Source organism: Periophthalmus magnuspinnatus, chromosome 14 (assembly GCF_009829125.3).
Source record: "Periophthalmus magnuspinnatus isolate fPerMag1 chromosome 14, fPerMag1.2.pri, whole genome shotgun sequence".
Taxonomy (NCBI): domain Eukaryota; kingdom Metazoa; phylum Chordata; class Actinopteri; order Gobiiformes; family Gobiidae; genus Periophthalmus; species Periophthalmus magnuspinnatus.
In genome coordinates this window covers 10,762,291-10,906,469 of record NC_047139.1, presented here as the reverse complement: position 1 = coordinate 10,906,469, position 144,179 = coordinate 10,762,291, and the positions used below count along the sequence as shown (strand labels likewise).

At 38.3% G+C, this 144,179-nt stretch overlaps 7 protein-coding genes across 8 annotated transcripts in view; 2 read left to right on the top strand and 5 right to left on the bottom strand.

Moving 5' to 3' along the window:
• LOC117381675 (mitochondrial fission factor) overlaps positions 1-809 on the bottom strand; it is a 6,205-nt gene extending 5,396 nt beyond the window's left edge. For both annotated transcript variants that reach the window (XM_033978669.2, XM_055226585.1), the window contains exon 1: positions 733-809. In XM_033978669.2, the coding sequence (XP_033834560.2) occupies positions 733-802 (70 nt within the window). In that variant the 5' untranslated portion in view covers positions 803-809. The remainder of the gene's footprint in view (positions 1-732) is intronic.
• Positions 810-5,098: 4,289 nt separating this feature from the next.
• On the bottom strand, positions 5,099-11,391 carry LOC117381617 (transmembrane gamma-carboxyglutamic acid protein 3). The gene is made up of 4 exons (XM_033978610.2): positions 11,306-11,391; positions 7,294-7,339; positions 6,676-6,836; positions 5,099-6,366 (listed from the first exon to the last, which is right to left on the bottom strand). Exons 2-4 carry the CDS (start codon positions 7,301-7,303, stop codon positions 5,836-5,838), a joined length of 702 nt encoding a protein of 233 aa, XP_033834501.1. The 5' UTR covers positions 7,304-7,339; positions 11,306-11,391; the 3' UTR covers positions 5,099-5,835.
• A 3,554-nt stretch (positions 11,392-14,945) lies between these two features.
• ripply1 (ripply transcriptional repressor 1) lies at positions 14,946-17,746 on the bottom strand. The gene is made up of 4 exons (XM_033978887.2): positions 17,556-17,746; positions 16,952-17,027; positions 16,021-16,094; positions 14,946-15,247 (listed from the first exon to the last, which is right to left on the bottom strand). Exons 1-4 carry the CDS (start codon positions 17,651-17,653, stop codon positions 15,055-15,057), a joined length of 441 nt encoding a protein of 146 aa, XP_033834778.1. The 5' UTR covers positions 17,654-17,746; the 3' UTR covers positions 14,946-15,054.
• An 18,214-nt stretch (positions 17,747-35,960) lies between these two features.
• cldn2 (claudin 2) lies at positions 35,961-38,465 on the top strand. Its single transcript, XM_033978670.2, has 2 exons — positions 35,961-36,241; positions 37,560-38,465. Exon 2 carries the CDS (start codon positions 37,568-37,570, stop codon positions 38,384-38,386), a length of 819 nt encoding a protein of 272 aa, XP_033834561.1. The 5' UTR covers positions 35,961-36,241; positions 37,560-37,567; the 3' UTR covers positions 38,387-38,465.
• A 1,306-nt stretch (positions 38,466-39,771) lies between these two features.
• rbm41 (RNA binding motif protein 41) lies at positions 39,772-51,382 on the bottom strand. Its single transcript, XM_033978470.2, has 7 exons — positions 51,336-51,382; positions 50,211-50,327; positions 47,695-47,893; positions 46,618-46,822; positions 42,093-42,502; positions 41,003-41,147; positions 39,772-40,476 (listed from the first exon to the last, which is right to left on the bottom strand). Exons 1-7 carry the CDS (start codon positions 51,341-51,343, stop codon positions 40,349-40,351), a joined length of 1,212 nt encoding a protein of 403 aa, XP_033834361.1. The 5' UTR covers positions 51,344-51,382; the 3' UTR covers positions 39,772-40,348.
• A 2,361-nt stretch (positions 51,383-53,743) lies between these two features.
• klf8 (Kruppel-like factor 8) lies at positions 53,744-92,157 on the top strand. The gene is made up of 7 exons (XM_033978394.2): positions 53,744-54,108; positions 68,037-68,378; positions 78,841-79,095; positions 79,744-79,978; positions 80,854-80,950; positions 84,289-84,428; positions 85,527-92,157. The coding sequence occupies exons 1-7, from the start codon at positions 54,082-54,084 to the stop codon at positions 85,706-85,708; spliced, it is 1,278 nt and encodes a 425-aa protein (XP_033834285.2). The 5' UTR covers positions 53,744-54,081; the 3' UTR covers positions 85,709-92,157.
• Positions 92,158-98,401: 6,244 nt separating this feature from the next.
• On the bottom strand, positions 98,402-127,096 carry klf5l (Kruppel-like factor 5 like). Its single transcript, XM_033978925.2, has 5 exons — positions 126,820-127,096; positions 114,122-114,544; positions 112,905-113,403; positions 111,738-111,797; positions 98,402-101,095 (listed from the first exon to the last, which is right to left on the bottom strand). The coding sequence occupies exons 1-5, from the start codon at positions 126,964-126,966 to the stop codon at positions 100,917-100,919; spliced, it is 1,308 nt and encodes a 435-aa protein (XP_033834816.1). The 5' UTR covers positions 126,967-127,096; the 3' UTR covers positions 98,402-100,916.
• Between the last annotated feature and the right edge of the window lie 17,083 nt (positions 127,097-144,179).

Genomic DNA, 144,179 nt, shown 5'->3' with positions numbered 1-144,179 from the left:
ACTGATTTATTGATTACATTAACCTTACTCACAAATATATAAACTTTTGTTTTAAGTCTCATTTGTAGTCCATTAAGACCAACTGAAGACGGTAAAGCAACACAGACGTAACACATTTGAATTTATTGAAATGTGAATGCACTTTTTTCTGTCCATCTTGCATTAGCTCAGTTACATGTGCTGTTGCATTCCTTGAAAAACATGCATTGTTACTGTGAGCAGGGTCACCTCTCCACAGACCTGTAACCACGCTTGTCTCCATGTAGATAGACAAGTTTACATTGGAACATTCCAAGCAAAACAATAACCCCAAGTTGCATCCTTTAATGTACTGCACTATTTGTACAGTGATGCATAACTTAACTAGAGTTAATTTCTATAGAATTTAGAATGGGAATGTATAACATATGCATGAAATCAGGTCATTTCTAATCCAAAATTATAACATCCACTTTAAGTCCTACAGTCACAAAGTCAAGTTTATAATCAGACAAAGTGTAACGGCGTTTAAGATTATATTATAACTCATCGGTCACGACTGCTGTCAGTTAAGTTTCTATGGAAATGTAGCTCGGAGGCTAACTCTTAGCAACAGGTGGCTAAACTCAGGTCAAACTTCACATTTGACCCACGGATTGAGCACTAATGTAAAAAAAAACTATTCTAAATCATGGATTATTTAAAGGTTTGGTGAGTAAAAGTAATGACACAGTAATAAACTCGCAAACTGACCTGATTTTGAGAAAACAATGTTAAAAGTTAGCACCGGAAATAAAATGACTCGGGCTTCCGGTAGAGTCATGTCAAAGTAAAAGCCGAAGACAAAAGCAGTTCAGTCATCTTTTAACAGAAATGTTTGAAATTAAACAAGTCATGAGCCTAACACATTTAATTAGGCTGCCCTCACATTTGTACAAAAAAACAACAACAAAAAAACAAACTGGGACCAAACTGGAATCAAACGGAGTTTAACCTGGACTAGGACTAAATCAGGACTGGAACTGGGCCAAGTCAAGTCCATCAGGTCTGAACTATCATAAAGTTAATCTCCAGTGTGTTTATTGCTGTTCACAAGCCCTGCTGTTTCAGATGCCTAACATGAAACATAGACTGGACCTTACATGCCCCCTACTATGCCCTGATCTTGTTCTGTGGACCTGGATCCCAATACCTGGCGGGATGAGCCCTGGTTCTTGAACTCTTTTGCTAATGGATGTGCATAAGCTCTGGACACATCTACAGCCTGTCTGTGCATTGGAGTGGATCCCTTCTTCACTGTGTTTCTCTTTTAGGTGCCACTTTTTCCCAGGGTTTTGGTATTTTTCTTTACAGAGAAGAAGGGTCAGTTATCTATTTGCTTGTTTCCTGATGTTGGTTAATCTGCTTGTCTTTTATTGATCAATGACTGTTGGTTAAATCAACAATTTTATGAAGGCCAGTGAGGCAACTGCTGTTGTGATTCTGCACTTTACAAAAAAAAAAAAAAAATATATATATATATATATATATATATATATATATATATATATATATATATATATATATATATATATATATATATATATATATATATATATATATATATATATATATATATATATATATATATATATATATATATAAATTGATTTGAGCTCAAACTAAAGCCAAACAAGGACAAATGTAAATGTAGCTTTAGTTGAAGTGGCTAGAGGAATCAAAATAATAGCTTTATACTCAACTATTCAACTTATATAATCTACCTCATTACAACCTAATATCCGTAACATTCTACCAGAAATAAATCACAAAGAGGCATTTCTGATATCAAACATCAACTGTATAGTGCCCTTTATTGATATTTACTGATAGTACTTAATACATTTTGGACTTTAAGAAAAGCAGAATTGCTCAGAGGAAAAAAACAGGAAGACATTATAAAGCCAAGTCTCACACATTTAAATAAAAAATTTACAAAACACACTCACACTTATGTAGTTACACCTGTATTAACATATGAACAAAAATGAATACAGCTTCTCAATATCACGTGTACAGTGCTACCTTCGTGAGTAAAAAGAGCTGAATAGTTCTTTATTTGGGTATAGTGTTGATGGATTTAAATGTGTTTACTCATCAGAACTAAATTATTTATCTTGTTGTCTTTGTGATGGTATTATAAAATTATCTGCAGCTGGGATAATGAAAATAAACTGTATCTAAAGTCAGAAAGACAGTAAATCTGCAACTGACAAAAACACTAGAGCACTATTCTGAATTCACATTATTTAAAGGTACAGTATGTAAATTTCTGAAAGCAGGAAATGTAACCATAACTTGGAACATTCCCATGGAGATAAGTTTTATGTCATACTGTGGAAAATCATAGCCTAAGGAACAGCATTTCCATGGAAACAGGCAGGAAGAGGCCTCCTGTAGGTCAAACAGAGGTAAGAACACACATTTTCCTAAGTTTTGCAGTGCAATAAACAGTGAAAATGAAAACACAGACTTTTATTTTAGTCCATTATTTGGGAAAAAGTTACATACTGTGGCTTTAAACAAAGTAGATACATATATAGTGTTCAGTTCTATATATGCATCTGTCAAATATGTGATTGCATTATATTGAAAGTTATGTTATGTATCTTTACCTCAATTTGTAATATTTCAAGACTAAAAACTTGAGATTAAGATAACAAAACCAGGACTAAGAACTCAGGATCTGAGTTAGGTGTATCCAGGATTTAACCCAAACGAAATTAAAACTAGTTTGCATCACATCACCAATACCAAAATACAAACCTACAAAGCCATCAACAGGATTTTTGGCAAATAATTGAAAAAGTGCATAAAAAAGACAATGCAAACTTTGTTGCAATACATGATTACAGTAAACATTGTGGAAGTTGGTGGTCACTTTCTTTTGCTGTAAAGTTAAACATAAAATATATGAATATGTAAATAATATAAAAAGAATATTAACACTAGATATAGGCCACTAATGGAAAGCTGACTGAAGTGCACTGTAGTTCAATGTAAACTTTGAAAATGTAAAACAAAAATGAATAAGTGGCTTGGTTGAACATTTGGCAGTGACTGAGCTAATTTTGTAGTCTTATTTTTTGTCAGTTGGAATGTTTAGTAGATATTATGTTAACTTATAAAGTCACCCTTGAGGGTAATTAACTTATGTTTTGATAAAGCCTGAACTAAACTATAAACAAGCAATAAAACTAGAACTAAACCTGGACTAAACTGACCCAGGATTAATGCAGGACTAAGCCAGGATTTAAACTGTACAAACTAAAACTGGTCTAATTTAAGAATGAACCAGGAATAGAAACCAGCGCTGGTTTGGTTTTCTCATTATTTTGATGAAGGCCAATTGAGGTAACTCATGACTAGAAAAATTACTTTATTTAAAATGCATATGACACTTTATAAACCACAAAGTTATAAATTATTTTTGCAGTACTTTCAATTAATCAAATATAATAGCCATCATTGTGCCTTTACATTTTTAGTATTCAAAATCTACTATTGGGATCATAATTTTATAACTGTAACCAGAAGTGGGTGAGCACTGCTGAGCTCCATAAAGGTTTAAAAATCTGAACTGAACAAGGACTAACCAAAGACGAAATAAAACAATCTTAACCAAAATGTGAAATAAGCACAAACAGAAATTAATAATAAAAGATCATGCTGTAGTTGGAAGTAAACGCATTAGTTGAAAAAGGCAAAAGATTAAAAGAAAACACGCTCAAGTGAAATGCAGCTGGTGGTGATTAGTTCCAACATTTTAAATTTAGCAAATCAATAATTTCTTAATCAACTAAAAGTGAGTCAGCCTTTACGGTATTTACAGTGAACACAAGCCTTGGCATTCATTATGATTATATTAATATAATAAAGCAAAATACCTTTAAAAAAACGAACAATCTAGCCCAAATAAGCACAGGCGGTTTATATACTTCTAACGCATTTTATGCATACTCCAAATCAAGAAATAAAGTCAACTGGGTAATAGGGTTTTAATCAAATCAAGACCGAATTGTTTTTGAATTGCAAATGATCAGCTTGGGTCTTTTTAACCGTGAGCTCTATAGCCAATTCTCTCTCTGTAAAAGCATGCGGTTTGGAGCAGACATTCGAGGAGTAAATTTGACTATTTTTGTGTTAAATGGCACTGAGTAAACGTCTGTCTGGTTTATGTTAATGAACGCAATATTGAAAACCATTTATTTAATTTTTTAAAAGAAAAATATAATTGAAAATTGAGAGCAGGGCCAATCATCACTATAAGGAAATACACATTTTTTTTGCCATAATTCCTGTAACTGTTATGGGCAACATTTCCAAGACCTGAGATCCCACTAGTTCAATGTCAATCCAACTTGCATGTTTTGCTATTGCTAACTCTTCTCTATCAAACTTACAATTTATAAACATGGAGATGCTCTTTGTCTCATACACATGTGAGTAACTATGAAAATGTTGAGGCTCCCTCCATCTCACAGCCTTCTGAGTAAAAAATAATATTGGCGTGATAATATATGAAAGTCATTGCATTAAAATAACCCCTAGATCGACTAAATTTAAGCAAACTCTTAAACCACCTGTGTTTTTGTGGACAAGCCCTAGTCATTGCTCCATATACTCTTAATACGGTCACTGTTACACGTTAAAAACACTCCACAAGCACCACGATCAGAGAGCAGCGAACACAAACCGAACCGTGACCCAATTCAATTCAAATGTCCTGTTTAAAGGTCTTCATCTCCACAGTGACCACACGGGGGCATCCTTTCATCCTTCAAAGTCTTGTATATCTTGTTGTATTCTCTTCTTTCATTGGCCACAAACAATAAAGATGGTGATGGTTGTTCATGTTGGAAAATTGGCGTTGACATTTAGTTTTTAAGGCTAAAGTTTGTTATGCAAAAGCTGCATATTTCCATTTGCTCTTTGTAAATCACTACAAAACAGGAATATCGGTTAAAATATATTGAGTTCTGTAAAATAACCTTGATCCGAGTAGTTTGGACTTATTTTAGTTATGTCAAAACTATTCAAAATTAAGATTGACATTCTGATTCAAGCGATTTAAAGAGTGTGGATGCATTATTCTGGGTATTTTCTTCCATTATCCAAACAATCCTTTACAATTATTGGTTTGAAGACTTTGGTTACAGATGACTTGTAGTTTTCAGTCCCATTTAAAAAGTTGTGTCACCTATATATCGTCTGCATTAAGGTGATGTGAAGGCTCCTATTCTTTCTCATTTGTATGTATGTACGTTACACAAATCCATCAAGAAGCCATTTTGGAGCTTGCCGTTCAAATCCAATCTTCCTGATTTTTGGCCAACAAGTTGTCATGTGACCTCATTGTAAACAGCAACTTGTTACGATAACAGCTAGAGTTTCAACACACACATTCAGACAGCAACTAAATGCTGCTATAGCTTTACTGTTTCTTGATAATCCTGTTTTGAGTTTTGGCATTGTTTTAAGAGGCAGTTCAAAGCACACATTTTCAAAAGCTCACCAACACCTGTATAACGCCTAAGCTAGAATTGTGTATCGCGTCACTGTCACTGTTCCTTGACAATATTCTTGTGTTTTTGGAGGTTCGTTGTTGAATCCAAAATCACCACTACATCAGCGATAACTAGCACAGCTTCACCAAGTACTGTGTGGCAAAAACAAACACAGTAAAAGCATGTTTCAGTCCTCAATCCTCACCAAAACTTGACTTCTCCCATATTTTGGTGGTGAGTCCCAAAAGACATCCAAGCGTCAACTGAGAAATCCACACTGTTTCCAAAGCATCCAAATCTGGGTTTAGTTTCACTTTTCCTTGATGATTTCTTCATATTTCGGAGGAGGGTCGTTGTAAGACGGTGCTGAGTTTTCGTCCCCGCTGCTCTCTACATGTCCAGTCACTTCCTCATACGACGGAGGAGGCGTGGCTCCGGACAAACGCGACGCCACAGAAACGGATGCATCCTGAACGTACAGCCGACTTGATTGGCTGAACGAAGTCCTATGGCTGTTGTTTGTAGTTTGAGCTATTACAACACCACTGGAATTACTGCCTCGTGTTGGTAGGGTAGATTCAGTCTCGTGCAGGTGGTCGCGGTGCACCAGGATCCTGGGGAGGCTGCGGGAGGAGCGACCCGACGACAGGTAGCGGTTGTGGGGGTAGGCGGGGCGGCGTCGCGTGGCCTTCTGGAGCTGACACCTCCAGAGCAGAAACAGGCCGATGATGATGAGGAGAGCCACTCCCAGCAGAGGGATGACCATGTAGACTGTGTCCGCGCGTTCAGAGCGCTCCCCACTACTCACCGTGTACAGGCTGCGCGTCTTCCAGAACTCCATCTGAAAGTACAAGATCAGGAGTGATAGAAAAATTGCACTGCTGTGTTGTCTCTCTGGCTACTTCAATTTATTCTACAACAAAGAGTATCATTTAAAAATTAAAGGTGTGCTATGTAACTTTTATGGTGTAGGGAGACTGCCATAATAATACTTTGGCTTGCATGCAATGTACAAATAAATTGATTTGTCTATTATTTTTAAATCTGCAATCTTGTGTTTTGTATCGCCTCACTGAATTTAGATCCTGTCCCACTCTTTGTTATTAGTACTAATCACAACAATATTTCAGCCATGTCTCTGAACACTCACAGTCTTCTCCTTGTTTTCAAAAACCTCATTGGCCTCCTCAAAGCTGCAGCTCTCCTCTACACACTCGCGCTCCAAGTTTCCCTGTCGCAGCTCCTCCAGAAACGCGTTGGCTCGAGGGAAACGCTTCAGAATGGAGTGAGCGTCCCGGTCGTCCAGGAACGCTGCAAGAAATCAACCAACCACGCATCAGGCAGAGAGTTCTGTAACACTAAAACTAATTACAATACAAACCAAAGATATCTACTCAGACCATGATATAAGGATAAAAGGACTGCTTCAATTATAATTTTTTTTTTTTTTCTATAAGCTGATGATAACATTTCTGTAATGCAAATTACTTGTTTTAGAGATGGGTGGCAACATCAGTCAAAACTACACACTACATTTCAGGAGCATTATCAGAAATCTAAAAAGATGTTATTACCAAAATAAGGAATGTTTGAAAATTTTAAATCCCAACACGTTTCTGAGAAATGTACTACATTATCAGATTGTGTGGTATGTTAATGCAGTGATTGTGGGGAGTGTCTATGAGCAACCAGATGCAGATGGAGCTTTGACCTTCACAGAAACAGCCCCAAACAAACATAGCAATATTTACATTATTGATCGTCTCACCTGCCGCCATGCTCCTCTGCTACTCACTGTCCACAGCTTCAGAGACCTGAGAAACATGCACAAAAGGGTCACAAATACAAGCTTAAATCTGAAATGCAAAGGCACCCAGTAAAAACAGCAATACCTACACTTTAATTAGTGTTTATTATTAGGAATTCATCCATACCCTCAACCTAAATCCTCACCTTAAGCCCTTATTAAGTAGTTACTAAGCCTAAATCATTCTTAATAATAATAATGGTGGAATATTTGAGCCTAAGTAAAACACAATTAGAGCAAGATCAATCACATTCAAATCAAAATTGCAATTAGAAATTATAATTATGAAAAAAACAGCAAAATTGCATTTTATGTAAAAAACCTGCCAACACTAAAGTTTAGCATAGGCCTCTTCAAACATGTTCTCAAATGCATGTGACTGATTCTTGTATTAGTTTAGCATATTCTACTTTTCCCAAACGTGAATGAATCTGAATCCTTATACAAAAATATAAATCACAAATCAAATTGCAATGCTTTCACCTTATTCATGTCCATATGTCCATTACATTAAAGCTATATGCAACTCACTCCTGGAAGGATGGCACTACTTTTTAAAACTCTTGGAAACTTTACTCCGACTGCATAACAGCTGGAAGCCTGAAGACAAATCTAACCTGCGTTTCCGATAGCAACAGAAGTAATATTAAATTAAAAATATCCCTTTGCACATCCTGATCCAAGGGGAGTGTTTCCAAATCTAATACAGCATCACTTTGGCAGTTTATGGTTTCACATGTCCTACCCTAATGCCATTTACAACAATTACTTTTCACTACTATTTCACTCTCTGTTCTTTGTGAATTCTGACATCTTCTGTACAGTTAAGATGGGGGTTGCAATGGTAAAAAGTAGTTTTCTTATTTGGTATACAGACACAGCGCTTATCTTTCTTATCTTTTATATTTTTGGGTCATAATGAATGCATTTACAAGCATTCATTCCCCATTAGTCCTAGCTGGCCTGAAAAACATAAAAACACACATCAGCATTGTGAGGAAGCTTGCATCTCCACAAACCTGTCTTATTTAGCCTGTAGGATGTAAATGTTCTTTTAGCTATAATTTCCCACAGAATAGCATAAAACTCATCTATCTTCCTGGAGAATGTTCCAAGTATCAGTAATTATGCAGCTGAGATGCCACCTCCAGAAAATTACACAATACACCTTCAAGTGTGTGTGGTAGAGTAGGTGTAGTAGATGTGATTCTTCATTGTTAGCTTTGGCCCAGTCTGAGCACAGAGGAGCATGGAGCCGTGGCAGCATGGCCTACTTTCAAGAAGAAGTGGGTTGGTGCTGCGTTCAAGAAGATTCAGTAGATCTCAGACACGGAGAAGATGCAACTGAGCTGATACAGTGCCCCACATTCAAAGGGCACCTCTAACAATGCAATAACACGTAATAAAACACAGCATTTGAGCCCAGTTTAGTCCTAATGTAGACTTAATTTGGTATTGTATCAGGATCTAAAGGTGGTCCAATCAGTGCAGCAGCCACTGTTAAACACGCCCCTTTCAACTACACAGCATTGCAATGTTTCTTTTTTTTTAATAGGTTTACTGTATCATCAATTTTGACAATAAATAAATGTATCTAACAAGTAGTTGATGCAACCGGAAAAACACCTTTATAAATAACAACAAACAAAGAGTTTTACTGAATCCCATCATCATTGTTACATTTGACCCCTCCTGACCTGTTCTGACAGACCACAGTAACATGAGTCTAAGCTGCCTCCAGGCTGCATTTTAACGCCTTGTCAATCAATGTGAAAAACCAGATAATCCCATAAAGAAACCAATAATGACACACACATTTGACCAAAGACAGGCCTCTAAAATACTCACCCTTTTCAGGATATAATACGACCTCAATTTAATCTGATGGGGCTATTCCTGGGTTTCAGTTTTACAGTCACCATTTTGAGGACTTCAGACCACTGAAATAAATATTTTGTTTTTGAATAGTTAATTCATATATAGCAGTCACCTTTCACAACTCTGACACAAACAGGGATGTGTAAAAATACGTTTCATGTAGAAGTGGGTGATATATTGGCTAGGAAATTTTTCTTCTGCTATGCAAAATTATAATACTGAGTAGTCTATATTGGTTGTCATTGAACTTTAAATAAAAAGTGCAAACAAAACTGCAAAAAGATCTATAACTTGTGTAATCTTCCAAAAAAAACAAAAAAACAACCAAAAAACATTAGGTTCATTGTGGTTCATTTTACAGTCACTTTTTACAAAATACTTAACCAAGATATTCACTTTTTGGACAATATCGCCACCTCTAGTGCATACAACTGAGCTCTGTAGATGGAATAAAATGATGAACTAAATTATCTTACATACTTTACAGAAACAAACTAAGCCCATGCCCTGTTTAGTCCAGTGTACCAGAGGAGTGTCTGATTAATGCATGACCCAACGTCTGTGTGTGATATTTCTCCAGCAGGGTCTGAGAGCAGCCGGCCCCGTTTAGCCCAAAGAAGAAGCAAATATAGGCTACTACACTATAAATAAAGACAGGACAAAGGAGAGAGAGAAAGAAGGAGAAAAAGAGCTGCAGTAATTGTTGTATGCACCATAGAGATATCTAGAGGCAATGTTTTTATAAACCAGGTGAAAAAAGGGTCTTAACCAGAACTAAATCAGGTGTGAATTAAGAGCAACCTGGGACTGAACCAGTATATCAGAGTTAAGCCAGGCCGGCCCGGGTTAAACCAGGACTAACTATATCAGGACTTAAGCAGGTCTAACAGAGATAAACCTGGACAAAGTTGAGTTTAAAACATTTAGGGGAGGGTGCTATTCCAAGAAAATATTATGATAATTTCCTAGGGGCCAGATCACAATTTAAATGTTATCACAACAATACTGCCTTCAAGAGGTAAATGAGGTCTTCTGCTTCTTAGGAGTGTTCACACTTCACTGTGATTAGTTGAAGCCACCTGTAATTCACTCAGATAATTACAAAAGCTAACTAGGAGTGGGTTAAGAAAAATTGGGTTTGAGCATAGACCTGGATTCAGCAGAAAATGTGTGAATCACAATGTGACGATTACAACAAATAGCATATTGTCACAGGGATCAGATGATGATTTGATTTTTATTGCCGTATTACCCAGCCCTAATTGGACTAAACCTAGATCATAACCCTGGATGAACCCAGGAAGAACTAAGAGTCTAATCAGTGTCCACATGAGGAATGAACAAGCTCTAAACCGGAACAAACCTGTATTTAAAGCAGGATAAACCAACAACCCAGACAGGAAATGGTTCTAAAGAGGACTAAACCAGAGAAAAAACAAGACTGGACCAGGACTAAAACAGGTCTATAACCAGGGCTAAGGTAAACCAGTAATCAACCAGGGCCACACTATAAATATAGAGCAGAGAAAAAGCAGGAGGAGACAGAGGGGAGGAGAGGAGACGAGGATGGATGGAGCGGGCTGGGCCGGTCTCCATGGCAACAGAGACGGATGGGAATCGTCTAAATGTGGACCAACTGAAGAAGAGCTAAACGCCAGGACAGATGACGAAAACAGTTTGGAATATAACATTAAGACGGTTTTTCAGGGTCAAAAACATCGTAAAAATACAGTATACGTGTTGCACAACGGAGCACTAGAACAACGTCTGCTATTCCACAAGTAGCATCTCGGGAAAAACGTCCAAATACAGAGTTTATACAGCAATTATAAACGTGTTATTACATCTTAGAAACGTCTGAAAACACATGTTCAAGTAGATTTTCCAAAGTCAAAATGAGTAGCTAGCTAACAGTGCGTTCCAGTTTCAAGAGATATGAAAAATTGATAGTTTTAAGTGAATTTTAGAGCATAACGTCACGTATCGCTTCATGTCACAAATCCGATTACGTTATTATTAGGTAAACGGTTGGTTAATCCTTAGACATTAGCGATAATAAATTAGATAACGGAATAAAGGTTTAATTCTTTCCTACCTTCATTCCGCTTGAGCAAAAAGCGACTCCCTTCCATCGCCGAGTCTACTCTGGGAACTCCCACATGAGTCACAAATGGAGCTGTGATAGACGTGGATTTGGGCCAATCACAGAGGTGAATTCCCCGGAAGCAGCCAATCACAGCGTTCAAACGAAAGAGTAGGCGGAACCAGAAGACGTCACTGGTCCAAGCAAAAAATTTGATCAAAAAAGAGAAAACAACAAACCGGGAACTAGCGGAAAAAAGTCGGATAAACGGGCGCGGGGGTTTTCCGTGGGGGTGTCACGGGAAAGCGGGCTGATTTGTCCGCGCAGAAACGTAAATATGGCCTTGTTTTTCCGCAGCCGTTCGAATAAAGGCAGGCAGGAATGTTCTCATAAAAATGGACAGTGATTTGATAAGGCGCCAGAAAACTCCGCGAAGCCACACCTCGAGCCCACAAACTCAATTTCCCACAACTCCTAGCGACAACTATCTCCACTCCTGTCAGTGTCCACCATGGATCGATTAAAAATAATAAAATAACGGTCCATGAGTTCCCCAAATAACACAAATTAAACTGTAATTTCTAACTATAACTACACTACTTTTTTTTTTTTCCCCCAAATTTTCTATCTTTTGTTTTGTTTTTGTTTTATGGCACACTATGTTCCTTGACTCTTTGACATTAAGCCTAATAACAATTTGTTAATCACTTATTTAACATGCAGCCCTCGCATTATCCTGAAAAGGCCTATTCTTAAACCAAGATAAAATGTTCAAAAAGTTTCAACATGCAAAAGGTATTGAAATATAAATTACATTTCCTTCAGAATCAATTAGGTTAATATCTATCCTTATAATAAATGAGGTCACAAAAGTTTCACACAATGATAACATTAAAAATTATATTAACAACAGTTTAAGGAGAGTAACTCAGACTATTACTTAGTTATTCTCGTCCTTAGAATTACACCAAAATTGAATTGATCCATTAGGGAAATTACTTAGAAAGAGGTTCTCATAAATACAGTAAACCTAAAGATAAATAAAACAGTATCATATCATTCACAAAATTGTCATTGACAAATTATGTTCAAGTGAATTTTCCATTTTGCACTTGTTCAAATATGTTTTACTCACTTGGTTTTGAAATGTGAAAGCTGATGAATGGTTGAATTGTAATCGGAGACTCCATAGTGTCAGCTCTGAGTCTGTAGGACGACATACAGTTATTTTAGCTCCAGTGAGAAATAGCACATCACACAACAGCTGTAGCGTTAGCCTTAGTGACAAGTGTTACACCGCTTTAATGAAGTCACTGCAGTGGAATCTGTTTTGTCTGTGTCAATGAAAGTCCTGTTTATTGTGCTTTTGCAGTATTATGTAATACATTAACACTATGAGCGTAAAAGTGGTAACATTAGGTATTAGAGTTGTCCTCTGTCACTGCATGACTGCCCTTATGTAGCCAGTTTATTGTGCTTATAAGCTCGACAATATTTTCAAAACACTATTGTTGGTCGTTAAACAAACATTAAAGACTTTCTACACTGGTGGCAATAAGCTTAACTCTGGCCACACCTGCCCAAGGGCTGGTTGACAGACACATGGCCACAAATCTGCACTTGTGGCCATTGGCCACTCCAAGCACCATCACTCATACAACATTCACATTGCGCAATAACAGCATAAGATACTGTTATCTTATGCTGTAAGAGATCATCTATTTGGGCAAAACTGAGGTTGCAAGATTATTTCAGTGCTGTATATGATTAATATAAACAAAATTATAACAGGAGTCAATTTAAGTTCCCGGTTCAGTTGCATGTTATTTTGGGTGTGCAAGCTTGGAAGGTAATCACAACTGTATGAATGAATGAATTAGATTTGAACATCAGACATTGACTGAAATGTCCAGCAAACAATATAAAATGATTATGGGGAATAATACATAGTATACTGTAAAATGATAATAGAGTTTTATGTGTTGTGAAGCTGCTTTAAATGCACTTTTTTGTGACTATTTCAAACATCGTTCTAAACAAATATCTGTGCAGCTAATAGAGGAAGTCTATATTGATTAAGAACATTTTAGATGCTTGTGATTGTCCAAATACCAGAGAGATTTGTGTAAACTGACCCTCTGCTCTGACTCCAGGGTGAGCAGTGACCTTGGGTGACCTCTGAAGGGTCTTCCCAGGGGGGGCACCTCATTATTCTAAGCATCCTTCACCATTCAGAAAGACAATACTTTAACATTTAAGGCTGTAGACAGACCTATACGTTATTCAATATAACTAATTTAAATACATAAATTACATATGGTATAGGGTGGCAGCTTTTATCTTTTTAATGCTAAATAGGCATAATCTAAGCATTTTAACTGTGAGTGCATTGTATATTTTTCAGTTAACAGGTTATCCATTTGATCTATTATACCTATACTACAAGTTAACTACATGTACATCTAAACTATTGGGATATATTTAATTACAATATAATTTAGCACCATCTACAGTTGTAAAAGTGTAATAAGGCAAACTTAATTTATATTTGAATAGTTTTCAATAATTGATTTTTTTAAAAACAATATGTGTCAATCTGTGTGTGTGTTTGAATTTGTATGTAAAAGAAACTAGGCTGCTGCTACTAGTATTACTACTATTACTGCTACTGCTGGAAGACCTTTTAAGATAAGATATGCCTTCATTAGTCCCACAGTGAGGAAATTCCATTATTGCACCGCACAGTTAAAGAACAGAAGGAAAATGGTACATGCAATTACATACATTTTATTATCCTATTAGGGAGAGCTAAGTTCAAATGAGTGGATGTCAACCCCCTTTTTACTCAACCATGACAAAATCGATTTTGCAGTATTTCCGAACACTGTCCAATAGTTTGGCAGAAGCTGGTGTGAGCATTTGAAATTTTACTCCTTGGAATTTGCATGTTTGTTTTTCCTGTTTGTGGTTTTGAGTTTCATCCTCCATCCCCCACTTCCCTTTAAAAAAAAAAGAAAAACATCTAAAGCTAAACTTCAAAAGCCTGTAGGTTTAGATACCATTAAGTTAAGAGCCCTTTTAACTCAACTATACTGTGTATTTTATCAGATAAACTGTCTGATTTCATTATCACCTAGAACAAAGCGCAGATACAAGTCATTTGAAAAATAAGTAGGTTATTTTATTTCAAAACAACCTCGTCTTAAACAGTGTTGAGACAAATATATAAAAAATAACATAAATATGTGCTTTATACAGCTTATATAGATTCATAAGTTAAAATACATTCTATTTACAGAGTTCACCCTGAGATTTGTGTCCCAATATGGGAAAAAGTATACAAGAAATAACAGGCTTTTTGGCAATGCTTACAAAATGGAAAACTGCATGATATGGCAAGAACAATGCAAAGAGGAATTGTAAAAATATTAAGTAAAATTCAATGAAGAACAAAATCTTAAAGACAGAATGTTTTGGAAATTTCACAACAATCAGTGAACATTCAGAATCAAATATTGTATTGATAAACCTGGAAACAAGCATTTAGTTTAAGTTAAAATTCTAAGTAATGAAAAATTACAAACACTACTATCTTCTTGACCCATTCACAAGCTGCTAGAATATATACCAACTTTGGTGTAGACATAACCTTCAAAACTCAAATATTTTCTTTCTTTCTTATTGTAACTTGTGCTTCAAAACCTGTTAAAAGTCCAGTAGTCAGCACGGCCATCTTGCAGTCCTGATTTTGATAATCTTCCTCAGTTGAGTGTGGTGAAATGGGAGCTTGGCTTAACACACTCCTCCTCCTCAGACTCTTCATCATACTCGTCTTCGTCTTCGCTGTCGGAGTCTTCGTAAAAACTGATCGTGGCTTGAACTGGGAAGTTTCTGAGCAGTGCTTCTCCATCGCTGTACAGGTAGTCAAACGATTTGGATTTAGGCCAGAACAGTCTGTTTAGGAGACATGGAAAATGTAAGGTTAGATGATTGGTTAGAGGCATTTTTTTCTGTTGACCTAGTAGTGTTGATATGCTACAAAAATTTCACACTCAATTTTGTTACTAAGGGATTCAGTCAATAATTGATACCGATTACGATATTTAAAACATGCCCCTTTTTTTGTAATAGAAATTTTCATATACAAAATAATAGTACTTTCTTTATCTTGACATGAGGTTTTACATTTGTTCTCTCAAAATCATGCTATATAATCATGTTCAGGAAAGCTCATACTTGCTAAAATGGGGATCTGGTTTAGACTTTAGTTTTTGTTTCGATTAGTATCTGTTTTTTAAAGCTTTTGACAACCCTATAACCTACTTTTAAATAAACATTGATATCTAATCATACTAAATCAATTTACAGTCACCTCAACTTTATAAATACATTTCAAATTGTTTTGTAAAGTGACAGAATTTGTATGCATGAAATCAGCTATTTAAAACAATAAGAATATTTTTACAACCTCATCATAATTGTAAAGTATGTCGATATTGATATGATCGACATGGCAGATTCAATTATTCATTATATTTTCAGAAAGTTTTTTTTTTTTTTTTTTTTTGTGTGGCTGAAACTGAATGGCTTAAATAGAACATAAAATACACTATTAGTCCATTTAGTTGTAGTCTGGGTCTTGTGGCCCCATGGACTTTTTAGATGATCCAAAAATGCTTTTAAAAGTCATGTTTGTTGAATAATAAATGCACAAAACAGAGACTGACCTGACTGGGTGCTGGAACATTTGAGGTTTCCCATTGGAAGAAAAGCAGCCGGGAACGGTGGGTCTGGAGTAAGGCTAGAGAGGGAAGACGAGAGCAAGACATTAGTGCACTGCATATACTACATTAATACTTGAACAGGAGCTATTTTTATGTGCAGAGATAGCATTTTCAGATGAAGCATGAATAAAAAACAAAAAAGTAAAAAATAACAATGTATTTTGTTTTTTCCCATCAGATTACTGACTCTATGGCTGTCAAATGGCCTGGTTCGAATCTAGCACTCCAGAACTCTGTGTTGGCACCTCGTGAGGAGTGTGATGAGGTTTTTTGCTATCCAATGGGAGTGTGGGAAATACCCTCTCACTCAGCCAAACAAAATCTCTAGAGGTGCTCAATTTGGCGTTGCTAAATCTGGCCAACATGCTTAAAATAGAGCCAAAAAGTTTACTACTTGTTAATTTTGGGGTGAGAATAAGCAAACTAAATTCAGAAAAAACTGCATTGTGTTGTAGTGGCTTTCTGACCACCATATGGTCAAGTGTCAAGTCTCTTACCCCCTAATCTGAATATACCATTTAGTATATTTCAATCTAAATAATCAACTTTTGTTTCTCTAAAATTTATAATTCAAATTGAAAGATAAAGTCAGATAAGTTCTTTCCTTGGAAGTAAAACTAACTGATAAGATAGTGTTAAACTACTTGAAGCAAACACCTTATTTTAACAGCCTTGCGACCACTGATGCGTTCCACATGACTGGGCTGACTAGAACAACACAGCATAGGGGCTTTCCTGTACTGCCGTAATTAGTAACGCATCAAGACACAAACTGTTCAGTTCAAATAAGCCCCCTACACCAGGAGCTATTTCGAGAGTTCATTAAGAGAAAACTGTGAGCTGTATTAATATGTATGGATGTCTTGCAACTTACACAGGCTAGTCTGCTCCTCTGAAATCTTCCTGAATCAGTGCTGCTGGATAACCAAGGTCTCCATAGTGGTGTCTGACTGCAAGAAATGACAATGGGATATTCATTATTAGAACAAAGACAAAGCATTAACTATGAGATAATTTACCTTAGTTTAACCAACTATTGAATTAAATACATAATATACTAAATATTACTAACTAAGCTTGTTTTATGATTAGGTTATAGCTGTAATTTTGAACTACTTATTGTCTACTACTACTACTACTACTTCTACTTCTTTGTCTATATCAAATAAAACCAAAGGGGAGATTTAAATAGCTATATGTTTAACTATGACTTCACAAGTTTGTTAACATGTGAAATAAGTATCAGGGATTAAATAAAAAGGAATAGTCTAGTATAATAATCTAGTATAAAGTGGGTTCGTGGGATCAAAACAAATCTCGAGACCAGGCATAGCGTCGCCATAGCAACCCATTACACGTCCAGCCAAAAATAACAACGGTTTTTTTCTTTTTAGACATAAAACATTGGAAAATATATTTACTTTGAGATATTTTAGACACAGGGGAAATTTAAAATGAATCCTGCCACCGATACGTACCTGGTGTTGGAGACCGGGAGGTTGTTCACTGTGACCGGGCGCGACCACGGAGCAGCGCCGAAGGAAGGCTGCTTGACTACTAAACACGCAGAGCTCATTTCCCGTGTGCTTTTCTGCTAAATCCTTCCAAAAAAGTTGTTCTCCGAGAAAACGTGCAGGGCTGCTTGGTGGCTGATGTCTGCAGAGGTGAGAGAGAGACGTGTGCGGTGGTCGGAGAGATTCCCGGGGGTTTATAAAGCTCCACGCCGCAGAAAGAGGGGGCGGGCCCGGCTGCTGTTTGTGTACGCGCGGCCGGGGGGGAGGTGGGAGGTGCTGCTACAGCCAAATGATCCCATTTCGAGGCAAAACAGCCCCCCTCTGGTGACAAATGATGACCAATGACTTATCAATCATTGCTCAAACTATGTCAACTGGAGGAATTTACAGGGGACTGATAGCAGCTATTAAGAAGTAAAGTAAAGCGAAAATCTAAAATAAATCTTAAATATATTTAAATATATGCATAACTGTCAAAAATGAAATAAGCTAATGCAAAATATAAGACAAAATGTATTTCAATAGTGACATTAGACTGAGTGTATTAAAAAAAAAGAAAATGCAAAAAAAAGGTAAAAATATGTGACTTCTGCGTTGTGTTGTTTTGTGCAGTTTGTGATGTATTAAGGAGCCACGGGATACAGCGGGAATTTTTGGAGGCACTCTACATTTAATCTGGTTCACAAAAGTAAAAAAATTGGATCAACATGTGCCGTTATTTATCGGTCCAGCCCAAACTACAGAGAGAAGATAACGGACAGAGTTAGCATCTCCCCGCACTTGTTCACATGAATAAATTAAAAAGCAACGGAACAACATCAGAGCTCAATATCAACTTAAATACACGTAAAATATAATTACAGATGTACATAAAGGCAAAAAATAATAACAAAAAGACACTTTAATCATGGGATTACAATAGATGACAGACCTCTTCCCAGTAATGGATTTACAAAGGGAAGATGCAACGGTCAAACCCCGAATTTACACAAAGAGCAAGGCGAGGACACACGAAGAAGAAACAAAAACACAGAAGAAGTGGCTGGAGGACCAAGACTGTACATTAAATCAAACGCCAGGTATGAGGAAAAATAATAATTATACTTATATGAATTAACCGGTTTCACATGCTTGAAAGCTGACAAACAGTTGGCATTTAGCTTTAATTGGTTTACTATTCTGTACAGCCTAACTACTAAATAAAACATAATGTCACTAATCATTTTGAGAAAGCTGCCGTGTGGGGTTAGCTTATATGTTAAAAATACTACAAAAGTTAGTAAATATATTGGGTTAACAGAGTGATGTTGATCACTGAGATAAGATCAAATGAGTAGCGTGTTAATGTAAATCAATAGCTCTCTTGATTATGGAGTAAATACGTTTGAGCCCGTGTGATGTCTGGCATGACTTTTAATTGCGTTACAATGGACTAGAAACTGCAGAGCTCGCCGTCTGAAATTATGTCCATTTACGCTGAGCAGAGTAGTGGGTCTAATTTGAATCTAATTTTCGGGCCCATAATTAGTTTACTGCTGTCCCCGCTGTTTTTCTCACAGATGGTGTCTGACTTTTCTCCTGTTTGTTATTTCAGACAACCCGGCGGCTCGACTTTTCTCACCGTCCCGCAGAGAAGCGCTGTTTGGACAAGACAAGGCTTCACACCCAAATGTTCATCAAAAACAACGCAACGAGGACAGAGACCAAAACTTCTTAAATAGGGTGAATTCAATCAATTTAAAGGCCGAAATAATTTTTTACTCCAATGAAAATATGAATACTTTTTATGTACCCTAATACTGTAGGTAGTCTATAACATGGATCTGCTCTAGACATGAAAAACTCACATTTTATCATTATAACTTTCATGTAACTTTTCGAGTGGTCCGCAACTGCTTGTGTACATGGAGATGTTACTGCCTTGTCTAAAATGTTCCTCAACAGGGCATATCTCCATGGAAACAAGCAGATACCATGCAGGCCAAGTGCATCTGTGGAGAGGTGGCCCACTCACTGTAGGCTATACGTGCACTTTTAATTGATCAAAAATACCTGTAATTGAATAAATGCACGACAAATAAGTTTAATGCTGTGCTGAGGAATATTCAGGTCAAAGCATTAATATCTTCAGGGAGACCTCCATCAGAAATACTACATAGTACACCTATTCATCAGCAGCGAAATATTGCAATATGTTGCCATCAGTACCAATATATATATATATATATATATATATATATATATATATATATATATATATATATATATATATATATATATATATATATATATATATAATTTCTTAGATAGACTATAATTCTATATTTTAATGTTAGAATGTGCTGCAGTATCAAAAGGCACAAAAAAGCCAAATACATCACTCCATTAAATTTAACTTTGATTTTTTTTTTTTTTTTTTTTTAATTATGTTTAGAATTGGCGTGTATAGAAATAAACATTACCAAAAGTGCATGATTTCTGTGAAGTTTCTCGGGGTAAAAAGATGAGGAAAAGGTCTGTGGATTGTGATTGTGCTTACGTTACGTTAGCATGAACATGAATGCTAAGCTAACTCCAGACGTTTATGGCTTTTACCCTGAACTACACCTCTTGGAGCATATTTTCTATCGAGTATAAGGTAAAATACATTTTCTTTTGTTATTTGTTTGTTATTTCGTTTATTTCGTGAATCTGCTGCTTTATGAACATGAACATGTAAGAGTCTAGCTAATATCATAAATCATGCCAAGGTAAAATTACTTAAATTTTATGTAAATCACATTAAAGAAACTCGGTTAATGCAACATAAAACAAATGTGCTGCATGCAATCAAAAATAAAAGTGTAAACCCGAATGATCTCAATGGACTATCAAGGTTAACTGCTGCTAACTGCTAATAATGCTAATACTGGCAATAATAGGTTACTACACACAGGTAATTGTGAAATAGCCTTATATTTAAGCATTCCAATTTCTTAAGATTAAAAACAAATAATATTTTACTGTTAGGGTATATTTATCCAGACTCTTGTTTATGTAATTATTTGTCTTGTCCTAAAGGAATAAAATATAGCTTGATGAGACTTTGGCGTGTGCAGCCAGGTACAGCACGTGTTGATATCCTCACTGATATAATAATGGGCCTTTCTGTCTCCCTAATGGCCTCTTCATTTGGGATAAACAAACGTACGTGAGGGGCATGTCAGGGGGGCCAGGGGACGCCCCGCTGAGAGGTAACCCATGGAGAGAGCAGAGTGTGGGCAAAAGGCACAAATGGAGCAGCTATAATACACATACCTCAGCCAAATATAAACCAATGAAGCGACTTATCTTTCTGCGGTAGCGCCTCTATGTGGACACACAGGAAGATAACATGGTACAAGATAAACAATAGCAGTAACATGATAATTGGGAGGTTGTTGTTTAATGTGATGCCTAATAATAAGGATAAGGAGGATTGTGATTGTGAAGTGCTAAGGTTTTCCTTGTGTTTAGCTGAGATTAGTTGTGTTTTTATGTAATCTTGACCAGTTTGCTCTTGGTTGGAATGATATTTTTAAGTTGTGAATGTTTAAAGAGGTCCTAAATGGAGTCCATAAAATAGTCAATCATTTGAATTACTCATATTTTAGCAAGTTAGTGGTTAAGGTTAAGTTACATTGCTGTTTAGTTAGTATTGTCTTTGTTATGGTCTTCTAAAATAAATATGTCTGAAAGCTATATTGTAGTATTGACTGTGCAGCTATAACAAATTCATTTCCTTTAAAGCAACTGTAAGTAGCCTGTGCTTTGAACCTAGGTGGCAAATGTCTTAACCTGTATATCCATGGGTTTCAGAATGACGAGAAATTGGAACCACTGACATAGTATCTTTTGAATGGGAAAAGTCCTTAAAATGTTGCATATATAAGGAAACTGAAATCCATGAATAGAGGACACGGATTTTTCTCATTCTCAGTATATGGACAGGCCTCATGTGAAAGCTCAGAACTTCCAGAACTGAGCTGCAGAGGCTGCACTAGCTCTGATTCATGATTAGCTACAGGTGCTGAGATTTAATCCAACTGGATTTCAGCACGGAAACTTGCCAAAATGGGGTCTGAGAACTAAAACAAAAAAAATTAACATAAAAAACTTGGCCATCAAGTCCAATGTTTTTGCAGTTAAGAATAAATCCGCTTTACAAGTGTTACCAATTATCAGTAAGAGCAATATTTGATTTGAACGTGTCTGCCTTGTATCGGGGGACACAGTTAAGTCATGTTTATGGAATTTAAAAGCATGAAGTTCCTTTGATACATTTTTGTAGGCCTACTTATGTATATATTTTGAGTGCATCTTCCACCTATGCTCTGCATAATTCTAACTCTAATCCTTTCAACAATATTTTCAATCCTCCATCGTATTTATTCACTGCAGCTAAAGCCTCTTATTACAGAGTAAACATGTGTACTGTAAATGATATGTATTTAATCTTCTTTAAAGGCATTGCTCGAGTAAGAATCATGTTTTCGAAGAAAAGACGTGTCAACGGCATCTGACATCTGGTAAGCATCATTCTGGTAAGATTTACATTTCTACTTTCTAATCAGGAGCGTAGATTTGAGATAGTTATTGAGGCTTTTGTCCCTATAACCAGCCGTTCTACCACTTATAGATCTGTCACTGTACTAACACAAAAGGTCTAATTTTTTTTTTTTTTTTTACAATTTATGAGATTTAAAAAAAAAAAAAAAAATTAGTATCTGGGTATTAGTTTGTGACAACTGAGCTACCACTACTGGACTACAACTCATATAACTTTAAATACGCACATATTTATTTTTTAGAGTAGACTATTCATTTCAGCTATAAAGAAAGTATGTAAGTATTTATATAGTAGAAAGTATATATAAATATGTATATATTTACATTGTTTCATGCACCTAAATAAAGTTGAATAATATATGAATCACTGGAATTGAAAAAGAAAAGTCCTTACCAAAATTTTCCAATACTCTCAACATTTGTAGTTCCCCAATATGTTACACAGTATTTGCATTTCTCCCACACATTATCATGTTTAACAGTAGTGTGACATCTGCCCCTCTGCCCCGCTCTTAATCCTGCCTCCCTGTTGTTTTGTGTACATATTTTGTTTAGAGCAGAAGGCTTAATCAGTGCTAATCCTCATCCAAATGATTTCAAAACAACTCAAAACCAACCGTAAATACTCTTCACAAACAACAAACCTGCTTAATCTAAGTTATAAGAAATTCAGTAAATATATGTCTTTGAAAAAAAGAATGGTGTTAGAGCTAAAAAATACAGCAGAACAGAATTTTAATGGCTACTTTAATACTAAGTATTTTAAAGCCAGAAATTACAAGGTACCTCACCATTCAATATAATATGCAATACATAATGATATTTTGCAGATTATATCTTTTATAGAACTGTTTATGAAGAAAAAAATATATAAAATGGCATACTTTGTAAAACCACACAACATTCACTATATGTTTTTAGTAAATACAGTGATTTTATTATTATATATATATATATCTTTTGTAAGCAGAGCCAATATTGCAATATTTTAATATACTTTTTGATAGGGTTGTCAAAAGTATCAAAAATCAAATACTAATCAAATCTAAAACTAGTATCAAAACTAGATACTCATTTGAGCAGGTATCACAATACTAAAAACAGAAATGAACCTTCCCTGAATACCTTTAGAATAATCTTGAGCTGTATCAGAATAAGTATAAGATCACGTAGACTAGTATATGCCCATGGACCACTATGGAATTTATTTGGACGATTTAGGGATTACACAGGCATAGGAACACATGGTAATATAAAAGGAAGTACTATTATTTAATGTTGAACATTACATTCTATAGTGTTTTTATTATCATTGTGGTAGCGGAATCTATTCCTTAGTATCCAAATAGAGTATGAATGTTTTGTATTGTGACAACAGTACTTTTTGACACAATTAGCTCATTTAAATAAAAACACATTTTCACATTGGATGCCCTTCCTGTCTCAAATCACAAATGCCTTACCAACAACACCCCTGTCCCCTGTATCACCAAATGAACATCAATATGATGGTGCTTTGTCACACTCCCTGAAGTTACATGCAACATAAAGCAACATAAAGTCTGCCATGGAAAATTGACCAGAAATAAAAACTAGTTGAAAAGCTACCTCCAGTCACCAGACGAGGGCACTGCATCACAGACTAGAATTGAATACAGCATTGATTAAAGCTTGTATGAAGAACCGTTTAATTTAATATTTTTGCACTGAATATAGAATGATTAAAATATTTCTTAGAGGCATGGCCGTGGGGGTAAGACAGTCAGTGAGTGAAGTGTGCTGTGGAGGCGTGAGATTAGACACCTTCAAAATACAAGCCCTGTGTCACTGATGACTCCGAACTCAGGTCAGGGTTTGGACAAGAACTAGTCCTTTTGAACTCATATTTTTCAGATAAAATTCATAAAAACCTTTAGCCAAAATCTTCCCACAGTGTCAGAACTGAACCCTGAGATAGTCTTGTACTCAGAGGAGAAGGCTAACCACTCATACATAGCCACAAGCCATAAAAAACCCAAGGGCCTTGTGAATAAATAAGTTGCATTAAACCTCCAGCTGAGGGAGCCCTGACCATGTTTTTAGATCATAAATACAGTTGCTAAGGGGCAAAAAAAATCACAGAACATTTTTTTAAATTTCCCATGGAAACATTACCGACTTTAGTTCAATATCTCAAAAGGATTATAAAATATAATGTTTTTGCAATATGTCATTGACCATTCTTAGAACAATGTCTTACTTATTTAAAGAGATTTTTGTTTTCTCAACACTATAATCCCCTACCCCACTCATACAGTGAAACTAAACAAAAGCGTCGGTCAGTGCCTTTGAAGCTACGGTCTCTTTAAAGTTTGGCAGTGTCTGACCCTTGTCGGATGGTTCTCTAGTACCTCTGTGTTCTGTTTGACAAGTCACCTAACTGTTTGTTTTGAGTTTAATCCTAAATTATCCTGTGTGCTCACACAATGGTGTAGTGATGCATCCATAGTGTCTTGAAATTAACTGATACCCATTCATTGATTTGCTTTAACTGCATTATGAGTATCAGAATTTATACAGTATTGATAGAATTCCTTGCACTTATAATAATAAGATAATTGTGCAAATTCCAGTCATTCTTCTTTGTGGTGAATCTGTGGTCTCTGACTGGAATGTGCTGAGAAGGTGTGAGCGAGACACCGAAGTAAAAGCCTCGTGTCACACACAACACCGAGCTGAGGTCAGAGTCTGGACGAGAACTGACCAGATACAGGGTGGAGACTTACAGCAGAGTTTAACTTCAATCATAATATAATAGTTGCATTAAAAAAGGACAAAATGGTGTTTTTTAAATTTTGCATACAACTGCATTGTGTCTCTGTCAAGAAGTTATCATTAATATGGTTAATTACACTGGGTTACAAAAAAAAACATTTTTGAAAGTTGCCTGTGTTTTTTCAACTGAATTAGGACCATTTAGCACCGCTGAATCCAAAAATGATATCCATTTTTCTCAGTCAGGTCAGGTTTTTATGCTAATTGGATTTTGAAAAATCCGATCTTCTGACTAAATTGATTACAATTTTGTGACATTATCAGTTGATTTTCTTTAATATTTCTCATCCAAAAAATGTTTTAGGAGAAAAAAAAAAAAGTTTTCTAACAGAATGTATTAATTAAATGTTACGTTATGTTAATTGATAAAGGTAAGTACATGTAAATTGGAACGTTACGTTATCATTGTGCAAAATTCAGGACATGAACTTCTGTTTTTATGAACCCCTTAAATGCTCAGCAGCAGGGACGTCTCTCTTCAGAGTCCAACAGTAATCAGCCATCATGACTGCATCCCAGCGTCCCTGATACCTGGTCTCCATCTCTTTTATGTCCTGATGGAATCTCTCCACCTGCTCATCACTCAGTGATCCCAGATTCTCAGGAAACCTGAACATTTAGCTCCTTTTGGGAAAAAGGATGTGGAGCATCATCATTAAAACCACACTGGAGGAATCTTTGTCACTGATGTCAGGAACTTGTACAAAGACAGGTACTGGAATTTCATCACAGTGAGCTACAGGACGACGTGCTGATTCACGGTCAGGATACTTGAGGCTGCTTCGGTTCTTTCTGTTGATCCCAGTCACATCAATAGCCCAGAAGTAGCTATTGATGTTGGCTTCCGCCAAACCATGGGGATTCCAAACTTCAGACAACTCTTCTTGCCTTTAGTCCACTGACGCAGATACTCGGTGCATGACTTGCATACCATGTGTAGCGCCCAAGCTTCATCTTGGTCACCAAGTTTAATACCAAAATAAGCATGGTAAGCACGCTTTATGAAACTTGTGACTTGATTCCTGTTAGGAACATTGGTGTATTCACCGCAGATGTAGCAGAATATGTCAGGCTTATTTTTGCAAGATCTTCTAGTCGAAGCCATTTCATTCACTTGTAATATTAAAAAAAAACAATTAGTCATAAGTTGGCACATACAAAATCTTCAGAATTTGTTTATAGCGAGAAATATAACAGAATTTTGCATCATATGAGGTGAAAATACTCATACATGTAAACAAAATTGTCCAAAAACAAATATGTAGCTTAGTTCAGAAAGTTGACCTGATTGAGCAAAACCAATGTGATTTTTGGATTCAGCACATCAAAATTATCCTAAATCAGCTAAAAAAGCTTAGACAATAAATTTAGTGTTGATCAGTGTTATAGAAATCTCAAAGGCACAAAAGAAATAATTCACTTATCAATGTAAAAATAATGGTTAGTTGGAGCATTACCTCTGACTCTCTTTTTTTACTCTTTAATGTCTTTTTATTAATCATCCCAAACAAGTGCTGACCAGAAACAATATCTTATCTGTCATTCCCGATTAAGATGAGACACACTGTGGCCAACACAGTCATCCTGAACTTTGATTAAAAAAGACTGAAGGCATCTTTGGTGGTTTTGATGTATATTTAGCAGTTAGCGGGAGGTTTTTGAAAGCAAGTCAGGCTTGACTCATTGTGTGTATTCTAATGCTGCTAAGGAATAGTCTCCCCCATTGACCATAACTTCATCCTCCAGCTTCAGATTTCTGCTCAAGATTGGGACAAGGGTCCCAAACACAACCTAAGGCATATTGGTAACAGTCACAACTGCTTCAACTGCTGCTACAACTGCTTCATAATTGTTAAGCAGGATGTTTTGATGAGGAAACTTTGTAATACAGATTTCTATATATAAACACCTCAATAGCACACTCCACTGTCAGACTACTATTCAACCTCGACCTATTTATTTGTTTGCATTCATTACATTTTCTTACCCAAATAATTGTGATTTGACAGTTGTAACCATTCAAATTAATTTAAATGATTAATTTGATTGTCATTTTACATGGGTCTGTATAATTTGCAGAAAATTTTAGTTTTGAGCTGATCTTGCAAAGACAATGACCCTCTGGTGGTGTTGGCTTATGCCTCATTTGTGAAGGTGTCTTGGGTCACACAGCAGCACACTCCACGCTCCTCTGACCTCAGTGCTACTTCACACACCACACAAACAAAACAAAACAGTCCACAAAACCAGGCACAAAGAACTGCTTATATCTCCTACTTTACAAAAAAACCCTGAAGTTTCATTGTGTTTGGCTGTCACACAGAGTGGCTAGCACACACACCTCACAGCTACAAGGTGTCTGAGTTGGTTTCCCCAGATCTTCTATCTTAGAGGTATTTCTGTCCAATCCCAGCTCAATCTGGAGATGTGTGAAAAAAACTACACAACATCCATCCATCCATTTTCTTCCGCTTATCTGGGGCCGGGTCGCGGGGGCAGCAGTCTAAGCAGGGACTCCCAGACTTCCCTCACCCCGGACACGTCCTCCAGCTCCTCCGGTGGGACCCCAAGGCGTTCCCAGGCCAGCCGAGAGACATAGTCCCTCCAGCGTGTCCTGGGTCTTCCCCGGGGCCTCCTCCCGGTGGGACATGCCCAGAACACCTCCCTAGGGAGGCGTCCAGGAGGCATCCTGAGCAGATGCCCGAGCCACCTCAGCTGGTTCCTCTCAACGTGTAGGAGCAGCGGCTCTACTCCGAGCTCCTCCCGTGTGACCGAGCTCCTCACCCTATCCCTAAGGGTGCGCCCGGCCACTCTGCGGAGGAAGCCCATTTCAGCCGCTTGTATCCGCGATCTTGTCCTTTCGGTCATTACCCAAAGCTCATGACCATAGGTGAGGGTAGGAACGTAGATTGACCGGTAAATCGAGAGCTTCGCCTTCCGGCTCAGCTCCTTCTTTACCACAACGGACCGATACAGCGACCGCATCACTGCAGACGCTGCACCGATCCGCCTGTCAATCTCACGCTCCATCCTTCCCTCACTCGTGAACAAGACCCCGAGATACTTGAACTCCTCCACTTGGGGCAGGGACTCACCACCCACCCGGAGAGAGCAAACCACCTTTTTCCGGTCAAGAACCATGGCCTCGGATTTGGAGGAGCTGATTCTCATCCCAGCCGCTTCACACTCGGCTGCAAACCGCCCCAGTGCCTGCTGCAGGTCCTGGCTCGAAGAAGCCATCAGGACAACATCATCTGCAAACAGCAGAGATGAAATCCTGTGGTTCCCAAACCGGGCCCCCTCCGGCCCCTGACTGCGCCTAGAAATTCTGTCCATAAATATAATGAACAGAACCGGTGACAAAGGGCAGCCCTGGCGGAGTCCAACATGCACTGGGAACAGGTCTGACTTACTGCCGGCAATGCGAACACAGCTCCTGCTCCGGTCATACAGGGACCGGACAGCCCTTAGCAAAGAGCCCCGGACCCCATACTCCCAGAGCACCCCCCAAAGGACACCACGAGGGACACGGTCGAATGCCTTCTCCAGATCCACAAAACACATGTGGACTGGTTGGGCAAACTCCCATGAGCCCTCGAGGACCCGATGGAGAGTATAGAGCTGGTCCAGTGTTCCACGACCAGGACGAAAACCACACTGCTCCTCCTGAATCCGAGGTTCGACTATCGGTCGGATTCTCCTCTCCAGCACCCTGGAATAGACCTTACCGGGAAGGCTGAGGAGTGTGATTCCCCTGTAATTGGAACACACCCTCCGGTCCCCCTTTTTATACAGAGGGACCACCACCCCGGTCTGCCATTCCACAGGTACTGTCCCCGACCGCCACGCGATGTTGCAGAGACGTGTCAGCCAAGACAGTCCCACAACATCCAGAGACTTGAGGTACTCAGGACGGATCTCATCCACCCCCGGAGCCTTGCCACCGAGGAGCTTGCCAACCACCTCAGTGACTTCAGCCAGGGTGATGGACGAGTCCGCCTCTGGGTCCCCAGTTTCTGCTTCCTCCTCGGAAGACGTGACAGTGGGATTGAGGAGATCCTCAAAGTATTCCTTCCACCGCCCGACAACATCCCCAGTCGAGGTCAGCAGCTCTCCACCCGCACTGTAAACAGTGTTGGTGAAGCACTGCTTTCCCCTCCTGAGGCGTCGGACGGTTTGCCAGAATCTCTTTGAGGCCGTCCGATAGTCCTCCTCCATGGCCTCCCCGAACTCCTCCCAACCCCGAGTTTTTGCCTCTGTGACTGCCCGAGCCGCGGCACGCTTGGCCTGCCGGTACTCATCAGCTGCCTCAGGAGTCCCACGAGCCAACAAGGCTCGATAGGACTCCTTCTTCAGCTTGACGGCATCCCTTACTTCCGGTGTCCACCACCGGGTTCGGGGATTGCCGCCGCGACAAGCACCACAGACCTTACGACCACAGCTACGAGCAGCCGCATCAACAATAGAGGTGGAGAACATGGCCCACTCGGAGTCCATGTCTCCAACCTACCCCGGGATCAGGGAGAAGCTCTCCCGGAGGTGGGAGTTGAAGACCCCCCTGACAGAGGGCTCCGCCAGACGTTCCCAGCAGACCCTCACAATACGCTTGGGCCTGCCAGGTCTGTCCGGCTTCCTCCTCCGCCAGCGGATCCAACTCACCACCAGGTGGTGATCAGTTGACAGCTCAGCCCCTCTCTTCACCCGAGTGTCCAAGACACGCGGTCGGAGGTCAGATGACACGACAACAAAGTCGATCATCGACCTCCGACCTAGAGTGTCCTGGTGCCATGTGCACCGATGGACACCCTTGTGCTCGAACATGGTGTTTGTTATGGACAAGCTGTGACTAGCACAGAAGTCCAATAACAAAACACCGCTCGGGTTCAGATCGGGGAGGCCGTTCCTCCCAATCACGCCCCTCCAAGTGTCACTGTCGTTACCCACATGGGCGTTGAAGTCCCCCAGGAGAACAACGGAGTCCCCGGTTGGTGCACTGTCTAGTACCCCTCCCAGGGACTCCAAGAAGGCCGGGTACTCTGCACTGCTGTTTGGCCCGTAGGCCGACACAACAGTGAGAGACCTGTCCCCGACCCGAAGGCGCAGGGACGCGACCCTCTCGTTCACCGGAGTGAACCCCAACACGCAGTGGCTGAGCTGTGGGGCAATGAGCAAGCCCACACCAGCTCGCCGCCGCTCTGGCGAGCTGGTGTGGGCTCTCTCCATTTCTCTGGCAACGCCAGAGAAATGGAGAGTCCAACCCCTCTCAAGAAGATGGGTTCCAGAGCCCAAGCTGTGCGTGGAGGTGAGGCCGACTATATCTAGCCGGTAACGCTCAACCTCCCGCACAAGCTCAGGCTCCTTCCCCCCCAGCGAGGTGACATTCCATGTCCCCAGAGCTAGTCTCCATGTCCGGAGATCCGGTCGTCGAGGTCCCCGCCTTCGACTGCTACCCGGATCTCTCCGCACCCGCCCCTCATGGCTCCTCCCGCAGGTGGTGGGTCCACGGGAGGACGGCCCCACGTCGTTTCTTCGGGCTGGGCCCGACCGGGCCCCGTGGGGAAAGGCCCGGCCACCAGGTGCTCGCTGCCGAGCACCCACCCCAGGCCTGGCTCCAGGGTGGGGCCCCGGTAACGCCAGTCCGGGCGACGTAAACTGCCTTGTTGTATTTTTCTTCATGAAGGGCTTCTGAACCGCTCTTAGTCAGACCCGTCTCCGAGGACCTGATTGCCATGGGTGACCCTACCAGGGGCATGAAGCCCCCGACAACATAGCTCCCAGGATCATTCGGGTGCTCAAACCCCTCCACCACGTTAAGGTGGCGGTTCGGGGAGGGGACTACACAACATAAAAAAATCAAATCAAAATATTTGTCCAAAAAATATAACTTTTACATCCTATTGAGCTTTTTAGTCAGAGACATCATGCAGCATTATGCATGTAGGGATGGTCCCATGGATTTTTTAAGCTGATACGGTATCATATTTATCTTGCTGTTGTGGCAATAATTGATGTTTGCTGATACCTATATTAAGCTTTTAGACTAAATTTATGTTATGGTTGTAAAGTTCACAGTAACTTATCACTTTTGTAAAAATAATAATAATAATTTATTTAGAGTCCATAATGCAATCAGTGATGAGATGTTTTTAATTTGTGTGTGAGTGAGACTGTAGACATTAGCCTGCAGTGAGAGAAGTGTGCCCTGAAGGAGGCAGAAATTCACACCTTCAAAAAAAAAGCATGGCGTGAGAAGAGCTACACAGAGCTGAGGTCAGAGTCTGGGCGAGATCTGGACTCTCAGCTCAGGAAAAGATATAACTAACAAGTTGCAATTGCTGCTACTATTTCAGTTTCATGTTCTCTACACATGACAAATCAAGTTTCCATAGGGTTTTCTAATAACTCTTGGCAACCCTGTAGTTTAAATTCTGAAATGTTCTGAAATGGATGTTATATCTGTATTAGTTGAGCAGTTCATATCCAGTCACCTCTCAAATATTGCGTTTAAAATGTGCATTTGAAAAAAAAAAAAGTGCAATTTTAAATTCTTATTGCAATAATACAAAACAGTAATATATCAAATGAAATATATATGTGACCATGTGCAGCTCTTCTGTGTGGAGTTTGCATGTTCTCCCTGTGTTCTCCCTTTCCTCTTGATGTTCTACTTTGGTTCTTCGATCTTCTTAATATGTCATTCTCCAGTGCTTTTGACTTTAATGGCTAAATAATAGCTCATGACTGCTGGTTCAAGGCCAGTTCGTGCATTACTCCTGACAACAACGTGCCGAGGGAAACCTAAACTTGTTCCCATAATCGCAGAGTTTGACGTGTGCACTGAGACACTCGGGTGAGTTGCGGCGTAACACAGCTGCTCTCAGGAGCCAGGTCTGAAGCTGAAATGAACTCACAAGCCGTGACGAACATTACACCTCCAGCATTCACACCTAGTCCATCCCTCAATAGCACCATAATGTCATTTTTTCATGAATTGATTTTCATGAACTCATACCATTAAAAACATCAATGCATTTACACATTTTTTTACCCACAAAAAACATTCATGCAGACTTCAGGGACATAGCAAAGTATTCATGGGTTTCAGTCACACATAATTTGATTTCTCAAACCAACATGTGCTGTCCTACCTCTAAGCCGCAATCCATAACTCAAAGAAAAAATCCAACCTTACCAATTGCACTATTTTATTCCAAGTTAACACACCTGACACATTCTCTATATAACTCCCATATTACTTCAGATACCAACCCAAATAGATTTGTTTGGTTTGATATGACATAATTGTTTTAGAATTTTCAGAAAGAATTTTAACTGATCCAGACTAATCTTGTGTGCATGTGAACATTGCCCCTTTTGTAGCATTATCAGAGGAAAATAGCAAATAATCTCATTAAAAGTGATTACACAGCTCAAGTTCGCATTTAGTGGTTAGGAATATGAAGCAAGTGCACTGTTTCAGTGGATACGCCTGCCACCTGGTGAGTGCTATATTATATATTTTGTGATCAACATGTAGAAAGTCAGAAGTGATGAAATATTAGAAAATGCCTTTATTTCTTTTAGCAACAAAGGTTAATACTTTGTGATAGCATCTTTAGTAGTGTATAATGTCTGTATCGTCAGTCGTCCAAGTAGGTTTCATAGCAAAAAAAATTCTATTCTATGAAGATGTTACTCTCCGAGTTGCTTCTTCAGGTTTGGTCACTTGCTGGTGGGACACTGTCTTGAGACATTAGTGTGGGACATTGGCAAGCCACACTCACTTGGATGACTCACTCTAACTTTTGTCCAGTTGACAGAATTCAATTCTCTTTTGCTATCTATTAGTAGTATAATATATCACAAATACTCAATACCCTTTAATCAAACAAAATTTTAGAGGTGGATTAAGAAATCCATTAATTAAAAATAGCTATTCATTTTTGTCAATACCATCTACTGCTGTGTGAAATGAGAGTAAAAGTCCATTTATAGAAGGTGTTTATGGCAGATTGCTGTTTATTCCAATGTAATGGTTGTTTTGTCCCGCTCTGACTCACAGGCTCCATTAAAGAGTTTAAACTAAACCTGTAATGACACCCTACTCCACACTGACTTATAACTGTGCCATAGGGCCAGTAATATTTGGTGATTTCCTTCACATTTGTATTTTATGTTCTTCCAACCTCTTTGTTGTTGTTAATCCACTTTTGGACATGCTATCAATATTGTATGATACATCACACAAAATAAAAAGTAAAGGCCTCTTATGTGAAACAAAGTGATAGCAGAGGGTGTGAGGACCCTAGATGGCACATTGAAGACACTGAAGAGAGAAGCAGATTAAATCAGGCTAAAAACTACAAAAGCTACAAGCATTGATACTGGTTAGCTTAGGGATGTTAATATGTGCAAACAAGCCTTGGCAAGTTCCCAAAAGGTGGATGTGCAGGAAAAGTGTTCTTTGATGGTAATGCTTGGTTTGATTTCCATTATATTTTATGCATGCAAAACTGGCTATACTAGAAATCTGATGTTCATAAACAGGCTGTATGAAATCGCTAACCTCTTAAACATCTCAAACCTGTAGCATCCAGACATGCAAAACCTATGAACCATGGAGAAGAATGGACAAATATAGAAGCATCAAGTAGTACTAGTTGTTCACGGGTACGAGAGACGAGATAAAAGGGATCCTTAAAATGGTCCCGGGCAGAGCCTTTATCGACTTGAAACGCCATCCTGAAAGCCTCCTTCTGTAGTTCTCCATTATGGTGATAGGCTCTTGGTCTCTTTGTGGTGGATGATCATGCTTCTCCCAGTAGCAGTTATTATTGGACGATACTACTACAGTCACCTTGTAACACACAGGCCCTTAAAGCACTATTTGAGCAACGACATGGCTGACATTGAGGGGTCTTACATAAAGTCCCCAGGGTTATGTTTGTGTGGGGCAAAAGCAAACAGGAAAGTTGTGGTGTCTTGTTGCAGCCAAACAACAATCCCAGAAGGTGTTGGAGCTGAAGAGGATGTCCCTGGACCACAAATACTGTTGTCATAGCATTGGCCTGTTGCTGGGTCTTTGCATCAACTTGTGGATACACAAAATCTTCCTGGGACCTTCTGCGTGCAGGCCAGCCACTCAGCTATACACACGCCCTGGGTTTTGCTACATTGCCATCGATCTTTATGGAGGTCTTGGCTTCGGAGTTTCTGCTGGAGCATATTTTTTACAGTTTACAGAGTGCATGGGCATCGTGATGGAATCAGAGAAAGTCTTTCTCCAAATCTGACTTCAGATAGTTTCACTTTTAATAAGACAAAAAATATGTTGATAGTTGATACTGTCAGGACAGTATTGCCGTACAACGCTCTCCAAATCTTGAGAAAGGCTTTGTCAGGACTACTTTAGCTGGAGGATTTTACCTATGGTGGATGCTTTGGGTTAGCTTTTTGTGTTGTAGTTTGTGCCTAGTTTTATCCAAGACTGACACTTTATTTACATTTGAATATACATATATATTTAACATGGATGGAAATAATAAATAACTAGTTCATATTTTATTTTGATTATTATATATATATATATTTTTTTTTAATTATAACGATAATGAGATTTTATAACTTGCAATCCATCAGAAATATGCTAACATTTGCCAGTAAATATCCTGGTTGAAGTTCAAGTATTGTAAGCTACTGTCAGCACAAAACTGCAGAATAGTACTTTATTGTGTTTTAAAGATCACTCCTGTATATTTTCTTTTCTTCTTTTTAATCAGCCTTTTGCAGCCTTTTAAATTACATTTTTAATTGTATTATTGCTGGTTTCAGATGACATTACAACATTCTATTGGCCAATAATATTTAATATAGGGGACAATTATGAATATTGTTGGAATGCTGATTTTTGTTGAATAATAGTGAGTTATAGACAAGTTTAATCAGTAATGGAAATGACCAAGTTCTATATTTATGAATTTAACTTTTAGATATTTTACAGGAGATTATATTGATATCAAAAGGGAAAAATGGTTCTGCCCCGAGAGTATGGCATCATCAGATTCTAAAACCACCAATATATAGACTTTATAATATACTAAATTTGTATTTCCTCAAAACAATCATTTCAAGATTATCGATATTGAGATATCTCCCACCACTACATGTGACAAAACACTTCTACAACTATTATTACACATCATGAAAAGATAGACTGCCAGTCAAAAGTTTGGACACACTTTTTCAAATGTTTTTCTTCTTTTTTGATTATTTGCATTGTAGATTCTCACTGAACTCATGAACTCAAATCTATGGATGGACACACACAGAAGGTAGCAAACAAAACATAAACTCAGTAACTCAAAACTTAGAACATAGGGAAAAATACCACCCTTTGCTTTGAACCCTCGTTTGTACTTTTGGCATTTCTTGACTCTGACAAGGTAAAGCTGTGAAGTGAAAACCATTTTTGGAGACGACACCAAGAAGCTCAATGAGAGAAGGCCATGGGTTTGCAGTGCTATCACAAAGAGTGGCTACTTTGAGGATTTGAAAATAAAATCAGAAAAATATTTAGTTGAGCCGTTTAACTTTTTTCTTTACTACATAATTATGTATATCCTGCATTATATATTTGATGTCTTATGTATGTATAAAATGTAGAAAGTAGTAAACATAAAGAAAAACAAAACATTGAATTAGATGATGTGTCCAAACTTGTGACCGGTAGTGTACGTTCAAAAAACATGCATTACAAAAGTGCTCACAAACACTTCTCACTTCAAATGAATGCACCACTATTAGTAAGTTGTGAACATTAACTTGTGCCTCATTGATTTTCTCTTCCAGCCCCGTACACTGATCTAACCTTGATGGCTTTTCTGTTTTATGAAGAAGCAAAGGTCTGTTTTTTTGGCTCATTCAGCAATGATTAACAAGGACAAAATAACGGGAGGTTTGAATGCAGATTCCAGATAAGGCTTTCATCTCACTCTGAAAATATTGGGAGTCAAAAATATAGGCCTGCCTGGAAGCTGCAAAGTGGTGGTTTGCCATAAGCCGAGGGAGTGGACGGATTTACAAAAAGAGCAACCTGATCTGAACCAACAAGGCATTTTCAAAGGATGCGGATAACGGAGTGAGAAGAGAGGAGGAGGACTTGATTTATTTTTTGGAAACATTTAAAAAAGTGAACCAAGGGGCTTAACAACTAGGCAAGTTCCAGAGACAAGAATTTGCTCAAATTTAAGGTAGTGTATCTACAGACATATGCTTTTCTTTTGTGTAATTAATATATTTAAACAACAAAAATGTGAATGATGCATGCAGTGATTTATTATATTATTTTACCATTTCGTAGCATATTCCTACTGCGCTCAAGTAAAAATAATCATAATCATATTGCACTAGTTTACAAAAATACTAGTCTATATGAAAACAATTATGGAAAGACTTATGTATGCTGCACTTGTTTCTTTATAGTCTGTAAGCACTTGTTTTGTATCACTTACATCTTTTTATTCTAATTGAACAATGACATTAAGTACGAATAATCATAATTGTGATTTTGGGACATTTATGACAAGAGAGTATATATTTGTAAAGCAGCTCACCCAAGACTTGTCCAAACTAACAGAGCTGTTGGCTCTATGACTCATTTTTGCGGCCCAGTGCACCAGTTTGGTAGTTTTTAGGTCCTTTCACCTTCATAGTTCATTAGAGATGGCAATTCCAGGGTTGAAATTATCTAAATGATTCTGGAGAAGATGTATGGAGTTTAATCCTCTGGTCACCTGGGGATCCTTTTGAGCAACTTTAAAAAAAACAAAAAAAACAAATATTTCTGAACCTTCGAAGGTCACCATTTTTAAATGTCCATAAAGTCCACAAAGATTCATATTTTTTCTTGTTTTTTCTACTCGCATAAACCTCTCCTATTCAAAACACAGTGATGCACCTTTTTTTCACCATGATTTATTGATATATACTAGGCTCTAATAAATTTAGCTCAAGTTTCTCTCTTTTAACTGTGAAAATATCAATTTAATTTTTTTAATTTTTTTTTTTTTAATGTTTTATGGCAAAATCTATAATCTAAAAAAAACCCATCAACTATATAAATCTGAGTAGGAACAGATGAAGAGATCTGAGCTTTGAAAGTAGAAAAAAAAAAATTAATCTATGTGAAGTTTATGGCCATTTAAAAGTGGGGACCCTCGAGGATCCTCAAGTTGACAAATGTGACCTTGAAGGTGACCAGAGGGTGAAAAACACAGTAGAGCACTATATTATTATATTGCATCCTATATTACCACATGCCATCACAAAAAGATGTGTGTCTGTAGGACGAACTCAGCCTAAATAAGCAGTTTGTGTGAAGGAAACTAAATACACCTGAAGGTATGTCTTTGATGAGAAAACAACATAACTTATAGATCAGAAAGTAGCGTAATATGGGCCCTTTAAGGCATCATGATAATTCCATAATATTACTACTTTTACTGTGATGGAAACTGTAGTGTTAAATTATGTGATTTAAAAAAACAGTTATCTCTTGTTTTTCCACAGCTGCAGCAATGGCATCCATGGCCCTGGAGTTGATGGGGTTCTTTTTAGGTTTACTGGGAACACTGGGAACTATGGTGGCCACAGTTCTTCCGTACTGGCAGATCTCAGCTTACATCGGGTCCAACATTGTGACTGCAGTGGCTAACATGCGTGGCCTTTGGATGGAGTGCGTCTACCAGAGCACTGGAGCCTTTCAGTGTGACACGTACAACTCCATGCTGGCTTTACCTGCTGACCTGCAAGCATCACGAGCGCTAATGGTCATTTCTCTAGTGCTTTCTATTTTCGCTGTTGCTATATCCTCGGTGGGAATGCAGTGTACGGTTTGTTTGGATGGAGCTGGCACAGTAAAAAGTCGTGTGGCAGGAACTGGAGGTGGACTGTTCCTAGCATCAGGATTTTTAGCACTTATTCCAGTAGCGTGGACAACTCATGAAGTTGTCCAAACATTTTACCAACCCAGTGTACCGCAAAGTATGAAATTTGAGATTGGAGAATGCCTTTACGTTGGATTAGCTTCAGCACTAGTTACAATGCTAGGTGGCGCTTTGCTGTCTGCGTCTTGCTGTGAAGATCAAAATGGAAGAGGAAGAAGGAACGGCCCAGGCTATCCCTATCCTGTGGGGGGCGCTATGACGGGAACAGGAACCAGAATGACTTCTCAAACTTACAGAAATCCTGCTTCGCAACAAGGAGGGCCAAACCCAAGCAGAGGGCAGACGTTGCAGGCATTGGTGAGAAGCGCAAGTGAAAGTTCTCAATCAACCAATCACAACACGCATCGAAGCAAGAAAAACACAGGTTATGACATCACAGGATATGTTTAAGCCATGGAGAGCCAACAAGATGGAGGTCCACAAGATCTGAAATGGTGATGTCAAACTTTAGATTAAAATAAAGGTGTTCAATATTATATTATATAAGTGGAAAGTGCTTTCCTGGCCAGTGGTTCCAGGCAAGAACTGAAAAGAAAATCTCTCTCTCTCCTCTTATAAAGACTGAAATAAGTAGTGCTTCTGTGAATTCAAAAGAAGGAATCTTGACTAGTGAACACTTCTGGTACGGCATTTAAGAAATGCAGCAAATTCTTGATAAAGACTTTGAGTTAAGAAGAATGTTTTTTTAATTGTTTTTCATATCCAAAAATGTCTTAGCTCAGTAGCTTTGGTGTAATAAGGACATACATCTTAACTAGTCAAAACAAATGATGATGAAGTGGCCCAATGAAACATTTTTATATTATTATTAAATTATTATATTAAATTAAATATAAATAAAAAATACATTAAATAAATATAATAAATTCAATTATTATTAAATACATAGACTTAAAAAGTCTATGTATTAAAGTAGTGTACTCCAAACCATTTCAATTAATTTTTCTTCTTGTGAAGTTTCAAATGTGTCAAATCAAAGAACATAAAATAAATAAGGCGTGATTTTTTATATTTTTTATTTTTAATTATAGAACAGTCAATATTCCTATATCTTTTGGTCTGATGTATGTTTTTGTAGCCTTTTATATGTAAAGAATATTTTGTACATTAGCTTGAGGCCATTTGACAAAAATATTTCAAATTGTTGCACTGAAGCAATTTGTTTGTCACAATTCTGTACTGTTCTGAGGTTCTTTAGGCTTTAAGTTTACACAGATTTTGAGTTTTATTAATTTGCATTTCCAAGTTTAAGATGTTTTTGAGCTTGATTATGAATACTAAGTGCAGTTTAATCACAATTTAAATGTTATGTGCTTTTAAATAAATGCTCTTATCTTATCTAAACTTTATACTATCTGTTTTAACACCTAAACATGTTGTTTGCCTTTTATCCAGTCTACACAATTTTTAGATATTGTGGTAACATGTGGTATGCCTGCCACCAGAAAGCTTTTGCAGCTTGAAATAAACCCAAAAAAGAGACCATAAACCAGGTCTAATGTATAAATATGTGGAATATTTAAGGTATTATCCAGCTGCATGAAGGCAAGCAGGTGATGACACCCGCCGAGTTACATCTCAGATCTAGGGAGAGGCAAGCCAGCATACAGAATGCAAGTAAATTGCATTTTTTTGAATTCCACTGTCTTTTTAACTGTCCCTCAGTCTGTGGGATTTGACTGTGGTGATTGCAATGCATCATGAGAAAATGAGAAAACCATGACCCAGAGCAAACATTGACCAGTGGGACAAACAGAGAAGGGCAAACAAATCAATACATGTTTAAATAAAAACCTTTAATGAAAACGTGAGAGCGACACTGAACTGAAACTGATAATGTTCTGGCTCAATGGTTGGTCAAAACTGGGAGCTTATTTGAAGGTGGGAGATAACACCAAAAATTGTTTGCTGTTGTTTTTGTTATACACCATAATTTCCTTTTGCATATCCTCAAAAATCATTGATATGACCAAGAGAGGAAACTAATGAATTGGGAATATTGGAGATACTTGGAGAAATAGCCATTTCTCCAAAATAGGAGTGTACTCATATTGCTCCTCAGCAAGACACTTGGCACACTGACTATAGACACTGTACTGGTTGTAGGGTTGTCTGGTTTTGCCACATTCTCCACGTAACTGGTCTGTTGTGGAATTCAAACTAATAAAGAAAAAGCAAAATAATAGGTATGGCTGGATGATTTGGACACTTATGACTTGGTAAGGTACACTAACTTTTCTGGTAAAATACCTGCTTGTATTGGGGTACAGGTCCTTTAAATCAACATAAACATCCAAGCTGTTACACACTGTGGGTTTCCATGGTTAAATAGTCCATTCATGTCTATTGTTTTCAGCTCCTTTCTTGATTCTGCTGTTGAGCTGAATCGTGTTTCTCACGTCCAAACTCCACGACCAGCGGTTTCCCCAGTAATCGGTATCCATGGAGTAGATTGAGGGCCTTTTGTGCCGTTTCAACATCTGCACAATAAAATCGTAAAAGTGTTTTAAATTAAGAACATTACACCTACACCACCCATGACAAAATGAGAATTGTTTAAGAAGTTTACAATGAAAGCAATGTTTGTATTGTTTCTTTGAATATATCATATTATGTTAATACAGTCATAGTATCTTTTTTGTCTTGTACTTAATAATAATATATAGATCATTATTTTCAATGGAGTTAATTGCAAACTGCAATATTGATTAAAAACTGCTTAATATTAGAAATATGTCCACTGACTTCCTGTTAAAAACAGGAAATGCCAAAGCACTTCATAGCATTTCACCGTACCTAGTTATAGATTCTCATTTACATGTTTTTATTTGTGGAAAATATTATACAAAATTTTTGGATCCTATGACTAATAATCTAATGTAATGTCATTTTTTTAAATAATCACAAGAGGATGGAGATAGGATGTGGGGGAAAACTGAAATTTTCTGAGCACTCAAGCCCCCAAAGCAGGACAATACGTCTGTCTCCTTTGTCTTCAGCACTGACCTGACAGAGTGATGAAGGCCTGTCCCTTTAAGCGTCCTGTCAGGAGTTTGTAAACTATGGCCCCTCCGTGCTGCTCAAACCGGGAGAACAGTGCCACCAGCTGGGCCACAGTCGTCTGTGCAGCCAAGTTCTTCACACACAGCACCTTCAGCAGAGACAAGAATACTTACAACTGCACTGTAGTTTAGAAGCATTGCATAATACCTTTTCAATAAAGAATGATGGGTAGAGTAGCTAAAAAGTGTACAGCAGTAAGTATTGCTGTATCATAAACATAAAACATAACTAAATGCAAGTAAAAGTATGCAGTTTTAATACAACATTAGGAAGTACCGGTACTAGTATTTTTTCACAAGAGTAAATTATAAAAATGTAAATGTAATTACTACTAAGAGAGGGCAGTATTGACAAAAACACATTTCTTTTTATAAATGTCTACTACCCCAATAACAATGTTGAGGCAATAGTAGGACAAGAATTGTGCTCAAGCATGTCCGTCAACGTCATGGTTGACTAGACCTGTCACGATAACAAATTTTGAAGTATGATATATTGCTGAAGAAAATAGACAATGAACTATAATACTAAAACTTAATTTATGCCACAATAACCCTTAAGTAGAAGTATCCCCCCAAAATTATTCTATGATATGGTTAAAAAACACAAATGGCAATAAATAAATAGCACAATGAAACACGTTAAACACATAGTTAATTTATATCTATAATGAATCATAGATGTTATTTATTTAACCTTCCACAGCTTAAATCTAATCATAGAACATGAACTAGTAGTAATAAAAAGTACCCATGATAAATATTGACCCCTAAAAATGATTGTTTCATTTGACGTATGAACGATAATTCGATATAGTATCGTAACAGGCCTATAGTTGAAGTTCAGGTATTGCTAGTAGCTCCCTTTAAAATGGTTATTATTAATGATACACAAAATTTTCTACAATAAACAACAAACATCTCTGTAGTTTGTACATTTTTGTTATAGCGTGTGCATAATTGAACAGATGGCACTTTACGGTCTCAGCATCACTTATAAATTGTAAAATATACCATCAGTTGCACTGAGTTACCTTGGAGGGTTTTCCAGGTTGGTAATTCCTAAATCTGGGAATGCTTTGTATCGTTTCAGCCAATTCTCGATTTGATAAAATTTCTTCTTCTGAAATATCCTTGACATCTCCTCTGACTGTGACCGGGACATGTGACCCTCCTCGGAGGCTACTGATTGGCTGTTTCAGATCAATCTCCGTCACTGGAGCCAATTGGAGCTGTTCTTCTTCTCGGGGCTTTTCTGATTGGCTAGTTTGTTCCTCTTTTCCGGACTCGGACTCTGACTGGTCAGTTTCAGTCTGTTCCTTTAGTTTTTGTTGTTTTTTGTTTTGTTTCAAAGCTGTTAATCGGTCTTCTTCCAAAACTTCCCTGTAAACTGAGTCTATAGTGGAGCTCGATGTCGACATCTGCTGGACAGTATCTGTAAAATCTTAAAAAAAAAAAAAAAAGAAAATAATTGTGATGACAGTACACTTTTTTAAGCATATTAAAAGAAACACTGGAAAAAAAAATAGATGAAAATATGTATGAAACCAAGACAGTGATCACAATGCATTTCCAAACATGTCTGTGTGGGTTGGCAAATTTAATGGCATGTATTTTAGACTAAATATTTTGTTGTTTGCCATAGAAATTTCCTATATAGATTATGCTGAAAGTCTTGAGCCGTCATTCAAATTTATCTTTTGGTTCTATTGTAATAGCAGTCATTGCTCAACCACATACATTTAATAAAAAAAAAAAAACTGTTATGTTCGTTATAAATTTTCTAAATACAGTAGCCAGCTAGTTCCAATGAGAGGGACAGTCAGCTCGACCATTTCCGGCGTAATGTACTTCTGCTTTTAGAAAGGTACATCTTTGTGCGTCAGTGCTAATGCTAATGGTCATTTCCTGGGTATGTTAATTAGGCTTTAAAAAGAGACCTTGCTAATCTTTCATTTTCAACTGGTACAGTTCTCATACTCTATGTAGATGACATTCTCATTGCCACTCCTATTGAACAGGACATCCTCACTGCGACACACTCCATTCTCAGTAGATCGGCCAAGAGGGGGCACAAAGCTAGCAAATGAAAATTGCAATGTGGAAGGCAGAGGGTTGTATTTCTTGGTAGATCAATCTCAGGTTCTTCTCTGACCACCTGCTAATTTCATTCAATATCAACCTGTGTTTCAAAAAATCCAACCCACCTCGCACTATACAGTTCCGTAATATCAAGGACATTAACCCGGACCATTTCTCATCACTCATCAATAACCTCCCCAGTGCTGAAGGCCTTTCTACAACAGATGAGTTTCTTACACACTACAACACACACCTCCACCACATACTCAACACCATAGCCCCACTCAAAACTCGGTCCGTTTCATTCACTCACTCTGCACCCTGGTACACCCCCGCCCTCAGACACCTCAAAACACAAGGCCGCAGACTGGAGAGACTGTACAGGAAAACTGGACTCACCATACACAAAGACATGTTCATCTCACACATCCTCCATTACAAACAATCCATATCCACAGCAAGATCCACATACTACTCAAATTTAATCAGTTCACATGAAGGAAACTCAAAAACACTATTCTCACTCCTCTCACAGATCACAAAACCCCCGGACTCATTTCCACCTCACCTCTATTCCTCAGAATTTTGCAATAACCTGGCTGCTTTCTTCACCACCAAAATTCAACTGATTCATCAGCAACTCAACCCCTCTGTTTCAAACCCACCTGTTTCATCTTCCGCTTCCCCAATGCACCTGCTTTCTTCTTTCACCCTGCCCTCTGTCACCCAAATCTCTACTTTCATTTGGAACTCCAAATCCTCCACCTGTCAACTAGACCCTCTCCCTACTGTCCTCATCAAAACCTCCATCCCTGCACTGTCCCCCCTCATAACTGAAATCATTCACTCTTCTCTCACCTCCGGTACTGTTCCCTCCACCCTCAAAACTGCTGCCGTCACTCCGATACTCAAAAAACCCGGTTGTGATCCCTCTGACCTCAATAACTTTCGTCCCATTTCAAACCTACCCTTCATTTCCAAACTCCTTGAGAAAACAGTTGCTGCCCACCTCCACACTCATCTTTCCTCCAATAACATCTACGAACAATTTCAATCTGGCTTCCGTCCCCTCCATAGCACTGAAACTGCCCTTTTGAAAATCACAAACGACCTCCTCCTCTCTGCTGACTCTGGTTCACTCTCCATCCTCCTCCTGCTAGATCTCAGTGCAGCATTTGACACCATTTCACACTCCATCCTCCTTGACAGACTTTCCTCCATTGGTGTCTCTGGTACTCCCCTCTCCTGGTTCCACTCCTACCTCTCAGATCGCTCTCAGTTTATTCAGCTCAAGTCATTCACCTCACACCCCTTCCCATCAGGTGTTCCTCAGGGTTCTGTCCTCGGTCCTCTGCTCTTTCTAATCTATCTTCTCCCCCTTGGTTCCATCTTTAGAAAACACCACATTCACTTTCACTGTTACGCGGATGACACCCAGCTCTACATTTCCAGTAAACCCAACTCTACACTTCCACCCTCCTCCGTGACAGACTGCCTCACAGAATTACAAACCTGGTTCACCTCAAACTTCCTCAAACTTAACGGCAATAAAACAGAACTCTTACTCGTCGGCACCAAATCCACCCTAAGCAAAATAAATCCTTTTTCCATATCCATTGATGGCTCCTCTATCTCCCCCTCCCCTCAGGTAAAGAGTCTGGGTGTCATCCTCGACAGCACACTTTCCTTCACCTCCCATATCAACAACATCACCCGGTCCGCCTACTTCCACCTCAGAAACATCCACCGCCTCCGTCCCTCACTCACCCCACACACCACCGCCATCCTTATCCATAGCCTGGTCACTTCCCGTATTGATTATTGCAATTCTCTTCTGTTCGGACTCCCACAGAAATCACTCCATAAACTCCAACTGGTCCAAAACTCAGCTGCCTGCATTATCACACACACACCCTCCCATCACCACATCACACCTGTCCTGCAACAGCTCCACTGGCTCCCCATCACGCACCGCATACACTACAAAATCATACTCCTCACATACAAAGCTCTCCACAACCTGGCCCCTCCATACCTGTCTGACCTCATTCACATCTCCACACCCGCCCGCTCCCTCCGCTCCTCCTCTTCCCTGCACCTCACTGTCCCTCCTGCCCATCTTGTCACTATGGGGAGCAGAGCCTTCAGCTGCTCTGCTCCCCAGCTCTGGAACTCCCTCCCCCATGACCTCCGCAACACACACTCACTCCCACACTTCAAATCTAAACTCAAAACTCATCTGTTTAGAAAGGCCTTCTCATCCTGACCACTCTGAGCACAACTGCTCTGTCTTTTAATCTATATTTGTTTTTAAATGTATTTTTAATCATTTTACATTGTTCTAATTGTATTGTGTATGTATGTATGTACGGCGACCTTGAGAGCCTTGAAAGGAGCCTAACAAATAAAATGTAAAATGTATTAGGTTCTTCTTCCTCAGTTTCAAACCAACACCGTTCTACCATTCTCTACCACCCAAAACCTAAGTCACATATATTTTAAGGTTTAACAGGCTTCAGTAAAAAATATTTCCCTGAATGTGAACCACACAGCACCACTGAGAGCTCTAGTAACTGCTCAACTAAAATGGAATACTCAAGCAAAGGAAGCATTTATTTCCCTGAAAGAGCAGATGGCATATTCATGTGATGTGGCTGTTCCAGACTACACATTACCTTTTTACTTAGATGTTTCTGAACAATACGGGGTTGGCAATGCTGTGCTTTTTCAGAAAAAGGACATCCACCATGTACACAAAATGTTGCAGCTATATCTATGGCAGTAACTAAAACAGCTCACAAAGTGAAATGTCATCCTCTAGTCATACGTAACCAACATGGAGGGACAGCCAGCTTACAATCTGTAGCATTTACACTCTCAGGGCGACCTACAGAGAAAATCAAACAAATACTGGATCATCCAAATATTACATTTGAAGGCACAACCATCAATATGGCAAATGACTTAGGGACAACTGTGCAGACACAGCACAACTTGACATGACTCTAGTACTGACACTGCAGACCCAAGATCTAAAGTACAGGGTTAGCAGTTTTTTTGCAGACAGAATATTTTTGTTTTTTGTAGAGAAAATTATGGTACTTCAAAAATAGCAGAGTTTGATTTGATTTTCTAATTGAGCCTATTCAAATTACAATTTCAATTTGATTCTTAATCTTGCAGCCGTAATGAGAAATATGGAAAAAAATATCAATTTGTATTCTCACAAGAGGTCTTCAGTCAAGAGTTAGTCGCACTCAACTTTTTTGTTGAAACTCAAGCACCTAAACAGGACCATGAATGCTTGCATTGATCACAGGCTCCCAGAAATATGTTGCTCAAATCGATTTTGTATTTTTTTCTGGCTGTGTTTGCTAATGTGTGCATTGTGTCACCATGGTATCTGCAGGACATTCTCATCATAGTGTGGTGTTTCTACTAGTATCAATTCTTGTATGGATCTTTACAGCACGTTACCCCTATGGTAGAGTGCAGAGAGGAAGCCCTGGCGTTCATTGCCCTGGTACAGCGCCTGTTCGATCTCCATCTCGCGCCGTGTCAGGGCTCGGCTGCAGTTGAAGCGTTGGGGGCGGGACAGGAGCTCAGCGTGCGCCGCCATCTTATCCCTGATCGCCTGCAAACGCTGCTCTTTGGCACTGGGGTCCGCACACACTCCACGGGACTGACAGGGGAGAAGAATAGCAGAGTTTAGGATTTGTATGGGGATTGTGATTCTCAAATTGGGATTGGGATTTCTCACCAAGAAGTATTCTCACAAAATATATTTAGCTTTCTAAGTACCGCCAGGATTGAAAACTAAATCCAGTATAGAAACAGGGCTATAAGTTAAAATGCGTAACATTTTGGTTGGGGTATGCTATCTTCTTATCCATGTTATGGCTTTGATGCTTTTTCTGCAAATGTCCCACAGTATGGCATTAAACTTATCTGTGCTGCATTTTTTCAGTTACAGATGGACAGGTTTTTACCCTGAAAACATGCATTCATAAAGTTAGTAGGCTCCCTTCTCCACAGATCTAACCTGTAAAATGGTATCATCATCTGCTTGTCTCAATGGAGATCGACAACTTAAACTGTGGAGTGTTCGAGGCAAAGCGATAACATCTCCATGGAGACAACCAACAACAGAAGTTACATAATGCTCCTTAACAAAAATTAAAACATGCTAAATTAGGTCTAATTGAGTACTGACCAACAGATTAAAATGTGTGTAAATCTTGGTTGGGGTTCATATATAGCAGCAAAAGTGAAAGAACCGTAAAATTAATTCAAATTTAGTCCACGGTGAGTAGTAATAGTAGTAAGTAAGTAACTTTTAATTATAGAGCACTGTTCACAGAGCGCTAGATAAAATGCAGAGAGATTGTAAAATACAATACAATCAGAAAAAACAAATAACAGCACAGAGGGCAATTAAAACAGGTCAGCAAAGAAAGGCAAGTCTATACAGTGTCTTTAAATTAGTTTTAAATGACTCAACGGATCTTGCTGTTGTAAGCTCAAGAGGGAGTACATTCCAGTAAAGTCTTGTACCTTGTCTGTTTGTTGGAGGTCCCTGTTCTTCCACAGCTGGATCTCCTCCTCTGTTAGGCCCAGGTCTCTCAGCGAGCTGAGCTCCTTCTCCCCATCCTGAAGAGCCTGAAACTGGGACAGAGAGCGTACCCCAGCGGCCTGGTCTCCAAATGGACAGTAAAGGGCAGCGGGGGCGAAACACTGGCGCTTTGAGACACATCTACAAAACACAGGGATAAGAAGCAGTGTAACAAATGCCTTCTGATTCTATGATGTAAGGATGTCTCTTTTAAATGAGGCAGTTATAATAATGGGTAATAAAGGTACATTGTGTCATGCCAGACATAGTGTGCCAGAATACCTCACCTGCACGTTAATCATTCATACCGGAACATTTAATACCAGATCACATGACTGCATAAGGCTAAGAAAATTGGAATACACTCGAAGGAAAAGCAAAACTGGATACATCGGTGACACAATCGCAATTTAATAATCTGGTAACAAACTTTTATACACACACCTGCACCTGTTTTTAATGTTTTATATGGACTTTTATACTTGTTTGTTTTTCTGCTTGTGTTGTATTTTAAGCAGGGTGCCCAAGTGCTCTCATTGGGTTCCCTTGTATAAAGATAAATAAAATAAAAAATAAAATCTAACTTTCATGGTAAGAGGGCCCAGCACATGCTTGTCTCCATGGAGATGTTACCTGTTGCCTGAAATGATCCACAGCATGCCTTTAAACTTACCTCCTCAAAGAAAAGCAGGTGATCCCATCTATGGAGAGGTTACTCCACTCACAGAATGCAAGTTTTCCAAGCAATTGTGAGCAGTAAAAACACCTATCATTGTAACAAGATAGATGTTTAATGCTACACTAGGGAACATTCCAGACAAAGCAAGAATATCTCCATTGAGACACCAGAAATGTTGCCATTTATACATTTTCCCCAAACCATAACATGAGCAGTTCCGGCAACCCCTTTTTCAATGAAATACTAAAATAATATGCAAGTCCCAATCAATAAAAACATAAATATAGTTCAGTACCAAGTCTAATATCACGACTAAACCAATTTAAGAACTAAAACATGGGTAAACCAAAGTGACTGGAAAAATACTTGACCAAAAGTATCTAGCTTGTAGAGTTGTCAAAATTATCAAAATTGTTCAAATCTGATACTAATCAATATTAGAAATAATATTGCAACTAGATACTCATTGGAGCCAGTACTGATACTAAAAAGGTTACTTCAACAGGTCAGAAATGATCCTTCCCTGGATAGTTTTAGAATGATCTTGAGCGGTATCAGAACAAGTATAAGACACATAGACTATGGAACCTACATGGACGACTGAGGGATTACACAGATATAAGGCCACATGGTAACATGTTGAAAATGACATTCTGTAGTCTAAATAAAGAGTGTTTTTTTTTTTTTTTGTCATTGTGGTATTGTAATCAGTAAGTATTGAGTTTATTCCTTACTATCAAAATCGAGTTTGAAATTTTAGTAATGTAACGGCTTGGTTAGTTCATTGAAATTGGAAATATGAAGCTCTAATGCAAAATTGACAAAAAAGTCTACAAACCCACTAAAATACAACATTTTCAAATAATCTTACAACTGTAACAATTTAAAAAACCTGAATGGGCTTCATGATTGCAAGCAGGCAGTGCAAAGTACTTATTTAATTGTCTGTGTTTGTTGAAAGCCATTCTTCTAAATGTCTTCCCTAGCAGACCGTAATGGGAACAGGAGGCAATAAAAAGGTCAAGAGCCAACCATTACTGCTTAAATACTGCCCCCGTCTGGTTAAAAAAGGTTTTATAGTTCAACTGAGCATGGCTATAAAAACATAATGATGAGGTTTAGTCATCACTGTTTTCCTACAGCGCTAATACGAATCAGTCGAATTCAATAACTTAAAGCCATAGTGTGTAACGTTTTAGCCAACGAAATAGACTAAAAGAAAAGCATGATTTTCATTTTGGTTGTGTTTATTGCACGTTTGTAAAATGTGCTATATAAATGAAGAGGATTTGGATGAGTAGAGCTGGGTAGCTTGTTCAAGTGGTATTCCTCCACACTCTGCACCGTCCAATAAAACTACATCATGCATGTCTCCTCATTGTTTAATGTTTATTTCAACTGACAGCAATCACACCTTTGGATTTGAATAATGGCACCACTTTCTGAGGCTTTTATTTCATGTGTGTATAGGCCCATTAATTCCATATTAACCATAAACCACGTCCACAAATCTGCAATTTGAGAGTTAAACAGCAAATTTCACCATAGAATTCTGACCTGTCCGCCAGCTCAGGTTTAAACTATACGGATTTGAAAATGTTGTGATGTCACATGAAGTTAAAATCCTATTTCCTCATAGTTTTTATCGTCCATTTGCTGTGTGCCTAGTAACTTTCCACAGTGATCTCCATGGACCTGGCTGAAATGTTTTACAGTGAGGCTTTATACACACAACAACAATAAGAACAAAACCAAAAAATCCTATAGAACACTGATTACCGTTGAATGTCCACGTGTGTGTGCAGCTGTTGTACGAGGAGGCTGTGGAGCTGCCTCTGTCCCTCAGTCTCCTGCTCCTCAAACAGAGGCCCATCCTCACACTCAGGACGACTTATTCTGGGAACACAACACAAACAAATGCATGGAAAATTAAAGGAACTGCAAATATAGGTTTTACTGCTAACAAATGCTGATTTGGTCTTACAAAAACACTGGACATGATGGCCATGTTGTCTTTACATGTGTAAGTTATTTGTTATCATTTATTTTCATTCTCAAGATGATTACCCGATCAAAAAGCTGAATGAGCGTCATCTGAGTCTCTCGTTTGGCTCCCTTTGATCTGTATCATCACTAAATAAACACCAGAACCTGCAACCAATCATTAATCAGTGCTAGTGCAGCCCTTGCTGCTAAGTAGCCCAGTGTTTCTCAAGCACTTAAGCACTGTAGAGCTTACACTGCATTAAATATAGCCTATCTGCTTTAGGCTACTGCAGAGGAATTAAAGTTAGGTAATAATTTCTATCGTAAGATTTTCTCTTGTTCTCAACCATCAAACAAACAGTGAGACTGGACAGAAAGTTAGAACATCCGAAGAAGGAAGTGTAGCTGTTTTGTGAGGATTAGGCATTTTCCCTGTCCACACTCCATTTGCATACAGCGCATGTGACATCAATCAAAAAGTGGGACATTCTCTCAGAATCAGAAATGACAGAACAGAAAATATCACATTTAACGTTACCAGAGTGACCTCGTTATCACGTGTGATCAGAGTCAACACTGAACAAGCAACAAACTAAAGGCATAAAATGGCGTATTTAAATATTCCAAGCCTAGGTCTATTTACATTATAAGGAAATCCTCAACTCGATGCCCTAGATCAAAATATTACAAAAGCTGAAAAGACAAGTCATTTGTACGAGGACAATATGATTCTCATGTAACATTTATATTCCCATAGCAACAACGCTACGTTCCGTTCGTACGCAGGATTCACGAAACGACGTGCATCTGGTCCAGTAAGTAATATTTGGTAAAATGGGTTTCTAATATACCCTAATTTGGCTTTTTACACAGAATGTTAATGCAAAAACGCGAACATCTCAAACGACTTTTGTTTACCTTTTCATTTTCCGCCTCACGCATTTACTTCCGGTGTCGTGTGCGCATGGGCTCATGGGAAATGTAGTACAAACTTCTGTAGTCAATTTTTTGTAGTATGCAGGTAAATGGTCTTGAACAGGGGGCATTTGAGGATAAGGTTCTCCACTGGTGTATTTCCATATTTGCAGAGGAATACCAAGTCCACTTTGAATAAATTAACTTTAAATTCTGAAATTAGTATCCTTTGATTTACTGTGGTCTTGTACACTTGTACAACAATCTTAGTCCAAACATGCTGTCTGCATTTTTCTGTCTTGTGAAATATCTCTGGCCACACCTAGCTTTATTGGACAGGGCATAAGGTTTAAAAAGCAATCTCTATGATCACACTCTACCTGGCTCCAGTCACACCCTTTTGTTATTTTGTTTTGTTATTTTATTTAATTATAAGGCAGAAGGCGACTTTATGGCTGCAGTAAGCATTCATATTATAGCAAATGAAAAGAAAAAAAAACTGACATGAACGCTGACAAACTACAGAAGAAGTGAATGCACAGAATTAAAATAAATATATAACTTTAAACTTCTCAATCATTTGTGCTTGCAGTCTCAGCATTAAACTAAACAATATAAACTGTAACATTACAGTGTATAAGCTTTATATTTGGTGATAAAATAACAATACACCTTAAAATACACCTTATTAGGGCAAGATTGCGTCTATTTTTAACAAAGAGACTTGCTCAAAATTTGGATGGTCCAAGGCAAGCCGCTGAAATTTGGTACTCGTCTTTACATATATAATATGTCTTATATAAGGTGACTGACAATCAGGGTGAAAAAGTGACAAAACAACTTAAAATACTACTACTACTAGCTACTTTACTGTAACAGGCTACAGTAAACATGTTACTGTAATCTATCAGATTTTTTGTGATTGTACCTTTTGAGTAGATTTGTTTACTGCTTAAAATGTACTTGCTGGCTATAATTGAGTTGTCATTGTAATTGGGTATTTAAAATCATGAGTCACTGAGTCCCAATGTGTGTCCCACCTCAGTAATGGTTCCTTTCTATACCTACAAACATGCATTACTGCATTGCCTCTGACTGGCCAGAGCTCAGGGAATATACAGATTATGATTTCTCTAAATTCAAGTTTAAAAAGTTAATTTTAAGCTAAAAATAAAGATACTAAACTTCATTTAAGTAATTTAACTCATACTTTGTGTAGTTATTTTATCATATGCATATTTTACATTTACTGAAATACAATTTTAGCAGCAGTACAGTTTAATTATTACATAGTACATTTTAGCAAGTAACTGCACTTTTACAAACATCCAAATTTTCACTCATTCTACCACAGTTTACAATGAACATGATTATGTACTGACATCATCCCACAGCCCATTCTCTATTACATGTTTCAGATGGCATCATAATCAAGAGGTCTACAGAGGGGGACGAATGTCATCTGCAGATTGAATACACACAGATTTTGGATTTGCCTTTGATACTTTGATACTTATTTGATACTCATATGGCTCCAATTCCAATATGACGTCATTCAATAACCGTTATAAGCAAAACAATGAGGATGGCTCCATGTCAGTATAGATGACCACTGGAAGTATAATTTAACTACACTGATCAGCCTATTAGCTTAATTATATCCATGGGTTGGAGAGTGGTGTAAAATAAGAACAAATCACACTTAAAGGTAAATTTTTTATCTTTTGAATGGTCAAACATCCTTAAATAGTAGCCCACCTAAAACTACAAATAAACCCATGAATTATACCATGCAGTGTACTGATTTTACCATAGCATAGTGATTTTAAACATGATCGTAGTGACAGCTGTTTTGCTATATCCAGTCACAGCACATTGTCCGAATAGCCTATTGTCAGCGGACATCTTACCTGTCCATATATTCCCTACACATCACATAGTCCTACCTATATGGGATGCTGTGACGTCATCTGACACCCTAACTGCTTCATGTTATACTGTGCAGTTGTGTACTCCTATAATGAAGATTCAAAGCGTATTTCTGCTGTACCAATCTCAAAATGCTGTGATGCTCTGCCTGCAAACCCCGTGCAGTGGATGTGCTGTACCTCGCCCCCTCCTCTCTTCTCTAGTGTCCTCAATTAGCCCGTGTCTGACGTCAGGAAGGTGACATGGGCGCTTTCTTTCCCCCGTTATTCGCAGCCCGTGAACGCACCACGACCATTAGACCTATATCAAAAACACCAACCAAAATTTGACTTTTAATGACAAACGCGCATTTGTATCATAAAACACCTAACTGTACAATGGTATGTGGCTCTTATAGCTGACCAGGCTGGCTCTCCTGCTCTGTCACGCCCCGTTTGTCGCTCTCCTCTCTGCATAGACTGCGGAGCGAGCGCCGATGGGGTGGAGACACAGGGTGGGGTCAGCGCGGGGAGAGGCGGAGGAGGAAAAGGCAGCTAGAGCCAGCCCAGCCCTGAATTCACGGCAACAACACGAAGACGAAGAGAGCTACCCACTAACTGCCTGTGTGCGCGTTTTAAGGGGCGCATTTGTCGATTTTGGTTGAAGAATCACGTGCTTGTTTTCGACGATATGAATTGATTATATTAAAATTAGGGGTTAGAGCCTATCCGCTGAATGCAAAGGTGGAAAACTAGCCCCTATTTTAAGGTACGGTGCATTTAAGCTACACCCAACGCCTGAACGACCCCCGCCTGCTACTCCACCCTTCGCCTGCACCAAGATGCACACCGAAACGCGAAGCAAGAAAGTAAGTGCATTTTTGCTACTGACATTCAAACACTGAGCATTCCTTTAACGCAAAGCCGTGCCAATTGGAATGACTTTGGAGCGTGCGTAAAGCGCGTTTTTGCACGGCATGAGTCCGGGAAACGGTGACCTCATTGCGCTGCTCACGCTTCGCTCCTTTCCACCGGAGACTGTGCCGGTGTAGAGCTGTCCCTGTACCGAGCTGCGAGAGAAAGAGAGAGGTAGAAACGGAAGGCATAAACTGCACCGCGGAGGGCACCATCTTGGCTCTTAAAGGGACAGTAGCGCCAGAAAGGAGCGCAGCGTGGTCAGAGGATCCAGACTAGGGCAGTAATGTGTTAAACTAGTTCACTTTAACGCAGTAGGGGGCTTTGTTTACAATGGGCCAGCGGGGCCGCGTTGGAGATGTTACTTAATCCAGCAACTTGTGGATTTAGGCAAAGACCTGAGGGATTTTAAGTGAAATAGTTATTCACATTTTAGTACGAGTTCATTTCTGTGGCGTAGTCTGGGGTCCTTCTCTTTTCTGTCAGTGTTTTAGGCCAAATTATTTTTCATATTTATGTGTTTGTCTTCTTTTTCAGTCAATCATGGGTCAATGTATTACCTGAAGTAGTACTTGCAGCACTTGATTTTGGAGAGACTCAAGACTCAATACTTTTCATCCTGTCATTTCAAACTAGGACTAAACCAACACTGGACCTAATCAGGCCTAAACCAGGTCTAACCACAACCTTTCAAATCCATTAGGAGGTGACTAACCAGAACTAGAAGTATTGTTGTTAAACTTTAGTTTAGGAGCAATGCACTGGTTAAGCTGATAGTGTGTAGTAGAAGTGGTAGCTCCAGTTTTTTCTAGCCTGTAGTAGGCAAATGAATGAACAAAATGTATTGTTGTCAAGTTGCATGTGTCTTGCTAAACTTGATTGGTGTCATGTTGTAAAAATACTTGATTAACCAAACGTGAGAGTATTAACACTGGGAGGACATGCATACTCCAATCAGAGAGACTGGGATTCTAACCTCCAACAAGAGGCAGGAGCCAGGCTAACCAGTCTGTCACAACACGACATTCCCATGACCTTACGATGTCATTTCTAGGTTATATTCTCTTTACAAAGCCGAACCTGGATCAGCACAGTTCGCTCATAGATTGACCAAACTGCCTGAGTTAATGATTGCACTGAAAGGCCCCTCCTTCGAACAGTCCGACTTTGTCCAAGAGGAATGCACACACCACTGTCCCTCTCCTCTCACTAACATTATTACAGGCGAGATACAGGCCTTATAACCTGTCACCGCAATGCTATCAGTACAGTATGTTTAGATTGAGAAACTGCATGTACTATGATCATTGGCCATTGATTTAGACCCGCTTATTCCACAATAATTAACTGTGTCAAAGGTGAAAGAGAAAGTTGGAGGGAAAAGGCTTAGTGTATTTAAAGGTACAGTGACTAAAATTGGAATAATTCTATATATATAGTATATTGCAACATACTCCATATTGCAATTGAATGCAAATCACAATTAGATCCTTAATTATTTAACTGTGCATTGTATAACTTCTCTGATGGAGGATACATCACTTGCTTGTCTCAGTGTAGATGTTGTTGATTTATCAGGTATGTACCACAGAATGGCATTAACTGTATGCATGGAGACAATCAGGTGACTGTATGCACTTCCATGGAGACAAGCAGGTGACGCCACTATGGTAAGTTACAGGTCAGATCTATCGGGAGGAAAACCCATTTACTACAAGAATGCATGTTTTTCATGTTCTTTTTTGAACAATGAAAGATGGAATATAAATTTAATGCCATACCGTAAAACTTGCATGAAGACAAGTGGATTCTCCAACAGAAAACTTCTATAGTACTTTATAGTCCTTTAAGAAATATAATTCACATTGCAAACCTTATGAAACCTGCTCACTGTAGACCTCTATACTACTATTTAGATTTAGCTATTCATATTTCTATTAAAATGATAATGCCCCTTGAGCTGACATAATCCTGCAAAAAAGCACAAATGGCATATACAGTCATAAAGCTGGTCAAAAAAGTCAGAATTGGATATTTTTCCTCAATAATCTAGTACTATAATAGATAATCTAATACTAATTATACTATGGAAGTATCAAAAAAATCCACAATGTTGTCTATAATAAGTATTGTTTTGAAGACATACCTGCTATAGAAATGTTGTATATTTTCTGCATATCATTATAAAGATACTCCAAAAACATGGAATCTGGAATATTTTCACTTTTGTAATTTACAAACAGGCTCGGTTTAATATAGTAAGCATTTGTGTTGTAGTCAAGTGATGATTTTCCCAATCCAAATCACAGGAAAAGTCAGTCAGGTTTTAAAGTAAGATGTGTCCATATTATTGATATGATTTTGACATGTACAGAGGAGAGGTAGTGAATATATGATACAGAGGAGGGACAGTGAATATATAAAGGAAAGAAATGGCCTGTTAGTTTTGCCTCTCAATTTATTAATAATATAAATCTTCTATCTCTTTCCTCTGTTATCCTGCCATTTTTTACCTGTACTACAATCATTTTTCATCACAACAAGCACTGTAACTCAGTTAGTTGTGCTTGCACCCTCTTACCCGAAGGTTGGCAGTTTTATCCGCGCTCCCACCAGTACCAGTTTACTCCCACCGCTGTGCGTTGGGCAAGACACACAACCCATGCATATGTGTGTGAACGGGTGTGTGGTTCCTTGACATAGCTATCGCACCTTTTCATACTAAGTACCAAAGTTTATCACACCATACTTGTTTTATTTATGTTTTAGTCTCCTGTTTAATTCGGTTTTAATAACTATATGACAAAACACTGTTCTTGCACAAAAACAACAAAGTCCACAGAGCTGCAGACTCAGTGCAGATAGCTAAAGCCTGCCTGGGACACAGTGTGATGAATGGAGCGGGTGCGTTGGGTTCACCGTGAGGTCGTTTTGGGTTGGTGATGCTCGGCTCAGGTCACTCTCAATGAGAATTAAAAACAAGGAAGAGTCCAGGATAGAACAGGCTGTGCAACTTCAGGGAAGTTCTATGGAAATTGATCAAGTGTAAGTCATTTGTATGAAAGGGCCAAAGAGGAAGGAGACAATCTTTAATTGATAGTTTGAACAAAGTTTGGTGTTGATCCAGCCATTTATTTGTATCCCATCATCTAAAATTTCCTCATACCTACAGTTGTCAATCATTCCTGGACAGATTTCTTACTGAACTGTTAAGGAAGTCTGTTGTTCCCTATTTTGGAGAATTTTGTATTTTTGAGTTTAGCTATCAATAACCTACCAATTTATCATGTGCTTGAAATGTGCAGACTGGAGCTCTCAAAATCAGCCAAATTACCCCAGTTTTCTCCCAATATGCTTGATTATCATTCAAGTAGTGACAAAGTACAAACATTACTGACTGCCCTTGTTTTATGGAGCGTAAAAGACATAGGCTTATAACTGTGGCTGGAGGAGGAGACTGATTTATTAGAGCTGGGGCCACATCAGGGAACCACTGCTGATGAACACGAGTAGGCAAAAAGGGACAATCGGTTTTCGCCAACTAACGTCACGCTGCGTGACTCACGCAGTGCAGTCAGCTCAGATATCGCATGGATATTGGAGCAGTATTATTGGTTCTATCAAAAGTTTTTTCTATGGCTTTTTGTAGATTTTACTGGGAAAAAATTATGGACTTAAGATGTTTACATGGCAAATGTTGTGATATAAGTGTGCTATACTAATTTTACAAATGTCTCACCAGGCTTTATCAGAAGTGGTCTCAGAAGTGGCTGCCTGTTCCTCTGTAGCAGTGCAGTGCTCTTCAGTTAGCATTCAAGGTTAGCATTGATTTGCTAGTAGCACTAGCATTAAGGGTTAGCATTGCTTTCCTGTTAGCATTAGCGTTAGCTGTGCTCTGTAGTTGTCTGTGAGTGTTTGCCTTGGTCTGATGCTCTGCCCCAGGCTCCTGCTCCAGCTCCTATTTTTAGAGACACAACAGAGACTTTACTCAGAGAAACAGAGAAGCATGGGAATGTGATGTGACAATTTAGGAAATATCACTGTATAAAAATCTCTCTTTACCTCGTTAACTTTTTCAAAAAATGCGCCAAAAATGAACTTGTCTTTTGTTGCAGCTAGGATATAGTGAGAATGGATCAAAAGCTACAAATCAATAGCATTTGATAAATACAGCCTAATGGTGGCACGTCTCTTTATATAATAAAAAATATGTATAAAAATAACGGGTGTGTGTTTGTGTGCGTGTGTTCGTCAAACTGCCAGCTGTATAAAATGAGTGTGAAATGTAACTCTCCAGACTGGATTGTGAGTTTGAGTTGACATAGAGGTCAGAGCTGTAGGCACCGGTCACATGAGACCAGCAGTCCTAGAACACGCCTCATTCATGGATTTAGTCCTGGTTTCAGTCTTGGTTTTGATCCATGCTTTGGACTTTGCCTGGGAGGCCGGCCTAGTCATCACTGACAGTAGCACTAGGAAAAAATATCTCAAAATACATAATAAGCTATAGAAATTTTTTTTATAGAAATTCTACTGATGCAATTTTATTAGATGTCTTTGGTTGCTTAAAGGCGCTGTACTTGATTTTCACAGTCTTAAAAACTAGTTAGTTAATTAGTTCATTTTAAATGGTTTGTATTGCTCACTTGCTTAATGCATGGGCAGCATTGTAATTATTCACCGTGAAGAGAATAATTACAATGCTGTCAATGTGTTAAGCAAGTGAGCAACACAAACAACAACACCTAGCACACAGACCTAGCCTATGTACATAAGATGTAAACAATAGCTGCAGTTAGCTCCTCCCTTCAGATAGATATAAGGCCGTGTCCACCAGCAATCTGACCAGAACTGAAGGAGCGGCTTGGACGAGCAGCAAAATGTCTTCACTCCTACAACTTTTGGTCCAGTTGACAGATTTTACTTTTGGCTTTTACTAACAACTAGCAGAGTAAAAGAACAATTCTAATCTGTTAGTTTAGATTTTTCTTTTACCATGGATCATACCTGGATGTCTGAGTTGTTACACAGACAACAACTAGCATGCTAACAGTCCACCTCCTGGTTCTCTGACGATAAAAATGCTTTATAATATGACCACTTTAACAATATAAGCTTACATTACAATAAAATCAGATTTAAATAAAATGTATTGCTGTTATATTGGAAGGTAAGGTTGCCACTTTAATGAAGCGTAGTCCATGTCGCTGACCTCTGTCCATTGCAGGGGAAAAGGTGGAAGAGGGGAGTGGCCCTAGACACGGCCCTCACTCACCATCAGCTCATGTGGAATCCTGTTACCATAGAAACGACAGCCCGCCAAAATGAAAGGCCACAATGAGAAGAAAAAAGGGGTGGGAACATGAGGGAAGGGGAGCCCGGGGGAGGGGGAGGGAGAGAGAAGACTGAAGCAGGGCTAAACCAGGACTAAACTAGGATCAGAAGCTAAACCAGGACTAAGCTGGGAGCAAATTAAGTTAACCAGGACTAGGCCAGGAGCTAAATCAGGACTAAGCTATGGCTAAACCAGAGCAAAACTAGAACTAAAACAGGACCAATTTAACCAGGGCTAGTGTTGTCTCGATTTTGGTAATAAGGAATATTGTTGGGATACCACAATGAAGATATAAAATTACTAAAAAAATGTTTTTTTTAATAGTGCTTTCTTTATCTTAGCATGAGGTCTTATTCTGATGATGCTCAAAACTGTTCAGGAAAGCTCAAATGTTGGTCGCTTATCTTATCCATCTTACCTACCTATCTTTTTTTTGCAGTATTGATACGTGCTCAAATGAATATGTAGTTTTGATATTAGTATGTGATTTTCGATACTTGACAACCCTAACCAGGACTGAGCCAGGTTTAAACTTAAATAAGACAAAACTGAACCCTGCAGTTGTTATTTATCTCTCAAGAAAACGCAGAACTGTCGTAATGGCAGGGAAATCGGACCAAACAGTGCAGGACTCGGGAAAGGTTTACAGTGTTTATTTACAGAATGTGAATTACAGTTCAAAAACGTGGGTAGATCTGGCGGGGAACAGGAGACGGGGTGCGGGTCAGGATCCAGGGGCGAAGCGGACGGCGCAGCGGAGCTGACAGTGCCGGGGCGGGGAGCTGAGCGTGAGCCGGGGTCCGGGAACGAAGAGAGCAGGGACGGAGACAGGGCCACCAGAGCCAGGACAGGGAGCAGGGTGCAGAGTGGGGTCCAGAGATGCAGAGTGCGAAGAACAGGATGAGACAATACTGTAACAGGTAGGAGAGGCAGAACAGGAACAGAACCGGGAGGGTCCAGAGAACCGGATCTGGAGGACAGCATACAAAATTCCAATGAGCAGGATACAAAAAGGCAAGACAAGCTAGAGTATTCACGTGAACACGCAGACGATCTGGCACCGTGTGTCTGGTCCTGGCTCTTCTTATCCACAGCAGGTGGTGGTGATTGTGCTGATGGGCTGCAGGTGCGCGCGGTAGATGCCAGGGGCTCAGCCCAGCTCCGGCAGGTGGGGGGAGGGAAGGAACAGGGCAGGAGAGAAAACAGGGAACAGGAACGATGCGGATCGTGACAAGAACTTGGTTTAAAAAAAATTCAAACAATATAAGACTTTCTAGGCCGACTACAACCAGTAAAGTGTCTTATTACATTAATGTATATACCCAACCAGGATATTGGCTAAACCGATAAAAGAAACCGATTAACGATCCAGTAGTTTTTGTTTCATGATTGGTATCTTATATCAGTATTGGATCAGTGCATCCTTAAAATCTACTTAACCAGAACTAGTCCATTGCTAAACCGGAACTAAACAGGGACTAAACCAGGACTAGAAGCTAAAACAAGGACTAGGCTGAGGCTAAATCATCCACTGACCAGACCTAAACCAGTACTAAACTACGACTAAGGAAGATTTAAACCACAGCAAAAGGCATATAAGGGAGAATAGTAATAAAACAGGGTTAAAGTAGGACTTAACCAGCACCATCCCTGTCCTTTGCGCTGTGCCTGTAGCTGTGTTGGACCCGGGGGAGAGTCAGGCCTCTCTTTGGGGCGTGGTTTGATAAGAGCAGAGTTTGTAGGTCGAACAGATGGGGACACACCCAAAGGCAGAGTTAGAAAGAACAGCCTCAGAGACTCCACTCTGGACTGTGGAGAGAGGGGAGAGAGACGCCTTACTTAGGCTAGTGACGAGACGGTGACGTTTATAGAGAAGGCTTCAAATATTCAGGTCCAACTTGTTGATACTCATTGGCTGAGGTGAGTAAAGTGTCCAAAATGACTCAATTAAGATTTTGAGGAAACTATGCTCAAGAATAATAACTGGGTGTAACATCTGGTTTATGACTTGGAGTTAATGCAATTGGAAGGACAAAACAATCATATCTGAAGGAGTGGTGCAAGAAAACACAAATGTTCAATTCGTATATTGTCAACATTGTCACTTAAGACATTTTTTTTTTAAGTTTTAAGTAACTTTTGTAACTGCTTTGTGTAACTGAGTACTACACATCTCTACTCATTGTTCTCAACCAGTTGTCTGTTCTGATTTAGGCCTATTGACCTATTTTGATTCTGCTTTAGTTAGAGTTGTGAAAAGAATATAATTGTCATCTAAACAGCATGTGGGGTAAAAGGTGGTATTTGGAGGAATAGGTAGGATATTTTGGTGTCTTTAAAATGGCATTGGAGTGGAAAGCATTCATTTGTTGTTTAAGTTTATTTATATTTTTTCTAACGTTAATGTTCAATATTATTATTAAAAGTACTATTTATTGTTATTGTTTTATATTTTTGGTTTAGTTCTGTGTTTAAAATGTGGCTCAGTGTGCATTTATATTTTTACTTTCAGTCTCTGCTCTGTCTGAGGAAGTTCATTTGAACATGTGGGTCACGCTGAGCTCATTGATGACAAAACCCATCACATCAGCTCTTATTTAGACTGAGTTTAGAGCTGGTTTAGTACTTCTTTCAACAGTGGTTATGTCATAGTTGGATTAGTCCTGGATTACTCCTGGGTCAGTATTGGGTCAGGATTCTAGTTCTGGGTTAGACCTGTTTTGATTTAGAATTTGCTGATTTAATCCTAGTTTAGTCCTGGTCTTAGTTAAGCCTGATTTAGTCCTATTGCTTAGTATGAGCCACATGTTTTTTTTCCTATTTTGAAGGACTTTTCGAGGTCTTTTGCCAATTCAAAACACATTGTATATAGTATGTATATTATAGAAATTTGAATTGTTAATTGCCATGGTAACAGCCATGGAGTTGGATTGTCAACCATGCCTATACTGAGATAAGCACCAATCGATACTAAAACCAGTATCAAAAGTAAATACACATTTGAACAAATATCAATACTAAAAAAGGACATGATGACAAAATTGCATAAGGTCCAATAAAGATGAACCTTTCCTGAATTAGGTAATTTTAGTCAAAGTTTATTTTATTTGTAATACTTTTATGTATGCATTCATGTACATTAATCTTGTTTTAAATTTGTTTTTGTATTTTTTGTGTTTTTTTTAGCTCTTTGTACTCTCTTTTTTTTTTTATGTCAGACCATTTTGCCAAAGCACACTCGTAGCTAATAAAACGTATTCTGATTCACAGTGGTTTTGAATTGGTCTTGGCCTATCATAGTATAATATAGACTGTATATATAAATGGACATGGCTAACCTGCTAGCCGCTGCGTTCCACATATGAAGTGAGCATGGATGCACTTCTGCTCTCAGGCTCGTTATTTTTGTCTTAGAATGTTCGTATTAACCTGCTTTACATGTTCCCATTAGTGTTAGCAACAGGTTTGATTGACAGCATTGCTAAGTTCCCGCTTCCTGCTAAACCAGCGGTGCAGGCGGGAAGTAGCGTTAGCAACATCCCCATTCCAGATTGGCTCTTGGTTGCTATGATACTCTTGGTCGTAATTCCAAATGTGGAAGTTGGCTCCAAATTCGCCCCTATAAGTGGTGATCATGTGCTTCATTTGACTGAAGCACATCAAGGTGTCACACTTCCTTAGTCCACTTCTTTATTCAGTCTATGATCTTGATCTATATCATAACTACTAAAAGGACCACATTGTATTAGATAAACTACCATTTTTGTTTTTAAAAATTGGTATAAAGTTTTAATGTTTATCCCTAGTACCGAGTTTGTTTAGAGTTTTAGTATCATGGTAACACTAGTATTTATGCTGTACAATAGTGTCTTGGTGAGCTGTGTCCCTGACTTATTAATGAAGCGCTTCTAACTACTGTGTAACACGACTCTGTGCTGGCCAGGAAACCACTGGGCCAAAATGTGAATGGATGAATTAAAAAATCTAATATTTCACTGGTTTAAAACTATATGTAACAATTATTCCCCCAGAGCACCTGTGTGTCCACAAGCAAGACACTTTGACTACCGTACCTCTCTGAATGTTAGGCCCATTGTTGCTTAGGTTTGGTCTAGCTTCTTAGATAAGAAATTTGAACAATCCCAGCTGTGTTTACTGACAGGAGAAGTCTTTGTTTCCTCCATAACTTTATAACAGCTTTACAATATATGTGTGCCTGGTTTAGTCTTTGTTTAATGCTGGACTAATACAGGAGGCGTTGCACCAGTGTGGCTAACTCGATAAGCTGCTTTTATTGTCATTTATTCAAGAAACCTGAAGCTAGGAGGTTAAAATGGCAACAATAAACAGCCTATCAATATGGTACTTGGAGTAATTCTAGACCTGGTTTAGTTCTGGTTTATCCCAGATTGAATTCTGGTCGTGTGCTGTCTCTAAAAGGCTGTGTTAGTACATTATTTTTCTGAAAATGTTTAGACCAGGCCCTTACAAGAAAAAAAAGCTTGGCGACCATAGATTTACATGACCTTTCCCATAACATTTCAGCCCATCGTCATTAAACCTGAACTTGAAAGCTCTCCGTTTTTGGGAGGGTCCAGTTCATTCCTGGCAGTCCACAGCCAAACCCCTCCCTGAAAAACACACACTCATATGATGTACTCTGTGACTTCACTCAAGACAAGACAATTTGGGCCTGTCTCTTTAATAAAAACGGGACTGAGAGTTTGGGAAATATGGTCTGTTTTCTCCAAGGACCAACCTGCACAAAGAGAATACAATGAAATACTTGAAATGTTTCAAATAAGATCATTTATTTTGTGAAGTCAGGTTGTTTTCACTTATATTATAGACATTTCCCCTGCAAAATAAGGACATGTAAAAGTAAAAAGTTGAATTGTAAAGTTTCTTTGTGATAGTAGTGGTAGTTGTAGTTTTTTTGAGTTATTAGAAACACCTTTTTTTCAACTTTGCTAATAAAGTCTGTTTAAAGATAGAAATTGTGGAAATAGTATCAGCATTGGTATCAGTGTAAGTAGTTTTTTGGGGGTTTCACATCTTTTGTAACTAGTTCATTTGATTTATTGTTGACAAATAAGAAAATGTTCAACTTTTACCCCTTTCTGTTACAGTGCCTTTGTTGTTGAATGTCGTGTACTTCCTCTACCTCCACAGGCTGTCCCCTGTATCTCGGGGGAAGGTGAGCAGTCCCCATTGTTTAGAACCAGCAGGGGCTTTGACGCCAGCTTTTATTTTAATTGACCGCACCTTTATTTTACTTGACAAAACCAGGCTACTTTTTGTGCCCTAACTTGCGGCCAGAGGTGGGAAGTACTCGCGCTGAATTTACTCAAGTTTATTTTGTGTTCTACTTCTTAGAGTAGTTTTCAAATACCGTACATTGAAGTTTGTGGTACTCTTTCCCCCTGTGAGTAAGTCTACAAGTGACAAAAGCTTTATGTTGACAATATTAATTGATTTGAACATTTGTGTTTCTTGCACCGCTCCTTCAGATATGATTTAGTTTTTTTTCAAATTTGTGTGGTTATTCATACTGAAAGTACCAGAGCTTGTGCATTACAATTTTGTCCTTCCACTTAAAGCATCTGAACCCATTTTTCTCCATGTCTTTGAGCAAAATGTGTCTTGTTGTATAAGCAGCTCAAGTCCACTGTGTGATGCCTACACCATTTATTGTCCAAGGATCAGAAAGTACGTGATTAGCATTCTAGCTGTTGTAGCCTTACCATGATTGGCCTCTGAACTGAAAAGAACTTATAAACTCATCGTGAATAAGTAAGATGCTCGGAATGCTGTTTTTCACGTTTTTTTTAAGACAGTAAAAATCAGGTACAGCTTTTACTTTTACTATTATTCTTTCTAGTAGTTTCCTCAAATACTTTTTTTACTCAAGCAATTTCATGATTCATCCATTGATTTGTACTTCCACTTGGATAATATATTTTGAACTAACTCTGTTACTTCTATAAGAAAAGAAAACTTAAATTATGTCAACTGGATAAAAAAGTTATTTGAGTGACATTTCTCTGCTCATCCAAGCCGCTTCTTCAGTTGTGTTCAAGTTGCTGGTGGACACTGCGTTATGTTTGAAGGAGTTAGCTAACTACACAAAAACTAATACCGCCCTTTTTATATGTCCGTTTATTTATTATTTACAACTGTCCCATGACCTCACAGGATCATGCTGTGAGGGGGATGGGCACAGAGCCACACCCACTCTGATTGGCCGAGACCACACCTCACCCTGGAATGTGCTAGACCAGGTCACTCCCTTTAGTTTGAGCTGGAGAGCAGAGAGGCAGCAGCACAAGACAAAGGATGGGGCTTGAGTGACGTTTTTTAACAAAGAAAAACAAAACCAGACGCTCCAAACAGGATTTAATGTGGATTTTTAAAACACAGAAGGCTTGAAGAGTGAGAGAGAGGGAGAGACGAAGGTAAGAAGCCAATCAGGAAAGAGCTGGATTAACTGTTTGTGTTTTTGGAGATGGGTTTGTAGAACCTAGTGGATAAACATGGAGTAGCAGCCTTGGGTTTTGACACACTTTATTCATTGACAAAGCAAACTTAACCAGGTCATAGTAGCGATTTGACATATAATAGCAGAAGTAGCAGTAATAGTTGGAGTAGTAGCATAGAATGTTCATGAAGTTTCATAATGTCAGTAAATGTAGATTAAGTTTTTTTTGTTTGTTTTTTTTACATAAGTGCTACTAATTTTGTGTGTTAATTCTTTGAACTTGTCCTCTGGGTATGTTTTGAGATGACCCTTGTTTCAATATATAAAAAAAACTATATTTACTTAAACTTCACTACTTCTACTACTATATGTAAATGTGTAGAGTGTTCTCATTCAGAGTTAAATGGGCCAGGTCAGCAGGTTGTCAGAGGAACACTTGTACTGTGGTCACTGGCCACATGATCAAGGGCCCACCCCCCAAAAAACAGGCAGGAAGTTTATAAGTGTGTAAATGTCATCTCAGTCTCAAGTTTTAAATTAAATTATACAATTATTATTATACAAATCTAATTAAAATAGAATAGAAAATTAAGTTGCACTTTCTGTGTGTGACTCCAGTGAAATATTGGCTTTAAATGAACAAGAACAAAAAGCCATATGAAGAGTTTGGTGTATAGTGGGCAGAGGAAAGGTGTGAACTTGAAGGTTAACTTCCTGTTTGAGTAAATGATTGTAAACACCTCAAACTTTTTGCTAATGAAGAAACAACAAACTGAAACTGAACCCATGACTAACTTGGAACTTATTTTGATTATTAATTCATATCTGGGCATGGTTGATAATGATGACTTCACTTCTCTTTACCAGAAGATGTTCAACACTAATTTCTCAATATATCGATATTTGTACTTTTTAGCGTATAAGCTTAAAGCTTAAGCATATAAGCTTAAATCTCCGGCACAGGTTGATATTTTGTTTATGCCCAAACGGCTGTCTGCATAAAACTTAATTTGAACCCTTCAGTGCGAAAAGATAACAGTAAAACATGACTACCCAGTTTTATCATAAGCCTGTGGTGAAAAAGGGCTATGGACTAAATGTAGTCAATGTGAATTACATTATTTGGGAAAACAATCTAAATTCAAATGAATGAAGTATAAAGTACACAATAGTAGACCCTCCACCAGTAAAGTCACACAGTGCACCATTAAAATGAATTGTACTTTTTCTTATGTGGACGTATGGTGTGCAGTTTAATTTATTCACACACATATAAGAACATCATTTAAACTTTGAAGTGTACATAGTGAGGTATGTTGTTCTGATCATAAAATCTGTCAGCTGGAAAGGATAAAAGGACATGATAACAGCTGAATGTGGCCTTTGTCCACACTGCCCGTAACAGCAGTGTTTATGTACATTTTTAGAGCTTTTTTTTAGTCCTTATATGCGTATAGTGGCTAAATATTTTTTTCTGATGAGGAAGAATGTTTTAAAACTTCTCCATTTTAAACCCTGGGAATCTTTTGCTTATACCATTTCACAATCACACACCTTTCAAATGTTTGATATGTCAGATATTGGCCGTTTATTTTGGCCTATCACTAGCACATGTGTTTCTTTTTATGCTAAATTATCTGCTAATGAAAGATTTTTTTTTGTATTTTGTGTTTAAGTCAGATTTCTTGTGTTACTGAAGGTGTATAAAGTTTGCATTAAATCCTCTATATCTCATTATTACGTACTTAAAAATGTGAGAAATTTTAAAACAATTTGCAGAACAGAGTTTGGCCATCACAGTAAAGCCAACGACAGCTAGCATGCTAATGTGTACTTCGTGATTATTGGACAATAAGACACTTTATAATTAGATGCAGACAACACACAGTGGACAAGATCTGCTTAAATACAATATATCTGTACTGGGCTACATGGGGACCAAACTAAATCTGTGTGGACCTACCCCATGTGTATCCCCATCAGTGATGGGGATTAAACTGAATGAACTACAGTTGAAATGTACTTCTTTTATCCTTTTTTCTAATCCTGGTTTTCTCTTGTTTCTACAGAGACGGGGCCAGAAGAGGAGAGCCAATAATAAATCAACAAAACCACCACAGGAAACAGTAGCAGACAAACAGGCTGTGACATCAGCAAACCAGGAAGTGGAGGACATAACCACGGAACGTGAGGAAGAGGAGGAGCAGCAAGAAAAAGAAGGAGAGGAGACGACGAGGTTGGAAGGAGAGGAGGAGACAAGGGAGCAAGGAAAGGAGACTAGGGAACAAGGTGTGGAGGCTAGGGTGCAGGTTGAGGAGACTCCAGAGAACTTGGAGGGGACAGCACCACGAGTGAAGATTGAGGAGGAAGACATGCTGATCAAACCTGAGCCCGAAGAAGTGGAGTGCACGGTAAGTCGTAGTCTTCTCATTGGTTGATTAATTTGGTGGGAGGACTGCTGAGTGATGGATGGAAATTGATACATTGCAGCCTCTTAATGTTTTGGATTTCTCGTTATAACATCAGGTTTGACAACTCTATTATTTCTTAACTGATGAGTAGCAGAATAGTGACATGTTTAGTTTAGTTTTTGCCCATATTTTTGCCTTTCGTGTTCTTAAAATCATGTGTGCATACAGCGGACTATTTATAAAGAGCTATATGAACATTTGTAATACATAAAGTTACAATAGGCCCATAGTAAATGAATGTGAAGCCTCATCATCCCCCGCCTTATGCCCAAAGTAGCAGGGATATACCCCAGCCTGGAAACCACTGAGGAAAAACAGTTTTACTTGTACAAAAAAATCTATCCTTGCATTGGTTTAAAAGCAAATTACTCTGGTGCACTGGTGTCCCTGGGCAGGACACTTGACTACCTTACCTCTCTGATTGTTATGCCCATTGGTTAAAGCTCAGTCTAGTTTAACTTCCATGATGATAAGGGAGAAATGTGAACAATCCCAACTGTGTTTACACAAAGGAGAAGTCTCTGTCACCTGCAATATTTACAATAGCTTTGCAATATATTTGTGCCTAGTCCCGGTTTATTCTCAAGTTTATTTATTTATTTATTTGAATATATGCTGTTTGTAAAAGTTGTAATGCTGAGAAGTGGCAATAGTTCGATAGTAAATTATCTCCAATGCCCAAAGTAGCAGGTACTTTCCCCGGCCACCTACAACAACCTAAAGAATAGAGAATGAATTGCGGTAACTTTGCATCATTCCATAGCATAACCTTACACTGCAGGCACTTGAATGTTTGCGTACCAATTTGTGCCTTTAAATTACATCCTATTTTCCTATATATCCTGCTGCATCGCCTTGAGCTCCACTCCATCCTGTGCTCTCTCTAAAGTTTGCACGTAATGACAGTCATAAAGGTACTCGCGCCCGCCTGCGTGTCTGTTCAGGTGGGCTTGTGTTCTGAACATGAGGTGGAGCCAGCTAAGGGTAGACATGGTATTTGGGATCTGCTGAATTATAAATGACATTTGGTTTATGCAATACCTTGAAACTAGTGCTGTAGTCGACTAAAGAAATTCTTGGTCGACTAAAGACATGTCTTGGTGTCGATTAGATGATTAGTGGCTCTGGCTACACCAGTACTAGGAAAATGTCTATTTATATGGGAATAGGCCGATTAAATGCTGGATTCACTCCCAAATCTAAAGGACTACAAGCAGACTTTAAACCTCCATATGTTTTGAATAGCATTAATCAAATTTTTTTATAAGACCTTTTGCTTACAGAATGTCAGCAACAATGTGAAAAAGTATGCTTGATTGTGCATTTGACCCATACATCAATGCAGAATCAGTGGGTGACAGCAGGATCATGCACCATTGTGGACACTGAAATAAAGTTGCCGTTTGTTCGCAATACTTTTTATGCTAACCATGCTAAGTGCTAACACATCTTGTTCTCAGGCTTTTATAGACTTTCCATAAACTGTCCCTAAATTAAATCGTTGCTTAATTCATCAAAGGTATTTACTCCGCGTTTAGCTGCCGGTCAAAATGAATATGTGTCTAAACTAAAATCAACAGCATACATTTTTAAAAACTGCCTGGAGTTAGTGCACAGCTGGTCTTGATGCAACGCTGCTAATACTTCTGCTCGCTGTAGCCATAAAGTACTATGATCTGTTGATGCAAATTGACAACTAAAGCAGATTAAATTAATACAATCAGAACTGTAACTCGGATGCTATAAGCTGTAATATACCCAGGACGCATCATCAGAGCACGTTTGGGTTTATTACAAACTGGTTTTAGTCATTTAGATCTGGCAACCCAAAATTACAAGCTCATTCTGCTTTTTAATGGGAAAATTGGCTTCAGGATCAAAACATTTAAAAAAAATTCTATTTTGTGTTTCGCAATTATGAATATATCAGCATCACATTCTAGTAATTTAGAGCAGTTTAACCCATACTTGATTTGAACATGTTTACTGTAGTTCAGTCTATGTAATGTTTATCAAATATATTTTAAAAAAACCCTACATGCACTACCTTTAAACAGCTGTATTTACAAACCATGATAGTACTTGTAAACTAATTAACCATTTATAAATGTCTCTCTTGGACTTCCTCTTCACTGGATGTTGTCAGTGTGATTGTGTGGCTCTATGGGGCTGGGGGCTGCAGGCTCTACTTTTGTGGTTCGGGGGAAGTGGGGCAGCGTTGGTGATGGGTGGGGGCAGGGCGTGGTGCTTTGCCTTAGCCTCATTTCAAACCATGTGCTCTGCTCCTCTCAGCAGTAAAACAACTCAACACTGCGTTATACAGACTTCGATTACATCAGTCATTCTCAGTAATTTAATTTTTTCTTGTTTGTAAGTTTGTTTTATACTGAGCTTCAACATACTAAACATAATAAAAACTAACTCCAGACTAAATAATTAGCTTGTTTGATTCATTGTAAGCCAAGATTTCCACCATTTTAAATTCTAGTTTGACTAATTTTAGTCAAATGTTTACTTTGCTTTAATCCCGTTAAGGGTCTTAAAGTTTTAATTGGGACATTGCTTCACTGCAAGTTTAGACCTAGTTAAGTACTGGCTAGATTTTCATCATGCTTATTTTTAGTATTACTCCTGGTCGTAGCAATAGACACAGTTGTAGTGTTAGTAGTAATTGCTGTTCATTAGTAGATTAATTTCTATATCATGGGAGGGCAATGGTTTTTTTTCCACCACTTTTTTGGTCCAATCATCATCACTCATTGGTGTAACAAATGGTCCCAAACTAATCTCTATAAAATATCGGCTAAACAGGCCCGATGTCTTTCAGCTTTAAACTGGCCTGCCTGTATCCTGTGAGGAGTGTGATGTGGCCACACCCCTGCTGTCAGCCACCCCGCTGGGAGGGGGTGGCTGTGACTTGGAGCAGGGCAGGAGGAGGGCGGGAGGAGGGCGGGTGATGATGGGTGTGGCTGTGGGGGGTGTGGTGGTGCGCCTCTGTGAAAAGGGTGGAGGCATTTCCTGTCTGCAGATAACGTCTTCAGGAAGTCAATGCTCTTTTAGTCCAATCCTTTGGGAAAGAAATATCCAAACATCTCAGGTTTGGATCATTAGTCTCACAGCCTGCTAGATCTCGATTACATTTGCTGTTTACTACTGCTGCTATCCTACTATTACTATTACTACTACTAATACTGTTAACATTGCTACTACTATTAATACTATTGCCGCTAATTCTGCTATAACACTTTCTGCTACTACTACTGCAACTACTATTGGAACTACACCAACTATGGCTACAATACAGCTACAAGTTACAAGTGCATAGGCTATTTTCATTATAATGTTTGTAGCTAGTAGATAGTTAACTTTCTAGCATTTTTGTGATTGCATCCATATTTTTTGGTCCCTGGCTTATAATAAAAGTTGCCTTAACAATTACATTTCTCCCCTGTGAGATACGTTTCCCACCATATACTAGTGCTGCTGCTACTGCTCTTACTATTACTATTTTTAAAGTTTATTTATTTGACTGGTCATTAAATTAAACGTACATTTTTGCTTTCAGTTTTAGGCTCTCTCTCTTTTCAGGCTCTCTTAAGTAATGGAGGGAACTTTTTCTTTCAGTTCTTGAGGTTGTTTTGTTCTGTTTATATTTATTAATTATCAGTAGAGACAGATAATTAAATGTTTGTGTTAATTTAGGTTGTCACATCATGTTATTGTCTATCACGGTTCAGAGGTCACGGTCAGCTTTAGCTTGAGCGCCAAGCTAGTCCTGTCACCATAGTTACCACCTCCCTTTGACCTTTCACTTCCTGTTTCTCTTCCAGCTCCTCATCACATGCAATCCAGAAACATGTTTCTGCAGATGCACATAATATGCTGCTATTTAAAAAGGTGCACTATGTACCTTTTCTGGTGGATGTCTGCCACCTGCTTTTCTCCATAGAGAGAGCTTTGCCTGGAATGTTCCTCACTATGATTTAAAATGCCTTGTTAGTAGCACTATTAGAGATGTCACTACCTTAGGCACTGCATATACAAGTGGGGTTGTTCAATCAAAACTAAATCTTTCATGTATGATGTTTATCCATCAGCCTGTCTCCATGGACAACTGCCTTGCCTGGAATGTTCCACAGTATGGCACTAAGCTGATCTAACTAGCATTTATTTAGCATTTCCATTGCTCAAAAACCTTGAATAACATGCATTCATACTGTTATCTCCCCAGAGATATGACTAGGAACATTCTAGGTAAAGCCAATAGCATCTCTATGTGAACAAGCAGGTGGCTATCCTCCAGAAAAGTTACATAGTGCACCTTTAAATTGTGAGAGCATTTTCTCTATAGTTTTCTTGGCATTATAGTACATTGTGCAGAGGAATGTGTGATTGAAAGCGGGTTTGGGGGGCTTTCGCCTTGCTGGTGCCAGTAGCTCCCTGCCCCCCGCTCCACAGGGCTAGGCGGAGAGTTGAATACCTGCCAGAAGGGACCTCTCCCTGGGTTTAAATCGGTCTCAAGCGCTCCTCACAATGGTGATCTGTTTTTGGGAATCATGCAACAAAACGACAGCACTTCAGTACAGGGAGGAAGCACCAACTGAGTACAAAGATATGGAGAGGCGTTGGGCGTGCGTAGGGCTGAAGTAACTGAGACGAGGAGGGGAGAGGGAGGGCTAATGATGTCATGTTTTGGGCACAAGAGCTCGAGTTTTGCACTAGGGCTGTATACCTTGAGTCAGTGCAGTCCACCAAAATTTTATAGAAAATGAAGGGTGAGTTTGCAAAAGCATGATACAAAACAAGACACTACAACTTCCAAACCTGATGCAATATGCAGTAGTTTCCTTATTGTGTGACATAGCGCGGAGGGCAAAAAGAGGGGGACTCGGCACCAAAAACTAAACTGAAACCTATTAAACATTTTCAAAAGAATAAAATATAACATGGTGATCTAAATATGTGTTAGAAGAAAAATACCCCCTCTTTAAACATCTCTGTAAATGACTTGTTTAGGGTTCAAGTGAATGGACTGAAATTATACTACTACTACCTTTCATATTAATGCCGGTTGGCAGTTCGATTCCACTCAGTGCATATTGTCGTGTATCCTTGAGCAAGATACTTCATACATGTTCTGGTGTGTGAGCGACTAGGGGCAGGTTCCTTTCTGCTGTCGTCTCCAAATCCAAAGTGTGCTCATAAGTACATTCTACTGTCTGAAGTAAGTTACCTATTTTAATCTAAACCGTTGTGTCTGAGTTTGATTTATACTAACAGCAGCAATCTCCACGCCTTTTGTCAACATTAGATTGTCTATTAACTTGTGACAAGTCATAAAATTACTTTGTTGATGTAGTTCACGCTTTCAGTACCTCTTTCCAAATACATTGACCTGCAATAAATTAATATTACCTTAATTATTAATATATATCCTTGTTATAGTGTTTTTTACTCAGTATGACTCATTTATTCTGAGGGTATTGATAAGTTTATATGTTTCAATGCATTTCTGACTATTTTTCAAAATGTAGTTGGTGCACTTTTAGTCAAATCTCAGTGCAGTTTAAAATGAATCAGTTCTGGTTTTCCTGTTTTCAAGCCGGTAAAGATCAGTGACAGTGTCTTTTAATTAGTCTGGTGAAAACTACAATAAACAAGACAATAGCTATTTCACTCTTGTAGTCTGGCAGGTTAGGTTGTCTTTATTAGTTGGTTTGAGGGGCTTGTCTGAACTTGTTAGATCCAGGATTTCTTCCCTAAATGCAAATAGGTTAAAAGGTCAAATGGATTTCTCTCAGTGCAACTTAAAAGTGTTCAGCCTGAGACAAATGTGTGGCACTGTGTGGAGACGAGGGTCTTATTTGCATAATGTAAAATACACAGTTGCAGACAGGCCGCTACTTTGAATAGTGCAGTTTGAAATGGTGTTTGTTAATGGCGGGTCTGTATTTAAAATGTAGGGGATGTCTGTTAACATCTCACTCCAATAAGTAAAGCTGGGAAAGTTTGGAAGACACTGCAGAACTATTGTCAAATTTTGTAACACCACTGTGATGTTTTAATATACCCGTTGGCTCAATAATTTTATTTTTATAAAGAATTATATTATAACCAGCACTAAGTCATCAGTTAATATTGCGATATTGATACTTACAATAAATTGTGAAACCCTAAAAGAAAACACTCTTTTTTTTTTTGCAAATAGGCAGAGACCACTTTGCCTGTTGCTCCCTGTTGGTAACACTGTGCTAACAGATGGATACTTCACATATGGCTCTGGCATTATCAGAAAGAAAAGTGCAGAGTTGTTTGGAAAAATACAGTAGACTTTGTGGTTTTTCAGTTCTTGCTACATTTCTTTGAATTGCTGCAAACCTTTTCAGACATTTGGGTGGATCCATGCACTGCAGGGTGGGGTGAGCTCTTGGCTGGGTGTGGGACCAGCCTCACATTTGCGCTTGGGTGGAGGGAGCATTCTGGGTGTGGGTCTGTTAAGTTTGTCCATGTGGTGAAGGAAGAGACGGATGGGAGAGGAGGCTAGTGAGATGGATTGTTTTAATATAGCATTTGCTGGGTCATATGTTAATTTTATTGCACATTTGAATTTGCCACAAACTGTGGTCTAATATTTAGCTGGTTCTCAATGATTTAAATGTGCTCTACCAGATTTTTACTATCTTAAAAAAGCAGAAAAAAAGAACTACTCTGTTTTAAATAGTTTGCAGTGATCCAGTTATTCCTTATTAATCTTATTAATTCAGGCCATCCTAACTATTCACCACGATGAGTTTACAAGTGCTTTTCATCCCTTTTTGCTATCATCAACAACTAGCATGCTAATAATAGTGTAGGCCTACTTCCTGGTTTGCGAACGATATAAATGTAGAGCTGCTTTCACAATATACCTGTACTGGGACAAAACAAATGTATCTTGGGTTCAGTGAATGGGTTAAATAAAGAAGAAATAATATTCTGATACAAAATAGACTATTGTTGGTAAAGATTTGCATATTGCCTTTGTTTGCAGTGTGAAATGTGAGGTATGGTTCGTATGGTTTTGAATACAGTCAGGAATGGACTAAGCTTTTGGATAGGGCCCGTCTGCGACCGCTGGGTGTGGATCTTGTTTGGCCTTTTGAAGGAGTGGGGAGAATGTGAAGAGGAGAAGGAATTTATGGTCTTCGTTCAGTCCTGGTTCAGTCCTGGTTCAGTCCTGGTTCAGTCCTGGTTCAGTCCTGGTTCAGTCCTGGTTCAGTCCTGGTTCAGTCCTGGTTCAGTCCTGGTTCAGTCCTGTTTTTTGAGGTCAATGGGCTAGACCTCTGTTCCAGCTACTGCCTGATCTTGTCAAGGCTTTGTCCTGGTTTGGGCTGGTTTACTCCTCATTTAGTGCGGATTTTCCCTGGTTTAGTTGTGTCAGTGTTAGTCCTGTTGCAATCCTAGTCCTGGTTCAGTCCTGGTTCATCCTTGCTTTTGTCATGGTTTAGTTGTGGTCCTGTTTTAGTCCTTGTTTTTCCTGTTCAGTCTTGGTTCAGTCCAGTTTTAGTCCTGGTTCAGCCCTGTTTTAGTCCTGGTTCAGTCCAGCTTTAGTCCTGGTTCAGCCCTGTTTTAGTCCTGGTTCAGCCCTGTTTTAGTCCTGGTTCAGTCCAGCTTTAGTCCTGGTTCAGCCCTGTTTTCTGGAGGTCAGTGGGCCTGGCCTCTGCTCCAGCTGCTGCCTGCTCATGTCTCCATTGTAGCGGATCCATTTCAGCCGCGGCAGGTGCAGCTCGAAACTCACACCCATGATTCTTATCTCTCAGAAGGCTCACGGCTTATGCTTATTCAGGTTTACAGCTAATTCTGTGTTTAGTGCTAGTTTAGTTTTAGTACCGTTATAATCTAGATTAGTTATTAATGAATTGTCAAGATACAAATTAGTTTGTTAGCAAAACAAACAGATTCTTAAACTGGGATATGGGCTACTTTGAGCTGGTCTCACGTGTAATGACAGGCACTGCATCTGATTTTATTTCATTTTTTTACCATCTTAAACGTTTCCTAAAACATTCCTGGCCCCCTAATTATTCACCACAATTAGTTTATAAGCACTTTTCATAACTTTCAGAAGCCAGAGCGGAGTTTGTTACAGAAATGCAACACCTAGCATGCTAACAGCGCACAAGCATTAGGCCACTTCCTGATTCGCCAAAAGATGCATACAGCACACACAGTCTCACATCAAAGAGCTTCTTCGACATGTAGGGGTTGAACTAATTTTACTTTATTACAGCAAAAAATTGTGTACACCCCCTTTTTAAGTTTTAATCATGATTACAATCACTGTTGTTTGCTTAGGTGCATTTTATTAATTACTTTCTTCTATATTCGTGGTGTAACATTTGTTTCTTATCTGTTTTATTTCACAGTTTGCTGCAGTATTGTTTGTGTTACTCATTTTGCATATCTTATTGTTGGATGCGTAGCAGCTTCAAATTCTTTCACATGAATTAATTGCGCGATGAAAACTGGTGACCCATTTTGCAACAAGAACCACAGAGATGGTTCCTAGTCTGTCTGGGAAGTCTGGCAATAAAAGCAAAGATAATCACAGTTTGATTAAGGAAATTATATGTAACCCTGCCTTTTAACCCTGATGTTAGGGTTAGTCAGTTCATAGTTTTTTTTTATTCAATCTTTACTGTTTTTCTTTTGGCTTTATGCTGGATCAATTCAAATGTTGACACTTGATTAAGTCCTTATTTAGCTTGATTTAATCTTGGTTTAGTACTGGTTTAATCTTGGTTTAGTACTGGTTTAATCTTGGTTTAGTACTGGTTTAATCTTGGTTTTGGTCCTTTAGCCCAAGTGTAGTTTGGGTTCTGTTCTGGTTTAGTCATGGTTCAGTTCTTGTTCAGTACTGATTCAGTTTAGGTGTAGTCCTGGTCTAGTCCTGATTAATTTCTGGTCTAGTCTTGGTTCAGTCCTGGTCTGGTCTTGATCTAGTCCTGTTTCAGTCCTGGTTTAGTCCTGTTTGTGAAGAGCCTGGGGATGATGCAGTGGAGGAAGTGGGCGGGAAAAGCCCTTGTCTCCATGGAAACTGGAGCCATCAGCTGATCCAAGCACACAGCCTTTGTTTGGAGTCACACCCTGAACCGGGACTACGCCAAGCATGCAGACTCTACTCAAAGAGATCAGGAGTCACACCCACAACCTCCTTGCTCAGAGGCAGGAGATGGGCTAACCACTCTGCCACAGTAACAAAGGGAAGACATGCACCGCCACATCAGGGAGATCAGGAGTCTAACCCACAACCTCCTTACTGAGAGGCAGAAGACAGGCTAACCACTCTGCCACAGTAACACAGGGACTTAGTGTTTATTATATTAAACACACACCAAATACATAAATATACAGTAAGCAGCATAGATTTGAGAGCTCCCAGTGCGGCCTGTACCAGTGAGGTCTTGTTGCCGTCCACACAGCAGCCATTGTTAGTAGTTTTTTTTTTTTCTTTCTGGCCTCTGTTGCGGCAGTTTGGTTGGACCCGAGCCAAAGACTAGGCTGAGTATTCACAAAGTTCATGAGCAGATTCAAAGTGCGCCCACCCTCGTCGTGTGTACATTTTTTATCATTGCATTTTAACGACAAAAGTGGTACATAACACATTTTTTGTTGGTAATGTTAGTACTAAATAGTTTTTAATACATTATTGTATTATTATACACATATTGAAATCTAGAACAGAATATGTTTTCATCAGGACTAAAGTGGACTCAAGAACCAAACGCCCAGGACCAAACCTGAACAAGTGTGAACACAGCTTTTAGATAAGTAATTATAACCACTTTAGTCCTAGTGTGATGACCTGGTTTAGTCCTGAGTTGTTAGGATTTCTTGAGTAAGTCCTTTGTTTGTTAGTCATTGTTTTATTTTCCTTTTTTTCCTATTAGTAATTATGTTAAAAGGCTATTGTTTTTCTGCAGTGGTATTTGGTCTTTAAATGTGAAAAACAGACCTAGTTAATTTCAAATGGTTTGCAGTGGTCCAAAGTTGTTTTTCTCACTTAACTTTTGCATTCTGAGCATCCTAATTCAAAGCAGTAAGTTTATGAGCTGAACTCTCAACTCTCAGAGACCAGAGCGGAGTGCCATCATGGTAAAGCTAATGGCATCTAGCATGCTAAGATGAACTTCCTGATAAACTGACAATAAAATGCTTGGTAATTAAATGCAGACTATACACAACAGACTTATTTTGACCTCAGGATAGAATATATCAGTACTGGGGAAAAGTTTGCTCAAATACATGGGTAATAAAATCAGATACCGGGCCTTGAATGACATCTAATTGTACTATTGTAATTGTAACTAAGGTCAAATATGTACTTTTTTATCATCTAATTCGACTCACTCTCTCCTCCCAGACGCCGTTCAGCTCAGTGCCCACAGAACTGCAGATAAAGTTGGAGCCTCTCGTTTTAAAAGCCGAGTCGGTGGATTCTGTACCTGAAATCCAGACCGTGGACCAGACGGAGCCCGTGGACCTGTCCCTGAACAAGCCACGCTCGCCCCTCCCCGCATCCACCTCAAGCCCCGCCCTCAACCCCGTGCCCTCCATCACACAGCCAGGTCTGACCGCCACGCCCGTCCCAGCCAACGTGCAGTCAATAGGGTCCATGGTGAGTCTTTGGAATTGTATGGACTTTTTTTTTCCCCCTGTTATACTGTTGTCCCTTCATCAAAAACATACCTGGAGTTATCTTTTTGCTTCATTTACGCATGTCACATCAACCATTAATTCAAAGCACTCAAAAATGCTCACCTACCTTGTCCATGTGTGAATATAGTTTTTGTTGTGGTTGGTGGTAGTTGGAGGGGCCGATTGCTCAGATTGGCAGCCTCGTTTCTGCCACCTCAGGGTAGCTGTGACAAAAAATGCGCTTGCTATCATCAAAGAATCCACACCAATTGATTAATTTATAATGTTTTTGTTATTTAACTGTACACAAGGTGAGCTTACAAAAGCTCACATTTAAAATTAAAGTCTTGAAGCTGCCTCAGTGTTTTCACCGACTTTTGAAGTTAATCTTGCTTCAGATTTGACAGTCTAGGGACCATTGCTGACCACATGACGCATTGTGGGAAATATAAAACAATTGCATTGTGGGAAATATTGATTATAGGGTGGACATTTGAACACATGCCATGGACTTATAACTGAACTAGTCCTTCTAGGATGAAACACTTTGAAACTCCCCAGCTGTAATAATATTTCTTCTTATTTATTTACCTTTTATTTCTCTTCCCTAACTCTCCCTCGTCTCTAGGTCCTGTCGCCGGGATCCATCTTGGCCACACAGGGGGCAGGGGGGCAGCAGATCCTCCATGTGATCCATACCATCCCGTCCGTGAGCATGCCCAGTAAGGTGGGCCAGCTGCAGACCATCCCCGTGGTGGTCCAGTCTCTCCCCGTGGTCTACACCGCCATGCCCTCTGACGGGGTGGCGACTGCAGCCATAACCGTGCCTCTGATCGGCAGTGACGGCAGGGCAGAGGGCTCAGGTGAGGAGAGAAGGAGGGGCAATTTATAACCTGGCTATTTAGGACCTATAGCATTTTCAAAGATAAATATAGTATAGCATAAAACTATGGTTTAATTAAAGCTGTGGCAAGCCTCAAATGTAAATGTGAACAATTAGGAATTATTTATTTATTATTATTTTATTATTAAAAGGCACATTTATTTGTGTCTAATAAGGTTCATGAAAATAGACAAGACAAGATATTGTATTTGAAAAAGGCTCACTGTACAATAGAAAAAAATTGTTTTACTAGTCAACTACTCAGTTATGTAAATAGTCTTGTATTTGTGTTTAATCAGATCATTTTAATTGACTATAACTCCTTAAGTTAGGAGCCACCCATAAACCTCCACTGTTGTACTGTACATAGTCTAAGAAAACAGCTTTGGCTAAACTAATAAACTTTATCTAAAAAACAGGGATGCACCAATCCAGCTTGATACCAATATTGATACTGTGTGTCTGCCAATATCTGATATTAACCGATATCAGTGTGAGGATTGAAAATGTATATTTATTTTCCTCAAAACATAGTTAACTTATTACAAAATTGATCCAACAGTTATTATCCTGCACGTGGACAGCTTTGTATTACTTAAAGTTCAAACATCCGTCAGTAAAGAGCCTCATTACCTTCAGTTAAAGGTCCAAACAGGATGTATCAGCTGAAGCGACATAATGGAACTGATGACCGATCCGACAAGTTTTCTTGGATCGGTACCAATATTTAATACTAGTTTAGTTAAATACCTACTAAAAAAAGCTTCTTGGTGTGGTTATGTATTGTCCTGTTCTGTCACCTTATTGGCTCCATATCAGTGCATTCACACCTGACTCTCTGCTGTTGTCCCTCAGTCCGTATTAAACCCGGTTCGACGTCTCCAGAGATCCACAGCGACAGTGATGCAGAGAGTGAGTCCTGTGCAGTCATCAGCCAGAGCATTGACCCCAGGTACCTGCTCCTCTGTACTCCATAGAACCATACAGTCACATCTAATTGAATAATGCACCATAGACTCTTTTATGTTTAGTGCTGAGTTTGGTACAAAACAGTTTAAGTGCACTTTTCATTCACTCCGCCGTCGCACTGTGGTGGTGAGCTGTAAAGTTTCCCTGCTATAAATAAGCATCATAATCTTATATAGAGCTCTCAGTCTTTTCATTCATTCAAGATTTGATAGAATGTTATTGATCGCACAATAGAGATTCGCTTGCATTCAGCTTATATTTATTTTAAACATATTAAAAGCGCTGTACCTGATTTTTGCCGTAAAACAGAACATTTCATTTTAAACGGTTTGCACTGGTCTGACTTCATTCCTCACTTTATGCATTCAGAGCATCCTAATTTATAAGTTTAGAAATGCTATTCACAACTTCCAGAAGCCAGAGGGTGGAGCTTGCCGTCACAGTAACTCTAACAACAACTAGCATGATAAGCGCGGACATCCTGATTACTGGACAAAAACGTTTTATAATTAGATGCGAACTTTACACAGTGGATATATTTTGACCTCAGGAGCTGCTTATACAATATATTTGTACTGGGACAAGACATACTCCACATAATGGTTATTCATAAATGTTTAATTACTCACGATTAATCAGACCAGTTGTTGTGGCCCAACCCAACTACACTTTTGAATAACTGGCTGCCGATCTGAAGGAGCATTTTCACAATATATTTACTGAGGCACATTTGTCATGACAATACACTCACAGCCTCTGCAAAAGTCCTGCAAATGCTTGGGTCTCCTTTGAGATCGTAGGCGACAGGCTGAAGCAGTGCCACGCTAATGCACAGTGGGGGATTGTGGGTAATGTGGTCTTTTTGGAAGTGTGACTCATTACATTAGAGCTGAGCTGGTGTGACTGGACTCTTATATAACTGAACTGAACAGAATGTGATGGTTTAAGGAAACCAGCTTATACTTAAATCTTAAAAGGTCCAATATACAGTACAGCCACAATTGTCCTGTCTTCATGGAGATGTCATTTACCTGAATGTTTCACAGTATGGCATTAAACCATGGAAACAAGCAGTTGAAGCCATCTGGCCAAGTTATAATGAAATAAATGCCAGAATAGATAATTGTTGCCATAGAGTTGTCAACTAAAGCAATGACATCTCCATGGAGAAATCGGTGTGATATTTCAATATGTATGAAACTGTGTCAAAATAAAATGATTAAAGCTCCACATTTCTGGTGGAGAGTCTGTCAATTGCTTGTCGCTATGGAGATGTTATTGCTTTGTCTGGAACGTTCCACGGTATGGCATTGAGCTTATCTATCTGGCATTTAGTTCATTATAACTTCGCTAGGGTATGTCAGCTGCTTGTTTCCATGGAAAAAGGTGTTTAATTCCATACTGTGGAACATTCCAGAGGCAATAACATCTCCGTAGTGACAAGCAATTGACAATCATTAACTGTTTTTTGACATAGTTTGAGTAGTAAATTAAGGATTATTACTATACTATTACTAAATACTATTATATTTTAGTATTACTTTGACTTCTTGATGTCTTAAATTGTAATTAATTAAACGATGGATAAGTTTAATGCTATAGTGTGGAACATTCCAGACAAAGCGATAACAACTCCATCCGATCTTTGCATTTTGACACAGTTTGAGTAGTACACCAAGATGAATTAATTCTATTTTAGTCTTAATTTGACTTGCTCTTGCTCTTAAATTATATATTAAAATGCCACACACATTTTAATGACATTTCTAATATTTTGCAGCCTTCATTTAAACCATAAATGACCACTAGAGTGTTCTCAATTAGACGCCATGTAACATTTTCCACATAAAACAAGTCGGTACAGTGGAGGAGGTGGTGCGTTCGTGTGGAGAATTGTTATTAAGCCTGTGCCACACCCAATGGGCGAGGCAGCTGTAACCGTTCACCGGGAGTGTCCTCGGTGGGGCAAAGCATCATGGGATATCTGCGTGTGTGTGTGTGTGTGTGTGTGTGGGTGGGAGGGAGGGAGAGAAAGAGAAACAGAGAGAGAGGGACTGGGCAGGGCGGTAAACAAGATTACGTAATGCACCAGGCTGTCACTCACACCACCATAGAAACGAAGGGAAAGATGGTGCAGTGGGTGGTGCTTTCAATTTAACACAAGGCTAAATAATAATAATTACAATAATAATTTTCTACTGGTTTGGTTTTCAAATGGCATCACAACAACAACTAGAGTTTTTTTTTTTGTGTTTTTTTTTATGATGGTTAAAATATTAGTGGTTTTCAATTCTCAAATGTGATGATGTCATAATCCCAGATGGGGGCAACAGATTTCCCTATGGATTACACTGTGTTTTGCCATGAAATATCTAAAAGGCAAATTCACAAATGCTTAACTCGGTTGTCTATATCAGTGACTAAGCCCATTAACTTATTGTATTACAACACAAATCAGCATTTTTAACAACATTCATTTCAGCTGCCCCACATCTGTAATAAATAGTATTGGTCTATTGAATGTTATGATCATCCCAACAATTAAAAAAATGAATTTACAGTTTGATAGCGAGAAGGTGGTTTCAGATGACATTATACCCTACTTTAGAGATGTAATTGAGATGGGGACAGGCACATTTATTCAGATGTTTAATGCAGAATTTTTGTGTGGTTGAATAAATATTGTAGGATTATAAGGATAATAATGGATCTTATCACTGATGTAAATGATCAGATTCAACATTTGTGCATTTTATTTTAGGGGTATTTGTTATAAAAGTATCTTAAGAAAGGCTGGAGTACTGGCATATTTCTGTTCTAATCATTTAGTCAGTTGTAAAAACATCATCATTTAAAATATACTTGTTAAAAAACTAGAGTCACTATTTGAAGGCTGTGAGTGATATCGTGTGATAAATTCTGCCTCTTAGTGGACGAAGCTAAAAGTACAACACTAGTTCAGAAATGTGCTGCTGGAGTTTAAGGCCTCGCTGCATCTTGGTCAAATAGAAATTGCAATTAATTTGCAACAGTTAATAAATAAATAAACTACAGTTATTTAGATTATATAATCTAAAAACATTCTGTGTTCATGGAGTTTTATTATGAACTCAAATAGATTTTAAACCTTTTCAAACATTTTAAAATGTATGATTATTATTTTATCAGATTGTAATGCTCCTGGATGTGTGTACAAATGTTTTAATTTGTAACTAAACAGTATATACAAAATGGAAAAAATGTTATTTTACACACATAAAATGATTGACTTTTTATGTATGTCTTGTATCTAAACTCTTCTGTGTGTTTTGTTTTTTTTAGTGCTGTGATCGACCTGGACCAGCTGGACCCAGACTCTCCAGACGTGAAGCGGCGCAGGATCCACATGTGTGACTACGAGGGCTGCCGAAAAGTCTACACCAAGAGCTCACACCTCAAGGCCCATCGGAGGATACACACAGGTCAGGAACTAGGGAGGATAAGGAAAATACTACATGTATTATACATCAGTTTAAAGTTGCACTATGTGACTTCTGCGTCTATCCATACAGATATTATTGCTCTGTCTGGAATGTCTCCATGAAGAAGTTTAATGCCATAGATTAATCTGGAACATTCCAGGTAAAGCAATAACATCTCCAAGGAGACAAGCAGCTGGTGGATCTTCCACCAAAAAAGTTACATAACGTGCCTTTAATTACATATAGCAGAAAGGGAGGCGGTATTGTTCCTATAGTCTTCCACTGTATGGCAAACAACCTGTTTATCTCCATTGAGAATGTTCTGAAGTACATCTTTCTATTTCTATAGAAGCATGCATTTGACGTGTCACCTCCCAGAACATTTTATGGTATTTCTTCAAGTTGGTTGAGATTTAAACTCTTTCTAAGATGCCAAGAAAAAGGAGGACACAAGAAATATCAGTTTTATTTATACATTTTATTGAATATGTAGACATGGGGAGAACATGCAAACTCCACTCAAAACGACCCATTTGGTCCAGGGATATAATGTAGCCCTTTCGTCTCACAGCTATAATTCCAGTTCCAGATGGTGATCCCTTGACCACCCATCTGTGGACAGTTTGCTTGTCCTGCCTGTGTCTTGCTGGGTTTTTTGGTGGTTTTCTTAATCAACCTAGAAAATGCTCAATAAGATAATATTTAGCTAGTAGTCTGGACCAAGCCTAGGTCAAGATCTCCAGGGGGTAACTTACTGCTGCTTTTCTGGGACAAAAAGTCTACCTTGCCCTTTAAACTAAACTCTTTTAGTCTGGGTTTAGCCTTGGTCTAGTTTTGTGTTGTAGAAAGTTCAGGACCCTGTGAGTTATGCAACTAAGAACTGCAAAGTGTTTCTTACAATATGAGAGAGACCTTTACTCTGACAATGTTTAAATCTAGTCTCAAAACTGTTCTGTTGAGTTTAACTGAAATGAACTGAAAAGATCAGCACTCTTCTTTTTTTAAATCAAATGTATAAATATTATTTCACTTCATTGGTCTTGAGTGTAATGAAACTTGCCTTGTTTGTATCTAACCCGTCCCTGTGTTGTCCTGCAGGAGAGAAGCCGTACCATTGCACATGGGAGGGCTGCACGTGGCGTTTCGCTCGCTCCGATGAACTCACGCGACACTTCCGTAAACACACAGGAATCAAACCGTTCAGGTGCACCGAATGTGACCGCTCCTTCTCCAGATCTGACCACCTGTCCCTGCACCGGCGACGCCACGTCATGATGTGAACTGTACCACCTTAAACCCTTCACAAACTCTACCCCCAAACCACACAACACTGCAAAAAATACAACTGTTAAAATGACTTGAATTCATACTTCTATTTATACTGTGCAGTTACATCGCTCTGAGGCTGTTCTGCATGTGTGTTTATGGAGGATTGTTCAGCAGTTACCATGGTGACAGAACACACACATAAGCAAACACAGCCGAATACGTTTTAAGATTATCTGAAAACTCAAAATGTATTTAAACAACACATTTTCAGGAGCCTGTGATCCATATGAGCATTCAAGGCCCTGTTTATGTGTTTGATTATCAACAAAAAAAGGTAGGAGTGACTAACTGAAAAACAGTTGGCTAATGCTAGCTAGCTTCTGATTGTAATGTAAACTGAGAGAGACGTGTTTAACTGTAAAACTCTGCTCTCCTGTTGTTCCAATTAAGTCAGTTCTTTATGGTCAGATTGTGTTAAAACAAAGCTCAGATTAAAGCTTCAGATAGAGCAGTGCTTCTAGTTAGCTTCACATCGAGGGAATTTTGATGGCATCAGCTGCAAATTATCAATAGGAATGTGATGTATAAAGGTACACTATGTAACTTTTCTGGTGAAGGGTATGCCACTTGGTTGTATCCATGGAGATGTTATCTTTTTGCCTGGAATGTTCCCAGTTCTGGCATTAGACATTTACTTCACTGCGGGTGTTTTTCAAAGTATTTTTTATGTGACACTCTGAAAAATATTTTTATTGAAAGTGGGTTTCAGTGGCATCTATTCACACATTTCTCCATGGAAATAGATAAGTTGAATGCTATACTGTGGAACATTCCAGGATTACAAGATTCCAAATTTTCCATGGAGACGAGCAGAAAGGTTACATAGTGCACTTTTTGATAGATGTGGTTGGATAAATATATGGATTTAGATGTAATTGGACATTTCTGAGGGAAAATATCATATAATTGAGCTACTAAACTGACTCCGCCTCCATCTGAAAGAATGACGTCACCATTTTGAGTAGGTTTGACTAGTTTGTACTGAATGACTTATTAGACCAAAGTGTACATACATTTTCAAGATATTTCAAGATATTTTAAGTTTTGGAAAGGGGGAAAGAAATTTGCACTCTCTAACCCCATTGGCAGAAATGAACAGACAAAACAAACAAAACGACTACAAGGCAGAATAGTGACCTCAACATTAAAAAAATCCTGTCAAATCTGCTGGTATAAAATAAATATTCAGAATTCAAGTCATTTTAACCGATCCAGATATGTATTTTTCCAGTGCATGTTGTTGGAGTCACTCATCTGGATCAGGACAAAAACATAAACCCACTTCTCTGCCAATGTGAATAATAAGTGTAAATGCAATTCAAATGTGTAGCTTTTAATCAAATATGTTTTCTAATGATGAATTCTTTTAAATATTTAAATATCTTGTACATTCGTTTTACTTTACTTCTCCCTAATGCTGTTATTTTATTCAAATCAGTATAACAATAATAAGTAATTCCCTGGGTTTCCTTAGATTAAAACAAAAAGAAAGTTGTTTTAATTCTAAGATGTAAGTTTCTTGCTTGTCTCTATGGGGATGTAGTACAGTACAGCATTAAACGTGTCTATCTTGCATTTATTCAGTCACAACTGTTTTATTGCAAACAAATAACTTGAAGCTGCTTGTTTACATGGAGATAGATCTGTTTAATGCAATACTGAAGCAAAGCAGCAACAGCAGAACACCAGAAAAACTACATCGTACACATTTCAATTTACTGAAATCTTTTATCGTCGTGATTTTCTGAAATTTGCAAGTTCTTATTTTTTGTTCAGATTTTTTAAAATGTTACAGAGCTGCACCTTTTAAATAAGCTCCATGTTTGAATTGCATTGAAAGCTTTTATGGCATTGGCAGGATCATGTTTTTGTCCCAAATCTCCTCCATTGTGGACTGGTCAAGACGGACAGCAGTGGACGACACCCTCATCTGCCCATTTTTAACAAAGGAACAATATTTTTAATACAAGTGAATGGGGACTATTGATGCCACCTCAGCTGCTTTACTCACCACAGCATTTTAAAACTGTTCTAAGCCCAATGATCAAGAGACATTTGGTATTTTCAAAAATGTTTTATCTGATGTTTGCTGTATTTTTAAAACCCACACATGTAAATATTAAAAATACTTTTAAGTGTCTTAACATGTATTTTTGTAGATTTTGTTTTTTAAAATATAGCTATGTGAAAGGTTACCCAATTGGTCAGGGCTCTGCAAAAACAAAAATACGCCAGTTAATACTGATGTTGTGGTTAGTTTTAAAATACATAAATTTATCTGCAGTTTTCTTACTTCACTGGTGCATCATTTTGCTTAAAATTTGGAAGAAAAAAAAAAATCAGGCCAAACTGTGACTATAGAGTCTAGAGTTAAACTATAGTCCAATTAAGATTCTTATTCACAGTTCACTGCATCTCATCAAGGATTATCTGACTGTATTATTAGTATTTTTTTCAATGGTGTCTATGATAAACCAGTATCTTTTGTATTTATAACGACCCAATTTCAGTACCATGTTTTCACCCAAAACCTTTAAATAAACGGCTACCAAATCAACAGGCCAAACTAGGCCGACTAAAATCAAAGTGGGTAAAAATCAAAGTGGATAATACTTTTCCAATTTCTGGTTCTGGAATTTCAAGATTTTTGCATTTTGTGGTTTTATTCCTGCAGCTGAAGTGACATCAAGAACTATTTTTGGAAATTTCTTTTGGAATTTTGAAGAATTTTAACTCAGACTTTTTCAAATTTTTTCCCTTAAAAGCTCCAACGCTGTGAACCCTTTCATTTATTTTCACACAGAACTGTTTATAACCATATTTTTAACAGTATTTTATCGTCGATTTGTGAAAAAAGCATTTATTTCCTGTTATTTTCTTTGTATTTAGTTGAGGCTGTGAAGTTTAGACTCTTGCAGGGACTAGATGCGTTTTTTTGAATGTTTGGTAAAATGTGTTTGTAATAATGGAGTGGATGCATGATATTGTGGTTTTAATGTTTTGATTTTTATTTTCTTTTAGACTTTGTTACGGGCACTTTTACCTCTTGCTCGTCGAGCCTTAATCACAAATTTAAATATCAAAATTTTAATAAAAGTGCAAAATAGGAACCACTGACAGACAACTCACAAATGCCATTGTTTCAATTTAATTTCTATCTTTGCCTTAAAACAACCTGTTTAAGGTGCCGCAAAGAGAATATATTTTAGTTTTTCCTTTATCTTTGTCCATTTCAGAGGGTTAGACATAAAGGAACTTTACACAGCATTCTTACTGTTTTCAAAAAGGTACTAAGTCTGCAGATAGAGGACACATACAAGTGTTCTCCGTATAGGACAGGCCAGGGCTGTGAAAGATCAGAACTCAGTGAGTGAACCTCCAGAATTCACTCACTGAGCTGCAGAGGCTGCACTAGCACTGATTCATGATTGGCTGCAGGTGCTGGGGTTTAGGTAGTGATGATGAAATTCAGAGAGTCCTTTAAAATTTTAAACCAACTGGATTCAGCAACACAAATGAGGGACTCGTGAGACTCATTCTGCTTTCTAATTGGATAATCATCTTGAACCAAAACGCAAAGTTATAACATTAACAACTTGGCCACCGTGGCCAGTATTTTTGTAATTAAGAATAAATCAGCTTTAGAAAATAACTATATTTAATTTGAATATTATATCTGTGGACACAGAGAGGTGATGTTTATGAAATGTAAAATATAAATCTTGCATAGCTATTGCTCCACCGTCAAATTACTAAAAGTTACTGCTACTTTTCAGTTTAAGTGGTATTTGTCTCCTTTACAGCGACATCTGGTGATGAAATTAGAGATTGTATTTTCAAAAGTTTGCTGCAGTTTTCCTTTATGTCATTTACATGGACGTATCATAGAATTTACACAATTTATTCTTTATGAGCCCCCATCCATTTTGTTCTGCTTGTCTGGGGCCGGGTTGAGCGCTGTTACAATTGTCATAAGGGGCTTCTGAACTGCTCCGACCCGTCCCCCTAGGACCTGTTTACCATGAGTGACTCTTATCAGGGGCACAAAGCCCTGACAACATAACTCCCAGGATCACTGGAGCATTGAAACCCCTCCACCATGTCAAAGTGGCGGTAAAAGGAGGGGATCTTTATGAACAATAGTCATAATTATGTAGCCTTTATAGTCATCTTAACATTAAATTGATACTCATTTTAATTAGTGAATGAATATACCTGTGCTAAACTACACAACGCCCAACATTGTTTGACGTTGTGGCTTTTTCATATAGTGGCATTTTGGTTTAACTGAATACATTTGATCATTTCTAATTTTACTCATTGTCTTTACAATTATCCATTGATGGGTACGATTTAAAGTAATCATACAATTTCATACCATGTTCAGTTAATAATGATTGAATCTGGTGCAACTGTGGAACCAAAATGGCCGCCGCTGTGTGTCGTCTGTCGGTGGCTCTGAGGTAAACCAGGCACTGTATAAATAGACACTCAGACTGACCCAGGATCAGCTCAGAGGGAAACAAATCTTTGTTATCTATTAAATCTATTAAGATGTTGGTAACTCTGTGTTGTAGTTTTGGAGACTTTCTGACCCCAAGACCCCCAAACTACGCAGATCTTCAACAGTGATTAATGCACTAAACCATATCCAACCTAAGACTAAGGCAGCGTTTACACTGCTGGGATGGTCCCGGCTTAGTCCAGTGTAGACTTTGTTTGGTTCTGTTATCTGGATTTAGTCCCAGTTCAATAAAATACCAATAAAGACTGTAATTGGATAAACACAAGATAAGTTTATTGCTATAGAAATAACAATAACATCTCCGTGGACACAAGCAATGTGCCAGAAAAGTTACATAGTACACCTTTAACTTTTGGTCTAATTGCAAGTATTTGTCAATGTAAGATAAAGCAACTCAGAAAAAAATACCTTCTTTACCAATTCTTCAATCAATTAATAAAAATGTATAACCATTTGTTCAGTTGTCCTTTAGGAGCTGATCCCAGGTCAGTTTAAATGCTTAAATTCAACACTCACTATCTGGACTGTTATCTTTTGCTTTCTATAATGGTAAAAAAAAAATTGAATAAAAATGCACCTACTGTTTATTAAAAGCACATAGAGATTTAACTCAAGGCTGTAGTCTCATCTTTAGGATGTCAAAACTTTACTTTTTTGACAAATGCAGACGATGGAGCGGGCTTCTTCTGACTGAAGCATGTTAACAGGGCCGCTTCAAAGCCAAACTGTAAAAATGAATTCAAATCAGTCACGAAATGTGGATGTAATTAAGAAAAAGAAAACTCCATAAAAAATATAATGGGAAAACATGACCATTTTTGCTGTTTTATTTTTTTTTAACATTCACAACAGGACATGCACATAGAGGACTAGTTTTTCCTCATTCTCAGTTTATGGACCGGCCTCATGTGAAGCTCAGGACCTCCAGAATTCACTCACTGAGCTGCAGAGGCTGCACTGGCATTAGTCTAGGTAGTGATGATTCAGATCTTTTAGGATTAAGGTGGATTTCAACAATGAAACTGGCAACCTAAATGCGAGGCTCGTGTGAAGTTCATTCTGCTTTCTGATTGGATAATACTCTAAATTCTACTGTGAGTAAATGTTACCAATATCATTTTTTTGGTCCACATTGTGTTAGCGATTACAGATGGGTTCAGTTTAGGAAATCTACTAAATCTATACAGTTTGTTTAATTCTTTTTGACTCATTGGACGCTCCTTTTAACTTAATATCTCCACATTTGGTGACTCTGCAAAAATGAATTGATTACATCCGTTTAATCAACTTAAATTCAGAAGTTGTTTTGAAAAGTCAACACTTACACAGCATCAAAACACGATTTAACAATTCAAAACAATATTCTGAATAAGTCTTTATGTTATTTGAACATTTTTACAGTGCATACCCATTTCCCATCAGCCCCTTCCTGCTTCCACATAAAAAGCACATCTTTCTATAGAGATATATGCATTTGAAGGCCAATTTTTCATTTTTGTAACCTGTCGATACGAAAAAATATTACAAATCCATGTACATATTTGTAAATACTGAAATCAGAGTAAATGTACGGTCGAGGTCTATTTTTAACGCTGACAAATGTGAAATTTTCATTCAAATTTTCCCTTTTAAAAGTGTTCATTGTGTTTTGGTTTATGAAATACTGAATAATAATAATAATAATAATAATTGGTTTGTAGTTTGATTCCTGTGTTGTGCAAAGCCGTGTTGCATGGAAAGTCTTTTCTGTGACGTGGGTGGAGCATGTCCCTAAGTTTCCCCTCAAAAAAAAAAAAAAAGATCATTACATTTTAACTTTTTATAAATTAAATAAGAGAACATGTTTTAAAACTGCTACGTTCTGCTGTGTTCAAAATCCACACAAATATATTTTCTTTTGATCAATTACAAAAAATAAATAAATAAAAGTCCAAATTTGTTTGCTATCCAGAATCATGCCCAGGGACACAAGGGCAATCAAGTTGTTAAGTGTGACGTCACTTTCGGGTCCAAGACAGGCAGAAATATGGCAAAATGAAAAAGAATAAATTAAAAAACTGAGATATAACAGCTCTGAAGTTTCCAGCTGGACCCAAAAGTGACAAAATTACTTGAACCAATGATCATTTTATTAGTGGGCGTGTGCTTATCCACTGTGCCATGGCGCCTGAAATTAAAACCTGGGGTAAATGACAGTGTGGACTTAATTAACTAACTGTAACTGTACAATCACAAATAAAACCAAGCAATTTGATATTTTTTCTGATCACAGTTCACCTGCCTGTGGTCACATGTCTCAGAGCAGTCCTGGGCCCTGTCGCTTTGTCCATATTTTCGTACCGTTTGGTTCTGTTACGTAAAGGAGGTAGGACTGGTTACGCATCAGTCACCTGCTCCTCTCAATGCAACATTATAATATGAATCATTCAGTTTTTGGTCATATGGGTAGTTTATGTTTTGTTTACTTGGATCAAAGTGCAAAGCTGTTTTTTCTACTGTGAGTTATCTCTGTACAGTCATAAAAACCTCCTCAGTCTGATTTTGTAGAAATAATAAAATGTTTTTGGTGAAAATTTAACAATAAAGTGTGGTTTTGTTATGGGATGAAGAGAAACAGAGATGGGTCATACATAATTACATTTAACAAATTCAGTTTTTAAGTATTGAGTAATTTTCAGACACCGTATTTGTACTATTTGAACATTATTTACAATGAAACAATATTTAAATGTACAAAAACATGTCCAGTCCAAAGTTATTCCTCACTTACCTTATGCATAATTATTCACAGCAAAGAACAAAAACAAACAAAAGAACAAAAATAAACAAAGACTAACTAATACAGGAGAATAATCTGGCCTTTGTTAAACATTTAAATATGACTAATCTCTTATTTTTTGCAGCAAAACTAGGAATTTGAGTCAACAACAGTGTCGATGAGTACATTTACCACAAGGAGGCACTGTAGGACCACAAACACTGAACTACAAAGGAAGAAATATCCAGGATTGAGTTGTGTTTTGGTTCATTCATTTGTTTGTTTGAGTGATAATAAATGCTTGGCCCCACTGCGTGACGTCATTGTTTGGTTAAAAAAAACAAAAAAACAAAACAGTTTCCTTAGTGTTTCAAAAGTATTTTATGCCCTTATGAAAATGTTACCTGCCTTACTACTTCACTGTTCACCAATTTCAAGGATTATCATTATTTTATTATTAACAAACTGTTGTACCTTTGGTATCTTACTGTTCAAACCACAAGACACTTACAACATTTACTGAGCAGCAGAATATCTAGTAAATATTGGAAACAAAACTCAATAGCAACTGATGTGTACTGTACATCTGGGGTGGTTTGTGGTTTTGGACAGTTTGAAGAAATTCTGGCCATTTTTAAATCTGATTTTTCACCATGGCAAGGATTTGGATAGAAAGAGGCTTTAAATCCAGTCTACACAAATACCTTTTGTCGTATTTTAGGCCAACTTCTTAATAAATACATTGTCCTATAATCTATGCATTTTTGTTATTGTTATGTCAATAGACCTCCTTTAATCAAATAAATTATCAAAATACAACAGTGAAACCTCTAGATTTGCATATTTGCGTTTCCTCATGCTTCACAAAGTAAAATACAGTTACTTAAAAGTGCACTATGTAACTTTTGTGGTGGAGTTTCTATCACCTGCTTGTCTCCATCGAGGTTATTGCTTTAACAGGAATATTCCAAATCATGGGATTTAATTAGTCTGTCTTGATGGAGATAAGCATGTGATGCCATGGGGCTCCAGTGGGACTAGGGCTCCACTGAAAAAGAGATTCTTAATCTCATTGAGACTATACTGATTAAGTAAAGGTCAGTAACATTAAACCCAGGTCAGATCTGTGGAGGCATGAGCTCACTCATAGAAAGATGTTTTTTTTCTTTGCAATAAATACATCTGTTATTAAAAGGTGTGCTTTCTTTGTGGCAGAAAAGTGACCAGGTCAGTAAATAAAAGGTGAGAATCCAGGGGCCAGGGGGACACAGAGGGTAACAGGTAAACCCTGGGTCCTTTTACCCAGAGGGTAATGTGAGGGTTAAATAACACACCAGTGCCTCCACTGCTGCAAATGCTTTTTTAAGCACAGGAAGTATTTGTATAGTATAGTGAGTGAAAATAAGATGTCAGCATTGTAAACTTTCTTATCTACACACATAAGCCGTAAACAGGTGCACCATACAAATCAGCACTTCATCAAAACATTGCCAAACTGGATTTCATTCCCCAAAGGGCTATGGAGAATCAATGGAGCAGGCCTGGACTACTGCAGATATTTGAATAGCAAATGCACATTATTTCATTACATTTCACAGTGCTGCTCTGCTGCTGTCATCAGTATGTAAGGTTTCTCACATGCAAGCATCTTCCTACGGCAGTATAAGAAATTCTTGATATTTTTATTTAATAATCCAACAGTTGTCAAACCTAATTCAAACTGCTGTTTTAAAGAGCTCCAGCAGGTGGAGCTCAAATATAGGCTTAACTCTTGGTCCTGTATTACACAAAGTTGGTTCTTGTGATGTTTAAACCATGTTACACTCCTGTTACTTCTTCAGAAACATGCCTGGAGTTGTGTTTTGTTTCATTCACACATGTTTGAGTAACTCTTTATTATTAGTCTGTAACATCTCCAAAGCTCAAAATGCTCTGTGATGTCATGAAGCGGTAGTTTTCAAGTTAACAGCTACTTTTCACCTTTTGTTCAGTAGAGATTGGCGATTCCAAGGCTGAAATCATCCAAATTATTCTAGTGAAGGTTTGTGGAGTTTAAAAACACAATGGAGCACTTCCTGTATTACCACATGACATCACAAGGTGGAGTGTTTTCTGTTTGAGAGCGTAAATATGCAGGGTTTGTGTGTTAAACATGTGAATGAAACAAAACGCAACTCCAAGTCTGTTTGTGATGAGGAAACGTAAGAAAATAGCCCTTTAATTAATATTAGAGACAACACGTTTTTGCAGTGATTTTGCATTTGCAATTTTCTCCATCCTTAAACAGAAGGTAGTTTATCTCTAGCAAGCCGTTAATTAATTAATGAGTTACTTTCCAATCCATCCTTGGTTATAGCGCTGGCTCGCTCAAGTCAAACCTTACACTTAGCTCACAGTTATTCCTCCTGACGTCTTTTCTTCTGTTTGCTTTAAAACTTTATGGGTCTAAAAGTGGAGTCTGTTCGGGTTGTTCATTAACAGAGAGACATAATATCACCAAAGCAATGTCCAAAACACTACTTTATCAGCTGGTCTTTTACACATTTTAAAGTCTTTACACATTTTTAAGGCTTTAAAATAGATCTAGTCTAAGCTTTAAACGGACTGTACCAGATTTGTTCACATGTATTTGAGTGAAATGTGTCTTTCCCCAGTACAGATGTATCGTATCAGCAGCTCTTGAGGTCAAAATACTTCCCCTGTGTACTGTCTGAATCTAATTTTAAAGCATTTTTTTGTCTGGTAATCAAGTGTGTAAGTGTGTATTAGCATGCTAGTTGTTGTTCGCTTTAACGTGACAACAAAATCTCCTCTCTGCTCTCTGAAAGTTGTGAAAAGTGCTTATAAACTCATTGCAGTGAGTAATTAGGATGTTCTTAATGCACATGGAATAACTTTGGACAGTTACAAGTGTGTATTTAACTCAAGGCTGTAGTATATTTCCCAAGTATGTGAAATATTTACATGACAACAAGCAGGTAATGAGTCCTGCCTCATCAGAAAAGTCTCATAGCACGGCTTTAATCTGATTCATCTTGAACAAAAAGTTTAAAATAAATGCATATAACTCTCTTAACTTGTCTGATTTAGTTTTGACAGAAAGTTTAAATCGTACTTTTTCACATTCTCCGTAGAGATAAACAGGTTTTATGCTGGACGACTATAGCCAAAAACAAAAACGAGTCAAGTTTGTGGAGATGCAAGCCCGCTTAGTAAGGGCACACGCTCATTTTTGTGCCTTTTTTGCCTGAAAAGTCACATACTGTGGCCTTAACTCATTAAAAAAACATTTACACAAGATGAATATGAACAATTCCATGACTAATCCCTCTAAAATGTAAACAAGAAAAGATAATATTAGAAAGATATTGCATCAGTGAACAGAATTCGACGATATCATGGATTTCCACAGCTGTCGCGTGCAGAGCGGACTGAACGCTGACGTGTGGTTCAGCAAAACTTCATGAATCACTTGGAACCGTTTTGGTCAGGTTTTGGTTTGGACCTGTTCAGACCTGCACCAGAAACACTTAAGTCAAGTCTTTAATGAGGAAATAACATGTCAAGCAGAGATATCGCTCCTGGTTACAACATTTGAATCTGTTGCACTGCCGGTTAAACTGTGCAGAGCCGAAGTCGTGTTTCTTAGACCTTTATTTTAATTATAGATTCCTATTTGTCTGTACCTGACTTTTCCCCAATTGTGTCTTGCCCCAGTGCAGATATTTGGTATAAGCAGCTCGTGAGGTCAAAATAAGTCTGCTGTGTGCTGTGTGTTTTGATTATTGTGAATCAGGAAGAGCCCTGTCAGCATGCTAGTGGTTTTTAGCATAACCTTAATGCCAAAACTCCTCTCTGGTGTCTGAAAGTTGTGGAAAAACTCTTATAAACTCATTATGGTGAGGAATTATGATGGTCAGAGTGCATAAGGTAAGTGAGGAATAACTTTCGATCACTGCAAACTGCTTAAATCTGTTTTTTCCTCCCTTCTTCTCTCTTCAGCCTCCCCCGTTCTCCTCCTTCTCTCTCATCTCTAAAACTTTCTTTCTTCTTCTCTTCCTCTCTTCCTTTCTCTCTAACACCCCTCTCTTTATTTCTCTTTTATCTCACCCGTTATATTTCTTGTTTCTTTCTCTCTATCGCTCCCCATCTCACGCTTCCTCGTTCTCCATCCCTCCTCCATTCTGTTCTTCCTGTCTCTTCTTTCCACCTCCATCTTCTCCATCTCTCTTTCACCCCTCTCTTCTCCTGACTTCATTCTACACTCTCCCACTCTCTCTCACTCTCGCCTCTTCTTTTACCTCTCTCCCCCTCTATCTCTCTATTGTTCTCTCTCCTCCAACCCTCTTTTCTTCACTATTTCCCCACCTCTCTCTCAATCCATCTCTCCGTCTCTCTCTCTCTCTCTTATATTCCCCTTCCTCTTCTTTCCTCCTCTCTCTATCCTCTATTTCTCTTCTCTGTTTTTCAACACTCTCTTCTTTCAACCCCCCCTCACTCTATCTCTCCCAAACTCTTACTCTCTTTCTCTCCCTTTCTTCTGTTTTCTCTTCTCTTTCTTCTTTATTCCTCGCTCTCTAATTCTATTTCTCTGTTTCTCCCTCACCACTTTCTCCTTTCGACTCCCTCTTTCTCATTCCATCTCCCTCCCTCCCTCCTTCTCTCTCTCTTTTCTGTCCTCCATCCTCTGTCGTTCTACCGGTCGAACCAGAGTCACGTGGAGGAGCTGAAATGAAGAGTGTCTCACCTCAGATGAACCCTGCCATTAAAACCACATAAAACAGGAAAAAGAACAGAATACACCCAGACAAAAAGAGGAGGAGCGATGAAAGAGTGAAGACCTGCGCTTCGTCACTGTAAAAACATGTGTGGACAGGAGTTACCAGGAAGGAACAAAACAAACCACGTCAAATTCTGAGAAAAAAAAATAAAAAAATTCAGAATATTTCAGAATTGTTCTACCCGCTTGCTTCATGGAAATGTTATGGCTTTGCTTGGAATATTACACAGTATAGCATTAAACATCTATATTACTTTTATTCAATTACAGGTGTTTTAATTCATTAAAAAAAAAAATCAATTTAAAACACATTTTTGCCTCTCCACAGACCTGACCTGTAACTTGATCTGGTGGCATCATCCGCTTGTCTCCATGGAGATATACCTTTAATGCCATACTGTGGAACATTCAAAGCAATACAGTCTCTAAAAGTGCAGCCCTTTTTCCAATGAGTCTATTCTGCACTTAAGCATTTTATTTTATGTAGACATTTTATTTAGCTATTTAGTTTCAGATTTACATGTTTTAACTTTACACATTTTGACATGACGACCACAAACTATTTTTTTTTTTTTTTTTTTACAAATCTTTTATTTCAAACAAAATACATAAAATAAGCCATTGTTGTTCTTAATTATAAAGTCATATACAGCATCTCATGAAAACGTACAGTGTGTATCAAAAAAACCAAGTCAAATTTAAACATCAAATCATGTGGAATCCCATTATTAAAAACTGAGAAATATTAATATTAAAATAAAACATAAACCAGACATATTTACACTCTTCTTTGAATAAATGTGACGTATTTACAAAAAAGCAAAGAGAACTTAATCCACAAAGACTCAAAAATCAACTCAACAGGGCAGTGGTGTCACAAAGCATCTCAAATACAAAGGTCCACCATTTTGATCATTTAAAAACTTTAATTATAAACTACTTTTTTCCCCACATGAAACTTTTTGCGTCTAATCCATATGACTGAGGAAAAACTAAGACCACTGCTGTAGTGACATAGCAAAGTCCTCAAAATGGCGCCCATAAGAGAAAAAAGTAGCATGACTGAAACCAAGCCATAGATGATAAATAGGTGTTATTATTATGAGCTATTGCATAATATATTGATAAAATATGTCTAAGCTTGTGACCAGTTTGCATGTTCTCCCTGTGTTTTCAGCCAAAACATGTTGGCTAACGCTGCAAAACCAAAATGGTGGACCTTTATCTTAAATCTATACAGTAGTAGTAGCTAGTAATAGCTCAACAGCAGTAGTCTTAGTATCAAAAGCATCGTTTTGTCTCTGGGTTAAAGTGAAGTGCTCTAAATTGAAGTGGGAAAATAAATACACCTATGTTTTTGTTTACTTCACTGATAAATCTGCACAGCAAAAAAAAAAAAAAAAAAAAAAAAAAAAAAAAAAGACAAAAATTTAGAAAAAAGACAAAAATAAGAAATAAAAAAATAGAAAAATAATAATTAGTTAATTTTTGTTTTGTTTCACTTAAATATGAAAAAATATGTAAAGTCAGAAAAAGATTGAATTAAAAAGCCAAATAAGTCTGACTAAATAAAACGTAGCCAAGACAACTCAAAAATGACTTATTCTGAATCAAACTCACTTTTTAGAGAGTGAAATCTTGTTTTTTTCCTCTGCGTAATGACAGTTACATCGCGTGGGCTGGGTAAAAGTACGCATTAAGTCACATTAACGTCAGAGACTTCTAAACAATCGCCGCGGTTACGTAACTCCAAGACACGCCCGCTTTTCTGTCCGCACCGATGCTCTGTCACCGCGGCAACGGGAGTAAACAGGGGCAAATAACGGAGAACCCTGGTATTTCTATAGTTATTAGTGGGATACTATTAAGTTTTCCATGATCATTGATAAATTTAGATCAAGATTGTGCAGGGAGGATGCCAGATGTTTAATCAAGTAAGAAAAAAGACAAAGAATGAAAGAAAGAAAAAGAAGAAGAAGATTGTGTTGTAGTATCTCCTGTATGGGTTGAAATGCCTTGAATTTGTAATATTAATCTGGACTAGTTTTGATTGAATTTGTCTGTAGGCATAGAGTTTTTATTTTGAGATATTTTTAGATTATTTCTGACAAATTTCCATATTTTTTTCTTCTAGCAAAATGTCTGTGGAGTAAGATTTGTTTTATACCATTTAACTTTGTCATTTTGCATTTAATAGAATAAAAATATAGAAAATATTATTAACCTAACTTAACCAAACAAAAAAAATGAATCTAAGCTAGTTAAAAGATCCAAATTCAAACTAATGCATTTCTTTTTTGCGGTGCACATTTACGTGGAAACCAAAAGGGGCTTAAGACCAGAGCGTTTGCAGTGATCTATTTATATTTTTCATGTATATTTTCACACAGATTCATATGCATCATCTTAGGGTTTTGTAGCGTTTGAGTTTCAAATCAAAAAATACAAAAAGTCAAGTATGTATCTCATTACATTCATTAACAAAGGCACACGTATCAACAGTATTTACAAGGTTAAACTTTGACCCTGAAGCAGTGACGTTGGCAGTTTAAGTTTGGTGCTGATTGGTTGGATTCGTGAACGGTTAAATTCATCCCTGTGCTCCGTTGGATCAAATCAGTGTTTTTCCCAATGTGTGGTACAGGTCATACTGAAGCTAGTCTGAGTTTAGATGTGCCATGGTTTAGTTTATGTTGATCCAAAGCATTACGAATAAGACAAGAAGTTTGATCCGAGCTAAAAACAGTTCATATTGTTGTGTCCCTGGGCAAGACACTCTACTCTTTCTTATCATAATATGGAGAAAAGTGTAAATGGTACTTAGTAGTGTGCAAAAACACTATAAAAATCAATTGCTGTATTAAGAAATGAACATAAAAATAAAAAAAATAGAATAAGTCTGTTGTCCGATAATCAGGAAGTGTGTGTTAGCATGCTAGCTTTGGTCTCTGAAACCACTGGAAGCTGTTTAAAATGAACTAGTTTTGTTTTTCAAGTAAAACAGACAAAGAGTTGACTCCAGGAGCACAGGGAGCCTCTTGTTGCTCATATGTGACAGTGTTTAAAGTACATTAGTTGAAATATTTGCTTTGCGTGTTAGTTCTGGTGCCTCTTCATGTGCAGTGCCAGGTGGTCGGAGCGGGAGAAACAGCGACTGCAGGCCACACATTTGAATGGCTTGGCGCCGGTGTGTTTTCGGTAGTGTCTCGTCAGCTCGTCCGAACGGGCAAAACGCCAGTCGCAGTTTTCCCAGGTGCAACGGTACGGCTTCTCCCCTGAACACAACGCACAAGAGGTACAGGTCAGACTACGGTATGACACACAAGTATGTAGAAGTATGAGTTTGAAAGGTTTGTGTATATTTAGGGTTGTTAAACTACCTTGCACGCCTAAAACCTAGAGTAATGGATGTGTCTTGAAAATACTCCCAAGCCTGAGCTGCTATAGAATTTGAGAACAAAATGCAACCTTTGAAATGCAAAATAGTTTATAATAGTAGTACACAATGCATAAACAAATAGGTTAAAAGTTTAGGTTACCCTTTACTGTCCCCTTCGGTAAATGTATCCTCTGCATTTGACCCATCATTCAGTACCTTTGGGTCAACCTGAGGACCCATCTCCATGATCTGAGCTATAGTCTTGGCCAGGACTGCCTTAGCGGGAGGATTTTACCTATTGTGCATGTTTTGGTTTTGTATTGATTTGAATAGATTTTGACTACAGAGATAAGATTTGCAGATGGAACAGATCATATTCCACTTGATTAAAATGTGTTTTCACTTGTATTGAGAGAAAATAACAATAACAGCAACTTATTTAGTTGAGAAACAACAAAATCCAGTTCTTCTAGTACGTTTTTCTCATTTAAGATGACAAATTTCCATGTGCAGAGTGGTAGATATTGTCAAACATGCCTTGAAATAACATAGATGAGTCTAGTGAAAATTTAAAAACACTGAGGAGCTTTATGGATCACCACAAAAGGGCATGAACTCTGGAGAGGAAAACTACACACACTTGGTGATAATGAGCTACAACACTACCATGCCCCTATCTAAGCTTGGTATAAGGATGTGCATTAAAGCTGCAATAAGTAATTTTTTGTCAAAGGGTCTGTCTCTGCTTGTCTTAAGAAAATGTGATTGCTTTGCGTGTAATATTCCACAGTAAGAAACCTATCCATCTTCCATTTATTCACTTTCAGGCTCTTTATTGCCAAAAATACTTGGTTTGGTTTTAAGTTATCATGGTTTCAACTACTCCAACTTACATAATTATTAAAAAAGACACAACTGACATCCAATACTCCACGTTTAAAGTTTAAAAAAAGGCACAGTCAGGATTCTTGTTGCATCTGCTCCAGACAAGTCCTGACCCATCCTTCAACATCACAGTGGCATCAAAGAATGGGTCAAACGTAGAGGACTAACTCTTCATAATCTATACGTTAAGACAGCACAAGACTACATTTCACACAATGCACACAATGTAAACGTATAGTGCCGTTTGACTACAGGTATTTGCCATGTGCAGAGTCCAAAGTAAATATGTGCCCAGAGCAGGTAAATGAAAGCTGAGTGAATGTAAACAGAAGGGCTCCACCCAAACGTTGACATTTCTGCACAAAGAAACCACCAGCCAGTCATGAGCTAATCTTCAACAAGAACTCAGCACTGAAGGATCGGTATGTCCACTAATGTTATCAGAACTTCTACCATCGAGCAAACAGGGCGAGCAGCAGGCTAAAAATATGTTTTATCTATGACGCAACTATACTGGCAAAATGTAAACAGAGTAACAGAGTAGTGCTCAGTGAAGACGACTTTGAATTAATGGATTAAACAAGTGTGAATGAAGCAAATGTACCACTCCAGGTATGTTTTTGATGAAAAGACAACAGTGCAAAGTGGTTAAAAGCTCAAAGTCAATTTTACAATGTGTTTTTTAAGACAGTGTTTTTTAAGAGGACAGAAATAGTTTTCATCAGAGTTCTTATTTTCAGCAAATATATTGTTCCAGCCTTTTTAAAATTAGTTTTAGCCCTAGATTTACAATGGAAACAATGAGCATACGTAATATACATGCTGCAAACATGCCAGATTGTTCATACACCACCACTGTTGGACACGGGAGACAAGGTGATTAAAGTGTCTTGCCCATGGACACAAAGACGTATTAGTCTGTACGAGAGTGTTCTCAACATTAACCACTGCTGCTCCACCGTGGCACCTTGTATTCCAAGTAGTCGCACATTCGATTACTAAACAGGGCAACTATGCTTAACTTTCGAAACTGGACCAATTTACACTACACTACACATAATTTAATTCACTTCTCAAAACCCTGGAGCGCTTATTAATCTGCCTAAATTCCGCTATAGTGAAATGGAACTGAAATTGCATCAGCACCCGGAAGTATAGTTATTATATCATCACTGCACAGTCCCATAATCATGATTTATTGTCAAAAGATGTGTACCGAGCGGCCATGTTGGGACCCCCGTACAGAGTCAGGATTTCCTTATCTCAACCTGCTCACTCCTGATTAGATAAACCTGCAGACCCATCCATCAAAATGACGGCATTTAAAGCAGGTCCAAAGAACAACCTGCAAAACAAGCCACTTCACCAGCATCAGACGCCTAAACTCAAGTCCTGCTCGAGTCCAGGGCTGAAGGTCTTCAGATCTGCTTAACTGCCCTTTAGAACTTCTGACCATGTTATAATGTTGTTTCTTTATCAAAAACAACATTTTTACACCTTAAACAAACTTGTTCTGCTCATTTGAATGTGCAGATTGTTGATTCATTGGTTGATAGTGTCTTAGTCGACCAACGTTAGTGTTAATCGACTTACAGTTTTATTTAGATTATAAGGATTTATATGGAACAACAACAAAATGCAGGAGTTAGAGAGTGACTAAGTTAGATTTGGTATTTTTTTGTTACGTATATATGTTAAAAAAACAGAATAAACTGATTCACAAGTTTGAGTTTATATACATATACATTCTTTCAGAGTACTTTACTAAAAATCTATATTACTTTTTGTATGAACTCCTGTGCAATTGTAATTTTGTGGGTGCAGTTTGGGTTAGATCCTTGGAGATACATAACACACACCCCTTTTTTAGTTGCCTAATCTGATCAGCACGTCGTGTCTTTAGTGGGCTACCCACTAACTTTGATGTGAGCGGATATGGTACGCAGAAAACACCAAGGAAACATACTGAATTCTGTTTAAAAATATGCTCATATATATTTATTTTTTGTTTAGTTATGCAGTATAAATTAATGTGAGTGAGCTTGTATTTTAAAGCTGGACAGTGGCAGCTGTGTTTGCCCGGTTCAGGTCTGAGCCTTCTATCCCCAAAGTCCAACAAAACAATAGCGGCCATACACTGCAATAGAAGACAGCAAACAGAGTCGAGAGGAGAGCTCATTAGTCAAAGTTTTTCAAAAGCCAGCTTAGAGACAAGTGACTGTTTGATACATGTTTGGCACCAGAGTAACACATATACAATTTAAGAGATTTGGCAGTTTTGTAAAGTTTTTCTTTGGGGTTTTGTCAAAAAATGGTGGCCATCAAAAAAATTGGCTACAGCCTCTTTCCAGTAAGGAGCTTTAGGACCATGCTAGCAGATGGGCCTCCACTGCAACACCCGGGGCCAAACACAAAGCTATTTTTCAAATGATGTGAAGAATTTATTAAGCTACAATAATGACATTAAGTATCAGACCTCGACTTCACTCTCCCCATCAGCTGCAGCCGGACCCTTCTCTAAAATATTACTACATTCTAAAATAATAAGAAAAGTATGTTGTGATATACACTCACCTAAACAATTATTAGGAACACCTATCAATTTCTCCTTAATGCAATTATCTAATCAACCAATCACATGGTAGTTGCTTCAATGTATTTAGGGGTGTGGTCCTGGTCAAGACAATCTCAACTCCAAACTGAATGTCAGAATGGGAAAGAAAGGTGATTTAAGCAATTTTGAGCGTGGCATGGTTGTTGGTGCCAGACGGGCCGGTCTGAGTATTTCACAATCTGCCCAGTTACTTTGATTTTCATGCACAACCATTTTTAGGGTTTACAAAGAATGGTGTGAAAAGGGAAAAACATCCAGTATGCGGCAGTCCTGTGGGCGAAAATGCCTTGTTGATGCTAGACGTCAGAGGAAAATGGGCCGAGTGATTCAAGCTGATAGAAGAGCAACGTTGACTGAAATAACCACTCGTTACAACCGAGGAATGCAGCAAAGCATTTGTGAAGCCATAACACGCACAACCTTGAGGCGGATGGGCTACAACAGCAGAAGACCCCACCGGGTACCACTCATCTCCACTACAAAAAGGAAAAAGAGGCTGCTACAGTTTGCACGAGCTCACCAAAATTGGACAGTTGAAGACTGGAAAAATGTTGCCTGGTCTGATCAGTCTCGATTTCTGTTGAGACATTCAAATGGTAGAGTCAGAATTTGACGTAAACAGAATGAGAACATGGATCCATCATGCCTTGTTACCACTGTGCAGGCTGGTGGTGGTGGTGTAATGGTGTGGGGGATGTTTTCTTGGCACACTTTAGGTCCCTTAGTGCCAATTGGGCATTCTTTAAATGCCAAGGGTTACCTGAACATTGTTTCTGACCATGTCCATCCCTTCATGACCACCATGTACCCATCGTCTGATGGCTGCTTCCAGCAGGATAATGCACCATGTCATAAAGCTCGAATCATTTCAAATTGGTTTCTTGAACATGACAATGAGTTCACTGTACTACAATGGCCCCCACAGTCACCAGATCTCAACCCGATAGAGCATCTTTGGGATGTGGTGGAACGGGAGCTTCGTGCCCTCGATGTGCATCCCACAAATCTCCATCAACTGCAAGATGCTCCTATCAATATGGGCCAACTTTTATAAAGAATGCTTTCAGCACCTTGTTGAATCAATGCCACGTATAATTAAGGCAGTTCTGAAGGCGAAATGGGGTCAAACACCGTATTAGCATGGTGTTCCTAATAATCCTTCAGGTGAGTGTAATTCACACAAGTACAATTTAGTATGTAGTCGGTCAACAAAGCCTTGAAGTCTGCAATAATTTAAAAGTTGCCGTTGGATAAGCCACATGCTCTTCTTAAGGCAAATGTCAACTTTTATACAGAATTGGGACCATGAAGATGCAAGAGACTTTGGACAGACCAGAGCCTAACTGCTTTTTCTGAAACGCATGGAAAGTTTTCATACAAGCATAACAATTGGTAATAATTTTATCGCAAACAAATGAAGAAAAAAACAACAACCCTAAACTTAATCTTGAGAAACAAAGTGGATGCTTCTCGGCCTCTGTATGGTTCTATAAATGTCTCGGTTTGTTTTGACTTGCAGAGAGGAGAATGTGGTTCATCCAGACCCTTTGTAAAAGTAATATGAAAATGACTAAAGCCTAGTACAGTTCATCTGTCACTTTGACACCAGCCTTTGTTCAATATAAAGCAGAGACAGTACATAATATTTACTTTACCACTATAGGGTCTGTGAGCATGTCGTTTGAATGAAGAGAGAAATGAAAAATGACCTCATTAAAGCTTGTGCAATACTGTAGAAAAAATAAGTCCATGTGTGGCGATGTATGTATTACCAATAATTAAATTTATCTTACAAAAAACAAACAAAAAATGTAATAATGAAATTTAATAAAACCACATTACCATATTTACTATTTACTGTAAAAAAAAAAGTATCATATCTTAACTGAGACATGCCAGTCCATCCCAAATCTCAGATTAAGATTTTCCTTTTTTTGTTTGTTTAACTGTACAGTACTAAAGTCTTAAACCCAAAAGAAAGTCTTAAAAGGAATATATAAATAATATTCATAAAATAAAACAAGAACGATCTCAATCCTCATCTATTGTACAGACCTAATCTCAAACTTTGCTCCTGGCTCATAAATAACTGCATACATTCCTCTGAGCCTATCTGAGTTTAATAACGCTCAAGGGCCCCCCGAGCGTAGTTTTTCCGACTCTGAGAGCAAACACTGAACACCTCTTGAGATCGCCCATAAAACTTCTCTGAGTGGACTTTATCAGCTTGTGTTTGGAAAGAGGGTTTGGAGTTGTTCCCTAATCGTACTGATAACACACTGCTCTTTAGACCATGCTGTTGCTAATGCTAACAACAGCTAAAGGGCTAAAGCTAAGGCCACGTTCAAGTCCTGATATAGAAAAAGGGTTTAGTCTCAGCCAAAGTCCAGACCACAGTAGTCCCAGTAGTTGTTGTTAGCAGGTGAACAGATAACGTAAATATCTGTGATAATAATTTTTACTATTGACAAAAAGTAGTTTAAGTACTTGTGCAATCGCTGAGATCAGGCCATGAACAAGACAGAACAAAGGCGGAGCAAAACTACATTTTGGAGGACTCCACCATGTCTAACCAACCCATTTACCACCCATTAAGTAAATTATACATGACTCTCAACTACAAATCCACTGAATAGAACAAAAAAGGGGCTATAAAATAACCTTGAAAAACACCATTTCTAAAAGTTTTATCTGTCACCATAGGAGGAGTTGACCCATTCTTCACCAATGCCTCTGGGTGACCTGTCAGGAGAACTGGGTGATCACAGATCTTGGTCAGGAGTACCTAGGTGGAGCATTAGCCTGTCATGTTTGTGGCTTAATTCTCTTAGTTACAGCCACCTTAATATCAGGTGTAATCTTGTCTTGAGTTTAAGCCTCTCTGATCGCTCATTCCAAACGCATGACTCACAAACAGGACTCTGCAGGTTCAGCCTCAACATTGTGCAGTAAAAGTACATTTAATCCCAGCTGTTTCATCTTCCATTATGCCACTATAAGACCAATTCAATAATCTCTCTGCATTGCTAACAACTAGAAGGTCATGAGTTCAGTTCCCAGGCCAGGAATCATATGCATGTTCTCCCTGTGCCTGCATGGTTTTCCAGGTATTCCAGTTTCCATGCACACCAATCCTCCAGCTTGGTACTCCTGATGATGAACCGAGCCTGACTCAGCAAGGACACCCACTTTGCCATTGTATGAATGTGGTGTGTTGTGTTATTAGGGGTCGAAAGGGCTAATGTCCTTGATAAATGAATGAATAATACCTAAAACAAGTGCATTAATACGTGTCATGTACTTCTCCTACTACTGTTTTAAGATTTTGTTTTTCCAGTCAAAGTTTCTACATCAAAAGCTGTTTCAGGTCACTCCATAATAGCTATTTACTAGATTTAATAACCTTGAATTGTCCTCACAGGGCTATAGCACAGACAATTAGGACAGTATGTGCACTGTTGTAGTGCACTTAATATTCGTCTTGCCTAACAGGTTTCAATGAGAACAAACAGGACCTTAAACCATTTGTACATAATCTTTGAAAACATTTCCTATGCCTCCGGTGAAAGGTTTGAACCTTAAGCTACTGTGTTTTTAAGCATGTAGGAACGAGAATGAAAATAACCATGTGTACTACTGCAGTTCAGACTCACTGTAATGAGTCGAACTTTTAAGGGCTCAATTAATGACAATAGAACTTCTCTAGTGGAGAGTACACCAGCAGCTGACTCCCATGAAGGTGGTACTGCTTTGCTCACAGTGGTCCAAAGTATGGCTTTAAAGTCATCCATGGAGACAAACAGGTATCTTTGAGGAATAAGAACATATTTATGAAATTAATGCATATCATCAGGTATGTTTTTTATGGAGATTACACATAAAATATTACTTGTACCAAAATGCTAAAGCTAAATTTAAAGCTATTTGTTAATATTCAGTACACACAGACAGATACATGTACACAAACACCAACGCAGATACAGATACAAACATAGACACATACACATACACGGACACGGATACAGACACATACACAAATGTACATATACACAGAAAACATACACGTAGTTGATCCTAAAATTAACTATAATTACTTTTTGCTTAACCTTAACCCAAACCTTAGGCATAACACACTGTAACCCATATGATTACTTTAAAGTATGAAGTATGGCTTTCATATTGCTCTATACATTATGGTGTGATAGTGCATTTGTCTTCTTTGTCAAAATGGAGAAGGAAAAAGTGTTTCAGACTTCTAGAGCCTGCTCCTGCCCCTCACTCAGTTCTAGACGCTGATGGCCATTTCTAGTCAGTTGTTGATTTAGATAATGAAAATAGATAATCTGTTTTGCTACAGGCCTTATATTTATTGTAGTTTTGTTTACCAACTGCCGTTCTTGTCAGGCAGGTTTAACAGTCTGATAAGGTCATGCGCGTACAGTTTTGCAATATAAGATTGTTAAAAATGTACAACCACATGTTACAAAACTAGAGCCACACTTCACAGCTGTGGAAACACTGTAGTGATGGGACTTTTGGCTCTTTTAGGGGATTTGAATCTTTTGGATCCATTCATTTCAAAGAACCGTTCAAAAGACTGTCTCTTTTAATATTTATTTATACGAAAGAAGCCAATGTGAGAACTCATTTTATCTACAAACTAATCACAGAGAGAAATAACAAAGGCTCAGATGTGTTTAAAATGATTCAAACTGAGAGTGGGGCCGTGTTTACCCTTTGGAATGCCCTACAATAATAATAATAATAATGGAAAAAAAAACTGTTATTATGCTACCAAATATGTTTTTTGTGCACAAAGCTCTCACTCGTGTCGCCTGCTCTGCCTCTGAGCTGATTCTTGTGTTGGTTCAGTGTTAATAAGGGTAAAATGCAAACAAACTAGAAAGAAAAAGATTTGGTTCTTTTAAAAAATGAGATCTGGTCCCATCCGGTTCTGGGTCAAAAGAGCCGATTCATTTAAGGAAGTCACATCACTAAAAGACTGGTAGTTGTCTCCCAAGAGGTTACAGGCCTTTTATAGTTTTTTTTATATATTTTATAGCCTATTGTTTATCTTTTTACTCTGGACCACATGTCTGCAATAAACATCTGTCTATCCATTTATCTAATACTACTGAAACTAGATACACAATAAATATAAACTTTAATCTGACACAATTTCAGAGTATTAAATTGAATAATATACAAACTATTCCCTCAAAATAATGAGATACTACAGTAGTATCAGTATTTCCCAGTTATCAAAGATTTCTTTATCACAACAACGTTAATGCACTATTAAACCACTACATGAAACCACTACACTAGTCACTGCAGCGCACAGACCTACGTTTAGCTGCTATTATTACCTTTATCTTGTTGATGATGTTTTTTTCTCAGTCTTTTTTCCAGTGTTAATGAGCTGTGGTCTGTTTAACTTCAATAGAAATGCTGCACTTGGCTCATGGTGCTCGCAGGTGTCCATTGTATTGGTGCCATTTATCAGCTGTACTGTTTGTCTTTTCTGCCTTTTCTATATGGCCCTCCACTGCCCCTCATGCATCACACAGACCTGCATTCACCTGTACACACTGACACTGCCAAAAAAAATAAGAGCTAGATAGAGCTGAATTCAGAAAAATAATTTGAGTGGTTTTGACTATAATAAATTAATTTCGCCTTATTTCAGGAGTTTTAAGTGATATCAAATTGGACCATTCACTCACTTTTCATTCAAAAAACCTCAAAATCAAGTCCTTAAAAAGAAAATCATGAGCACAAGTATCTGGAGGAATAGCTTAGAGAGGATTTCTTGTATTATTTTAAGTTTGAAATGTCATATACTTAAAATAAATAAATAAATATTGCTCCAATCAGTTAAAAAAACATGCATCCTAACTGAGAATGGGCCCTCCTCTCCACAGAGCAGACTATCCTGGTGGACCTGCTTGTCTTGATGGATATGTTTAATGTCATAGTCTGGAACATTCCGAACTAAACAATAACAATATCTCCATTGGGCTTAACAGGTGTGGGAACCTCCCATGGAAAAGTTACACAGTGCACCTTAAAATAACCTTTTGTAATATTATCTAATATAGTCAAACCATTAACACTCATTTAAACCCACTTTCTATTGTTATATTTTGCAGTGTACCTGTGCCTTCAAACAAATGAGGAAATCTGCTTTCTCTCGGGACTCCGGTTTGGGGTTCAAATTACAGAGGTAAACCATCGAAACTGGGCTTTTCCCGTCACCCCCCACTGCGCAACGTCCACCCTCCCTCCGGCAGAACAGCCGCTCGGAGCCGGAGGAACTGGTTTGCCCTGAGTTTAACAGCGACTTTCCATTCTTTTATTCTGTAGATGCTAGCTCCGCCCCCCTCCCTTTTCCATGCTTTTGTTTGAGTTCTCTTGAGGTAAGCTCGCTGACAGGTACCAGCATGTCCCGACTGTTTATTTTCATAGTACATTTTATTCTCTTTACATAGCTCTGGGTGTAGTCAAACCGACACAGGACAAGAATAGCTTTGGGATAAAGAGAGAATTCAACGACAATACCATGAAAGAGTTTCTTTTGTTTTTTGTGCAAATTATAAATACATGATGCAATAACGATAATTTCAAGTTGTATTTTGTAGCCCTATTTTCAGTTTCTAGTCTCCCAATCGAGGCAGGACGATGTATATCATGATATTAAAGTGCTACCTACGTTTTCCAGGCCAGTCAATAACATCTCCATGGAGACGAACAGTGGTGTGCTCTCCGTCAAAACATTAGATCCTGCGCCTTTAAAGAGCTTCTCTGAATTAATCAATTATGTTATGTTGTTAATAGCTGTGCTGCATTTCAACCTGTTTCCGGGATCATCTCTGCACATAAGCTGCCTGTGAGTCTCTCTTTTGCCATGGATCATACCTGGACGTCTGATGGATTACACAGACAGTCCTGTTCCACAGCATGTACTGGTTGTGTACACCTGTTTACGGTTAACATGTTTAGTTTTTTTTCCTTTTTTCTTCAAGGAGAAGTGAATTACCTGTGTGCGTCCTTTGGTGCGCCTTCAGGTGGGAGCTCTTTGTGTAAACTTTGGTGCAACCTGCAAGAACAAAACCAAATTTAAAAAAGGTACAATATAATATCCTGATTCAATGTGGAACAGTGTTTGAATCTTATGATAATGGAAATTGGCGCCAACATTGTGAAAATGAGGATTGGTTAAAACTTTAAGCACAGATGGATCAAGCATCGAGGGTAAAATTGACTGCACTTTGACGGGAAGCAATTAAACAAATATATTTTTCTGTATAGTATAAAATGTAATACCTTGGATCTTCAATAAAAGATAAGGGTAAGTATTCTAACCATGACATGGCCCCAAACATGACTATATGTTGAATCTTGATTTACATTATAAACAAACGATTTAGAGTTGTTCAGTGATGACCTCACAGCTCTTCTAGCTTTGCTTTGGTTTTTTTTAAAGTTTGCTTGTTTTGGATCCAGAAGTGACATTACACTTAACAACTCTATAGGTGGGATGCAAATTTTTATTTATGGCCTGCCACCACCTGCTCCATTTAGATTTTATTGCATTGCCTATATTTTTTTTATTTAGGCACCATGTACATACAAACACAGAATACACAGATAGCAATAAAACAATGCAATCTATATACAAATGGTGATAAAAATGATGATGATAATAAATAGATCTATCCCCTTCCCACCCTACTCCCTCTGCCCTTCTCCCTCTGTGCCCTTAATTTATTTAGTTGTTAGTTGTTTAAGTTGTTTAACTTGTTGAAGTCTTTGTATAACTTTAAATGTATTGTCGTTTGTTCAACATAACCAACATACCAACATAAAAGTACGGCATTAAACATATCTATCTTGTACTCATTCAATTAGGTGTCTTTGTTGCCAAAAAATACCCTGAAAAATATACATTTTTACTATGTGCTGGGTCACCTTATCACAGATCTGACCTGTAACTTGGCCAGGTGGTGTTGCTTACTTGTCATGGTAATAGATAAGTTTAATGCCATACTGTGGAACTTCCAGGCAAAGCAATAACACCTTCATGGAGACAAGCAGGTGGCGGACCCCCTCATAGAAGTTACACAACTAAATAGACGACAATCAAATTATAAACACCCCCACCCCATTATTTCTCAGTATTGCGTCGTATGCTAACACTGCAGACCTGGGTAGTCACAAAAGTGAATCCGCCGTTTCTCCAGCTCGGGGTTGTTTCGTCGGTTGTACTTGGGCCCCGTGAGGACTCCCTGCCCGTGGGTCATGAGCAACGCGTGGGGGGACAGTCCTGTGATTTTGGGGGTCAGTATTTGGGGTGTTGGAGGCTGCTGTTGGTGGTGTGCTCTGTGCTGGTAAGGGGGCGGGGCCGGGTGGGACCCAAGGGTGAGCAGGTCCATGTGCGTGTCGGGACTGCCCGGCTGGGAGTTTGGGGGAGAGGGGGGCAGGCTGTGGGTTCCCGTCTGTGAAGGGTGGGGGGCTTGTGGCTGGGGGCCAGAGGGGTAGTAGGTGTGTTGCTGTGGGAGGGGCTCTGTTAGCATGTAGCCGCCATTAGCGCCCGTTAAAGACACTGTGCCCAGATTTAACATGGTCCGGGCCCCGCTCACTGCTGATTGGGTGGTGCTGAGCGTCATGGAGAGGTCAGAGTTGCTGATTGGAAGATGGTATACCTGTCAGCAAAACAAATATGAATAAATATGGTGTGAATGTTGAATGTTGTTGTGTCCTTAGGCAAGACACTTCACCCACATTGCCGAGTATTAATGTGGTGCATGTGTGAATGTTGGTGGTGGTCAGAGGCGCTGAGATTGGCATATTGGCAGCCTCACTTCTGTCAGTTTGCCCCAGGACAGCTGATAAGAAAAAAACAGCCTGCGTATGTGACTGGAGTGAGAAATGGGGTTAAGTGCCATGCCCATGAACACAATATAACAACAAAAACAACAATATTAACAAAAGTAAGAATGCATTTCCCCCATTAAAAACACACCTGTTTTGTTTTTTTTTTTGTTTTTTTTTTACTTCATTTACACATATTCTTTTTCTGCGTACTCAGAAATCACTCCGTTACAATAGATCTGAATCCTTAAAGTCCCCTGCACAGCTTTTAAGTGCATAATCCATCACCAGTATAAAATTGGGTTAAAATGCTAAAAAGCTTCTATAAGGCTGTTTTTCATGGATCATGCCTATTGCTGTCAGCAGAAGGAGGTCACCCCAAATCTAATGGCTTCAAAATACACACCTTGAAGAATTAAGTTTGAGTTATTTTCATATGAACTATGAATCCCAAGGTGACCAAAACAATGCAGGAAATTACCATTTTGAACCATACTTCAAGTTAAAAGTAACACAAAACTAAACCAGGACTACAGACTTGGCCCTCACCTGTGGCTGCGGGGGCGGAGGTCCGATCTGGAGCTCTGTCTCTAGACTCTGATTTGGTGCGGTCCCGTTTGAGCTCATGTCCGGTTTGACGAACACATTGTTGACGTTGAAGACTGAGGTGAAGTCCGGTAGCGCCTGGCTGCTCTGATTCTGATTCTGGTTCTGGGTGTTGGAGCAAGGCACCTCGAGACCCGGTTCGGTCTTGATGGTCTTGTTGTGGCGATACAGTCCGGTCCGCAGGTGTGTGGTGCTGGGCAGGATCACGTTTATGTTGACGCTGTATGGAGTGGCGGTTTTGTCCTCGGAGAAATACTCATCTACCACTGAAGCGCTCTCTCGTCTGTACTTCCTGTCCCCGATCTCAGACTCCAAATTCAGGATGGGAGCGGCAGCAGCGAGGTACTTATCCAGGTCCAAACGAGCCTAGAACACGGAATAAGACAGGAATCAGAGTTAGTGAGGTAGAGTTAATTACACCGTACCACCATGACTGATTTCCCTTGTGGATCATTGAGGTGTGTTCAAATCAACTTTTTGTCATCCCCTTATAGATGCATTCCTAAACAGATAAACTGCCTCCCATGAATATACTTTGGCACCACTAGTTTTGAAGACTTTCTGACCCCAGGACACAGCTAACCTCTACAGTTCTCCTATTTACTGCAAACAAATGAATATCTACATAAAGCCTGAGTCATGTAAAATGTACATAAATAAAAATAAATGACTCTAAGTTGTAATAACTACTCAAAAGATGAATATTCAGAATACCAGTCAGTTAGATGTAGACACATTTTTTGCAATGCACAAAATAAGCCCACTGACCGCCTGAAACCAGACTCTCACCAAGAATGAACAGGTTCAATTTCAAATCAAGACAAGTCGACCTAGAGGGATTATTTCAAGTGAATACCTGGTCCAAACCAAAAGTTAAAGGTCTGTACTCAGTGTCTTAGCGTGAACTTGAGCAAACTTTGTCTTGTGCCAGTACAGATATTTTGTATAAGCAGCTCTTAAGGTCAGAATAAGTGAGATGAATGTTTTCTACATGTACTTGGAAAGCATTTAATTGTCCAAAAATCTGCATTAGCTGAAAATTGTGAAAACTGCTTATAAAATCATTGTTGTGAATAATTAGGATGCTCAGAATGCAAAAAGTCAGTGAGGAATAACTTTGGACAGCTCTAAACCATTTAAAATAAACTCTTTAGTTTTTTAAATACAGAATCAGGTACTAAAGCAGGTCCAAAACCAGGTCTAAAGTAGGTCTAAACCAGGTCTAAACCAGGTCTAAACTCGGCCATAGTGAAAACAGGCTGTACAACATTTCTTCAGTTAAGCTGCTTTTGGCTGATGTTAATGGTTTGCTTCTTTGTTTTTTGTTTTGGGGAAAGCTGTCTAGACCTTTACCTGATAAAACCTCTCAAGATATAATCAAACAGTCCAATGATGAAACAAGAAAAGAGTACGTGGAGTAACCAGTAACAAAAACTAAACAAACAAAATAAATAAACAAAGAATAAGCAAATATTAAAACATTCTTCATTTTATTGATTTTACTTCTGTTTAAGGTGCATATGACTGGTTTTTAAGCTTTTCTAATTATGACTTGGTTTGGTCGGATAGTACATGTGGTAAAGGTTTATCACAGTTTTACATCAGTCAAGCGCCAGTTTGTGGAAAAAGATCAGAAGGAAAATACAAAAATACAGGAAGCAGTCATGAGCTCCAAGACAAAATACCTCTACCTGCCATCTATACAAAAAATTCCATCCAAAATAAAGGAACAAAATAGAGATGTTTTCATTGGGTTTTATTTGTCTGATCATAACTAATTTAGATGAGTTTTGACCCTTGTTAACATCATGAGGTATAGGTAGGTAGATAGGTAACAAAACTGAAATTACCTCTATGTATATCATATCTGCTGCCCATGTCCAACCAGGAAGTAAAATAATATACTTCACCAAAATAAAATAAAATAAAATAAAATAAAAAATAACAATAACAAAAAAAAAATAAAAAAAAATAATAATAATTAAAAAAAAAAAAATAAATAAATTGATAAGACAATTTTTTGTGTGTAAAATCTTAAATAGAATTATATTAACTATGTTTTAGTGAAAAAGTACTCTAACCTGTCATCTGCTGTTTAATGAGTATATCAAGTTCTTATTGTGACAGTACTAGTGATCATAAAACAGCGAGTTTACAGCAGCTATCTCCATGTGTGGTTGGTATCTGATGTAATGTTTGACAGGCGCTGACAGGAGCAGGTGTCCAGAGCTCCACACTCGGACAAAAGAATCACTGCTCATTTCAACGGCTTTTAGCTTAAACTCATTCACGATCAACACCGTGAGCGCTTTTGTGAAAAACGACACACTAAATGACCTCATGTGTTGACATTAGTGTACATCTACTGTGCTCAGTCTGTCCAGTGTTGCTGTGTCGTCCTCTGCGTAAGTAGGTTGTGGGTTAGACTCCTGAACTCTCTGAATGGAGCCATGGCAGAGTGGTTAGCCCGTCTCCTGTCTCTCAGTAAGACGTAAGGCTGTGGGTTAGAAACTATAACTCTCTCCTACGTCGCTCATTTGTTTGTGTTTCCTTTGAATATTTGCATGTCTCTATTTTGAGTATTCTCAGCCAGAAGCACCTCAGACCAAAAGTTTAAAATATACACTAAAATTAAATCACAGCTGCTTACTGACTGAATATGGTGCCATTTTTTCCATTATAATACTTCACACAACAGTAGGTGACACTTGTCCATCAAACGTAATTGCAATTTTATAAGAGACTCCAGCTGCCGGGCTCTATACGTGAAACTAGAGTCACTTCATGGCCAGGAGCAATAACATTTCAGTGAAGATTGAAATATGAGCTTCTAAACCAATACAAACATGTAATGCATTTAGAAACATGATCGTCTACCTCTTATCGCTTTGCCAACAGTGTTTCACAGTGTGGCATTAAACTTGTCTATCTCTGTGGATACAAGCACGAGACCCACCATGTCAAGCTCCAAGTCAGACCTGTGCAAAGGCGAGTCCAAGGTATTTTTGAGCAACAAAAACACCTGTCATCGAATAAATGCAACATAAATCAGTTCAGAGCCACACTATGAAACATTCATAACAGTAACATCTGTTTGGAGACAACAAGTTACACAGTGCACCTTTAAATTGGGTGGATTAGTAAGTCAGGTCACGGTAATTGTCCAATATATGAAAGTTGGAATATTATTGGAAAACCCCCTATCCAAAAACTCCAAAATGAAAACTGCTACTGGACAGCTGTGGCATAGTGGGTTAAGCAACTGCCCACCAGTCAAAAAGTAGCGGATATATTTTCTTTTTCTGTCTTCGTGTCTCTGGGCAAGACACTTCCGGCCCACTTGGCTCACTACTATGGAATCACTAATTCTTTCCTTTAAGTAATTGAGTTCATTTCCTCTGCTAGACGTCATTGCACTGGTCTGAACCTGTATATTTGCCCCGGTGAGTCTGTGTAAAAGTTGTCATCTGGAGGAATGTGTGTGGAGGTGAAGACAGAGCAGGTTAATCATTTGAGAATAAAGCAGCTCTTATCAGTGGATGGACTGGGGGAGTTTCTACACTATCCATTGATCTTCACACTGTCCCGGAAGGCCACACGCTGCGTTCAGGTGGTCCTGGGACAAATGGACATCAATTATCTAGAGCAACCAGTGGCTCCACATTCATCCTTATACTGCGGCTCTGCGTGGCTTGCAAAAATTCATTATTTGAAGTATATTTTATTTGTGTTAGTTCTTTTAAAAAAAATGTAGTTCTAAATCGAAAGATTATTGTGATCTTGAAACATTAAAATAAAATTATATTTTAATATTTGTCGTTGCTCAAAACAAGCGTCACACTCATGACACTATAAAAACAAACACAGACAGCAGTTTACAGTCCTGCACAAAGATACAGCCCCGACTTTCAGATGCTGTGCGGAGGTTCAAGCCACACACTATAATTGTTTTTACAAAGTGTAAAGGTTAAAAAAAAATAAAAAATCATAATAATATCTGTGTTATCTTCATTTTAGATGTCAAAAGGTATTTGAGGCTCCCAGTATCTTGGCTCTTTGGAGTTAAAGTTTGTCGACCCCTGATTTAGAGTGACCAATATATTTTAATTATTTGACTTTGAATTGGGAAAGTAGCAAAACTGAAGCAAATGGAAATGCAAACAGTTTGTGCTTAAGATCATTTAATTACAATTTACTATCAAATTTAGTTTAGTAAATTTAGTTTTATTTTCCCAGTTTAATTATATTTAATATTTTACAATGTCCATTTAACCAAAATGTGTATAGGAGGATAGCATTATTGTAAAAAAATAAAAATAAAAATAAATAAATCTCTAAAAATGTGCAGTGGTGGATGAAGGACTCAATTTTGTTACTTAAGTAATAGTACAAATACAGAGGTGAAAAGTTATTCAAGTAAAAGTATCACATGAAAAAATCTACTTAAGTATTTTTTAAAATTTACTTTGAGAGTAAAAAGTTAAAGTATTTCACATGTGTTGTTAAGTGCTAAATGTAGTGATATTGATTAAAAATAATACATATTTTGGTCAACAGTAACAAATCAATTTCTGAATCTTTCTTATTAATGTTGTGTATTTATTTTGTTTGCTCAAATCCGAAGCTTGAACTTAAAAACTTTAGTCAGGATATTTCCACATTCATGGTAAAAATAACCCCTCAAATCATATGAAAAGTACTTTTTACCTTTTATTTAAGCATAGTGGAAAATACAGATACATGCTCTCGAATGTAGTGCAGCAAAAGTAAAAATTATTCACTAAAATCTAAGTAAAGTACAGATACCTAAAAAAAATCTACTACCAGTACACCGGATGTTGTTTATCGCAAGAAACTGAATGGACTGTAAAATGAAAGTAAAAACTCACCTTATACTCTTCTGATAATGAAAGATACACCTGATATTGTAATTTTGCAAACCTTCAAAAACAACAATTTTGAAGTGATTGTAAAGTTAATGACTTTTGACTACGTGACCAAACTCAACTACTCTTCACGAGGGTCTCCATAAAGCTGCAGATAGAAGAGGAGATACTGGGGTCACAGGAGTTCACTCAATGCAGTTATTTCTAAAAAACAACTCATTTCTAGGAAGGAAAAAAAGTACATCTAGGGCTGGGTCATATTACTTTTTCCTGCAAAGTGACCACGCTCAGATTTTGATTCAATATTTCCTTGAAGGGTTTTATAAGTTAACTTTCTGAAGATAAACATTTAATAATTTCATGTCTTTTAACACACAAAAAATGTCAAATTTCTTCTTCAAAAGTCTGAAATCTGCTCCAAGTCACATGCTTTAACTAACAGAGAATTGCTACTTGATCACTGATAATTAGGAGTGACTGAATCTTCATTAAAACTGCAACTACTACAACTACTACTACAACTACAACTACTAGAACACCGCTATTTCTTACACAGCTACTACAACAACAACGGCAGCAACAACTACTTTACTTTTTTCCCCCTGCACATATTTTTAGTGGTAGGAGGAGACCAGAGCACCCGGAGAAAAACTACACAGACACGAGAAGAACATGCAAACCACACATGTCCCACACTGCCCAGGACTCAAACCCAGAAACTTCTTGCTATGAGGCTGAAGCGCTAACCACTGCTCTACTACTACACCAAAAGAGGTGAGTTTAGGTGAATGTCCAAAGTGCAGGACAGTATATTGTTAAGTTATACTGACTTCAACCATAACATCTAGAAATAATTAACCATTTTCACCCTGTTATTGTCACATTTGTGTAAAGCGGGTTTAAGTCAAACATCTGAAAATATAATGGAATATGTCCCAACTTTTGATGCGTTCAAGGTGTTACAAACATTTCTAACTCGATTTCGATACTAACGAACTCACACAATACTTGATACTGATTACGACACCCCAATGAAGATTAAAAAAATGCTCTGTTTTAGTAATATCATCTAATTTTAATCTACAAAATAATAGTTCCTTGTTTATCTTAGCATGAGGTTCTGATAAAGCTCAAAATCAGACTAAAAATGTTCAGTAAAGCTCAAATTTTGTCCTGCTCATGTGATTGTTTGCAGTATTGATACTCGTAGTAGTTTCAGTTACGATTAGTATCTGATTTTCGATACTTTTGACAACCCTAGTACGCTCCAACTGTTCATTTTCCCATTCTTCACACCCTTTTGTTTGTGATGCAAAAGTCGGGACAAAAACGTTGCTTCTATAAAAACAAGATTAGTTGCATCAACACAAAGAGATCACACTGTAGACATGTTTAAATTCTCTGTATAAATAACACAAAATAACATCATCACTTATTCTACTATTGCCATTGTTTTGTCTAATGCCCCTTGATTACCCATAATGCCATGCGGTAAAGGCAGACAGTTTCCTCATGTCTGTGGCTTTAGTCTCTCCAAGGTTCTGTTTACGTCTGAGACAAATGAGAAATTAATCGAACCAAAACAAAACTTCGTCATTTGGATTATTAAAGAAAAGCTCGTTAAGTAAGCTCCAACAGCCCCTGAGCCAAAGGTAAACGTTAAACATGAGTGTACGGTGACACATTTGTGACAATATTATGGGGTTAAAGATGCAAAACACTCGTGACACGCAGCTGCCCTGAGACATACTGATGCAAGTGTAGCTGCCACTCTGCACCTACAGCCTGTCCGACCATAGAGCGCCTCCACAGAGGGAGGAAGGGTGATGTGTCTTTCCCAAGGACTCGCTCCGTGGACATAACCTGATATCTCCATGAAGATGCTTAATGTCATATTGTGGAACGTTCCAAAGGCAATAACAATTCCAAGAGGACGAGCACAGAATAGTAAGTGCATCTTGGGTTGTTATAGTGAGATTTGAATGCACCAAACAATGAGTAAACAATGTTTACATTTCACTGAGAACATTTGTGCCTTCCAGAGATTGTGGTGAGTGGAGACTTGAGCCCAGTGTAATGCAAATGTGTGTCCTGAAAAACAAATGAACACTCAGCCTATTTACATGGGAAATGCCTCCTCCAGAGTCTGTACCACCAACGCATCTCAAAGAATGTTTTACATGTGCTTATGTTACACAGGAAACAGTGACATACAGCAATATTAAATATAACCATGATCTGACAATGCACCAGTCTGACAGTCTGGAGAGTCTATTTCTGTTTAATTCAGCTTCAAAAACAGACACATACTTTAACTGTTCCCATCAACTGCTGCTATTGGTCCGACTCTGCCACACTCTGAGTGACTGACAACTGGACCAGTGACGTCTCCATAGAAGAAGATGATTTTAGTACTGTTCTGGTGGGTATCTGCCACCCGCTTTGTCTCCATGGAGGTATATTTACTTTGCTTTGGACGTTCCTCAATATGGCATTTTACTAATCTTATTCAAATACATGGTGTTTTTAGTGTTCAACAACACCTTGAAATACATGCATTCTTACTATGAGTTGACTCCCCACAGATCTGACCTGTAACTTGATCTGGTTTCACCTGCTTATCTCCGCGTAGATAGATACTTTTAATGCAATACTGTGGGACATTCTTGGCAAAGCAGTAACAACTCCATGGAGACAAGCAGGTCGCAAAGCAGAGACATCAAAGTTTCATAGTGCAAGAAAAGTGAACACAGATAAACAAAGATTGTAATGAAATCTAAATTGTGACTTGGCAATGAAAAAAATGTGATATACAACTTCAAAATAAGTCAAATGTGAAGTGTACACGCACACACACGCACGCACACACACCCACACATGCACACCCCCCCCCCCACACACACACACGCACACTGTACCAATGATGATCTGTTTCCTTATAGTGAAGGTTTTCCTCAGCACACAGACACGCAGGTGTAATAGGTGGACAACACGGATCACTGAAATTTAAAGCTTTTGACCATGTTATCATTGTTTCCCCCTCTCGTTTACCCACTCACAGTTGTGTTTAGCTGATTCGTGCATGTCTGAGTAATCTTTATTCTGCTGTATTCTAGATATCATTGTTCTCTGTACTTAATTCTTCAATTTTATTTTCATAATCTGTGATATGAAACATTGTGCAGCGATTTTGGCACAAATTAAACTTGTGATGACATTTACAGAGATGTACAGAAAAGACACAGGTGGAACCTGGCTCCTCAATGGGCACCACTTTTTCCAAACCAGAAATCTGCAAACTTGTTCCTTTTTTAATTTTACGATTTTAAATATCCAAAATATAACATAACGATCCAGAGGTGTCATAGATCATTACTATATAGCAGAGAAAAGTACAATATGCCTTCTTTAAAAGCCTCTGTGTAAAAGTGAGTATATTTGTTGTATTATTGATGTGAGAGAATCATTAGGCGTGAGGAAGTTACTGTGTAATCCAGTCTGTCGTCTGCCAGGACCGCCTGCACAAAGAATGATCTGGAAATACTTTCAACAAGTGCCTTCAAGTCGGGGCAGACAGCCGTGAGCACTCACTCGGTGGATCTGTGGGGACTTACTGTGACAAGCTCTCCCTGTGTCTAGTCTGTGAGGTTGCCCTGCCATTCTAACATATACTGACTAATCCTCCTGCTAGGTACTCCTGAACAAGATCCATAGCTCAAAAAGGAGATCAGATCTTGTACTGTGGTTGCTCTACAGTAATGATGAAGGCAAGGTTAGACCTGTCACAATAACACTTTGAAGCATGATATATCACTACAGAGAAATATTGCGATGAACGATAACACTGAAACTACTTTATGCCACTAATTAAGATTTAAATAACACAAAATAATCCCAGCGAACCCTGTTACTGTTGCATTAAAAGACATGAACCGCAACAAATAAAACACTAAATGAACCAATAATTAAACAGAAAACTGACTTATTCTGGCTTCCACAGCTCAGATCTTATCATAATACAACAAAAACACCCAAAATATCCTCACTTTTGCAAAGAAAAAGCACTCATGATAAATATCGAGGTTCAAAATATATCGCTCCATCGTTCATATACAATGATTATCATGATGCACCATCCAAATTATTCACCACTATGAGTTTTCAAGCGCTTTTCTCATAACTCCCGCACTTCCTGACTCTCTGACAATAAAACACTTTACAATTAGATACAGGCAGTTCACAGCGGTTTCATTTTGACCCTAACAGCTACTTTTACAATATATCTGCACTGGGGCAATAACAATGTACATGAAAATATCAGTGACGTCAGCCTGTTTAAGTCTCTGTGTAACTCCTATTTTAGACTCTGGTTTAGTCCTGGTCTAGCTCTGGCTTAGCCCCAATTCGCAACTTGTTTTTCTCTTCAGGCCCTTTTAAAGGTTGTATATTAAGACCATAAAACTCTTGACATGTGATTTATGGTCGTCTTTTGTGACCTACTTTGTGCCCCTCGCTGGTACAGTCTGTTCAGCGCACTCAACACAACTCAAACTTATCATTACTCTGTCATTACAAAGAATATTTTCAAAAGAGAGACAAAATTACACTGCTTTGAAATCAGACCGACGACAAACTGTAATTTTGCTTTTACATGACTTTACCTCATGTGGCCTTTCAGAGTTTTGGGTGTGGGAGAGTTCAGATGATTTCAGAGTGAATGCATTTAAGGCATTCTACCTGGTTTTATGCTCCTAAAAATGTGAAAAACAACTAGTTTGCAGTGGCCCAAAGTTATTCCTCACATACCTTATGCATTCTGAGCATCCTAATTATTCACCACGATGAGTTTATAAGCAATTTTCAAAACTTTAAGAGGCCAGAGCAGAGGTGTGCTGTCACTGTAAAGCAAATTTTCCGATCATCAGACAAGAAATATGCTTTATAATTAGACACAAAAAGTATCCAATGGACTTATTTTTACCTAAGAGCTGCTAAATCTGTACTGGGGCAAGACTAATTTTACTCAAATACATGGAAAAGAATTTGTGTACAAGCTCTTTAAATAGATTTTTTGAGCTTTCTATCATGTTATAACCCTCCCTGATCAAAAACATGCTCAAAGAGGTTTTCCATAAACAAGCGTGATACAAAACAATACACAACAGCTTGATTAAAACCTGATGCAATGTGTAGTAGCTTCATTAACGAGATGAACTCTGATTGTGTGATAGCGCTGTGAAGGTGGAGGGAGCGCGAGTAGCAAGGGGAGGGGGGACTCAGCGTCAAAATTGAAAGTGAAACTTATAAAACATGTTAATATGTTGCTTTCAGTAAATATAGCATTTTCAAAACAATACAAGTTAACATGGTGATCTAAATGTTATGTGTTAGCAATTAATACCCCATAGAAGTGAAATACCCCCTCTTTAAGAAGCTTTGAGTACTGAAGCTGTTACCAGTCTTGATGCAGACTTATATACATATATGTAGTAACCAATCAGCTGCAGAGAAACCAGTCATGTGACGACTTTGGCCTATGCGACTGTAATAAAATAGGTCAAAACATAATGATACTTTGAATGCTTTTCTCATGGAGTGAGGTAAGTCTATTGAAATACAAGTCCCTGGTTAAACCCTAGGCCTTACTGATTTGTTTCTTTTCAGCCTTGTTTAAAAGTTGTGTATGGACTCAGTAACCCGGAACATTTTTAACCGTTCTACCATCATAACCCTGCCATACAGAAACCCCCTTCTGTGCAGCCAAAGAGAACAAATGGGTAATTAACAACCACAATGAGTAACTACAGACCTCCCTTGTAGCTTGTAAAAAAACAAAACAAAACAAAAAACCCAATATAATATACTTCATCTTCTACTGTTTAAGGCCAGGCTTAGGTCACATGATCAAATAAACAGTATTAATTGGCTGTGCTGACCCTTTGTGTAACTGTCTATGCTACTACACAACGCCACAGACTGAAAATATAGCTTCCTTTACTTACTTTAAGCTAAATCTGCCTCATCCCATGTACAGATATATTGTATAAGCAGTTCTTGGGGTAAAAATAAGTCAGCTGTGTATACTGTCTGCATCTAATTATAAAGTGTTTTACTGTCCAATAACCATGAAGTGCACTGTTCACATGCTAGCTGTTGTTAGCATTACCACAAGCCTCTCTTTCTGTGTACTTTTTTACTACTTATGCATGCAGAAAGACTTGTTATCCAATTTACAAGTGAGTGAGATAAGTTGTTGTCGGTCCTCTACAATCGGCTCATTGTTTTTGAATAGGTGTTATTAAATATGTCACTATTACACTTTGCACTTTCAGTTCTCACCAAAGCTGCAGAAATAATGACTAAATCTACTACAAAACAGAGGGATTAGTGCCTTCCTCACGAATCAGAATTCACAAATCACAAAATTGATTGAATACTGCAGGCAATATTAACATGTTATATTCAGTAACAGCAGTTATTAGAATAGGGTGCTTTGTATTTTGGTGCAGGTAACACCTGCCCCAACTAAAATTTACATAATAATAAATAAAGCAAAGAAATAGGCCTATATCTGAGCGTTAAGTGTTTGGTTACTAGAAAACATCTCAACTTTCCCATTAAAGGTTCTATATTACACAATAGACTCTTGAGAGCTTTAAGCCATGTTATAATGTTGTTACTTCCTCAAAAACATACTTAGAGTTGTGTTTTGTTTCATTCACACATGTTTGAGTGACCCTGTCTACATGTCCAACGCTCAAAATGCACTGATCCACCTTGTGATGTCATGAAGCGGTAGTTTTCAAGTTAACAGCTACTTTTTATGTTTAATTCAGCAGAGATCAGCAATTCCAGAGCTGAAATAATCCAAATGATTCTAGTGAAGGTGTATGGAGTTTAAAAACACAGTGGAGCACTTCCTGTATCACCACATGACATCACAAGGTGGAACAGAGCGTTTTATATAGAACTATATATGCAGGGTTTGCGTGTTAAACATGTGTGAATGAAACAAAACAAAACTCCAGGTCTGTTTGTGATGGGGAAGCAAGTTTATAACAGATCAAAAAACAGCGTAATATGTGCCCTTTAAGACTGATGAATTAAAAAACCTACAATATCTCAGTAGCAACAACGCTCTACTTTGCACTGAATTAAAATTATATCACTTCAAATCTCAAGAAGAATAGACTGAGTTTATAAAAAAGACCATATTGTCATGCATGTATATTTTATTTTATGCCTGGGTCTATTGTTTTGTCACCACCAGTAGACATGTCCTACCTGGTCTAATAGACAAAATGTGCCAAAAGCAGAAGTCCCTATTTGTCATGTGTTCATGTTTATGCTTTTATTGCTTCAGAAATCCTTACTATGAGAAAATGCAGATTACAGCTCACCATCTTTCTGCTATAATTGCCCAAATAAGCCTAGGATAAGAGCTCTAGCCTATGATAAAACAGACTCTGCACAATACAAGTCAGCAAAACCAGACCAAAAGCAACATTTAAACAGATTGGTGCTTAAATGTAATAATTAATGAAGGAGAAGTGTTTTTTTTATGATGGTCCAGGTGTGGGTTATCTCTACAGGTGCTTTTGGAGGACTTTACACCTTTGTATCAAGCTAAACTAAGCCTAAAACTGAGAATCCAGGCGTAAAGTATCTTGCTTGTGCGTAAAAATGCGCCAAAAGCCGTCATTTTGTGTTTGCTGGAAGTGCGTGTGAAATCAGCGGTGTGCCCCAGAATCTCACCCCGGGTTTGACGTCCTCGAACACGGCCGCGTCTTCAGCGCCGCCCGCCCCCCCTGCGGTCATCCTCACCGGCCTGAGCTGCGTAAAAACAGCCCTTTCTTCGCTCGACTGCGCTACGTTCATGGCGAGTCCTACTCCCGCTGCCATCACCGAGTCTCCGTGGTCTCTCGAAGCCAGAAAACCTAATTTAAACTCGAATTACAAAACCAATAAAATATGGGAAACGTATTGTTTTAGTTGGAGCTAAAAAAGATTAGTCCACCGCGCAGAGAAGAACTGGTTTGGATACAGGTAGACCTCACCTGCGCTATGTACGGGAGAAAACCGACCAATGAGAGCGCACCAAGGCGGGACTCACCTGCGTAAAGGTAAAACAAGTCTTATCTGCGAACCACCGCTGATAAAGACTTCAACATGGCGCTTGATTGAAATATAAGCACTGAGTTTTGATACACATAAGACTATCTCAAGTTTTGGGCCCTGTTACGAAACGCCATGAATAATAGGCTATAGGGGAATAGGCCATTTCTATAGGCTCTGAGGCAGATGTAAGGTTAGGTGGAGCTGCAGAAATCATTATCCCGCTCAGGCCTAAGTGAGTATAGGCCACTAGGACCTATCCATAGTTCAGTTATGGGCCATAGCCAATAATAATTAGGCCTATTACCTAAACCTACATCCCACAATAACATAAAAATTCAGATTTCTATGTTATTTTTTTACTCTTTTATTGCTAAGAATAGTTTATGGCTATTTCCAGACCTGTACATCAATAACATAACATATTTATAACATGTTTATAACTATTTATCAGAGCATGCTGCCACCATGTCCTTAGGTACAGGTATTAAAACTTCCATTTATCTTGCTGGTCTGTTTAGTGATTTAGTCTGGATTTTGGTCTCATTTTTTAGAGCTGGGTCTGTATTTATCTTATTGTAGGTGCCTTAGATCTATATACGTCTATCAGCTGCTTGTTATCAGGGATTACCACTATTGCTTTGCCTGGAATATATAGCCTATACTACAGCATTAAAGAACATATAGCCTATTGTGCTTTTGTCTGACAGACTATAGTAATAATCTATGACACCAGTGGATCATTATTTTAGATTTTGTAGTACTGATCTAAACCAATTTGATAAAAGAAACAACTGGTTTATGTGACTGTAACTGAATCATTACATCACAGTTTAAGGAAGATTCAGGATATTGAGAAAAATATGAATTTTCAGAGCACTGACATCTTGATTAATACTTTTAATACTGTAGAACATTTCAGGTAAAGCATTAACATATCCATTGACACAAACCAGTGACAGACCTGCTTGTGCACATTTGCCCTGTTATTGTTACACCTGCCTTTATGTTTTAATAGCACCTGCTCTTTTGGGTTTAAACTCTGCTGCCAAGTGAAAAGCTGTCAAACAAGCTCCTCCCTGTTTCTGAGAGTTTTGTCATTGTCATTTCACTGTTAGTAATTGCTCCCATCATTGAAACGGGATAACATATAATCAGACATCTATGTGTACAGCCTATTGAACATAATGGACTGACACACCCAAAGTCTGGACAGTTAGCTTAACAAGATCAAGCTAATCACCACTTTTATTATCTAAACCATTTATGAACAAATTATGCATGTGACAAATATGTGTAGTTTTATAGAAGACACACCCTTAATATTGTTGTAAAACTACAGAACCCCACAAGGGCGCCGGGTGAGGTTTTATATAAAAAACAAAACAGAGAAACTGTTGCGCAGTCCTGAGAAATGATCATATGATCCTGAGAATTTATCACACAGTCCTGTCGAAAGTGTCTTGTGATGCTGACCTTCCCATGTGCGCTCATGAGGCTGTGATGAGAGCACAGTGGAGGTGCCAGGTTAACAAATTAGTAAAAACTGTTCATCTTTACATGTGCACAAACGGAGAAGCGGCCACCTCTTGCACCAGTGGAAGGGAATGAGGTGCTGTGCGTAAAGGTCTGCGTGGTCCACCATGTGTGTTATTTAAATGGTCTCCCCACAGTTGCTCACAGAGCTGTGATGGGAGCAAACGAGTGGTCACCTTTTTGTCAGAGGCCACATCCATTTCACACTTAGTCTTCTCTCTGAAGAAGAGTGCAAGACTTTCTCTTTAAGTCCTGAAGCCCATCGAGTGTCCAGAAGTTCACTCACAGTTCTGTGCCTGGGCTCCCTGCACAAAGCTCCAACAATGACACGATCGTTCTGCTGTACAAATGTAAACCATCCCATGGTTCAGCACATACATGACCACAAAAGCCCAGACAGGGCAGCCAGTCTAATGGCAAAACAGTGGAGTTTACTTTCCTCATTAAGGGGACCCATTTCTATATCCTCCACCAGAAAAGTTGCATAGTGCACCTTTAATATTTGATTACCCTTTTCTGGTAAAAACCCCCCACTTTTTTACAATATACAAAGAAAACTAAAAAAGAACAAAAATAAGTTAATGTAACTGGAAGACAATAATAATGCACAAAGAGTGAAGAAAGAGTGCAAAATCCAAATGGATCACAACCACAAACATTGTACTCACACAGTAAAGTCAAACATGTCCATTGTTTTGTAGATTTTTTAACAGTATGATGATAAACTCTATAGTCTATTTTTTTTTAAATCTCCAAAACAACATTTGCCATACAATGGATTTTCTACATATCTTCATTGCTCTTGTATTTTACTTCCTGTATTTTTCCATTTCCCTTATCCATTCACAGACACAGAAGTACATTACCCAGTATTACCCCGTCTGTGCAGACCGTGAGAACCTGGTGAATATAAGATCCTAGTTCTGGCCGTCGCACTGGTTAGGCGACATATTTACACTGTAATGCTAAGACATTAAACACACTGACACAACTTTATGGAAGCTACACTCACGCTATATTAAACCCTATAAAATATCAGACATGCTTATTTAAAGGTACACTATGTAACTTTTTCTGTGTGTTATTGCTTTGCCTGGAATGTTCCAGAGTATGCTGCCTCTCCATAGATCTAACTTGTAACTTGGGCTATTGGTGTCTGGAGTTCCCTGCTTTTCTTCATGGATATAGTTCTGTTTAATGCCATACTCTGGGAAATTCCAGGCAATACAATAGCAATTTTACGGAGAAAAGCAGGTGGCAGACCCTTCGGCAAATAGTTAAGTTTAAAAAACGCTTTATTAAAAGACCTGTACCAGTTTTTTCCATGTATTTGAGCAAAATATGTGTTGTGCCAGTACAGATATATTGTATAATCTGCACTTTAAGTCAGAATATGTCCACTGTGTACTATCTGCATATAATAGTTTTATGGTTTGATAATCAGTACATGTGCAGTTAGCATGCTAGTTGTTGCTCTGGTCTCTGAGAGTAGTGAAAAGCACTTATAAAATCATTGCTGTGAAACATTTGCATGGTCGGAAAAAATAAGGTAAGTGAGGAATAACTGTGGACCACTACAATCAGTTTAAAATGAACTAGTTTTGTTTTTCACATTTTAAGACAGTGAAAATCAGATACAGTGCCTTTAAGTTGCCTGTTTATTTACAGTAAATATTGCATCTTGAGGAAATCCCATCAGGTGGTTTGTTTGTTAATACATTGTTGTGTCGTTGTTTACCATTGGCGGATGGAGCAAGAAGCTTGAAAAGTTTATCCATGGAGCTTTTATGTTGCATTTGTATATTTTTATTTTGTTTGTAGCTTATCATTTTACTGCTGACAGGGCTATTTGTTCCTCTTGTCTGTCTTAAATTTGGATAGTTGTAGACAAATTATTTCAGGCAGGCCGTCATGGTGAAACAAAATTGTTGTTTGGTAACTGTGGCTACTTAACACAAATGACAAAATGTGATACAAATAAAGTATTACACTTCTATGGGATATTCCACATAACATATCATTTAACATATCATTAGATTACCATGTTACCTATTACCATTTTTGAAAATTATATATCTGCTGAAACACAACATATGATAATAAGTTTCAGTTTCATTTTTGATGCTCTGAGTGCCCTCCTCCCCTTGCGTCCAATCTCCTTTCAGAATGATATCACACAATCACAAGCATCAGCGTGGAGTCCACATGAAACTACTGCACATCAAGTTTCTGAAATTTGTGTTTTGCTTTGTGTCCTGCTTTTATATATTTACGTAAAATAGCTTGTAGCCTGAGTCACATGCATGGATGACATATAAAACATTTGTATTTGGCAAGTGAACAACATTAAAACATAAAATACCCCTCATTTAGGTAGACTTTATCATCCCTGAAAAAAAAAAAAAAATCTTGTGCATTTGATCCATCCTTCAATGTTGCTGAGGCCTTTACAAATCTTGAGCTGAGCGTCTTCAGGACTACTTTAGCTGGAGGATTTTACCCATAGTACAGTGTTTTGGGTTAGTGGGGGAAAACAGGGTCCATGTAGAAACCCACCTAGGTCAAGGTCTAATGTATTTGTGTAGCACATTTATGACAACAACCCTGTCCAAAGTGCTTCACATGGGAGCAACATAGACAGAGAAATATGCAAACTCCACACAGAAAGGCCCCTCACTGCCAAAAAGTCCTAACCCCTCAGCCCCTCATAAAGGAATAGTAATTTATAGACAAGAAATATAGACATTGTGAATGAGACAGAATGAAAGATTTTACTGTTGTTTGGTCTGTTAACAATCGTGAAGAATTATGTCATTAACCATAACATTTGATATTGTGATATCTCTAGACAGTGACCTGGTTTTTACGCCAGGTGCCTTTCCTCTCCAGAACTAACAGATAATGCAGAGACACAACAGCATCTTGACAACAATAAAGATAAGAATCATAAATTACATGTACATACAGAAACAGGTCTTTGATTGAAACTGAAGTATCGTGACAACACTATTAAGGACTATGCTATGGTAGCCTTATAGGGACAAACACACAATGTTTTTTCTTCATGTTATCAGTGGAGCTAATCAATCGTCAGACTTAGATTAGATTAGACCTATGGTGAAAAAGTCAATATTGTAACGGCTCTCATTGGCTCTTTAGAACTGCAGTGTTGCGCGCTGTTCAGAGTGTTTCTTTTAGCTTTTAAAATTAAAGGGACACTATATTAGACGACTGCATCTGTAAGCATCTGTCTTTGAAACTCTTCCTGCTGTGTGTGTTGAGAGCTGCAGAGATCTCAGGGTTAAGTTTACCGAGGCAGTATACTGAATGATGTCAATAGTTTGTTATTACGGCTGTATATGAGGACATACTGTTCCATGACAAACAAAAGCCTGGAGTGGAGCCAGAAGACAATATGGAAGAACGTACATGCAACCACAGCATTCAACAAACGTAAGTGTGTAAACTACCAGGATGTTACAGAGGAAGCTTAGCTATCAAGTGTCAAGTTATTTTACAGTCATGTTTTAGACTGAACAAAAAAACTGAAAACATGCTCCAATAATGGACAGCGACAGTTTGTTAAGAGCTGTGAGTCGTACTTGCTGGTGGTGTAGTGGTTTAAATGAGCGTTTATTTTTAATTTCTTTATCTTTATATTATTAACACATAGCTGCGCTTCACATACCCATTTTGGCACGAATGAAAAAGACCAAAATCTCTGCTGGCGAGAGTGTTCTGCAGTGATCCTCAGGAGAGACAGATCACATGCAGCACTTTGTGGAGATGCTGTTTGCAGTGACCAGCTCATTGGGCACCTTCATTTTTTAACCCTGAAGTCAGTGGACTTGTTTATTTTCCTAAGTAATTTTAGATCAATATTTCACTTTAAAATGTCCAAAATACAACATAATGGTCCATAAATTTATAGATTATAACAGAAAAAAACACAGTATGTCTTCTTTAAGGCCTTGCAGATACGTGTTCATTACCATCTATGCCAGGGGTGTCCAAACTATGGCCCGGGGGCCAAATGCAGCCCTCAGACCAATTTTTATTGGTCCTCAGACCTTCAGTTGAACTGGCCCAATTGATCATAATCAGTACTTTTTATGGTGAATTTGAGTAATATTACGAATATAAACTAAATAACATCACAATGCATTGTCATACAGACCTAATAGTAATATTTCAATCCTTATTTAAAGTATGAAGTCAAAACTATATTAAATGCACCATCTGAACTATTGACTGTATTCACCACTGGTCTGTGGCCCTCTGTGTCAAATATTTTTCAAGATATGGCCCTCGGTGAAGAGTTTGGGCACCCCTGCTTTATAAGATCTCAAAATCTTAAAACAACAAAAGCACTTTTACTTTTTACTCTTTAAATACACTTTTAAACAGGTACTTTAATACTTTTACTTAAGTATTTTTTTTGTATTTTTACTTTTACTTCAGGTTTCACTAATATCCTTCATAATAGTGACCAGACAGGTTTGGACTGTAAAACAATAAAACACAAATAATTAATATTTGAAATAATTTTATTGAGTTTTATTTTGTCTTAATGCAGGGTTCAAGAGCAGATTTGAGTTTCGTCTTCTCCATTTTAGAGAAGCACACCTCTTTCTTGGACGACTGCAGCAACTGCAGCTTTGAAGAACGCACCTTTCTGGACAGCTCGTCTTTTTGTGTTTGCAGCATCTTCACCATTGTTGATGCTTGTTTTGATGTCCATCATTGGTGGTGTTTTGTCGTCCCTCTGCTCGTCGGCCCTGGTTTTGCTTGTGCTCTGGACTGTCCGTTTCCGGCTGGAGGCCTCTGGATCAGACCAGTCTTGTCGTTTCAGGGCAGCGATTGCAGTGTCCTGTTCTTTAAGTGCACTGCTCATTGCTTCCATGCAATGACCAGTACATTTTGTATTTGTAATCTATATTTGGAAATCTAAGTGTGTAATTAGGAGCCAGTCAGGACCCAATCAGGAACAAGATTAAGTTACTCGCTTATCAATGAGCGGTGATAGCTGTCAATCAATCCGGGAGCCGACCTCGAGGAAAGAAGACAGCTTATTGTTCTGTTATTAATGTTCAAATCTTGCTTTATGGACAAAAAAGAGAAATAAAAACAACAGGAACATGTACAGCACGTTAAAGCAAACTTTCAAGGTCAAAATCACAAGTTTGATAGCTGCAGTTACCAAGAGAGGGGTGATGATTTTTCATTGAAAGTCTCTTGGAACCAGACCTCGAAGGAACTTTGCACCTGTGCTCACTTCATCTATACATAGTCTATGCAGTCCATTCACTTTAAAATTCCACTATGATATTAAGAGGCTTGTTTTAACACATTGCTGAAATGTATGATAATTTCAAAACACCAAAGTCTTGTCTTAAAGATTTTACTTTTTGCTGTGTGCTGGAGCTTGTCTTATCTGTAGTCAGACTGACACCCTAAGCACACTTCATTTCTCCTGTAAAACAGAAAAACTGACCCAGGATTAGCAGTAAACAGTTATAGTTGGACATAAGTGTGGCTGTCTTGTTTATAAATGAGCCATCTGAAAAGGAGAGCAGACGTTGTCAAAGGAGTTCAAACGTGGGATGTGTTCTGTGGATTGTATTTGTGGAAGAAACGGGGGTGTCAAAATACTAAACAGAGGAGCAACTCCACAACTCTGTGAGAAAACAGGCAAACAACACAGTGTCAATGTGGTTTAATGTTAGCAGTGAAGTTCTGAAGTGGAAGTCTTGCACGAGTCCTTTATGTTATGCTTAACGCTGTTAGGTATGAGAAATACGCTGTTAAATCCCTAACGCTGTTAGGTATGATAAATACGCACGGAGAGATCACAGCAATTATAGCACGTTGTGATCTCTCCCTGCATATAGTCCAGACAGGTGATTGTTGGTTGTTAAAAGGCAGGCTGACAGGCCTCTGTGTTTGTGTGTGTGTATGGTGCTTTGTGGTCTGAGCTAAAGTGTGTGTCTGTATTAGACTTGAAATATCACCTTATGCAGAAATAATGCTTCTAGAGGATGTGGAACTCTAGTTTCATTGAGTTATTCTATATTTAAGACAATATTTTTGCACTGTATGATCATTTGGGCCACAATATGATAATTTTGGGATCTCTGTATGATATTATGGTTTTGAGGATCTGAGTTGGAGTCAGTGACAGTTCAAACCAGGACAGTCTTTATTATGGAGATGTTGAGGTCATTCGTAAAGAAATGCATACAAAGTTGCACGGATCAGGTTTTGTCAACACAATAGTGATCGAGTTTCACTGGAGCCAATGGGAAATGGGTACTTCCTGCATCCACATGTTACATAACGTCAGACCTCAGACTCAGTGTCTGCCACTATGAACCTCCGACTGTCTGAGCACATAATTATGCCAATCAATGTGTGTGGACGGATGTTTTATTAATAGAATTAAAAAAAAGTCCTCATTGTGTAGTTATTTTGATAGCTGTTTGATCCTTGCTTTAAATGTCGTCAACAATTACTTTTAAGGCCACTGGCACAGATGGGCTGTTTTGCTTGTCAGTCTGCCTCACAGCAGCTTTGGCAACACATCATGAACTTGGAGTGAATGAATAATGAACCAAATTGTGTCCAGAAAGGCTATTTTCTTTACCTAGACATAAAACAAATTTGTACTTACTGGTTAAAACTGTGTGTCTTGAGAAGTTCAAAGCGAGCACAGTCCATTAAACAGCAGCTAAATGCCTGGTTTACTGGCTGTAAAGAGACTTCGAGACAGAGAATGATGTTATCTGGTCCAGACACCCCAACACTATTTTAAAGTCTAGGCACCTCATCTTCTCTGTATGAATCTAAAGTGAACAAGCATGTGGCAAAGTCCTTATCCACTTCAGCAAAGGGTTGGTAGGGTCTGTGTTGTGGGTTTTCTTGCAGACATTCCTGTAGCTCCCATCAACATAAAACATGGACAACAGATAAAATCCTCCAGTGAGGTAGTCCTGACCAGGCCTAGTTCAAAATCTAGAGACGGGTCCCAGAAATGCTGCACTGTGGTCGACCAATGCTCCAGACAAGTTCAAATGAAGGATGGGTCAAATACACAGTGCACAAATCCTTTGGTCCAGATCGACCCATTGTGGACTACAACCCAAATACTAATCAACACTGACACTAGAATCAAAACTATAGATACTTATTTGAAGTGTTGGAGCAGTTTTGTTGCGGTGTAACACTCACTCTGTACTGTTGAGGTCCTTTGAAACTCATGACCCCCCAAGTTCACGCAATAGCTAACCATCTATTAAGGGAAAAGACTCCAAAAATAGACTCCTAACGAATAGAATCTGGAGCACCGCGGCACCACATCACTGCACGGCTACTACGGCTACTAGTAGTTTTGTCTTTACCACGTTTCACACCACAATAAACTTGGAGTTACTTTAAATTTGATAAAGTGGCCCCTAATGCACTGAGGTTTGAATGTATGGAGGTAGCCCCACCAAATTGACCCACGCCAAGGCAGACACGTTTCTCTTTAAGTCATCATTAGGGCTAATCAAATGTAGTATTAGACTTAGATTAGACCTATGATTCAATAGTAAATCTTTAATCAGCATCAGCTTAGGACCATGTTAATGTTGAGCAATGTTGACAGTGTTTCTATTAGCTTTTCACTGTGTGCCTTATAGATTAAAGCTACTTAACTTTTTTGCTGTAAATTAGAAGCCCACTGCCCCATGAATGAAAAGTCTAGATTTACTTTTTTATTGCTTTGTTGAAGATTGTGGGCGTGTCTCAGGTGGAGGCTCCTGATTGCCTGAGAGACGTGTGTTGACTTAAGGTGGTGGATGCACTTGAATTGTTGTTAGGAATGACTCAGTGTTTGGAACATTGATCTGAACAAACCACCCATTATGACGAATTTAGCAGCTTCAAAGTTCAAGTTTAAGTTTAGCAGAAACTCCAAGACATCGCCAGAAAACATTTGTTAACGGCTTTATGTTGCCGTCTGAAAAGGCTGTTCTAAAGCTATGTGCCCCAACATGCACATACATGTGAACAGTAGTGATATGTACTAAAGTGATGTGTCAAAGGGTTTATGAACAAGTTAGAGCTGTGAGGAGTAGTTTATACTTCCTCCGTTCATGGTGCTCAAGCTATTGCTAAAATAAAATGCAGACTGAACAAATGCATAAACTAAGACTATTTCACTATTTCATTACTTTATTGTAAAAAAAAGTCATATATTCTAAGTCATGAAATGTCAAAGTGCACCATATCATTTCTGGTGGAGGGTCCATCACTTGCTTGTCACCATGGAGATGTTATTGCTTCGCAGGCTATATCTGTGGAAAGACATGCATCCTCATTGTAACAATACATGTCTTTTTTTTTTTTTTTTGCGTGGAACTTTTTTTTTTGCATGGAACATTTCAGTTAAAGCAATAGCATCTCCACAGAGGCAAGCATCTGGCAGAACCCCTTCAAAAAGTTATATAGTGCAGCTTTTAAGTCTAAAAGGTCCTTCAGTAATGCATGACATTATGCCTTCAGTCTCCCAGATTGTTTTACATCCCTGAGCCAACGTAAAATGTGTCATGGCATTATTAGGTCATAAAAATGTAATATAACAGTGACAGTAAGGTTTACAGTGTCTCTGTGATAAGGAACAGTGAACAGGAATTCTCCATAAAGCTCCATACAGGATCTGCACGTTCTGCCCACGTCAGAGTGAGCTCACAGCACTCTAAACTGGTTTGAATGAAGTAATACAGGAAACACACTCATACATAAAAGCACGAGCATTACAAAACTATGAGTTTCGTAGTGATGAAATATTAGCCTCGTTTCATAGCAATATTCAGTACAAAATATTCTGTCTTTTGAATGAATTTGATAAAATGATGCCTTTAAACAGAAAGTTGTGAAAATACTGAGTAATCATCCAATCAAACCATGCACAGGGTAACATGCCCTGCTTGTCTTCATGGACACAGATAAAATTAATGCTATACTGCAGAAACATTCTAGAAAAAGCAGTAAGTATAAAAATATGCATGGTGCACCTTAAAGTTACATTAAAGAGACTGAACCAATCACCTCAAAGCCATCAGACACTTCACACACATCGTCGACTATGAATGTGGTGTGTGTGTGTGTGTGTGTGTGTGTGGGTGGTGGTCGAAGGGCAGATGGCACAGATTGGCAGCCTCGCTTCTGTAAGTCTACCCCAGGACAACTGTGGCTACAACAGTACCTTCCCACCACTGAATATGGAGTGAATGATGCAGACATTTTAAAGTCATCGGTACGTTATTACTCATCCACTCATTTGTTTATGAATGTAGTCTGACTCCTAAGTGGTTTCACTGTAAATACTAAAATAAAGAAAGCACGTCAAAGGGTCTGTACCTGTTTTTTTGTGTGTCTGTTATGTCTTTGAGCAAAATTTGTCTCACCCAATACAGATATACTATACAGATATTGTAAAATCAACACTTGAGGTCAAAATAAGTTAGCTAAATACCGTCTGCATAATTATATAACATTATATTGTCAGAGAATCAGGAAGTAGGAGCTTAGCATGATAGTTGTTGTTAGTGTTATTGTGATGACAAACTCCTCTCTGACCTCTGAAAGTTGTGAAAAGTGCTCAAATACTCATCATGGTGAATAATTATGATGCTCAGAATGAATAAGGTAAGTGTGGAATAACATTGAACCACTGCTAACCGTTTAAAATGAACTAGTTCTGTTTTAAGACGGTCAAAATCAGGTAGACTATAATGCCTTTAATGTCGCTTTGAAATGTCCAATAAAAGGTTGAGTCGAGACACAATAGCGTGCCTCCAACCACGTCATTCTCAGTCGGCTTTGATAAGAAAATCCTGAGAAGTTCACTGGAACAGGAAGAAGACATTATGACACTAAAAGCACGTCTGTAAAGTGGTGATGATCTAAGAAGAGACCAGAAAGTACACTGGGTTGTGACATCCTCTGGCTTTTTCTCAGTTAGCAAGAAGTCTTCAAGATCCAGTCATGTCTATTTCTCAATGAAGTGTTTGGTGCTTTTAATGGAGAGGTCTACAGGCAAACTTCTAAAATCATGTGGTCTGGAGAAGAGACAATGGGAGAATACAAAACATAAAATCACTGATAAAATAACTGATTGGAAATAATCAAGACACTTTTTTTTTTTGCCAATTCCTCCATTGTAATTTGACTCATGCTAGTAGTAGTCCTATACAGCACCAGTTATAGTAGAATTATTTAATATTGGTCGTTGCAGAAGCAGTAGTAGAGTCATAGTAGTAGTAACAGTTTGAGTAGCAACATGTGTACCTCAATATAACTTATATTGCAGTAACAGTGTATAGCAGTGAATGATTCCTTCTAATACTACTCCTTCTCTTTTAGGTTATCTCTAAGTATTTCCTATCAGAAAACCAGATCTTCTTATCACTCTTTTCCCTTGTAACGAAGGAGCCTCCAGAACCAGGTCCATTGCTCAAGGCCCTGATAATCCAACAGGATACAGGCCCATATTTGGACATAAGGAAGTGTGGGCATTCCTTTACCTGTCAGAGAAATGACAAACTGTAATTCTGTGAAGGCACAAGAGCCGTTATGAGTTTACTGTAGCTGATAAAGAACTACAGGGCAGGCAGGTTTGCACAACTTGTTCTAATGGTACAACAGCTTGAATCTACCGTTGTGTTTCAGATGAGATCACATCATTCTATAGGTTTATAACAGAGCTGCAAGATGGAGCTCAGTCATATTTAAATCACACTGTGACTGGACACATCTGTAAATCAGTTTGCAAAGGCTGCAGTTCTTATTCTGCCCAAAACTACTAACTAGGATGTTTAATATGCAGATTTTAGGTGTAATATAGTGAGATCAAGGACCAGGCCACTAATACAAAGTTCAACATTTGTGAATTTTCCTTTTGGATAATTTTTATCCAAATATGGAAATTACTATGGAAAACAAGCTTGTAACCCTAAAAAACTAGATACATTTTAAATAACACAGTAGATGAGAATTTGTTTTGCAGTGTAATATATATTTCATTTTTAGGATGGTGCCGTCTACACATTAACATCACAAAAATCATTGTTAAAATATATCACATTATAGACATTTTTACTTACTGTTGCATAAATTAATTTTATATTCCATGTATTTGAGCAAAATGTGTCTTTCCCCAATAAAGAAAATAAGTAAATTGTGTACTGTCTGCATGTAATCTAAACTGTTTTATTGTCTGATAATCAGCACAGGACCATGTTACCATGGTCCATGTTAGCATGGTTGTTCTTGTTAGCTTTCTCGTGATGGCAAAACTCAGCTCTGGCCTCTAAGAGATGTGAAAAACTAAGACTGGGCAATTGTGCCTAGAAGTAAAATGGTAAATTTTTTGTCCAAACATTTTTTCTCTCCACTAAAATGTTTTGCAAACTAGAGAACATTGTCAAAACTAAAAAGATTGTATTCAGAAGTGATCATATTTAACCCTTTGACCACTGGGGGAAATCTTTTATGAATGAAATAAAACAAACATTAAACATGCAGCCCCAGCATTTAATTTGATGTCACTGATTTCAAAGCAGTCAGTGCTACATGGCCCCGTGCTAAACTCTGCTTTCAATGCAAATTCCAATGCAAGATTTTCTTCTAAACAAATATATTTTTTTTACCCAGCCCTTTTATAAACTAAAGAATAATTAGGACTCTCAAAATGCACCACTGCAAAATGTTAAAAGTGAACTACAGTAGTTTTACTTTTCAAAAGTCAGGTACAGCACCTTTAATCTTCTAATACTGGATACTTGGACTTACACTTACGTATTTTGTTACTATGTTGACAAATGGATTTGTTTTCAAGCTCCAGTCATGATTGTGACGCAAGGCACTAAAATAATTCAAGCTTAAACCAGTTTCAATAATTAACAAAAGTTGAAGGATTATTAGTTGATATTAAACATACATTAACTCTTTGGATCAGTCTTGGAGGAACTTTTTATCTCATCACTGGGGGGTTGACTGCGCTTTTACAAGTGGACTTCCTGTAAAACTATGAGTCAGTATTTGCATTAACATTAGTGCCGTTACCGTGGATACAGGCTGATGAAAACAAACACAAAACTAGTCATAACGTGCGACTAGATGGACAAGTGTGAAACTTGTTGTAATCCTAGGCTGGGATTTAGTCCTGCAAATAGTCGTGGTTTAGTTATATTTGTTGAACCAGAAAATTTAAGAAGAAAACCCATCTGTTCAAACTCACATTTCCTTTATTTTTACACTACACTTCACCCTTTACTTAGTATCCATGACATGTGCATCATGTCCAAAAAGCACTTTATAAGTCCAGTGTATTATTATTATTATTATTATTATTATTATTATTATTATTATTATTAATATTATTATTATTATTAAAATGCAGAGGACAAATTTTCTAACTTTAACCTTATGGTTACATTTTTTTGTGTTTATCCGTTTTCCCCAAATTCAGCTTTATAATAACAGAGTCTAGGATTTTATTATTTATGCTCCTCCAGTCCACACAGTCTTGTCAGTTTGAATATAACTTTGTGAAGGCTACTATACCACTACCATCATGCTGTTTTCTGCCTTAGTCCTGGCTCTTGTCCTGTACCGGACTGGGCAGGTAAACTGATTCTGCCAGGGATTTGTACCAGTGCCACCTCAGTGTAAGAGGACACCGCACTGAGGTGTCGATGGGGAGCCTCGTCAGAGCCGCCCTGGTTGGAATTACACTCACCTTTGTGTTGTAGTCACGTAGTGACACGCAGCCCAACGTGAAAAAGACCGGACCAGTGCCAAGACCAGAGCCAGGACCAGAGCCAAGAGCAGAGCTAAGAACAGAGGCAAGATCAGAGCTGAGACCAGATCTGAGACCAGACCCGAGACCAGAGCCAAGACCAGAACCAAGAACAGAACCAAGAACAGAACCAAGAACAGAACCAAGAACAGAACCAAGACCAAAGCTAAGACCAGAGCCAGGACCAGAGCTAAGATCAGAGCTAAGACCAGAGCTGAGACAAGACCCGAGACCAGAGCTAAGAAAAAAATGTTCGACGCAAAAAAAAAAAAAAAAAAAAAAAAAAAAGACATGTATGAGGATGCATGTCTTTCCACAGATCTGGCCTGCGAAGCAATAACATCTCCATGGTGACAAGCAAGTGATAGACCCTCCACCACAAATGATATGGTGCACTTTGACATTTCATGACTTAGAATATATGACTTTTTTTACTATAAAGTAATGAAATAGCGAAATAGTCTTAGTTTATGCATTTGTTCAGTTTGCATTTTATTTTAGCGATAGCTTGAGCACCATGAAAGGAGGAAGTATAAACTACACCTCACAGCGCTAACTTGTTCATAATCCAGAGACCAGAGCCAAAACCAGAAGTAAGACCAGAACTGAGACCAGAGGTAAGACCGAAACCAAGACCAGACCCGAGACCAGATCCGAGATCAAACCAGAGACCAGGCCCAAGACCAGAGGTAAGGCCAGATGCATGACCAGACCTGACAGCCGACATAATGGCCAGGTTCTTGTTCTGGTTGATTTATTATAAACTCCAAGTGAATATCACACCAACTCTCAAGATGATTATCCAATCAAAAAGCAGAAACAGCCTCACATGAATCTCTCATTTGAGTTGCCAGTTTCCATTCTGAAATCCAGTTGGTTTAAACCTAAAAGGACTCTCTGTGGTCTGAATCATCACTACCAGAATGAGAAAGATGTGCATGTGTCCTCTATGTGCAGGTTTAAGCACTGGTAACATTGCTTCAGTTGTGATTGTGATACTTTTTTTTTTAAACTTAAATAGTGCAGGCTACATACAGTTCTTTCAAATAGACCACATCAAAATTGGTTCTGAAATGGGGCAAAACCAGGACTAAATAACTAATAGAATAGGATCCAACCAGGTCTACAACAGGACTAAACCCATCATAAACCATGATGAAACCATAGGACAAGTGTCAACATAACCATAAGATTTAATTTGGCACCATCTCACCTCCGGCTGGTGAGACAACTGTGCATCAGATGTCTGGTGTGGTGGACTGGGCTTCTTCCCCACAGAGTAAAGATCCTGTTTAGTAACATTAGCCTTAAATGTGGTCACTGGTTTAAAAAGTGTTCTATTTCAATTGTGCAACAAATAAACAGTTCTGTTTTATAACAAAGGAAGCTAATAAGGATCTATTAGTAATAAACAAAGGAGGCTAAACAAGACAAACTGGGACGAAACCAAACAAACATGTGACAGATGTGCTATTTTACTCAGTATCAAATATCACACATAACCAAACACTATTCTTTCCAATGTAGTTCTAACCATGACTCTACCAATGACCCACACATATGTCAGTGACCTGTTTAGTCTCCTGACCCACTGTTAACAATAGAGAGAGTTAATTGGACAATCAGTAAGTTGATCTGTGTTTTGGCTGCTCTAACAGTCTCTAGAGTGTCCCTGCGGCTCTCACGTTTTACTGTAAAGACTCAAACTGTTTAAATCATGTATACAGAGATAATAGAGTATATTTACAATAAGTTACATTACTGTTACTGCAAGAGATATATAGGTTGCTGTGAAAATATTTAAATGGTTACTTTGCACTGCATTTGGATTGAGTTCAAGCTTTATCTGACACTCAGAAAAAGTCACTGTGATGTCTCTATAACGTCAGTGTTGTTTATCATCAACAGAACCACAAAGAATGAAGACATGTCTATTCTTCCATGTGGGATATTTTTTATGTTACAAAAAGCACTGCTGCAGGGTAACCTGGCCAGCAAAGATGATTTCTCACAATATTTGTGAGTCACAAACCCTCTGTTGTGATCGGGTCTGGGCCATCAGTAGTTCAGGGCTTTATCAAAGAGCAGCCTTGTGGTTTGGGGAAAAGTGAGGCGCCCAAATGAACCAAAACAAACATGGGATGGACGTACTTCAGCCTATTTTAGCCTGACTGCCTTTCCCGATTACTTTCAGCGAGAGCAGTTCCACATTGATAAATGTGTAGAACTCAGTGTCACAGATATGTATGAGTCTGGTGTGAGCTGCACTGCGGTCGCCCACTGCTCTTGATGGGTGAAGGTGGTGAATACACTTTTTGCTGTGTCTGGCAGGTGCTTCCTGTATATTCTCCAAATAAGAGTTATGTAATTTGACACAAATGGAAAGTGGCCTCAGGCTCAGTCACATTCACCTCTGTTGAACTTACAGAACAAGTCAGACTTACGCACAGACTTTAAGTTTAGTGAGTATATAATTTGCATGTTGGTTGTCAGAGGCAGGTTAAAGTTCTGGTTTCATTTCTAAGTCATTTTACAGAGTAATCTTGTAACTTGTAGACCCTGTTTGGTTTGTTACTTATTTAAATGTCCAATATTATTCTTTTAAAGTTTTTGTCTTTTA

Coding starts and splice junctions, on each gene's coding strand:
- LOC117381617 (XM_033978610.2), bottom strand. Junction 6,367..6,675: donor TTGAAAACAAGGAGAAGACT/GTGAGTGTTCAG, acceptor TTGTACTTTCAG/ATGGAGTTCTGGAAGACGCG.
- ripply1 (XM_033978887.2), bottom strand. CDS start 17,653: ATGAGCTCTGCGTGTTTAGTAGTCAAGCAGCCTTCCTTCGGCGCTGCT. Junction 17,028..17,555: donor CTCCCGGTCTCCAACACCAG/GTACGTATCGGT, acceptor CATTTCTTGCAG/TCAGACACCACTATGGAGAC. Junction 15,248..16,020: donor ATGTTCCAGCACCCAGTCAG/GTCAGTCTCTGT, acceptor TCTCCTAAACAG/ACTGTTCTGGCCTAAATCCA.
- cldn2 (XM_033978670.2), top strand. CDS start 37,568: ATGGCATCCATGGCCCTGGAGTTGATGGGGTTCTTTTTAGGTTTACTG.
- rbm41 (XM_033978470.2), bottom strand. Junction 42,503..46,617: donor CTCTGCACTCTACCATAGGG/GTAACGTGCTGT, acceptor TTTTTTTTTAAG/ATTTTACAGATACTGTCCAG. Junction 40,477..41,002: donor GGCCTTCATCACTCTGTCAG/GTCAGTGCTGAA, acceptor TTTATTGTGCAG/ATGTTGAAACGGCACAAAAG.
- klf8 (XM_033978394.2), top strand. CDS start 54,082: ATGCACACCGAAACGCGAAGCAAGAAA. Junction 79,979..80,853: donor CGGCAGGGCAGAGGGCTCAG/GTGAGGAGAGAA, acceptor GTTGTCCCTCAG/TCCGTATTAAACCCGGTTCG. Junction 80,951..84,288: donor AGCCAGAGCATTGACCCCAG/GTACCTGCTCCT, acceptor TGTTTTTTTTAG/TGCTGTGATCGACCTGGACC.
- klf5l (XM_033978925.2), bottom strand. CDS start 126,966: ATGGCAGCGGGAGTAGGACTCGCCATGAACGTAGCGCAGTCGAGCGAA. Junction 114,545..126,819: donor TCGAGGACGTCAAACCCGGG/GTGAGATTCTGG, acceptor TCCGTGTTCTAG/GCTCGTTTGGACCTGGATAA. Junction 113,404..114,121: donor CTCCGCCCCCGCAGCCACAG/GTGAGGGCCAAG, acceptor TTTTGCTGACAG/GTATACCATCTTCCAATCAG.